This window comes from Brassica napus, chromosome C2 (assembly GCF_020379485.1).
Source record: "Brassica napus cultivar Da-Ae chromosome C2, Da-Ae, whole genome shotgun sequence".
NCBI classification, from domain to species: Eukaryota; Viridiplantae; Streptophyta; class Magnoliopsida; order Brassicales; family Brassicaceae; genus Brassica; species Brassica napus.
This window is the reverse complement of record NC_063445.1, coordinates 22418424-22547184: the sequence shown is the minus strand read 5'-3', so window position 1 is coordinate 22547184 and position 128761 is coordinate 22418424. Positions and strand designations below refer to the sequence as shown.

The window sequence follows — 128761 nt, the reverse complement described above, 5'->3', positions numbered from 1 at the left end:
ATTGTTTGATAGTTTTAATTCTTTTTCTTATAACCATGGTAGGGCCCAAAGACTAATCTCATGACGCATTGCATTCCAATACGTTAAATCTCATTGTTAAGGACGTTGCTAGGTGGCCAATGCTACTCGAATCCATGGCGGAAATTTTAGCTGGAGCCCCTTCAACTAGTCTAATGGTTTTAATTTAGTTAAAACTAGGGGGTTGTCCGCGCTTCGCGCAAAATATTGTATTTTTGTTCTTAAATATGATTTTCTGATGATGTTATTATGTGGACAGTATTTATTTGTGAAGAGAATTATTTGATGTTTTATTATGTTATGTAGTAGTAGGTAATAAGTTAATATATTATGTGTTTATCTTTTTAATAATGTGTTTTTGTATGTATAATACTACTTGTTAGTGGTGAAGTGAGTCTCTGATGTAAAATATATTGAATTTCAATAAGTTTGTCTTTAGGCATTTGTTGATTCTAAGATTAACAGTGTCAAAATTGTATTTTAATTTTTCACACTTTTAAACATTACTTTTTTTAGGTGTTTTTTGTACTTTCCTCCATCTTTTGACCTTGAGCCATTACCATTTATGTATTTTGTTTACCTCTCCGGTATGCAGTGCTTCTCACCATCACTGGAAAAAGACTCATTTTCGTGCTCTTGTTTTTCCTCACCTTCTTTTTCTGTGAGATTATCTGGTATTTGTTATTGATCAGGCATATTAGTTCCATGTTGTGCGGTTGTTTCTTACGGCGTTGTATGTTATTTCAGATAATATTGGTCCTCTTTTTCCTTAGGTTTTGGCTAAGGTTAGAAACTACATCTCGTTGGGTTGGGTCAGAGTTTAGTTGTCATTGATGTTATTTTCTTCGTCGCTGGTTTGCTGTCAATAGTTTCTGCTCGTCTTGGTTTTCAAGATCAGCTTTTTGGTGATCTGACTTCTCTGCTCTTTTTCATAGCTCGAGGATGGCTCCACGGTTTGTTGATTCATTTTGTCTATTTTTATCTCTTTGTTCTCTCATCTCGTTGCACCTTTCATCGCTGATCCATCTCTTGTGGCTCTCCATTTCGCCATATTTGCTACTCTAGGTTTGGATAATGTTTTCTCTGTGTATGCTTTATACGCTTGGAAGGTTGTTTATGGTCTCAAGCTTAAACTTTGGTTTCTCGGTGGTTGGCTTCCATTATCCCCCACTCAGATTGTTTACCTTCTTCTCATGTATCCTTTGGTGTAGGTGTGCGGAGTTAGTCTTTTGGAGCTTTGATTTCTTCTATTCAGAGTTTTGTGGTCTTCACTGGCATGAGCGCCTTGTATGTGGTTGTTTAGTTTGTGAGTTGCTTCTTATTTCTTAGCTGGTGGTTGTGTTTCCGGTGCTTTAGACATGCGTCTTTTTGTTTCGTGGTGACTTTGTTCCTCCGATAATTATTCTTTCTCTGGCCCACTTTTTTGGTTTTTTTTTGCGCTGGTGCTTGATCGCGATCCTTTGTGTTCTGGGTAGGGGTGGGCGTTCGGTTCTTCGGTTCGGTTCGTGTAGTTTGGTAACCATTAGAAAACCGTTAAAAGTTCTGGTCAGATCGGGTCGGTTCTTTCGATTCTCGGTTTTTTCGGTTCTTGAAGTTTGGTAACCATATTAAAACCAGAATAAAACGGTTCCAATTGGGTTCGGTTCTTAATGGTTACTTTACCCGTGAATAGAAGAATTTGCAGGAACTAAGCTAAAACAAGGTAAAGACTAAAGAGACTATGAGACACAATATTTTACCAGAATCTCATCATATTCTCGTTTTCCAGAACTAATTTGATCTCAATTCAAAACTCTACAGATTAAAACAAAGCTAACAACAAAATTTACAACTCTAACTGGTTTGATTCAACAATAGATATTTAGGTTTCAACAACAGAATCTACAATTCTAAACTGCTGATCAATAAAAAAAAGGTAAGTGTATGAAATAAAGTATAAACTATAAAGATATTAACGTATAAGGTAATTATATAAGGGTTTTTTCATCTAGTTCTATATGGGTATTATTCGGTTCTCGGTTCGGTACGGGTTCGGTTCCGGTTCTTTGGGTATAAAATTTTAGTACCCAATTGAATAATTCATAAATTCGGTTCGGTTTTTTTTCGGGTCGATTCGGTTCGGTACTTCGGTTCCGGTTTTTTTCCCTCTGACTGTGGAAGTTTTATGTTTAGATTATGTATTGCACTCTAATTTCTTCTTATTAGTTTGGTCATTTTATATTTTTAATAGTTAAATAAATATATAATTTGAAAATTAAATAATAGAAAATGGTAAAAAATAATAAAATAACAAAAAATTATGTTATGTTTAGTTGTGAATAAATTAAATCTGTAAAATATATTTCTATTATTTTATTTATTTTTTTATTCATCTTGAATTTTAGTAATAGATTATCAAACTTCATACGATAATAGTTAGTGCAAAAAGGATTAGATAGTTCACGATTAGAAAGTATTTGGCCAAATTGCAATAATCGAAAAGAAGAAGTACCTAAAATATATAAAAAAAAATACATGGATGACACATGTCTCAAAAGCCCCATGCCACTTGTCAAAAGAAGAGAAAAAACTAACTTTATATATATATAGATAGATATATTTGATATATCATTAATGTAGCTCTTGCTACGATAAACACGATGAGCCTATTTAGCCTGAGAATACCTAGAATCAAAGTCTTCCTGAATCGTTGAGAATACTAATATTCTAGCTGATTGCAAGGTCAAGAACACAAAGCTCTTTAAATTGATAATCAAAATAATAAACGTACCCTCACAAATCAAGGAATCCTTTCTTTATATAGCTAAACAAAAATTATATCCCTTCTAAGAAAAATAATTATAACTAAATTGCGATAGACATGAAAATGTCATAAAAGTAATGGAAAAGTCTATCTTTATTCATAACATAGAGGTTCCTTATATAGGAGATTACACCGTCATATATAAATGGAAAGATTACAAATCAAAATCTCTTGGTTATGAACCATTGATGTTAGGAGTTTTCAAGGCTTCTAAGACAAATGTTGTAGTATAGTGATTGTCGAACCAGTTCTGAGGGATATCAAAGCACTGAGAATGCAGGTACTCACTTAATCTAAGTGCAACCAATGATTTAGATGGGTTTTAAACTACTACTAATACTAGAAAACAATAACAGAATGATACTTTCTTGACTAAAGGAAAAGAGAACTCATGGGCATAGGGATTAGACCTTGGGTGATCAAGTATCGAACTAAGGATGGCAAATGATCAATCAAACTATCAACCTTAAGCCTAGACACAATTCTAAGCAAGCTCTATGTCTAGATGAATGCTCATTTGCTAACATATCTCAAACATCAAATGTCTTTGGTTGAATAATATGAAAGCAATCATTACTAACAAGTCCATTAGCTATCTTAGCATCTTTAACAACAAATGTATTTGGCAAAGTATACTAAAAGCCTAGGAGAGTTGTCTCAGGCATTTCATCAAACACTTTTTGGGTGGGAAATGTCTATTGATCAACTTTTGAGTGGCCAACTCAGAAGATGCATTATGAATACTCTACTAGCAAGGAACAAGAATGATCTACACTAAAACATCCTAGAACTAACCTAATCACCCTTGATCTCCCTAACCCATGAATTCAAAAGGTGATTACTCATTAATCTCCATGATTCCTCTTAAACCCATATTGGATTTCAGATTAATCATGTAGAGAAATAGATAAGAAATCAACAATAACACAAGAACATAACAATCAAAATCCAAGAGATGAACTTCTCAAGAGAGTTTTTGTGTATATCTCAATAGATCAAAAGATAATCTGTCTGGTGGCTACAAAAGATGTTTAAAACATAGGTTTTTCCAAGTGCAAAACGTCCAAAATAAATTGCAAAAAGGTCCTTGAGAAGTCATGATTTTCGGCAGCAAAATAACGCGGAGCGACTTGCAGGTGTCGCTCCCGAAGGTCGCTCCAGGGCCGATTTTTGGTGTCTCCGGGCGAGAGGTCCCGAGCGACTTTGGTGTGTCGCTCCAACAGGTCGCTCTGGATCGGGAGCGACCTTGGTAGGTCGCTCTGAGAGGTCGCTCCAGGGTCATCTAAGACTGTTCGGAGTAACGAGAACGCGAGCGACTTCATGGCGTCGCTTTAGGAAGGTCGCTCTGAGAAGTGGGACACAGCGACTTCGTGATGTCGCTCCGGGAGGTCGCTCCCATACTTGGTTCGTCCAATGGTCACCTTTTCACCTCTTTTGAGCTCCAAATGCACTCGAATGTCTCCAATAACCTCATGTGGTACTCCAGTACCTAATGGAGACTCATGTATGCAAAATGCAACCTAAGCATGGTTAAATCCTAGTCTATATGATCAAAATGCACATGGACGAATGAATAAGATAATGGAAATATGCAAGATATCAACTCCCCCAAACTTGTTCTTTTACTTGTCCACAAGTGAACTTTCTAGAACTCATAGGGAGAGATGTTTGAAGGTGAGAGCTCATAGCCAAAAGAAACACAACTAGCAAACACAATTAGCACACTCTCTTATTATACTCTAGCTTCTCTAGGGCTGTCTCAACTCCTTTTGCCCCTACACTCATCATCAAGCATCCACACATTCAAATCAACCAACTCTCACATTCATTAAGTACAAAACATCTAGTGAATTCTTGCAAATGGTCAGTCGGTCCAAGTCATTTGGGTAAGGGAAGGCTTTTATTCGAGTGATTCAAGAGGTTCGAAACATAAAATCTTTAAGGTGGTTTACTCTCGAAACAAGTAGCCTTGACATTGCACATAATATATCTAAGAAAGGGACCAACTCATGCATACAATGCTCAATCTCCATTGTTCTACCCTTTTCCCAAACATACAATTACACAATCTTTCCCCAAATGTCAAACTCAACTCACATCTCTCACCAAAAGATCCTAAGAACATTAACTCCTTCTCTTTGAAATCTACAAGGGATTTTTCACAATCTCAAAACATTACTTAGCTCCTAACAACTTTGCTAGCCCCCTTTTTCTTTCTTTTTCTTTTCTTTTCATATAATTTTTTTTTATTTTTTTTTTTAAAATGTGGGCCAAGACTTTTCATAACTTGAGCTAGAGGTTTTTCTACTTATCCCAGTAAGACAATTCACTTAAACACAAAGAGTTATTTCTTTTCCTTTTTCATTGCTCCCAAATCATAATCACAACTCTCACCCCCCACCTATAGCTAGACAATAGAGTGTCCAATCTAGCAAGAATGAAGATCAAGCATTGTCGTTCCCGATACTCTCAACATTATGCACATGTAAGACTTTCCAAAGAAGGCCTCACTCATCAAACAATGAAAGCTTAAAAGGAGGGAAAGGTTTTGACAAACTCTACCACTAGAGTTTGTCAAAATAAGATTGGCATAAAGGATGTGACAACTCAGGTGTGTATAGCCATGACTCAGTACACAAGAGACCATGAGCAAGAAGCATTAAGTTCGTTTAGTTCAAATAAGGTTGTAGTTGGCTTCAAAGACTGAGTTTCAGCAATAACCAAGTTTCAGGAAGAGTTTTCAAGACTCGAAACATACAAGTCTTTTTGAGAGGTGCAAAAGCTACTCAGGTGCAACGTAGCGTTCTTTACAAGGCATTTAAAATCATTGCTTCCAATGCAAGTAAATGCAACCTATATGCTCTAGACTCTCCTAGAAATGCCAATGATGCAAACTAAATGAATTTTTTTTTTTTATGCAAATATATATGTATAATGCAATGCATGAGACTCAAATCATCAAAGCAAACGTGATCAAATACTTGGTACCTCCCCCAAACTTAAATGACACAGTCTCTGTGTTGTCAAGGAGAGAGAGATACCCAAAAAGAGAAAACTAATATGCAAAAACGAAATGGTATATACAAGGAAAAGTAGTGGGTTACCTTCTATGGAGAATGAGTAGAGGGAGATGCTCCCTCCTCGTCGTCCTCAGGTGGTAATTCTTCAAGGTGCTCATCAGCAAGAGTGCCCATCTCTTCAATGAAGAAGGCTTGCCCAAACACAGTTGGTTTCTTCATTTTCTCCTTGATGTCAAAGTGGAGAACATGCCCTTTACCCAAATGGAGATCAATCGTGCCCTCTTTCACCTTAACAATTGCTCCTGCTGTAGCTAAGAATGACCTTCCAAGAATCAATGGTTCTTGAGCCTCCTCACCCATCTCAAGCACCACAAAATCTGTAGGTATCTCATATTTTCCAATCTTCACAGGTAGGTCTTCTAAGATGCCCACAGGGTACTTCACTGAACGATCAGCTAACACCAGAGAGAGTTTACACTTCTTGTACTGAGTGAATCCAAGCTTCTTTGCAACAGACAAAGGCATCACGCTGACACTAGCTCCCAAATCGCAGAGACATTTCTCAAATACCATAGGTCCAAGAGCACAAGGTAGTGTGAAGCATCCTGGATCCTCTAACTTCTCTGGAACATCAAGCCTTTGGATGATGGCACTGCACTCATGGGTAAGAATCATCATGCTTTCCATTTCCTTCTTCTTTGCAGCTACAACATCTTTCAGGAACTTGTTGTATTGAGGAATCAACATGAAAGCATCGATGATGGGCATTGCAACCTGAGCTTCACTCATTTGCTTGTCAAACAAAGCCTTGTACTTCTCTAGCAGCTGCCTCTTGAATCTACCAGGGAATGGTAGTTTGGGTTCATAGGGAGGAGGAACAAAAGAATTTTCACTTGCTGGAGCAAGAACTTCACCATCCTTCACTGTTTTCTTCTCTTCCCCAACCTTTCCTTTACCCATGGCTTCCACAATCTTCCCCAAGATTTCATCATTGATTTTCTCATCAACAATCACCACTTCATCATCTAAGTTGATGGCCACCTCCTCACCTAGTTTCTCAGCATCCCTGGTGAGGGTTGTAGGAGGTAACTGCTTACCACTCCTAAGGGTGATAGCTTTGGCCTCCTTGGGGTTTTGGTCAAATTTTCCAGGTAGAGATCCTTGCTGGCGAGTCTGGTGAGTGATCATGGAAGCAAACTGATTCTCTAAATTCTTGACTGTAGAAGCAAGATGTGAGAACTTGTTGTTGAGCTCATTGTAGCTCCCATCAATCTTGGAATGAAGGTTTTTCAACTCATAACCAACATGCTTCTCACTTCTAGTCTGAGACTCCAAGATTTGTTTCAGCAGGGTGTCAGTGCTGCTCTCTTGAGGAGCAGAGGAACCAGATGAGGGGTTTTGCTGAGGTTGATAGCTGTCTTGCTGGTTGTTTCGAGGCGGATAACCACTCTGTTGGTTGTTGGGATAGGATTTCTGTTGGTAGTTGTTGTACTGAAAGTTGGGCTCTTTTTTGTACCAGCTACCATTGTTGTTGATGAAACACAGCTCTTCCTGACCTTCCAAACCCTCAACCTCATGGACAACAGGTGGTGTATCTTGGCTTGGGTTACCAACAAAGTGCAGCTGCTCTTGTGTGGCTTTATCAGCAAGGAGGATGTCTATCTTATCTTGTAGAGCTTTCAACTCCTTTCTCGTCTGCTTATCATCTGTTCGACTGCTTCTGTCGTGGTCTCCACTGTAGACTGCATCACTCTTTACCATGTTGTCAACCAGCTCCTCTGCATCTTCCTCAGTTCTCCCCAAGAAGAATCCATTGCTAGCTGTATCCAGTCTGGCCCTGTACTTAGGAAGAGCACCACGGTAGAATGTGCTCAGCAAGCTCTCCTTAGAGAAACCATGGTGTGGGCATTGAGCTTGGTAGCCCTTGAATCTCTCCCAGGCTTCACTGAATCCTTCCAAGTTTTTCTGTTGGAAACTGGAGATCTCATTTCTCAGCTTAGCAGTTCTTGAGGATGAGAAGAATTTCTCTAAGAATGCTCTCTTGCAGTCATCCCAAGTGGTGATAGAGTCGCTGGGTAGAGACTTCTCCCACTGACGTGCCTTATCCCCCAAATAGAAAGGGAATAGCTTGAGCTTTAAACCATCTTCGGACACACCATTGGTTTTTGACAACCTACAGTACCTGTCAAACCTGTCCAAGTGATCAAATGGATCCTCTAGAGCCAAGCCATGATACTTGTTGTTCTCAATCACGTTGAGGAGTCCTGATTTGATCTCGAAGTTGTTGGCTGCTACAGCTGGTGCTCGGATTCCCAATCTATGACCATGTATGTTGGGGCGGTCGTAAGTGCCAATGGGTCGAGCTGCTCGCTGTTGGTTTGCTGGAGCATTGTTATTAGCGCCATTGACGCCCGCATCATGCTGATGTACGTCTCCCATATCAGTGTTCAGTCTTTGCAATTGAGCCTGTTGCTCTTCTTCTCTTTTCTTTCTAGCACACTCTCTCTCTAAAGCTCTGATGTCTGCAGCTCGTGAAACTAGGTTTGATGGACCCTTGCTCCGCAAGTTCATACACCTGTAGATTAAAGGGAGGTGAAGAAGAATCAGTAACAAAAGAAAATAAAAATGACTTAGTCTCAAGCAAGTGACTAAATCTCAATGTTTAAATCTACTCAGAATTTGGCAACGGCGCCAATTTGATGTTAGGAGTTTTCAAGGCTCCTAAGACAAATGTTGTAGTATAGTGATTGTCGAACCAGTTCTGAGGGATATCAAAGCACTGAGAATGCAAGTACTCACTTAATCTAAGTGCAACCAATGATTTAGATGGGTTTTAAACTACTAATAATACTAGAAAACAATAACAGAATGATACTTTCTTGACTAAGGGAAAAGAGAACTCATGGGCATAGGGATTAGACCTTGGGTGATCAAGTATCGAACTAAGGATGGCAAATGATCAATCAAATTATCAACCTTAAGCCTAGACACAATTCTAAGCAAGCTCTATGTCTAGATGAATGCTCATTTGCTAACATATCTCAAACATCAAATGTCTTTGGTTGAATAATATGAAAGCAATCATTACTAACAAGTCTATTAGCTATCTTAGCATCTTTAACAACAAATGTCTTTGGCAAAGTATACTAAAAGCCTAGGAGAGTTGTCTCAGGCATTTCATCAAACACCTTTTGGGTGGGAAATGTCTATTGATCAACTTTTGAGTGGCCAACTCAGAAGATGCATTATGAATACTCTACTAGCAAGGAACAAGAATTATCTACACTAAAACATCCTAGAACTAACCTAATCACCCTTGATCTCCCTAACCCATAAATTCAAAAGGTGGTTAATCACTAATCTCCATGATTCCTCTTAAACCCATATTGGATTTCAGATTAATCATGTAGAGAAATAGATAAGAAATCAACAATAACACAAGAACATAACAATCAAAATCCAAGAGATAAACTTCTCAAGAGAGTTTTTGTGTATTTCTCAATAGATCAAAAGATAATCTGCCTGGTGGCTACAAAAGATGTTTAAAACATAGGTTTTTCCAAGTGCAAAAAGTCCAAAATAAATTGCAAAAAGGTCCTTGAGAAGTCATGATATTCGGCAGCAAAATAACGCGGAGCGACTTGCAGGTGTCGCTCCGGAAGGTCGCTCCAGGGCCGATTTTTGGTGTCTCCGGGCGAGAGGTCCCGAGCGACTTTGGTGTGTCGCTCCAACAGGTCGCTCTGGATCGGGAGCGACCTTGGTAGGTCGCTCTGAGAGGTCGCTCCAGGGTCATCCAAGACTGTTCGGAGTAACGAGAATGCGAGCGACTTCATGGCGTCGCTTTAGGAAGGTCGCTCTGAGAAGTGGGACACAGCGACTTCGTGATGTCGCTCCGGGAGGTCGCTCCCATACTCGGTTCGTCCAATGGTCACCTTTTCACCTCTTTTGAGCTCCAAATGCACTCGAATGTCTCCAATAACCTCATGTGGTACTCCAGTACCTAATAGAGACTCATGTATGCAAAATGCAACCTAAACATGGCTAAATCCTAGTCTATATGATCAAAATGCACATGGACGAATGGATAAGATAATGGAAATATGCAAGATATCAATCATCCACAATCTGGTTCATAACACTCCCCCTTGAATGCCATAACCATTTAGAGCTTGTAATGTGCTTTAATGTTGCCTCATTAAAACCTTACCAAGAAAACTCAATTGGGACAAAACCATGGTGAAGGAAAAAGAGTACAACACACATTACTCCCTTTGATTTGGACATTACTGAAGGTCACTTGGACCTCTCCAATTTTCTGCAATCTGTGGGTGATGAAGATCTTGGGCAGAATATGCTTCGTCCTCAAACATGATAGTTGGTTCTTCTTTACCAGCGGCCATGCCACAATCTGATCGAACATATTGAGTCATCGACCTCAAATACACCCACACGAAATCTTGGATGATGTTGTTGTGATATGCGCGTACCACCATGTGTAAAATATAACGTGTCTGAAAACAAATCAACAAAATCAAATAACTCCTCTTTGGGCTGGTTAGTATAAAATATACCAAAATCAAAGGCTTTTTCATCGTCCTTCTTATGGACCAATCAGATCAGTGTCTAAAACAAGACTTCTGCATCGTTCATCTCAGGAATAAATGGATTTCTTTATCGTCCACCTTTGGACTGGATGGATCAGTGTCCAAAACAAGTAATCTCACCCCCATGTACTAGATAATGGGTGAGACTGGTCCATATTAAATCTCTTGAGTACTCTTTTCTGTATATACTATTTGATGCACAAGGATTTCATTGTTAATGTACTCAAGTTGTAATCCCAAACAAAACTTTGTTTTCCAAGATCTTTCATCTCAAACTCTTTCTTGAGATATTCAACTGTTTGGGAAATTATATCCAGAGGTTCATAGGATATTCAGATCATATACTTTGATGATTATCAATATTGTTCTCGAGAACTTGATGTGCTTTCAGCTCAATACCTTCTAGTACTTTCATTATCCAGTGGACCATATAAATATGCAGTCACTACATCAATTTGTTGCAAGTCTAATTTTCTCTCTTATATAGCCAGACTTATGAGAAATCTAAAAGTAGTTGCATCCACCACATGGGAGTATGTCTCCTCATAATCTATTAGTGGTCTTTGTGAGAATCCTTGTGCAACATCAGCTTTATATCTCACGATTTCTATTCCTCACAAGCCCATTTATATCCACTGGTTTTAACATCATATGACGTCTTAATCATATGACCAAATACGCCTTTCTTCTTTAAACTATTTAACCTCACGTTTCCATTCAATCCAATATGTTCTACGAGTGCGCACTCTTATATTGACGTGGGTTCATGATCCTCGCTTATATTCATAAATTCAAGTGCTACCTTGTATGCAAATAAATCATCTTATGTCGACATTCCATATTGGTTTCATTATGTTCCAGACATGATATAATCGATTGAGATTCATTATTATCAGGACCTTTAATACTTTGCAGCTTGGCGTCCCAAGCTACATTGTTTGGTACCTGTACCATAGAGCCGGCCGGCCTTATCTCCATGTCTGGGATGGTTTCCTTAGTAACCTCGGATTTGGATTTTGATTATCATTCTCTGCACCTTTCTTTTGTTTCCGAAGATTCTTATCTTTTGGAACCTATTTGGTCTACCACGTTTCATACATTGTCTAGACTTTGTAGCAACTTGACTGTGTCTCTTTTTGGACATCAAATTCGTTGGTGCTTTACAAGCTGGTTTATATATGACTTAGTCATTCTTTTTCGGGTCAGCAAATGTGTATGGCATTTGATTAGCCAGCTTTGTAAATGTATAATCTTTGGACATCTATTTCACGATCTTTAGTCCGAGGATCTTGTCAAGACATTGATGGTTGATTCCAACGAAAATTTTATGACTCAATTGTGTTACCCTTAAGTGTTGTATTTTGAAAATAATATTGAGGGTTTATTACGTCCAAACTTGTTTTTACACTTATCATATTAGATATTAGCTGGTAATGTTATTGAAACTGTTAACCCCAAAATTGTTATATTTTCACGACCTTAAATTGGCTTTCATTCCCGACGGAAGTCAATTTTTTTTTGTAATTCCTGTCAGAAATCAATTTGTCTTAGTGGGGAATCCATTATGAATTTTGAACGGATTCCCGAGAATTTTTTTTTTGTTTCACCGGGAATCTGTTGAAAATTCCTGACGTATTCCCGAAAAAGTCAATTTTTTTGTTTCCACCAGGACCGTCAGAAATTTCTGACAGATTCCGATGAAAGTAATTTTTTTGTTGTCGTTGGGAATTTGTCAAGAATTCTGGATTCCAAATGGAATTTAATTTTTTTGTTTCCATCGGGAGTACATTCGTCAGGAATTTCCGGCGGAGTCCGGATGAAAGTCAATTTTTTTTTTTTTGTCGAGAATCGAGAATCCGTCATGAATTTCTGATAGATTCCGATGGAAGTCAATTTTTTCCGACGAATTCCTGACTGATTTCTTACAGACGTCAATTTTTTGGTTTCGTGATTTCTTCAGAAATTCCCAAAGGATTTTTTTCGCCGGGAACCACCTTATTTTCTTCTAGTGATAACATATCGATCTAGTATTATTAATGTAAAATTCATTTTAATTATATAAGTTTGGTAAGGGTATCAATGATTTTAAAGGCTCTAACTTTTACGTGAGAGATCAAATGAAAAAATCACTTTGAAAATAATAGCATAGATAAACACATATTTATGTATAATAAATATATATTGTATTTTTTATAATTTAGTAATTTTTTTTTTGTAATAGCCACGTTTTAGCCATGAAAAAAATTATGATTACACATTCATTTATTCTCAAATTTTTTGTGTGTCTATTCGATTCCTTGACTAAATTAGTCACGAATCCCTTAGATTATATTTGCGAAATGATTTTGCCACATGTCCTCTCTACAATCAATTTCACAAAACAAATATGACATGACTACTGAAATTGATGATATGGCTTCCGGAAAAAAATGACATGGATAATTTCATTTAATGTTGATTTATATTTTTGGCAAACTTATTAGAATATGATAATAATTCATATATTACATTTAATATTCATATTTCTTTTTGGTAATTTTTTTTAAAATAAGGTAATAGCTCATACTTCATCTATAAAATAAACTAGGTGTTTTCCTGCACCATGTGCAGTGATAAATTTTTTAAAAGTTAAATTATATTTAAAATAAAATTTATTAATATTATATATTTTATTATTTTTGACTAATATTTAATATAAAGTTGATTATTTAAGCATAAAATTAAGAAAAAAATAATTTTGTTTATTTTAAATATTTAATAATATATATGTAATATATTTAAAATTCGAATCTTTGATAAATTTTTTATCTATTTATTTTGGTTAAATGTATTAAATCAACTTATATAAAATTACTAAAGTCATATAAAAATTGTATAGTTATTAAAAATTATAACTAAACAATATTTATAAAATTTGTAGATATATAAAAGAAACTAATGAAATTACGATTAACAATTTATTATTTTTTAAAAAAAAGATGTAGAAAATTTTGAAAATATTAGTAATAATAATTGTATAATTATAAAAATACAATTAATTAATGTATTTCGAAATTTATAATGCATATTTCAATATATTTATTTTAGTGATGATTTATGAATTATTACCATATTTTAAGAAGTTTAACAAAAATATAAATCAACATTAAATGTAACGTATTAGTTATTGTCATATTCTATAAAGTGTACCAAAAATATATGTCAGTAATAAATGTGATTGTCCATGTCATATTAACTATAAGCCATGTCATCATTTTTGTTTTGTAAAAATGATTGTAGATAGGACATGTGGCAAAATCACTTCGCAAATATAGTCTAGGGGATATTTATTTTATAGATGATGTATGAGCTATTACCATATTTAAAAAAAAAGTTTGCCAAAAATATAAATCAACATTAAATGAAATTATCCATGTCATATTTTTTCGGAATCCATGTCATCAATTTCAGTAGCCATATCATATTTGTTTTGTAAAATTGATTGTAAAGAGGACATGTGGCAAAATCACTTCGCAAATATAGTCTAGGGGATATATTCATATATAACATTTCAAAATTCGAAATATTATTATTTTTTTTATAATTATACAATTTGTATTACCAAAGCTTTCAAAAATTTCTACAATTTTTTAAAAATTTAAATATCTAATCGTAAGATATTAGTTTTTTATGTACCTACAAATTTTATAAATATTGTTTAGACTACAAGTTTTTTGATAATTATACAATGTTATATCATTTTTATTTGTTTTATACAAATTAATTTAATATATATCAAATCTATATTAAATATTAGTAAAAAAATAGTAAAATCTATAATATTTAATAAAATTTATTTTTAAATATAAATTAGATTTAAAAAATTCCTTACAAACACCTGATTATACGTGAGGTGACTAGTTTAGTCACAAAAAGTCACACGGAAAAGTTATCACGAGTGACTTTTCGTGGCTATATCAATATCTACTCACGAAATAATTACTTTAGACGCGAAAATTTATGTAACTATAGCGATTATTTCTACCTGTGTCCGTCTCTAGTATAACATCTGGCAAGAAAGACATCCGATCTGTTACAAAATAGTATTCCTTCCGTTTTAGAATGATACATATTTTAGTTTTTTCACACAGATTAATAAAACATATTAAATTTTAATATTGAATGTATAATTTTCTGTAATTATCTATTCCCTATAATTTTAAACCAATAAAAATTCAGAAAATGCAATTGACTTTTTTAAAGTTTACAATTAGTCATTATTAGTATATAAAAATTACATTGAAAATACAAAAAATGTATCATTTTGAAACATATTTTTTCTCTAGAATATGTATCTTTCTGAAACCGAGTGAGTAGTATATAAACGTGTGTAATATAGTATGTGCGGTAAATACAATTCTTCCTAGCTCTCATCATATTATCAAAATACCTTAAGGACATAAAGCAAAGATATACGAAAATCATCCCCTGTGCGGTGATAGCTTGGCTGGCGGTGGATGATACACTCCTGTCAACCAGTGGAGAATATAGATTGGTTTTGGGTGGGGCAGTTGCCCCCATGATTTTTTAAAAGTTAGTGAAATTGTTCAAAAGAAATTATATTGCCCCTTTTATATATGTTATCAGGACATCTCTATCCCAACTCCATTTCTTCTTCTAAAATGGAGTAAAAGTAGATATGGAGTAAGGAATGCTCCAACCCAACTCCATATCTCACTCCATAATGAAATTTACTCCATAAATGGAGTAGTTTATTTTTTGTTTGTTCATCATTTCATAATGGAGTGGGAAATGGAGTAGGGTTGGAGCAATTTTACTCCATTTTCACTTTTACTCCATTTTGAAGGAAAAAATGGAGTTTTGCATTGGAGATGCTCTCATACACTCTGCTGCCCCCAATGACAATGGACTCTAGATCCGCCACTGCTGTCAAGTCCGGCTAATCTGCTTTTCATGATTTGTTGTAGGTAACATAAACCGTGGAATACTAATTGCTAAACGTGTGAGTTTGAGTTAGTAATTGCTTGAACACATTTATATGAAGGCTTTTTAACAAAGGCTTTGTAGTTGAATACAACTTTATATTCATTACAAAAAGTTATAATTACATATAGGTGTCAATGTCATCTTACATGTTTTATTGTCTTGTCTTTCTAAATCTAATTATACCGTTAATTATCTTTATATATAGAAAACAAGTGTTTATGTTTTCAACCACAAAATTTGTTCGTATGATTGGTATTGGTATTTGTTTAATTGGTACAAAACTCATTTATCACCACGTGATTGTTGGTTTAAAGTTGTTTCCTAAGAACACCTCCGTTAGAGAGTTTTTAACTAAAATATTTCAAAATATTTTGTTATAACAAGATAAGTAGATGAAACGTTGAGATACAAGTTCTGAGTAAGAACCTTTGAGATCAATTCTAGAAACTCACACAAAAAATGTCAGGCTGTAAGTGATTCATTTTTTTAAAAAACTTTAACTTTGTTAGCTAATAAAACCAACATTAAAATAGTAATACGTTATGGTTTAGATACTCAATTGCAGGCTCTGACCATTGAGGTTGTTCTAAGACTTGCCAAAAATACGTTTCTGAATCTCTAATTCATTTTTCTCGGATTTCACACCTATTGGCAATAACCCCTTCCCTACTTTGCTGGTAATTCTACAGTGTCCAGAATCAGACATGTCGCGTCAATTTTATAAATAGTATATAAACCCTACATGCCCGTACCATTGTTTAAAAAGAAAACTACACATATAGTTCGTGAACACACATTTTAAACGTTTTTTGTTAGAATTCCAGTCGTGTTTCTTTAGCAGAAGAAAAGTATCGTGAATTTAATTCCCATCAAGCATCTTTTTTTTTTCCTCTGAAAATATTCATTCATAATAAAATACTAAGAGTTCGATACAACAGCCGGCGAATATCATGAAATTCCAAAAAAATCCCAAGAAACTAAAGCCCAAAGGAAAGGCAACTTGAAAACCAAAACGAAGCAGCTTAAACCCACAACGGAGCAACTTACTACTACAACAACGGCATAGAACCTAAAAACCGAAACTAAAATACATCAAGAGAAGACCATCTACACTAAAACAAAGGACAAATCAAGGCACAAAACCGTCCAAGCAGATGCAGTGATCTGGATATATCGAAGCTGCCCCCGGCCAACCGACGATACCATCCACTTCTAAAACCCAAGACACACAGTCTTTTCCGGATTTATATCTTATTTTTATTTCTTTTTTTAATTGATCGATATCATACTTGGTTGATTGAGAGTTCTTACGGACCCTGGGTCAAGAAAATAGGCTACGTTTGCGAGATAACCGTTCTACAGGTTCTAGTTTTTGGCCTGAAATTATGTATAAAGGTTTTGGTTTGGTAAGAAAATATCTTGAAAATGAAAGAGAAAAGAAAATCAATTCATGATCGTCCTAAAAAAAATAAGCTTGGGATAAATTCATATTCTTTTTACTGCAAAATTCGTTCGTATAAGGGCTTGACTGGTAGAGCTGATGATAAAGCAGTAGCCAATATGCTGTAGTAGAAGTATTCTGCAAAAGTTGTATGCTTTTACTAAAGTTTTTAATAAAGTGATTGGTAAAGCGGTAGCAATATACAATTATCATAAAAGTTTGTATCTAATATATTTATTTAAAAATAATATATATTAATAATATTTTTTAATTAAAATAATGAATGTTATTTAATATATAAATTAAAAAGAATTCTAAATATTAAATATTTTTAAAAAATGTAAAACATTTAAAAATATAAAATTTATTTTTGGATATAAAAATAATTTTTGATATTATTAAATAAAATAAATAAATTGTATATAATTTATATATAAATTATCATTATTTATTTATTTGTAGGGCAGTAAATAACTCGTATATAATATTATCATAAAAAGTAATATATGATATATAATTTATTTATAAATAATATATATATATATATATATATATGTTTATTTTATAATATATCAATATATATTATGTTTTGTTATTAAAAATAATAAATTATATGTGTAATTATATAAATTATATTATATTTTAAATGTGAATTATTGTTCTTTTTAAATAGTTAAAAATATTTAATTGCAACTTATATTTTTAAAAATGTAAATTTGTTTTTTTAATTATAAACATAATTTTTATATTATTATATAAAAATAAATTAATTGTATATAATTATTTTTAAATTTTTATATATTCTAACTGCAAATGCTCTACCAAATGTTTATATATTTAAAGAGCACTAGATTAGTTCCCGCGCTACGCCGTGGATTTTCCGATACACATTATTTTTTTTAAAAATTATTTTATTAAATTATTTTTTATTTATGTACTCTTAAATTTTATAAATAGTATATATTCACTCGTTTGGTTTAGGGGGCTCCCCCTCCAGCGGGATAAAAAAAAAGTTGCGTTAGAAAATTTGTGGTATTTAGATTTTGTAAAAAAAAAAATTTATAAATGATCAGATACAAAATGAATCTTCTATAACAAATATTTCTACATTTTGAAAAGAAACAATCCCAAAAATTATAACTAAAATTACAAATTTATATTGTAAGCAATGAAAAAAATAAAGTATTAGTCAACATATAAGAATAGATGAATATATACTTAGAAACCATGCATATTTAGGAAAATAATGCACCCCTAACTTTGGTTTTACTTATATTGTCTATGTAGTTTTACAAAATTATTATTATTCTTTGCATCTATTAAATGTATAGTGAATAGTTTTCATTATATATATATATGTGTGTGTATATATATATATATATATTATTTTAGCTAAAAGTATGCTGTTAGGAGTAAACATTTGGTTAACTTAATTATTAAGAGACACACAATATCCTAATAAACAACTTTGAGAGCCAATAGAAAAAATGAAATCGGATTTTAATTTCCTAATTTTTCTTGGATTTTTAGATAAAATAGTTTCAAAATTAGATTTATATTTTTGAGATAGAATCATAATGTTAATTTATATAGGCATAATTCGTTTTTGAGATAAAATCATAACATTTATAATATTTATTTATAAATATTAAATTATATACATCTTATTAAAATACTTTTTGTTAGTTTACATAGACAGAATTCGTTTAGCGTATGTCAACAACGATAAAATAATTAAACAACTAAGAAATTTACTTTTTTGGAAATTAAAAATATACTTAGCAATCAAATTTCTCATATACTATATATTTTTGTTTTTCAAAACTTTCTAATCTTGTGAGTAATGTGCTTTGCCGCAACTTTTTATTCTCCTTTATTGTGACATCTATTTTACTCATTTCTACTCAATTTCTAGCACACTTCCATAATAATTTTTTGGCTCGCTTTTACTTGAAACATTTCTTGAGAGATATATAATACAAACATAATCCATGTCCGTAAATACTATATAATGGAATCAAAATTTAGTAGCGAGAGACTGATAAAATCAATATATGATATCTTATAACAAACCAAATTGATTTTGCTACCCTAATATTCTCATTGAATTGGGAATCTCTAATTTCATCTTAAGAAATTACCTTGTATAACATACTACTTGATCTATTCTTGAATATAAACCCTCGAAAACATAAGCACTTTTTTTTTAATTGAGATTAGTTAAAGAAGCTTGAATTCCCAACCCATTGAGACTTGAAAATCACAAAACTTAATACATGAAATTTCTTTGTAAATCCTAGAAGAACATAATTCGTTAGTTAGTATTTGTTTGCAGTTTTCTCTTTTAATATTCTAAAAGCACTTATCCATGGACCACACAACATTACCATCCAATTATATAAACCCAAATGTTTATCCAAGGTAGCAACTCTAATACTCTATGGATCCTTCTGATTCCATGTATCAACCTATACAAAAACTACTGTTGGTGTGATGCTATCATCGTCTCTGACTCTCTGTTTCATCTGTCATATACTTCAGAACAGTTTAAACAAACAAGCCTCATCGACTTCGAATTCCAAATTTTCCGATTCCATCTAGAATTTAATCAAAAAGAAAGATAACCAGATCAGAATTGAACTGATAAAAGGAGAGCTGGCTTGTAAGATTCCGTAGAAAGAGAATTTTATTAAACTCTTGGTTCAGAAATAAAGATGAGAAGCAGAACCATTGACACCACTATCGAGAACAAATTTTTTCTTAACGTAAAACACAACCTGGCTTAGCTTCGAACATGCTTCAGCCCTGGTCCTGCAGAAGCAATTGACTGGATAGAGCCTACTTTTCACCTACTTTCCATTCTATGTACTAATTGTTTGATGGAAAACTTTTCGGTGTTGTTTATTTCTTGTTTTCTTCTTATTTGCAAGACCTAAAACACTGTATTCATTTTCTATTAAAATAGATAACACGACCATAAAAAAATAAAGCAGCAAAAAAAGATTTAGAAAACATGGTTATGAAGAATTTACCTTATCGTATTCACGGCTTCGTTCCAAGTACCTAAAAGCTAAAGTGTTGCCATATAAATCACAAATTAATGTGAAGAAGAGAAGAAGAGTGTCAGTCAATTTCTTGAGATTAACTAACATGAAAAAGATAAGAAGGGTCTCTACGACTTTGAGAATGGAAAGAGATAATTTCTTGAGATCAACTAAGCTGATGTGTGAAATTAAAATGTTTTGATTGGTAGTACAATTTTTTTTCATTTATTGACATGACAACTCTACAATGATTTAATAGTCCGATGTATTATGCTCTGGAGAGAGTTTTGTGTTATTATTGTGTTGATTAGCATGTTGTAAATGTTTTTACAAATAACTATGTGATAAATGTTGATTGGATAATAATAAACATAATAATTATGATAATTCTCCGCCAATCAAGGCTCTAATACTAGAGGTGGTGCCTTTTCCTATTTGTAAAAACTCTTGCATGTTACATCAACCATAGAAAGCACGTCGTAACATTATTATTTATAAGAAAAAATAGTACTACACATAGATACACTGTTCTTGAGCATGCATAGATTAATTATCATTTTGTGGAAGTTTCAGTCGTCCTTTTCTTTGATTTGCGGAAGAAAAATAGTTCGCCAATTTAATTCGGGTCAATTAGATGTTTAGAAAATTTTAAAATAAGTGACTTAAGCCATTCCAACGTAAAACCATGATCTGATATTGCATGATAAGAGAAAATGATATTCTTTGATTTTATTTATTTTTTTTAAATATTCTTTGATTTACGATCATGATTTTTTTTTTGAGCATTGGCTTAATTATCATGATTTTCTTCGACACAAACTATTGATTATTAGACGGAAAATTGAGATCCTACTTTCTATTGCATAATCATATTCATGCCAAATACTATTCCATAATTTTTCGAGACTGTTATTAATGCCTGAAGATTACAATAGAAAATACAGTATAACGACCTATATAAAAAATACTACGTGACATAAATTAATGTAGTGTAAATTTTAAAATAAGTTCTGATCCCAATTATTTTTTCGAGTAATATATCTATATAATTTAATAAAATATCACGATGTCGATATATTATTTAATTATAGAGTCTGTGGTAACAAACGCTTTGTTAGTTGCCATTATTTACAAATTTAATCATACTCCCACAGTCCCACTGCTCTTGTAAAATCAAGATTTGACGGGAACGTCCGTATATAAGTTTTGACAGTTGCACCAAAAAAGTGGTATATGATTTTGTGTTGTTAGTGTAAATACAATTTTTTATAAAATTAAAACAAAATAATGACCAAAATATCGTTTTCTATGAAAACTCATGATGAAAATATTCACAAATGATATACAAAATTTCGAGAGGATTTAAACGTTTTTATAAAGCTTAATATATAATATATATTGATCTTTTCAACGCCTTGAAATATAATAATATTGATAGCTACGTGAGGCTTAATTAGCATGCGTGTATAAATTAACCATGCACTTAGTGGAATTATTCATATTAACAGCCAAAAAAAGAAGATATGTCAATTGAGAAGCAAATGATGGTTGGAGAGGTGCCGGTCAGCCCGTTTTCACGGCTGTTCAGCATGCCAGGCTTCGATTGCTTCAACATAGTCACCATTGGATTCAAAAACGAGGCCAGTCCATCAGCCTTTATAGAAGGCTTGAAGAATACTTTGCTCAACCATCCACGCTTCTCTTGCATACTAGTAATAACTCCATCCGCGACAGATAGATTTATTGATTTATTTTTATTCCACATATATAACACATACGTCCATATGGATTAATATATTTTTTTTGCAACGATATTTGTGCGGAACTTTAACATATTTGTTTATGTAAAACTTTGTAGGAGACAGGTTCTGGTGAACACAAACCAAGATGGATTCCTACAAACGTAAACGTTAAAGATCATGTAGTTGTTCCGAATATAGATCCCACGATTGAAAATCCTGATCAATTTCTAGAGGATTATACATCAAATATGGTTTTTTCACCAATTGATGTGTGTAAACCGTTATGGGAGATACACATACTCAATATTAAAACATCAGATGCAGAATCTCTCCTTGTGGGGAGATTTCATCACTCCTTGGGTGATGGGATGTCACTTATGTCTCTTTTACTCGCTTGTAGTCGAAAAACAAGTGACCCAGGGGCATTACCCACTTTGGTTGCTCCAAAAAAGAGCAAAGTAACCAATGTTTGGTGGTCGTTGGTTTCTCGTTTGTGGTTTATAATAAAACTAATGTTCAACACTGTTGTTGAAGTTTTCAAGTTTCTGCTCATTCTGTGCTCTGTCCGTGACAACGCAACTCCTCTAATGGAGAAACCAATTAGGGCTACACTTACCCCTAACAAGTTCATTCATAGAGTCATTAGTTTGGACGATGTGAAAGTCGTGAAGAACGCAATGAATATGGTATGTTGATTGGTTTTTTTTTTTTTTTTTTATACTTATTAATTGGCTTAAACATGAGCGCAAAAATTTGCTGTCATCACTTAATTAGACTGTGAATGATGTTATTCTTGGAATGGTGCAAGCTGGTCTTTCACGATATCTGAGTCAAAAATACGGTAAACCATTTATTTAATTTATAATTTATAATATTATCGCAAGTTGTATTTATTAACGTTTAATCTTAAATTGCTTGCCATGGTCTTTTTCAAACAGACTCGGAAACAAATCCGAAGTTAAAGAAATCTCTAGAAAATATATGTCTTCGTGGTGTTGTATTCTTTAACCTAAGATCAAATAAGAAAATCGAGGTGCAAATTAAAAACATTTTGAAAACTTTCTTATATATATATATTATCACCTCAACGCCCTAATTAATTTTACCTTGTCATATAAATAGGATCTTGCTAAAATGATGGAGAAAGGTTCGAATTCAAGATGGGGAAACTCAATCGGTTATGTTATGATTCCGCTATGGATGAAATCTGAAAATGATATATTTGAATACATCCGACGATCTAAAACTATTATGGATCGAAAAAAACTCTCTCTCGAACCTCTATTTTCCTATATGTTGTTCAAATTGACTGTGGAAGTTTTTGGATATAAGGTGAGTTTGTATATCATTCTTATATCGATCAGTTTGATATATTATATGTGATGGTAAATTCAAACGGATTCATTTGGACGTGTGGGTGGATAACAGGCACTAAGAACTCTTGCAATGAGAATTTTTGGTCGCTCAACAGTCGTATTGTCAAATGTTGCCGGTCCGACCGAAGAAATAAGCCTTTTCGACCACCAAATATCTTATGTTGCCGCAAGTATATCTGGTTTTCCACAGGTATGACCCAAAAGGCCAATAATATATCCTTGATTTATTTTGCAAGTCTAGTAATTCTAAAATGGTCAAAAAGAAAAAGAACGGATGTTAAACTAAATTTAAATAAAAAACGTTTTAAGAAATGACTGCAACTTGAGCTTAAAAGTTATTATAAAGTGATATTTATTTGGATGTTTAGTTATGTTTTCTTTAAGTTACCACATTAATTGGGTTCGAACGAGAATGAAACCGCACATATAGACAAAACTAACACTGTGTTTTTATTGGACAAGGCGCTCATTGTCCACATAACAAGCTATGTAAACAAAGCTATCATCAATCTTGGAGTTGATCTCGACGTAATTCCAGACCCTCATCACCTTTGTGATCACATAGTCGAAGCTCTTCAGATTATGAAATCAGCTGTCGAAGAAGAAATTTCTGGCGATTTGGGAGTTTGAAACGAAATGTCTGATGATGCTATTTGCGACAGTAAAAGTTCGACGTAGACATCTAAACGAACCTAGTCACGAAAAAGTCGTATCAGTTCTTCATTTCCTATAATACGAGTGTTTTCTATGTATAACTATTTAGTCTATTTTCCATTTATGTGTTATTTATAGCCGAACATTTATCATACCGTGCCATCTTATCTACGAGTGGGTGTAATATCTATTTCTACGGTTTGTATATTGATTATATGAATGAATAACTTACAATTCGTTATACTCGTATTTATAGTTTTAAAATCCAGTATTCTAATTTTCCATTTAGAGTAAATCTTTGAATAATTATTGGGTTCACCACTTAGGGTGAATCTCTAGGTTCACCACTGTCATAATAGTCAATATCATATAGGTTTTTGAAAAAAAAAGTAGTAGTAATTGCTGAAAAATATAAAAAAAATTTAACGTTGTTAACGCCACGAATAAAACCTTAAGCCCTAACTCTAGACACTAAATTCTAAACCCTACACCCTTAAATAAATTCTAAATCCTTGGATAAATCATAAATCTTTGGATAAATCATGAATCTTTGGATAAACTTTAAATCATAGGATAACTTCTACACCTTAGGGTAAATCCTAATAGGTGAATCCTAGGATTTATGATTTACTCTAAGGTTTAGAATTTATCAAAGAGTTTAAAATTTTTCCAAAGGTTTAGAGTTTATTGTTTATTATTTTTCTAAACGTCCAAACGTTCTAGGTTTAATGTTTAGGATTTAAAGAATTTGTAATTACTATTATTTTTTATTTATTTTTATTTTTTTATTTCAAAAACTGACAAATTTTTATTGGCTATTAGTAAATATAGAGATTAACTCAAATGAGCGAATCCAAGAATAACTCAAAATCTATTATCTATTAATGACATTTTTCCTAATCCTCCGGATATCAATCTTGATAACAAAGCAATCCGCCTTGTGTGTTGTGTCTATGATGGTCACTTCGTTCGGCCCAACGAATTTCACACTTTAGTAATGCACTGAGATTTAAGTTAATTTCAGAATCAACTCTTATCATTAAGGAATCGATAGAAAAAAAAAACAGAAAAAGAAAGTCAAGCTGAAACAGATCACAAAAGAAAACATGAATAGAAGCTTTCTTTTTGGTTTGTCAAATTCACAAGGGACAATTTGCTCGATAACTATGTTGAGATATACAATTAAACATATAATAGCCATGCATTGAGTAAGTTCTATGCATTCTTGTTATATATTTTTGCGTTTGAAACAATCTTATTTTGGTCGCCATCTACCAAGAAAAGCTGTACAACCTACACTCCATCCACACGGCGATATATATACGATCTAGAAATGATCAAGAAAGTAAAGAACCCTAAGGCGCTGATAGCGACAAGTAACCAGTAGAAATAATCGAGATGTGCTCTGTTCAGATTAATATTGAACCAGCTGTTTCTACCATCTCCTCCCGTGGCCAAGCCAATCACAGAGATGAGTAAGCTACTCAACAAGCTTCCTACTCCTAATGTACTTAAGTAAAGCGCGAGACCGATACTTCTCAGCTCTGTAGGGACTTGGCTGTAGAAGAACTCTTGCATTCCCACTATTGTGAATACTTCAGCCAATGCCAGTATCAGATACTGAGGGAGTAGCCAACGTATCGACATTGGAACAGTTGTCTCGGGTTGGTCTATAAGCCCGTATGCTTTTGCTGTCTCGAGCCGCTTTGACTCAACCATAGCTGCAACCACCATAGTGAGAGATGACAGTACCATTCCGGTTCCAATTCTTTTGAGCATTGTGATGCCACAAGGATCTTTGGTTATGTACCTGGAGACTGGCACCAAAACACGGTCGTATATGGGTACACAGATTACAATTAAGAAACCCATAAGGACCTGGAGAGAAGCAGGAGGAATCTTAACACCAGGAACTATTGTTCTTTCCATCGTGACGCCTTGCTTTGTGAAGAAAGTCATGTATTGCGCGTAAGGTATAGCGTAGGTGAGAGTTGTAAGCCACACTGGGATAAGCCTAACAAGAGCTGTGGCATCTTCTACATCACTAGCATTGCATGCACTTGGGGCAAGCAAGGCTCTACCTATCCTGGTAAAAGGGTTTGTTACATCTTCTTGTCTTCTTCTAACGTACCTGTACTTCCTTCTCCCAAGCACAAACAGAACAAGAGATACCACCATGAACACGCATGGTATCCCAAACCCGAGTGCCCAGCTGACAGCTTCCTGAATGTAAACAACCACTAAAATCGCTAGGGAGACCCCTGCACACATGCTAAGGTACCACCAGTTGAAGAAAGAGCTTCTCTCTAGTCTCTCTTTCGGGTCTTTCTCATCAAACTGGTCTGCCCCAAACGCTTGAACACAAGGCTTATGCCCACTTTGTCCGATGGCCACCAGGTACAGAGAGAAAAAGAAGAGTAGATTCAGCAATGAAGACGGTGAAGAAGACACCACTCTAGCAATATGTTCACTTGGTGTACTAATAGGAACCAGACACGCAGATAAAGTCAAAAGTGCCAGTCCCTGACATTGAAGTCAACTCAAGTCAGTGTCTACTTCTCAACTTCTGATCACTTAAGCATACCTAAGTTTAGATATGATTTTAAAGTACTATAACAAAACATTAAGCCCCTTTTGATCCCAAAAAAAAACATTAAGCCCTAAAGACAGAACTATAAAAAAAACATTAAGACAATCTAAACTTCTACAACTGAAATGATCACTTGGCATATAGACAAGAATCCGAGACATAATCTAAACTTCGAACTTATCGAGAAGAGACCAACCAGTATGTAGACAAGAGAAGCGATAATGATTGTTCGGTACCGACCAAGAAAAGCGTCAGCGACAAAAGCTCCGAGAACAGGGAGAAGACATGCGATTCCCGACCAAGCGTTGACGTTAGAAGCGGCGACAGCAGTAGATAGACCAAGTGGCCCAGTCAAGTAGCTGATCAGGTTTGATGCGATCCCATAGTAAGCGAACCTCTCCGCTACTTCCACACCTGAAAGCATACTGAGAAATTCATAAACAGGTGGAGAGATATATAAAGGGAACAGAGAACTCTGCGATCTTGTTTTGGTTTCTTTACCGATTATGAACCAGGCGGCACTCCATCTACCGGTACTGGATCTTCCGACGGGAAGTTCGCCGTGGTCAACGGCGTCTATCACGTATTCTTCTAGAAGAGGAGTTTCGGCTGTAGAGGCCATTTCTCGACGAAGCTGGGAAAACAACAAAAGGCAGATGATGCTCTAGAGATAATCATGTAGACTTTTGACGTCATCTGATTATGATTATGTGGGGTGTGCTGGGTTCCTCTTCGGTGTAAAAATCTATTTGTATTAATTTTTAAAAAATTTATTTGGGTTTAATTTATTTGGATTAGTTCAATTAACAATATTTAAGATTTTGATATATTTTACAGTTTTATCTAAAAAGGCTTATTGGATTTGAGAAAATTTAAATCCAATCTATTAATTTATGGTCTTACTTTTTATGTACTTAAAAAGTTATCATTTAAATTTATATGTAAATAGAACATCCTTTATAATTAGGATGAAAATTTCGACAATTCAATATCACTAATCACTTTGAAAACTTGCAGATATCATTATATCACCGCCTCATAGCATATCAGGTTAACGAATCAAAATTTCATATAATTATATAGGTAAACTGATCGTAACCATTGATCCAACAACCCCATACGGGATATTGGAAATGATTAATATGCCAATAACACTAAAATTTTAATCCCACATTCAGTTATATATACTTTAGAAATTTTGTATAGTACGGCTTTCTGTGACTTTTATATTTTCATTTATATATCAGTTATATATTGTATTATATTTATATAAAACAGTTATATGTGAATTTTATTTTCATTTATAGATACACGTGTTTTTATTAAATCACATATGTTCATTGCTGAATTGGTTCATTCTATTTCATATACCAAAGCTGAACTCCACAATTTATAAATTCAATGGTCTATCGTATATATTTATATAAATGTATATATAACCTATTGTTATAAAATTAATGAAAAAATATATTTTTATTCATAACATAGAGGTTCTTTACATAGGAGATTAAACCGTCATAGATAAATTGAAAGATTACAAATCATAATCTCTTGGTTATGAGTAGGCATGGGCATTCGGAGTCCCAATCGGGTTTCGTTTCTGTCCAATCGGATCTCGGTTTTTCGGGTTTATCAAAATCAGCCTCCATTCGGGTTTTATGAAAGTTCGGTTCGGGTTCTCTCGGGTTCGGGTCGGAATTAGTAAATCTTCAAAGAACCGGTACAATCCGATGTACTTTCGGGTTCGGGTCTCAATCAGTTATTTGGTTTAAAAGTATGTAATTTGTATCTACTTTGTAACAAAAACATAAGTAAAATCGGTTCTTCTGTTTAAAAATACATGATTTATATCTATTTTGTAACCAAAACATAAGTAAAATTGATTCATAAATAAGAAATGAACATCAAACGCGACCATTTAAAATCAAACGAAAGGTAAACATAGTTATTGATAGAAAGAAAACCAAATAAAAGAAAACATAAAACGAGAACCAAGTTCTCGTGAAATAAGAAACATTATTCAATGAAAACAAAACCAAAATCTAAAAACTTCAAGCTTCAACCGCCAACTTCAACCACCAACCTTAATGTAATAGATAATTATTTTAGATGTTTAATAATATATTAGTGTATTTTGGATGCATATTAGGAATTAAGATCATGTTTGGTACAAGCTATTTTGAGGGATTTTGAATCTTTCGGATTCTATCGGGTACCCATTTAGGTTCGGGTTCAGTTCGGATAATACCCATAACCCAAAATATCATAAAACAAGATCCAATCGGTATTTACGTCGGGTTTGGATCGGTTCGAATTCCCTTTTATCGGATCGGGTTCGGTTCGGATATTCGGGTTCGGTTTATTTGCCCAGTCCTAGTTATGAGCCATGCACAATCTGGTTCATAACACTCCCCCTTGGATGCCATAACCATTTAGAACTTGTAATGTGCTTTAATGTTGCCTCATTAAAACCTTACCAGGAAAACCCAATTGGGATAAAACCAAGGTGAAGAAAAAGAGTACAACACACATTACTCCCCCTGATTTGGACATTGCTGAACCTCTCCAATTTTCTGCAATCCGTGGGTGATAAAGATCTTGGGCAGAATATGCTTCGTCTTTGAACAAGATAGTTGGTTCTTCTTTACCATCGGCCATGCAACAATCTGATCGAACATATTGAGTCATCGACCTCAAATATACACACACGAAATCTTGGATGATGTTGCTGTGATATGCGTGTACCACCATGTGTAAAACATAACCTGTCTGAAAACAAATCAACAAAACCAAATAACCCCTCTTTGGGCTGGTTAGTATAAAATAAACCAAAATCAAAGGTTTCTTCATCGTCCTTCTTATGTACCAATCAGATCAGTGTCTAAAAAAAGACTTCTGCATCGTCCATCTCAGGACTAAATGGACTTCTTTATCGTCCACCTTTGGACTGAATGGATCAGTGTCCAAAACAAGTGATCTCACGCCCATGTACTAGATAATGGGTTAGACTGGTCCATATTAAATCTCTTGAGTACCATTTTCTATATATACTATTTGATGCACAAGGATTTCATTGTTAATGTACTCAAGATGTAATCCCAAACAAAACTTTGTTTTCCAAGATCTAAACTCTTTCTTGAGATATTCAACTGTTTGAGAAATTGTGTCCAGAGGTTCTTAGGATATTCAGATTATACACTTTGATGATTATCAATATTGTTCTCGAGAACTTGTTGTACTTTCAGCTCAATACCCTCTAGTACTTTCATTATCCAGTGTACCATATAAATAGGCAGTCACTACATCAACTTGCTGCAAGTCTAATTTTCTCTCTTATATAGCCAGACTTATGAGAAATCTAAAAGTAGTTGCATCCACCACATGGGAGTATGTCTCGTCATAATCTATTACTGGTCTTTGTGAGAATCCTTGTGCAACATCAGCTTTATATCTCACGATTTTTATTCCTCACAAGACCCATTTATATCCACTGGTTTTAACGTCATATGGCGTCTTAATCATATGGCCAAATACGTCTTTCTTCCTTAAACTATTCAACCCCACGTTTCCATTCAATCCAATCTGTTCTACAAGTGCGCACTCTTATATTGACGTGGGTTCATGATCCTCGCTGATATTCATAAATTCAAGTGCTACCTTGTATGCAAATAAATCATCTTATGTCGAAATTCCTTATTGGTTCCATTATGTTCTAGACATGATATAATCGATTGAGATTCATTATTATCAGGACCTTTAATACTTTGCAGCTTGGCGTCCCAAGCTACATTGGTTGGTACCTGTACCATAGAGCCGGCTGGCCTTATCTCCATGTCTAGGATGGTTTCCTTAGTAACCTCAGATTTGGATTTTGATTATCATTCTCTGCACCTTTCTTTTGTTTCCGAGGATTCTTATCTTTTGGAACCTATTTGGTCTACCACGTTTCATACGTTGTCTAGACTCTGTAGGAACTTGACTGTGTCTCTTCTTGGACATCAAATTCGTTGGTGCTTTACAAGCTGGTTTATATATGACTTAGTCATTCTTTTTCGGGTCAGCAAATGTGTCTGGCATTTGATTAGCTAGCTTTGTAAATGTATAATCTTTGGACGTCTATTTCACATTCTTTAGTCCGAGGATCTTGCCAAGACATTGATGGTTGATTCCATTCTATTTCTTTTACCATTCTTTTACCAGCTTATTGTTTTTTTTCTCCTTCTGGTCTTAAAATAATCCGTGTACCTGGCTTCAAATATAATCACCCATAGTTGGCTCAAAGTACTTTATTATTGTGGGAGAATCATATCCAACATATATTCTCATCTTCCTTTTGAGGTCCCATCTTAGTTCTCTGTGGTGGAGCAATTAGTACATAGACAACACATCCAAATGTCTTATGCTGGGGTATGTCTGGCTCTTGACCCGTTAATAATTGTGATAGGGGATATCTATGCTCACTAAATGGCCTGATGCGTATGGCCCAAGCTTTAAATGGGAGTTTTGACCTCATAAGTTATGGTCTATCAATCAGCTATTTGCGTTTTAAAAGATTTCGGCCAAACCATTCTTGGTATGGACATGTATCACAGAATTGTCCACATTTACCCCCATGGACATACCATAATCATTTAAACGCTTGGAACTTGTATTCACCAGTATTATCTAGACATATAGTCTTTATTTATGAAAAAGGGCTCGTAACCGTTTTACTGGTAAATGGCCTAATGAGTTTCCCTTGTGTAGTTTCCCTTGTGTACATGCTACACACGTGAGATTCTTTGGGATAACTCTTCTTATCTTTTAATGTGTGCCTTTTGAATATCAATTTTCGCATCATGTTTGGACCAGGATGGCCAATCCGGTCGTGCCATAAAGTGTATATTTTCGCAGGCTTTTAGCCTCTATCATACTGATCTATGCATAGTCTAGGTCAGTAGAGAATGCATGTATAGTCTTTAGGACTTATTATGGCCTTGGGCGATTTTATACATATATCTGAATGAATTCTTTGTTTCCTTCGCCCATTGTTTCAATATGGAAACCTTTCATTCTTATATCTTTAAAACTCAATAGGCTGCTCTTGCTCTTAGAGCTAGGTGAATATAAGTCATCACTGATTTCTAGAAGCATACCCTTAGGCAATACTCCCTCTGTTCCTAAAAGATAGATTTTTTAGTATTTTCACACATATTAAGAAAACACATTAAAATACCATAATAAATGTATCGTTTTCTGTAATTTTCAATAACTTTTAACCAATAGTAATCCAAAAAAGTCAATTAATTTTCTTGAAGTTTACCATTTTTTCATAGAAAACACAAAAATACATCTTTCTGAAACGAACTTTTTTTCTAAAAAGTCTATTATTAAGGAACGGAGGGAGTAATATATTAGCCTAGCCATAGTCTTCTTTCAGACTGGCGATACCTGCTTTAGTAATTATATTGGCATTTTTCAGTCTACTCATATAAAAAAATCATTCATTCATTTAATCTAAGCAGACAATGTAATAGAAATAAATTCAAGGAGATAAAAATCAGAGAAAACATACAAGCAAAGCAATCACCCAAGTTTGATGTCGAAATCAGATTATCAACTTGATTCTTTTAGGCAATCATAAGTCTCATATTCCATAAGATCATCTTGATCATGTTCGAAATTATTTTCACCACCTTTATAGACCAAGTGGGTTTCAGGATTCTTCCCTTTCAGACTCTCTTTGATAGAGGTCACAAAAATGTTTGGGAGTCCTTCATATCTTTAGCCCAATGGTTCCCCATTCCACATCTATGGCACACTGATTTGGTCGAGCTTTGTGGTTTAAAGGATATACCACGGCCACTGCCTTGACCATGGCTCAAATTGGGTTGATACCCACGGCCTCTGCCATAGTGATTCTCACGGCCAAATGTGTTATAGTGGCCATGGCCACGTCCTTTCCACCCTCCACGGCCATGACCATGTGGTCTATCATTCTGGACGTGGTTACCTTTTTTTTTCTTCTGCGGCCTTATTGGTATCAGGTAATGGGGTTAATCCAGGAGGTCTCAATTCACTGTTTCTCATCAGTAATCCATTATTTTGTCCAGCTAGCAATAGACTCATCCACAGACTTATAGTCCTGCATCCTGGGATTCCTCCAATCAAATAGGGTCTTTGGTAATAACACCGTTCTTTGGTGATCATATCTCAATTTTTAACTATGTCCAAAGGTCTAGAGGATTCTCTATAGTCAGATACTAATCTTTGAGACTCTTAATTAATATTGCCATGTATCAATCTTTCTCATTGGCATTATTGCCTTCTATGATACATTCACCAAGTCTTTTTGACTTTAGGATAATCTTTGTATCCAATGCCCACCGTAAATAATTATCTCCAGAGAGATTTAGGGCAGCAAAATCCAGGTTGATTTTCGACATCTCAAATCATATATCACTCAATATTTAGGTATAATTTTCATGCGGCCTTACTCTTAAAAACAATCAATTCGGATTTCAATCTTGTGAGGACAATGAGACTATCAATCTTAAAGACATTTAATCAATCAGTCAATTTCTAGCAAGTCTCAGCAATACTATTTTTATGTGCTCATAATATTATGGTTTATCAAGACTAGCAAAATCGTATTAAATTAATCATGCAATTAGGGTTTAACAATCAATGGATTTTAGCAAGACTAGTAAAAAGATTTATTAATCACTCAATCAGTTTCAATGCTGATTTTAGCGATACTAGAATATAGATTTCAAGCATGAATTTCAATGAATCAGTTTCAAGGTTGATTTTAGCAATACTAGAATATAGATTTCAAGCATGAATTTCAATGAATCAGTTTCAAGGCTTATTGGTATTTAACATAAACCATGTGTAAATAATTTATCTAGTATCCGAATTTATCAAACCTCAAAAACATATAATCAGATCAATCAATTTAATCAAACTTAGCATACAATCTTAAACCTCAAGACATTAGATTTTATCATGAATCTATCAACCTAGCATACGGATTCTCAATTCTCAAAGACATCCAAATCAGATCAATATAACCTATCATACGGATTATTTAGGGTTTCTATTTAAAACAGATCAGATTACAAAACTATCAATCCTAGCAGATGATATTAAACCTCAAGAATCATGCAATCAGATCATTCGGATTTTAAACAAGTAAACCTCAATTAATCTATCAACCTATCGGATTATATAAGCAAAGCAAGCTAGCAACCTATCGGATTCAATCAATGTTTTAACAGGTTGGTCGGTTTAAACAATTTTATATCAAATGAACAATTAACCAAGCAGGATAAGAAAATAAATCTATCAATTTAACGGTCAAACAATTCTAGCAACAAAGCATCAGATTCAATCAGATTTAAAACCTCAATGATCAAAACCGAAAACAGTTTTGGTTTCAAAATATTCGATTAGGGTTTTAATATGTGATTTGATAATTATAGTATAATTAATTCTGATACTTATATTATTTAGGGTTTATAGATATAGAGTTAGAGTTTATGGGATTTTAACTTGTAAAAACCGATTTGGGGTTTTAATCATGTAGGAAAATGATTTAGGGTTTGGGGTATCGAACTTTTAGAGCTTCGATTTACTCAATTAGGATTTTTGATCTATTACCCTATGGTTTTGATTCATAAAGATTACGGTTTTAGGGTTTCTTTCTTTATCAATCAATCCATGTTCGATTATGGGTTCTTAGGTTTTGAATTACCTTTTAACCTTACATGATTGTTGAATCGGACCACCAAAGTAGTTGAGCCGCGAGCTGGACACGAACGGGACGCGAGCTGGAATGGATCGAGTCGCTTCTATCGGGTCGCGGACTTCCTTTGCTGCTTGATCGGGAACGCCTTGATCGTCGGACGCGAGCTGTCTGATGATGTCGCAAACGAGGAAGAGGTCGCATGCTGGAGCTGCTCTCGGATCGCGAACGTCTGAGCTAGGATCAGGAACGCCTTGGGCTGAAGCTGATCGGGGACGCCAGCTGGAACAGATGCGGGAACAAGAGACGCGATCGGGGTTTAGGGTTCGTCGAATCGCCGGCTAGGGTTAGGGTTTTAGGGTTTTTCGATTTGGGTATTAGCTTAGGGATTTAGAGTTTCGTGTTGATAACGCGTTATAAAAGTAACGGAAAAGTGTATATTTATTCATAACATAGAGGTTCCTTATATAGGAGATTACACCGTCATAGATAAATGAAAAGATTACAAATCATAATCTCTTGGTTATGAGACATCCACAATCTGGTTCATAACACCTATACCAATTATATAAAGTAGTTTTTTTTTTACAACAATACATTCACAGACTCAACTTGACTCTGTAAATCAAACCGACAACTCCGCATCCATGTGAACGACGAAAGACGGTTGTTTCCTAGCACTGCGTGCTAAGCTATCCGCCCTTTTATTCTCTGTCCGAGGTACATATGTATAAATATATTTATTAATATAAATATACAAAATATACAAAATTGATGAAATATAAATTATAAACTAAATCATTTCCACAACCATGCATATGTATAAAGTTTATTTTCAGATGACTAAATATTGTTGTATTAAATGAAGATTTTCTCAATATCAAATTTACGAGAATATTCATCCAACACTTTAATTCAAAATCTTCTAAATAAATTTTATTCTACCAAATATATACAAACTAATCTTCAACTACGATATATGCTTTAATTTAAACAAGAAATAATATTCTTATTTTAAGATAATTGACATTTTGAATATGGTATATAATAGTTTTATTTAGGGAAATTGTCACAAATACCACATTCATAGTAATACTTTTCATGTTTACACTAACTCCTCTTACCCTCACTTTTAATGAAGAGTAAAAAAACATTTATATCCAATGGTAGGATTTTTGGAATGTGAAATTCAGGATTCTAATAAATATATAAATAAATACTTAAAATATAAAAAAAATGTTTAAAAATAGTTTCAAACATAATTTTCGATATTCAAATTTTTGTTTTAAAAAAAAATCGAAAAAGAAAAAGAAAAAAATTTATGAAAAGTTCGAATTTGAAAAAGTATAATCCGAAAGCATAAAAACAAATTATTTTTTATTATTTATTATTTTTATTTATTTAAATAATTTATTATATATATAAAGAACAAGAGTATAAAAGTCTTTTGCCAACTAATGAATAATGTATTTTTGAAAATGTCCTTTTAGCGGTGGTAAAGATAAATAATAGTACCGTAAAAGTGGTAAACATGATATTCTTCCTTTTATTTAAGGAAAACCGAGATTTGTATAAATTTTGTTAAATTGTTATTAAAATTTTAAGATTATTTGAAGATATTTCAAGGATTTTGAAAAAAAATATTTTAGTTAAAATAAATGATAAATTTTATTCTTTAATAAATGTATTTAATTATCTACTTTATCAAATATAAAAAATACAAAACTAAATTGGAGAGTTGTCACCAAGAAACACATGCATAAAGCGTTGGTAGTGTTAACACCGGAGAAAGAAGAGGAAGATAAGGAAGAAGAGGAAAAGATATATGATTTATAGAGAAATTAGTGAAGTTGTTACCAAAATTGACCAAAGAGAAAGAGGAGAAAGAAAAACATTTTAATTCTATGTTTTTTAAATAAAATAAAATATAAATAAAATATTTTATTTTAATATAAATTGTTCATCTCTTACAGAGGTCAAAAATAAGAATTACTAAGAAGGAAACGAGATATGATTAGTAGAAAAAAACTGGTGGAATTTGTAAGAACCTTATTTTACTACCATAGGACAACTGATATTTGTAAAGAATAATAGGAACATAAATTAAAATTATAATACCGAAATATAAGAATAAAAAAGAATTGCAGAATCGAGATGGTTAATCTTTTTCCTTAAATCTTTAAACGCTTCGTAGTGTGACGGTTTCATAGCGCTCAGATTCCCAGGATACAACTGCAGCATTGTTTTTGTTTACCATCACCGAAAAACATAATCTATCGAACTTATTTCTGTGATGTACTCCCAGACTCAAAAGAATAAAAAATAAACATAACTATTCAACATGGAAGAATTGTTTTCTTATTTTCATTGTTCATCTGAATGTATGTATATAGAATGAGAAGAGGAATGACTATTATATAGTCACTAACCAAACCTTACGTTTGTCATAGACCAAACCGTAAACGTTGGCACAAAATGGAGATTCTCATCATAATTATATGGATGTGCATTTAGACGTAGGTTACAAAATCATAATCAATTTTGCATTCATACCTCCACTACTTCACATTGACCAATTTAATTAGCAAAGATATTTTTTCTTTATTTTATTCAAACTTTATTTACCACAAAGTTTTAAAAATAAAGACAAATAAATTAAGTAAAGACTAAACTAACAAGTCTAAATTCTTATTAATTTCTTGAATCATTTACCAAATTTCAAAACCTGAAATTTAGGTTTGGTCCAAATATCTTTCTTTCTCAGTATAAACAAAGTTTTAAACTTTGCTTTATTTTCTCCATTTTATATACAAGAGGATTATCACTTCATATTTCTAATATGAATATTTTACAAATACTTTCACATTAGACTTTCATTTTCCATTCAAAATCAACTCCGATTTTGACACACGAGTACATTACTTCTTAGTGTCCACGGTTATTCCGACGAACGTCTTCGCCCGGAAACTTATCGAAAATGGTCTAAAACCATTTTGTCAAAAACGAGTTCCAACAGAATTATTATCAGAACTGATGGAGAGAAAGAGGAGACAACCAACGTTTCTAACAGTGGTGAAAAATAAGAATCATGAAGAGGGAACGAGATATGATTAGTAGAAAAAACTGGTGAGATTGTTACCGGAACTGATGGAAGAGAAGGATGAGACAACCAACGTTTCTATTAAATATTTTCAAATAAAATATATATAACACAACAAAATAGTGCAATTTAATGTAAACTGTTTATCTTCTTCAGAACTAGAGAATAAGAACCAATAGTGGAAGAAAAAATGATTTGCGAAAACGTTGATAGTGTCATCAAAGATGATGGAGGAGGAGAAGAAACCATTACACGAACTAGAAAATAAGAAACAATAAAAAGAGGCAAAGAGAAGATACGGATGGCGCGGTGGTGGAGGAGAAGATAATGGAGTAACCGGAAATAGAGTTATATATCTGTCTCATCACTTGGTTGCTTGAGTCAAAACTTATGTAAAGGTAGTTTGGTCAGAATTTCAACTAATATTTATCATATCCTAGCATCTAATTTGATATGGTCAGTTAGCTTTTTTTTTTTTTTTTTTTTTCGAGGACAAATAAATATATGAGAAATTACCACAAATACCACATGAATAATATCACTTTTTATGTTTACACTAACTATTTTTATCCTCACTTTTAATGAAGAGTAAAATACACTTATACCCCGAGGGTTAACTAATCTAGACTTAGGGTTTAGAGTTGAAGGGTGTGGTAGGATTTTTGGAATGTGAAATTTAGGATTCTAATAAATATATAAATAAATACTAAAATAGTTTCAAATATAATTTTCGATTTTCAAAAGAAATTTGAAAAAAAAAAAACAAAAAAAATTTATAAAAAAGTTCGAATTTGAAAAAGTATAATTTGAAAACATAAACAAAAAATTTATTATTTATTATTTTTTAATTTTTTAATTTTTTAATTTTTTGATTTGATTTTTTTTATTTAAATGTTGATTTATTATATGTATATATAGATAACAAGAGCATAAGAGTCTTTACCACTTAATGAAAAAGATATTTTTGAAAATGTCTCTTTAGTGGTGGTAAAGATGAAAAATAGTACTTTGAAAGTGGTAAACATAAAATTTCCTCATGAAAATATTCACAAATAACATATATTATGTACCAGTTGAAGGTATAAAAACAAGATTGGAAATTTACACTCGCTCTCTCTCAAATATGTTAAGAAAACAAATTGAGAGCCCCAAGTCACAATTTATTTATGAGTTTCAAATTATTTTTAATCAATCCAAAAAAATTAACAAATTTAATTATCCATTAATTTTTTTAATATTAATCAACACTATTATCTTATGTTTTTTTAGTCAGTTAGAGTCAAAATCTTCATAGAAACTAACCAAATAAGTTATATTGTAATAAATCTAACATGATGTGATTTACAAGATTTTTAAAAATTATTGCTCTTAAAATAAATACAATGTATATTATTATAATCATTAGTGTGATTCACCTCAATACTCTCTCTAGAGTATACACATAGGATTTAAACGACTAATCGCATTACGACAAATGGTTATTTTCATATTTTCAAAAATGTCAATTTTTCCAAAAATATTTATTTCTGAATAAAATGGAAATCAATATCAAACTAATTAAGTTAACAAAAGTAGATAATTAAAAATAAGTTAACTTAATATATAAAATATTTTTCGACTTTTAACATAAAAATATAAATACAAATTAATAATTAATTTAAAAATGCAAGACTTTCTAAAAATTATAAGTAAATAAATTTAATTCATGATTTTTAAATTTTAGGCTATATGCTAATGAAAATATTCACAAATAACATATACTATGTACAAGTTGAAGGTATAAAAACAAGATTGGAAATTTACACACTCTCTCTCTCAAATGTGTTAAGTAAGAGAATAAATTGAGATCCCCAATCCACAATTAATTTATGAGTTTCAAATTATTTTCAATCAATCAAAAAATATTAACAAATTTAATTATCCATTTTTTAATATTAATCAACACTATTATCTTATTTTTTTAGTCAGTTAGAGTCAAAATCTTCATAGAAACTAACCAAATAAGTTATACTGAAATAAATCTAACATGATGTGATTTACAAGATTTACAAGATTTTAAAAATTATTGTTCTTAAAATAAATACATGGTAAATTATTATAATCATTAGTGTGATTCACCTCATATAAAATTAGAGAACAATGTTTATAAAATAGATAAAAAATACAGAGCCTAACAAAGCATGTCAAATAAGTTATTTAAGATTTTAAATAAAATTTATAACGAAGACCAACAATAAATTAGCATGAAAGATAACATAAAAATGATAGAATGAACAGTTGATATGAATTTATCAATATAAATATACTATCTAAGTATTATAATCAACAAACTAAAACATACAAATTTTGAATATTTAGAAGAAAAAAAATCTTAAGATTAAAATAAATACGCTATCTAAGACTTTTGCTATCTTATCGTCAGCATTTGACAACTAAAAAACCAATTATCAAAATTATTTGCTATTTTTCAAAAGATCTTAAAAATCTTCACTTAAACTCCAAAACAAACAAATATTATCTATTATAGCAAAAAATAAATTATAAATATTTTAATAAATTATCCGATCATGAAAGCTTAACTATAATACAAATAATTAATTAGATCAAGTAGTAGATAAATCTAATACTTTAGATTCTCAATATTATTAATTCAATAAATAAAATGTGACACAACATTTGCTAAATTCATTATATTTACTTTACTTTTTATATTATCTTACAGAGGCTATTTAATGTTAATTAAATTTTATCAAAATATTTATTGTGATTAAATTTTAATATAATTTTTATACTATCACATATGTATAACAATCACACATTAATTGTAAAGTTTTTTCCAGAATACAAAGAAAAATTACATATTATGCTTATATTTCAATCGTTTATGTTATTCAAATAAAATCTATGTAAAATTTATGATAAATATTATAATATATTAACAATTTACATGCATCAAAAAATTTATATAATATTTTAAATACAAATTAATATTTTTCAAAAATTATGAATATGCTTACATACATAATTATTACATTTATAAATACAAATAACTAAATAGTTAATAAGATGGTATAGTTATAAATACACATAAAAAATAAAATCAACAAATCATATTTCAGATAAGAAAATTATATAAATAAATTAGTTTAAAATTTATTATAAAACTAATCTAAATTATTAATACAGATTCGCGCTACGCGTGAGTATAAAATCTATATATATATATATATAATCTATATATATATATATATTATAATAGTACAAATTTCTCTCCTCCAAGAGTGTACACGTAGGCAGAGTTTTTTGGTGGGTCCCACATGGTCAATAATTACTGTATCTGTGTACTTTTCTTTTGTCTATTTTGTTAAGAGTTATTCTTGGGTTCACCAACCAATATGATTTCATTATTTCAAATTCGATATCTTTTAAAAAGGAAACAAAATATTGACAAGTTATATTATATTTTTAAAATAAAAAATAAAAAAAAAACTAGTTACAGAAAAAAGAATTAAAAAAAATCTTTTTAACGTCGCCAGCAAAACACTAAACCCTAAATCCTAATCCCTAAACCCTAAATCCTAAACCCTAAACCCTTGGGTAAACCCTAATTCCTAATCTCTAAACCCTAAATCCTAAACCCTAAACCCTTGGGTAAACCCTAAACCCTTGGGTAAACTCTAAACCTTTGGGTAAACCCTAAACCCTTGGATAAATCATAAACTCTAAATAAAAACACTAAACCCTAAAACTCTAAACCCTAAACCCTTGAGTGTTTTAGTGTTTAGTGATTTTGATTTAAAGTTTAAGATTTATCCTAAAATTTAGGGTTTACCCAAGGGTTTAGGGTTTAGGATTTAGGGTTTAGGGATTAGGATGTAGGGTTTAATGTTTTGCTAACACCGTTAAATTTTTTTTTTGTAATTATTACTATTTTTATTTATTTCTTTTTACCTATTAGTTTTAAAAAGATAATATAATTTGATAATATTTTGTTTCCTTTTTTAAAAGATATCAAATATGAAATAGCACAGTCCTATTGGTTGGGGTTCACCAACCAATAAGTCTTTTGTTAATGTGTTACGTGTTGCTATGGTTTTCTCATACATACCTTTAGTAACAGAGCCCAAAACAGTCTATATATTGTGAAGCCCAGTGTTAAGCCCTTCTTATTAATAAAGGTTTTGCTTTGTAACCCAATTAGGTCGTTCTTTGATCAAAACAAAAAAAAAACTTCCTCTCAATTTTCTATCTCCCTCGTCTCTAGCTTACCCTCCGTTCAACGCTTCACTCTTAATCTATACAATGAATCTTCTGTGTTCATTAAATCCATTAACTCCTACGAAGAATTCCGCTTCTCTTTCTTTACAATCAACGTGTAGTTCGTATAATAACGGAAAAAGTACCTCAAACCCTATAAATAGCAGAGGTTTGAGAGTGGAATCAAGCTACACCGACACCTCTCTAATTTTATCTTCTCGATATTTCTTATGGGTTTGTTTTTCTTTAATCTTTCAGGAAGGGAGCGCAAAGAGGGACTTTAGCACCGCGATTCTGGAGCGGAAGAAGGCGGTGAATCGTTTGGTTGTGGATGAAGCCATCAACGATGACAACTCCGTCGTGTCTCTACACCCTGACACCATGGAGAAGCTACAGCTCTTTCGTGGAGATACCGTCTTTCTCAAGGTTTGTGCCGTGAATAAAGCATGGAGAAAGAACTCTTTAGAAGGAAAACATGATTTAAAACAAATACCAGTTTTAAAGTTTGTATATTGACTATTGTGAATTAGTAATTTACTTTAAATAGTTTCAAAAATATGATATTCCTTTTTCTTTTTTTTTTGAATGAAAAAAAAATTTGGACCATTTCTCGATTTGTGCGTGTCATCCTTGCGCAGGGGCCATGCTAATCTTCTCTGTATCGTTCCAATTTTATCGGATGTCCCCGAAGGGACGATATTCCTTTTTCGTGCACTGAGAGTTAAGTTAAGTCATTCTAGAATCAACAATTTGATATTTCTTTTTTCTATTGCTTATGTTTTTCTTCTTCTTTTGGTTCCTTTGCTGAATCCAAGGGTCTTGTGAATGTGTCTCTAATTGTGTGTGTATGGACAACTTCCCTATGGATACTGTGGGTATTGCTTTAGCTGATGATACATGTGATGAACCAAAGATTATGGTGAACAAAGTTGTCAGGTCGAACCTGAGGGCTAGGTTCGGAGATGTAATCTCTATCCATCAGTGCCCTGACGTCAAGTATAGCAGGCGTGTTCACATCTTGCCCTTAGATGATACCATTGAAGGAGTTGGTGGAAATATATTTGATGCCTATCTTAAACGTGAGTGTGTTTTAGGTGTTTCTCCTTATATATATCTCTTAGTGAGGTATTTCGCTACCTATTTATATTAATCCTCATCTTCTGTCACGTCTCAGAACCACAAAAACTATGGAACCAGAAACGAGTCTTACAATTTTCTGACCTTCAGCTAAACCACAACGAACTAAATCAATACAACACTCACGAAATAGACAACAAAAACAACAACAACTACATCAATACTGCATCCCCTGTAAAGATTTACAAAGACCAACCATTACGTTTTACCGGAAAAAGAAGAAGCAATAACAACGTTCAGAAAGCCCCTAGTTTTTTATAGGTTACAGAATCAAATTTTCCAAAATAAATTGAAATATTTTTAAAACCGATAGTTTTCAGAAGAGAAAAAAAACAGAGAATCAATACAATGTCAATAAGTCAATAGTTGTGGGCTTGGGCTGATCATTCAGGATCAAGAAGACTTTTCGGCTCTTAACTCAATCAAATTTTCTGGCAAATACCCGTTTTTGAAACATTTACTTTTAGTGGGTTGGAATCTTGGGCCTTTTTAATAATGTAAATTATTATTCCATGTGTTTCAGTTTATTTGATATTTAAAAATTATTTTTGTTACAAAATAAGTTGTTTTCAATATATTAGATAAAATTTAACATAAGTTAATTTTTTTTTTGAGATTTATTCAAATTTTCTTATTAGTTGAGTTAATATGGTTTTATAATATTTTTACATCATCAAGATAAATTATATAAAAATTTGCATATTATTTATTTGTATGTACAAACATCGAATAAATAAAGTAGAGAGAGTATTTTATCCACGCAAAACATTAGATATGGAGGCAAAACGGAACATTTAGTGGGGACAATACATGAATTTAAACCTCTATAAATTAATAATGTTGGTACTTAGAAATTTTATTAATTTATAGAGATATTAATTTACAAAAGTTTTCTTATTTATATTTTTATATTTTAAGATATATATTATAAGATACGAAAATATTTGATTTTAGTGTATAGACATTAATTGTTATTTTTTGAAATTTGACATTTATATTGATTATATTATATTATTTAGAGTATATAATATATATTTCATAGAACTTAAATGTGGTTTTAGGTATAATATTACTAAATCTCATCAAAAATATATTAAGTATTAAGAAAATATAAAGATAATTTCATTGTGATTTGTGAATATAAAACAAATAATATAATAACAGGTTTTTACTTATTTAAAATATGTGTATATATAAATTATTAATTTATAATTTTAGTGAGACCATATATTTATATAGAAGTTTTTAAAAAAATATTATTTTATTATTTTATCAATTTGTGTCAAATTTTAAACCGGTTCAAATTGGAACAGACGAAATTATTAATTTATTGAGATTCTTAATTTATAAAATATTAATTCATAGAGGGTGTACCGTGAAATGTAAGCACACCCGCCCCTTCTCGGAGGCCCGAGGCATTTGCCTCTTTTTTTCCACATGGGCACGGCCCTGGTGTGTCTTGCGGTGATTGCTTGGCTGCTGGGGGATACACATCTGTTCATTTTGATGATAAGACTTTTTAAAGCTTTTTTCTTTAGGTAGATACAATTTTAATTCATTAAAAACAAAAAAAAAATCATAATAATATATATTAAAAGTTGCCATCTTACATGTTTTATTGACTTTTTCTTATAAACCTAATTATATCGTTATTATCTTTCTTTTATATATATATAAGACCAGGGGCGGACCTAGAAATTTAGTTAGACTGTGGCACATATATATTTTAATTTATAATAAATTAAATAATTAATATAATATAAATATTAAAATCAAACTGAAATAATTTATGACAACTAAAACATAAATCTCTAATATAAAAAAGTAATGAAAAAACTTATAAAGTCATTCTTCGATCTTTCATATTTTGGAATCTTTTTATCATCATATCGTTAGTCACTTTGTCAAAGTGCTCTTTTTCAGTATAGCAAACCATGCAATCGTTCAGAAATTCATCACCCATTCGGTTGCGCAAGGTAGTTTTCACAATTTTCATCGCAGAGAAAGATCTCTCGACTGTAGCGGTGGCAACAGGTAGAGTCAAAACTAGCTTCAAAAGTCGATAAACAAGAGGATGTGAAAGATGTTTTTTGGTCTCCACCATCACACGTGCAAGATCTCCAAGACCCTCCAAATTAGCAAACCTTTGATCTTCAGAGATATTGTCGATGTAAATACCAAGTTGATGCCCAAAAGATATTCATTCCATAGAACTAAAATCTTCAGGATAAAACTCTGACAACCGTACAAGTTTTGATTGATCAAACTGGTGGAATGAATCAGTGGGGCTCAAAGATGCAGTACAACCAAGCAATTCAGTGTTTATCTCGTCAAAACGATCATTGAACTCTTGAATCTGCATATCCAATACAGTGTAAAAACATTCAACTTGATAATGATGCAAGTTTGTTATGTTGCTTCTTTGTCTTGGCCTCTTTGGATTAACAAATTCTTCTTCCATAATAAATAACTCTGTGTTATTGTTCTTGCAAAAAGAGTTCACCTTTCCAATGATTGAATCCCATCCATTTTTTCTGAGCTTGCACAATTGTTGCTTGGTAGATTTCACTAGAGACATTGCATTCAAGATGTCCTGATCTTTTCTTTGTAAAGCCTTTGATAGATTATGTGTGAGACCAAGAAGAAGCAACATCAACTGTAAGTAGAACACAAAATCGAACGTGTGAAAGCAGGGGCGGACCTAGAAATTTAGTTAGACTGTGGCACATATATATTTTAATTTATAATAAATAAAATAATTAATATAATATAAATATTAACATCAAACTGAAATAATTTATGACAACTAAAACATAAATCTCTAATATAAAAAAGTAATGAAAAAACTTATAAAGTCATTCTTCGATCTTTCATATTTTGGAATCTTTTTATCACCATATCGTTAGTCACTTCGTCAAAGTGCTCTTTTTCAGTATAGCAAACCATGCAATCGTTCAGAAATTCATCACCCATTCGGTTGCGCAAGGTAGTTTTCACAATTTTCATCGCAGAGAAAGATCTCTCGACTGTAGCGGTGGCAACAGGTAGAGTCAAAACTAGCTTCAAAAGTCGATAAACAAGAGGATGTGAAAGATGTTTTTTGGTCTCCACCATCACACGTGCAAGATCTCCAAGACCCTCCAAATTAGCAAACCTTTGATCTTCAGAGATATTGTCGATGTAAATACCAAGTTGATGCCCAAAAGATATTCGTTCCATAGAACTAAAATCTTCAGGATAAAACTCTGACAACCGTACAAGTTTTGATTGATCAAACTGGTGGAATGAATCAGTGGGGCTCAAAGATGCAGTACAACCAAGCAATTCAGTGTTTATCTCGTCAAAACGATCATTGAACTCTTGAATCTGCATATCCAATACAGTGTAAAAACATTCAACTTGATAATGATGCAAGTTTGTTATGTTGCTTCTTTGTCTTGGCCTCTTTGGATTAACAAATTCTTCTTCCATAATAAATAACTCTGTGTTATTGTTCTTGCAAAAAGAGTTCACCTTTCCAATGATTGAATCCCATCCATTTTCTCTGAGCTTGCACAATTGTTGCTTGGTAGATTTCACTAGAGACATTGCATTCAAGATGTCCTGATCTTTTCTTTGTAAAGCCTTTGATAGATTATGTGTGAGACCAAGAAGAAGCAACATCAACTGTAAGTAGAACACAAAATCGAACGTGTGAAAGTATTTGAGAAGACCATTAGCTTGACATCTTTTGATACCATCTGACCCATCACTTTCGACATACTCAAGCACTTTAATGATGGAAGTGAATAAATCAGCCAATCTCAATAAGGTTTTGTAGTGAGAACCCCAACGAGTATTACCAGGCCTTTGAAGAGAACACTCCTGATTTAGTCCTTTTCCTGTCTTAATTTTACCCTCCCTAACTCCTTCCTCGATTATCTTACGTTGATCTTCTCGAATCTTATCTTTTCTCTTACAAGAAGCTCCAACCACATTTAACAAAACATAAATCTTATCAAAGAAATCACTAACTTCAAAATGTTTTTTAGCAACTCCCACGACAACCAACTGAAGCTGATGAGCAAAGCAGTGAACATAATATGCAGAACTATTTTCTCTTAGAATTAAAGATCTCAACCCATTGAATTCACCTTTCATATTGCTAGCTCCATCATAACCCTGTCCTCTTAGCTTTTTCATACTTAATCCATGTTTTGCAAAAAATGAATCGATAGCACATTTTAGAGATGCAGAAGAAGTTTCTTGAACATGAATAATACCAGTAAATCTTTCTTTGACTATCCCCTTTTTATCAACAAAACGAAAAACCACTGCCACTTGCTCTTTAGTAGAAACATCTGCAGACTCATCCACCAGCAAGCAAAATACACCATGATCAACCTCTTGAATAATAGACTGAGTAACTTCTTCTGCAAAGCAATGATCTAGATCTTTATGGATTTTATGAGACACCATCTGGTTATTTTTTGGAGCATTATCCAATACAACCTTACTAACAATCTCATTTTGATCTGCAGTATACTTCACAAGCTCTACAAAGTTTCCTTTATTAGCTGACTCTGTTGATTCATCATGACCTCGAAAAGGTAATCATTGGCGTAATAAATATCTACAAGCATCAATTGAAACATTCAATCTGATCTTGTATTCATTCTTGGCTTCGTCATTCTGCTTATAAAAAGCCTGAACGATCGATTGATTTGGATTCATTAGATTGTCAGCCATCTTTAGAGCATTGTTGTGAAAACTATTCACCAATCCAACATGCTCTCCTAATCTCTTTGGATTTTTCCAAGTATCAAAGCCTTTTGTCAAAAATTCATCACTTCCACATTTATTTTCAGTATAGTCTCTAAATAAGTAGCAAACCAAACAAAATACCTTGTCTGTTTTTATACTATATTCCAACCAATCACCGTAGAGATCAAACCAAGCAGGATTAAATCTTCTAAGCTTATGTCCTTTCAGTGTTTTAGGAAAATCATGACCGCGAGGTTGACAAGGACCTTTAGTAAGATATTTTCGTCTTACCTCATCTTTTTCGTTTGGATGATATTCCTTTATACTTTTTCTCTCTGCAGGATCTGAAGGCAAATTCTCCAAATTAGTTTTTGATGATGACATTGGCGGAGTAGAAGCCAAATTCTCCGTGTTGGTTTTTGGTAGTGAAGAACTAGAAGGCAAATTCTCTGAATTAACTTTTGATACCTAAAAAAAATATTTTGAAACCCCAAACACTAGTTCCTCAGAATTTCTCTGAATTAACTTTTGATAACTTTTTAAAATATTTTTCCATGGATACCTAAAAAAAATTATGTTAGTAACTTAGTAATTAAGGCTAAATAATAATAAAAACTATTAACAATGATGTATAAACTTACTTAGAAAAGATGTCAAAGAAACAATGAGAAAAGATATTAAAGATGATGAATAAAGTTTCTGCAAATTTTTTTTTTTCAAAAGAGAAGAACGTAAAGTTTATTTAGGAACATTAGGGTTTTTAAATTTTAGACTAATAATTATTTAGGTTGGATAATTAAAATTGTAACAAAAATTGATGGGCTGTCTACATATTTTATTTTCAATTGGGCTAAAGTTAAAAAACAAATTGTAACAAGACCCATCTCTTTTTCTTTGGTTTGAAGTTAAAAAAAAATTGAAAAAAGAGAGCATGTGGCACGTGCCCCACCCTCTCTGGTGGTGGGTCCGCCCCTGTATAAGACAAGCGGTTATGTTTATAACCACAAAATTGTTCACAGGATTGGTACTGTATCCTTTTCCGATTGGTAAAAACTTCATTTTTGACCAAGTGAGTGTTGGTTTCACCTAAGACTCGCCAAAATTGTGTTCTTTAGCATCCTCATCAAGTAGATACTAAAATAGAGGTTCTTACAATATAATAATAATAATTTTGTGACTATTTAGTTATATATTTAATTATTTAAATAAAAGAAAATGTTGTAACTTGTAGGGAAGTAATACACTTACATTTTCATTTTGTTCTACGTATCTTTTCATTATTTTTCCAAAAACTTCTATCGTGTATCTCATAAGAGTATCTAAAGAATAAAATACAAAATTTAAAAAGTAAAAAATGTGGTTTACAGAATCAATATGAATCTGTAAATGTTTCCTGTCAAAAAAAAAAGTAAAAAAAAATGAGAAAAACTCTTGTAAAAATATTTCAAAATAGAACTTTGACGATATTTTCTAGAACCATTTTACTACTGTGTCAGTTTATAATTGGTTTGACGTTCTGACAAAACAACTTTCAGTTTTGTCGACTTTGATTCTTTTTTCTTCAAAAAAATAAAATAATTGGTTTATTTTTTCAATGGAAATTAAAATTTAATTATATATCAAAAATGCATTAATACAACATTATTTAGATACCTATTCTTTCTTAGATACTTACCATTAAAATTGATCTTAGGGCAGCCCAATGAAGGTTATTTATACAGGTTCTAAGTATTAAAATTATGAATTTTTTTATAAAAAGTGAACATAGAGAAACTAATTGTTCTACATTTAGATCCTTAACAAAAAAAAGAAAGATAAGGTACTCTTTACACATATGTTGATTTTTTTATTGGTTTATCTCAATATTATGATTTATGTTGATAGGATTTATCAAAAAAAAAAAAATTTACAAAAAGATATTAATATTAAATTTGTTAGAACTATTTGAGAAAATACTCCCTGTTAATCATGCTCTTAGACCATATTTATTGCAGAGTTCTTAGGATGAAGTTCTAAATGTAATATAAGAACCGTTTCTTAACTTTAACTTTATTTAAGAGTCGGTTCTTAGTTTTTCTTACTTAAAAGTTAAGAGACGGTTCTTATATTACGCTAAGAACCCTACCCTAAGAACTCTCCAATAAACATGTCTAATTAGGATCTTTAATTTGGTTCGTCACTTCTCAGTCAACCAAAATTATACAAAGAAACTTTCTCGGATTGCACACTTATTGGCAATAACATCTTCCCTAATTTGTTGGTAATTCTACAGTTTTGTGGCGTCAATTCTAGAAATTATTATATGTAAACCCTACATTGTACATAAAAACAAAAACAAAACCCTACATATAGATAGTTCGTGAATGAAAACATTTTTATCCTGAAAATTTGAAAGCATACACATGCATTTTAAACGAGTTTGTTAGAGTTCCAATCTTGTCTCTTTCTTTTTTTTTTTTTTTAATTTGTTTCTTTCTTACTTAGGCAGAAGAAAAGTATTGTGAATTTAATTCCCATCAAACATCGATATCATATTTGTTTTTCCTTTTTAATTGATCGATATCATACTTGGATGACTGAGAGGTCCTTTGGACCCGGGACAAGAATTTAGACTATGTTTGAGGGATAGCCATATTACATACAGGTTCTTGTTTTTCGCCTGAAATTATCTACAAGGTTTTTTAGCTCATAACTTCTTAGTAAAATAAACAAAAAAAAATCTTGGAAATGAAAAAAAAAAAGCATCAATTCATGATCTTCCTGAAAAGATTGGGATGAAAACATATAGCTCGAGTATAAAGATAATTTCATTGTGATTTGTGAATATAAAATAAATAATATAATAACAGGTTTTTACTTATTTAAAATATGTGTATATATAAATTATTAATTTATAATTATAGTGAGACTATATATTTATATAGAAGTTTCTAAAAAAATACTATTTTATTATTTTATCAATTTGTGTCAAATTTTAAACCGATTCAAGTTGGAACTGGCGAAATTATTAATTTATTGAGATTGTTAATTTATAGAGTATTAATTGATACAGGGTGTACTGTGAAATGTAAGCACACCCGCCCCTTCTCGGAGGCCTGAGGCATTTGCCTCTTTTTTTCCACATGGGCACGGCCCTGGTGTGTCTTGCGGTGATTGCTAGGCTGCTGGGGGATACACATCTGTTCATTTTGATGATAAGACTTTTTAAAGCTTTTTTCTTTAGGTAGATACAATTTTAATTCATTAAAAACAAAAAAAAAATCATAATAATATATATTAAAAGTTGCCATCTTACATGTTTTATTGACTTTTTCTTATAAACCTAATTATATCGTTATTATCTTTCTTTTATATATATATAAGACAAGCGGTTATGTTTATAACCACAAAATTGTTCACAGGATTGGTACTGTATCCTTTTCTGATTGGTAAAAACTTCATTTTTGACCAAGTGAGTGTTGGTTTCACCCAAGACTCGTCAAAGTTGTGTTCTTTAGCATCCTCATCAAGTAGATACTAAAATAGAGGTTCTCACAATATAATAATAATAATTTTGTGACTATTTAGTTATATATTTAATTATTTAAATAAAAGAAAATGTTGTAACTTGTAGGGAAGTAATACACTTACATTTTCATTTTGTTCTATGTATCTTTTCATTATTTTTCCAAAAACTTCTATCGTGTATCTTATAAGAGTATCTAAAGAATAAAGTACAAAATTTAAAAAGTAAAAAATATGGTTTACAGAGTCAATATGAATCTGTAAATGTTTGCTGTCAGAAAAAAAAAAAAAAGTGAGAAAAACTCTTGTAAAAATATTTCAAAATAGAACTTTGACGATACTTTCTAGAACCATTTTACTACTGTGTCAGTTTATAATTGATTTGACGTTCTGACAAAACAACTTTCAGTTTTGTCTTTGATTCTTTTTTCTTCAAAAAAAATAAAATAATTGGTTTATTTTTTCAATGGAAATTAAAATTGAATTATTTATCAAAAATGCATTAAAACAACATTATTTAGATACTTATTCTTTCTTAGATACTTACCATTAAAATTGATCTTAGGGCAGCCCAATGAAGGTTGTTTATACAGGTTCTAAGTATTAAAATTATGATTTTTTTTTAATAAAAAGTGAACATAGAGAAACTAATTGTTCTACATTTAGATCGTTAACAAAAAAAAGAAAGATAAGGTACTCTTTACACATATGTTGATTTTTTTATTGGTTTATCTCAATATTATGATTTATGTTGATAGGGTTTATCAAAAAAAAAATTTACAAAAAGATATTAATATTAAATTTGTTAGAACTATTTGAGAAAATACTCCCTGTTAATCATGCTCTTAGACCATATTTATTGCAGGGTTCTTAGGATAGAGTTCTAAATGTAATATAAGAACCGTTTCTTAATTTTAACTAAGAAAAACTAAGATCTGTCTCTTAAAACTCTTATTTAAGAGCCGGTTCTTAGTTTTTCTTAGTTAAAAGTTAAGAGACGGTTCTTATATTACGCTAAGAACCCTACCCTAAGAACTCTCCAATAAACATGTCTAATTAGGATCTTTAATTTGGTTCGTCACTTCTCAGTCAACCAAAATTATACAAAGAAACTTTCTCGGATTGCACACTTATTGGCAATAACATCTTCCCTAATTTGTTGGTAATTCTACAGTTTTGTGGCGTCAATTCTAGAAATTATTATATGTAAACCCTACATTGTACATAAAAACAAAAACAAAACCCTACATATAGATAGTTCGTGAATGAAAACATTTTTATCCTGAAAATTTGAAAGCATACACATGCATTTTAAACGAGTTTGTTAGAGTTCCAATCTTGTCTCTTTCTTTTTTTTTTTTTTTTTTTAATTTGTTTCTTTCTTACTTAGGCAGAAGAAAAGTATTGTGAATTTAATTCCCATCAAGCATCGATATCATATTTGTTTTTCCTTTTTAATTGATCGATATCATACTTGGATGACTGAGAGGTCCTTTGGGCCCGGGACAAGAATTTAGACTATGTTTGAGGGATAGCCATATTACATACAGGTTCTTGTTTTTCGCCTGAAATTATCTACAAGGTTTTTTAGCTCATAACTTCTTAGTAAAATAAACAAAAAAAATCTTGAAAATGAAAAAAAAAAGCATCAATTCATGATCTTCCTGAAAAGATTGGGATGAAAACATATAGCTCGAGTCTTTTTACTGCAAAATCCGTTTTGTAGGACTAGTATTTGTGTCCTTATGATTTGTAAAATCCCGTGCTCGGTCTCAGATGGGACATGCATGTTACATCAACCATAGAAAGCACGTAGTAGAATTATTATCATAAGAAAAAATATTATTACACAGATATATAGTTCATGGTACACGTCAATTAGTACACATTTTAATGGTGTCCTATTTTGTTGAAGTTTCAGTCGTCCTTTTATTTAATTTGCTGAAGAAAAGTAGTTCACCAATTTAATTGGGATCGCGATTGTTTGTCTCAAAAAAAGAACAAATACGTGAAACATGCTACTCCAACGTAAAACCATGATCTGCCATAAAATTATGATTTATGTTTGCATAATCTATTCCATGATCAAAAATAAAATAGTATTCTTTGATTTCACGGTAACATCATATCAGGGGCGGATCCACCACTAGAGAGGGTGGGGCACGTGCCACATACTCTTTTTTTTTCAATTTTTTTTTTTAACTTCAAACCAAAAAAAAAGAGATGGGTCTTGTTACAATTTGTTTTTTAACTTCAGCCCAATTTAAAATAAAATATGTAGACAGCCCATCAATTTTTGTTACAATTTTAATTATCCAACCTAAATAATTATTAGTCTAAAATTTAAAAACCCTAATGTTTCTAAATAGACTTTACGTTCTTCTCTTTTGAAAAAAAAAAATTTGTAGAAACTTTATTCATCATCTTTAATACATTTTCTCATTGTTTCTTTGACATCTTTTCTAAGTAAGTTTATACGTCATTGTTAATACTTTTTATTATTATTTAGCCTTAATTACTAAGTTACTAACATAATTTTTTTTAGGTATCCATGGAGAAATATTTTAAAAAACAGTGTTTATCATCATCAAAAGTTAATTCAGAGAATTTGCCTTCTAGTTCTTCACTACCAAAAACCAACACGGAGAATTTGGCTTCTACTCCGCCAATGTCATCATCAAAAACTAATTTGGAGAATTTGCCTTCAGATCCTGCAGAGAGAAAAAGTATAAAGGAATATCATCCAAACGAAAGAGATGAGGTAAGACGAAAATATCTTACTAAAGGTCCTTGTCAACCTCGCGGTCATGATTTTCCTAAAACACTGAAAGGACATAAGCTTAGAAGATTTAATCCTGCTTGGTTTGATCTCTACGGTGGTTGGTTGGAATATAGTATAAAAACAGACAAGGCATTTTGTTTGGTTTGCTACTTATTTAGAGACTATACTGAAAATAAATGTGGAAGTGATGAATTTTTGACAAAAGGCTTTGATACTTGGAAAAATCCAAAGAGATTAGGAGAGCATGTTGGATTGGTGAATAGTTTTCACAACAATGCTCTAAAGATGGCTGACAATCTAATGAATCCAAATCAATCGATCGTTCAGGCTTTTTATAAGCAGAATGACGCAGCCAAGAATGAATACAAGATCAGATTGAATGCTTCAATTGATGCTTGTAGATATTTATTACGGCAAGGATTACCTTTTCGAGGTCATGATGAATTAACAGAGTCAGCTAATAAAGGAAACTTTGTAGAGCTTGTGAAGTATACTGCAGATCAAAATGAGATTGTTAGTAAGGTTGTATTGGATAATGCTCCAAAAAATAACCAGATGGTGTCTCATAAAATCCATAAAGATCTAGCTCATTGCTTTGCAGAAGAAGTTACTCAGTCTATTATTCAAGAGGTTGATCATGGTGTATTTTGCTTGCTGGTGGATGAGTCTGCAGATGTTTCTACTAAAGAGCAAGTGGCAGTGGTTTTTCGTTTTGTTGATAAAAAGGGGATACACTACAAGAAAACAGCGGCATACTGAGGGAAAAAATTGTCGGTATGTCGTCGGAATAGCGTTATTCCGACGACATACCGACGAAAAAAATCCTCGGAAATAACTACTCGGAAATTCATCTTTCCTCGGAAATCCCTCGGAAATTTCCGACGGAATTCCGAGGAAATGAATTTCTTCGGAATATTCCGAGGACTTTTTTCGTCGGAAATTCCTCGGAATATTCCGAGGAATATGTCGTCGGAATATTCCGAGGGATACACTTCCTCGGAATATTTCCAAAATTCAAAAAAAAAATTATAAATTTATTTTTTTAAATTGAAATTCAAAAATATAAAATTAAAATTGAAATAGAAAACATATTTAAAATAAAAAAAATAATAAAATAGTTTTTATAAATAAAAAAATGTTTTATAAATACAAAATTAGTTTTAATAAATATAAATATTTTTATAAATATGAAATCATCTTTTTATAAATACAAAATAGTTTTTATAAATACAAAAAATAATAAAATAGTGTTTATAAATAAAAAAATGTTTTATAAATACAAAATTAGTTTTAATAAATATAAATATTTTTATAGATATGAAATCATCTTTTTATAAATACAAAATAGTATTTATAAATACAAAAAATAATAAAATAGTGTTTATAAATCAAAAAATGTTTTATAAAGACAAAATTAATTTTAAAATATGAAATCATCTTTTATAAATCCAAAAAACGAATTTATATACAAAGAATGTTTTGTATATTTAAAAATAGTTTTTATAAATACAAAAATAAAAAAATAGTGTTTATAAATCAAAAAAATGTTTTATAAATACAAAATTAGTTTTAATAAATATAAATATTTTTATAAATATGAAATCATCTTTTATAAATCCAAAAATCGAATTTATATACAAAAACGTTTTGTAAAATCGAATTTATATAAACGTTTTGTAAATACAAAAATAATAAACAATTTATAAAAAAAATTCTAAATCAATTCAACACAACCAAATCACAATTCTAAACCTATTACACAACAAATCACAATCCTACCCAATCACCCTAACAAAAATCTATCAAAAAACTTCTAAAATCATCAAATCTACTTAAAAACCTAACAAATAGGACCTAAGAGAGTGGGATAAGGTCCTTACATGATTTGTAAAGGAATGGAAAGGATTCGCCGGAGAGATCGTCGCGAGAGAAGGTGGAGAACGCCGGAAGGAGAGAGAGATCGCCGGAGAGGAAGAAGAGAGAAATGGGGAAGAAGAGAGAAATGGGGAAGAAGATGCGGTTCGAGTTTATAAAACCTTGGGTCTGACGGATATTTTCCGTCGGAATTCCCTCAGTATTTTCAATTTCAATTTTCGCGAAATATTTGGCGGCTTGTTTGCCCGGTTAAATGAAAATATTCCGAGGAAATTCCGACGGCCACTTAAATATCCGTCGGAATTTCCTCGGAATATTTTCATTAATTCGAGGAAAAAGAATATCATGTGCATGTATTTCTATTAATTTATATTGTTCCTCGGAATTTCCTCGGAATATTCCGAGGAAATACCGAGGAACTAGTGTTTGGGGTTTCAAAACATCAATTTTTTTTGCCGTATTTCATTTCTTATACAATTGTAATGCATACCATTGAAGATTCTTTGTATAGATGAGCATAAACCATGAAATAACAAATTTCAAAACGAATTGTAAGTATTCCCTTTACCGTTCATTAAAGTGTATAAGTGTTTCTCTTATGTTGTGGGGATTTCGTTCATACAATCGGAAAAGTGTTTATTATAGGGTAATAAACAAATTTTTGACTTCATAATGAACGTAAGACACTTAATAAGGGTTATATAGGTGTTATTCAAACCGCAAAACGTTGTTTTCGGTTTAAAAACCCTATTTCCTCGGAATTTCCTCGGAATATTCCGAGGGAATTCCGAGGAAACCCTTTTATTCCTCAGAATTTCCTCGGAATATTCCGAGGAAATTCTGAGGAACTAGTGTTTGGGGTTTCAAAATCTCGAATGTTTTTTTATAAACGGATCGATCGATGTATTTATGTCCAAAAACGCATCGATCGATCACTAAGATGGACCAAAGCGTAACAATGTGATCGATCGATGAGATTATCCCATCGATCGATCAAGGATATCAAGTGTTCCTCGGAATTTCCTCGGAATATTCCGAGGAAATTCTGAGGAACTAGTGTTTGGGGTTTCAAAATCTCGAATGTTTTTTTATAAACGGATCGATCGATGTATTTATGTCCAAAAACGCATCGATCGATCACTATGATGGACCAAAGCGTAACAATGTGATCGATCGATGAGATTATCCCATCAATCGATCAAGGATATCAAGTGTTCCTCGGAATTTCCTCGGAATATTCCGAGGAAATTCTGAGGAACTAGTGTTTGGGGTTTCAAAATCTCGAATGTTTTTTTATAAACGGATCGATCGATGTATTTATGTCCAAAAACGCATCGATCGATCACTATGATGGACCAAAGCGTAACAATGTGATCGATCGATGGGTATATGTCCAAAAACGCATCGATCGATCACTAGTTCGTCGGAATGTCCTCGGAATATTCCGACGGATTGATGTTTCCTCGGAATTCCGTCGGTATATTCCGAGGAAATTCCGAGGAAACCCAAATTTTGGATTTCCTCGGAATTTCCTCGGAAATTCCTCGGGAAATTCCGAGGATTTCATTTTCCGTCGGAATGTCCGTCAGAATACCGATGTTTTCTTGTAGTGATAGTCAAAGAAAGATTTACTGGTATTATTCATGTTCAAGAAACTTCTTCTGCATCTCTAAAATGTGCTATCGATTCATTTTTTGCAAAACATGGATTAAGTATGAAAAAGCTAAGAGGACAGGGTTATGATGGAGCTAGCAATATGAAAGGTGAATTCAATGGGTTGAGATCTTTAATTCTAAGAGAAAATAGTTATGCATATTATGTTCACTGCTTTGCTCATCAGCTTCAGTTGGTTGTCGTGGGAGTTGCTAAAAAACATTTTGAAGTTAGTGATTTCTTTGATAAGATTTATGTTTTGTTAAATGTGGTTGGAGCTTCTTGTAAGAGAAAAGATAAGATTCGAGAAGATCAACGTAAGATAATCGAGGAAGGAGTTAGGGAGGGTAAAATTAAGACAGGAAAAGGACTAAATCAGGAGTGTTCTCTTCAAAGGCTTGGTAATACTCGTTGGGGTTCTCACTACAAAACCTTATTGAGATTGGCTGATTTATTCACTTCCATCATTAAAGTGCTTGAGTATGTCGAAAGTGATGGGTCAGATGGTATCAAAAGATGTCAAGCTAATGGTCTTCTCAAATACTTTCACACGTTCGATTTTGTGTTCTACTTACAGTTGATGTTGCTTCTTCTTGGTCTCACACATAATCTATCAAAGGCTTTACAAAGAAAAGATCAAGACATCTTGAATGCAATGTCTCTAGTGAAATCTACCAAGCAACAATTGTGCAAGCTCAGAGAAAATGGATGGGATTCAATCATTGGAAAGGTGAACTCTTTTTGCAAGAACAATAACACAGAGTTATTTATTATGGAAGAAGAATTTGTTAATCCAAAGAGGCCAAGACAAAGAAGCAACATAACAAACTTGCATCATTATCAAGTTGAATGTTTTTACACTGTATTGGATATGCAGATTCAAGAGTTCAATGATCGTTTTGACGAGATAAACACTGAATTGCTTGGTTGTACTGCATCTTTGAGCCCCACTGATTCATTCCACCAGTTTGATCAATCAAAACTTGTACGGTTGTCAGAGTTTTATCCTGAAGATTTTAGTTCTATGGAACGAATATCTTTTGGGCATCAACTTGGTATTTACATCGACAATATCTCTGAAGATCAAAGGTTTGCTAATTTGGAGGGTCTTGGAGATCTTGCACGTGTGATGGTGGAGACCAAAAAACATCTTTCACATCCTCTCGTTTATCGACTTTTGAAGCTAGTTTTGACTCTACCTGTTGCCACCGCTACAGTCGAGAGATCTTTCTCTGCGATGAAAATTGTGAAAACTACCTTGCGCAACCGAATGGGTGATGAATTTCTGAACGATTGCATGGTTTGCTATACTGAAAAAGAGCACTTTGACGAAGTGACTAACGATATGGTGATAAAAAGATTCCAAAATATGAAAGATCGAAGAATGACTTTATAAGTTTTTTCATTACTTTTTTATATTAGAGATTTATGTTTTAGTTGTCATAAATTATTTGTTTGATTTTAATATTTATATTATATTAATTATTTTATTTATTATAAATTAAAATATATATGTGCCACAGTCTAACTAAATTTCTAGGTCCGCCCCTGCTTTCACACGTTCGATTTTGTGTTCTACTTACAGTTGATGTTGCTTCTTCTTGGTCTCACACATAATCTATCAAAGGCTTTACAAAGAAAAGATCAGGACATCTTGAATGCAATGTCTCTAGTGAAATCTACCAAGCAACAATTGTGCAAGCTCAGAGAAAATGGATGGGATTCAATCATTGGAAAGGTGAACTCTTTTTGCAAGAACAATAACACAGAGTTATTTATTATGGAAGAAGAATTTGTTAATCCAAAGAGGCCAAGACAAAGAAGCAACATAACAAACTTGCATCATTATCAAGTTGAATGTTTTTACACTGTATTGGATATGCAGATTCAAGAGTTCAATGATCGTTTTGACGAGATAAACACTGAATTGCTTGGTTGTACTGCATCTTTGAGCCCCACTGATTCATTCCACCAGTTTGATCAATCAAAACTTGTACGGTTGTCAGAGTTTTATCCTGAAGATTTTAGTTCTATGGAACGAATATCTTTTGGGCATCAACTTGGTATTTACATCGACAATATCTCTGAAGATCAAAGGTTTGCTAATTTGGAGGGTCTTGGAGATCTTGCACGTGTGATGGTGGAGAACAAAAAACATCTTTCACATCCTCTTGTTTATCGACTTTTGAAGCTAGTTTTGACTCTACCTGTTGCCACCGCTACAGTCGAGAGATCTTTCTCTGCGATGAAAATTGTGAAAACTACCTTGCGCAACCGAATGGGTGATGAATTTCTGAACGATTGCATGGTTTGCTATACTGAAAAAGAGCACTTTGACGAAGTGACTAACGATATGGTGATAAAAAGATTCCAAAATATGAAAGATCGAAGAATGACTTTATAAGTTTTTTCATTACTTTTTTATATTAGAGATTTATGTTTTAGTTGTCATAAATTATTTCAGTTTGATTTTAATATTTATATTATATTAATTATTTTATTTATTATAAATTAAAATATATATGTGCCACGGTCTAACTAAATTTCTAGGTCCACCCGTGATCATGATTTTCTTCGTTATAAACTATTTGATTATTCAACGGAAAATTGACATTCTACTTTCTATAGCATAATTATGGCTACGCTAGTCTGATGCAGAATTATGATTATTGCCAAATAATGTTCCATAATTTTGCGATTACAGTTTCTAATGCAAAATTGTGATTTGTGATTACAATACAAAATACAGTTACAAAATGGAAGGTGAGGCGTGAAGCTCTTCCAACCCCATATGCAGTCTTGGCTTCCCTACGAGTAATCATTCACACTAACTCTAGCATTATAGACTCAACCTTATTTTTATTCTTTTTGCCAAGGTTAACTCTGTGTAGTTCAAAATATTGTATCAAACAGAAAGTATTTCAACAAAGATTATAACTCAAACTCAAACTTTTTATTGATTTAGAAAACTATCTCAAAAACTAAAGCTCTCAACTTTTACAAGTTATGCAACACACTTGCATATCTTTATATAACACTTTAATTATCCTAACCTCATTAAGATTAACACAACTCTATATTTCCTAATCTCTTTAGATAACCACAACCTATTTGGATTAGATAGCTTACAACCCAAACTACTTCAAGCTTATCCCAACATTCTCCCTTCTAAACTTGAAATCTCTTTTCTCCAAATCTTGTACTCCAATGAAATCTCTCATTTCTCTGAATTTGATTCTTCCTAAAGCTTTAGTCAAGATATCACCCTTTTGCTTGTCTCCAGGAACATGTTCTACTTCAATCTGCTCATTCTCCACACATTCTCTTATAAAGTGATATCGAGAATGTATATGATTACTTCGGCCATGAAAAACCGGGTTCTTAGTAAGAGCACTAGCCGACCTATTATCAATGCATATCACGGCCTTCTCACATGGATGACCCGTGATCTCACTTAACAGCTCTTGAAGCCAAAGTGCTTGTCTTGCTGTTTCCGTTCCAGCCATGAACTCAGCCTCGCATGATGACAGTGCTACAGTGTCCTGGTTCTGCGAGCACCAGGTAATTGGGCTCTCTCCAAGATATAAGATATGACCTGTTGTACTCTTGCCGTCGTCTTGATCAGTGTTGTAACTACTATCATTGAATCCCATTAGCTTTGGCACAACTGATGGCATATGCTGGAACGTCAGGTAGACATGTCGTTCCCCGTAAGTACCTCAAGCATTGTTTGATTGCGACACCATGTGACTCTGTTGGGCAATGCATGAACCGGCTTAGTACACCAACGCAGTAAGACATGTTTGGTCTGGTGTGAAGTAGATATCGTATACAGCCTATCTTTCTTCTGTAATCTGAGGTGTCAACCTCTCTTTCTCCATCTGCCTTAGAGAGTTTTAAGCATGCTTCTATCGGTGTCTGAACCATGTTACACTTATCCATGCCCGCATCTTCCAATATCTTCAGAGCGTAACGTCTTTGATTCAGTACTATGCCTCCAATGTGTTGACAAACTTCTATCCCTAGATAGTAAGTCAATAAGCCAAGATCTCTCATGTCGAACTTCGACGCCATTCTCTGCTTAAACTCCATTATAACTTCTTTGTTGCTTCCAGTAACAAATAGATCATCTACATAGACCGCGACGACGACGAGATGCTCGTTTACCATCTTTCTGTACACGGAGGGCTCCTTCGTACACTTTGTGAATTTAAGTTCCATAAGAATTTGGTTTAACTTAGTATTCCAAGCCCTCGGTGCTTGTCTTAACCCATATATTGCTTTATGAAGCTTGTAAACCTTTCCTTCTTCACCCTATTTCAAAAATCCTTCAGGCTGTGAAACGTAGACGACTTCCTTTAATTCTCCATGCAGAAAGGCTGTTTTCACATCGAGATGATGAACTTCCCATCCTCGAGCTGCTGCAAGGTTTATAAGTAGTCTAATTGTCTCAAGACGTGCTACCGGCGTGAATACTTCATCAAAGTCTTTCTATTGCATAATCATGGTTATGCTATTCTGATGCAGAATTATGATTATTGCCGAATAATTGTGGGTGATTGGCTGGGCTGTAACTATAAAAATTTAGCTTTAAAATTAGGGTTGTATGTGTTTTGACTGTAGCTGTAAATTTGCTGCTACAGATTTTTTGCAGAGATTTTTTTCTGTAGTTATGGTGACTGTAGCTGTAAGTTACTGGCTGTAATTTTATCAAAATAAAACACGATTGGCAATATATTAGATAAGCGGTAGCTGTAAATTTCTGGCTATAGTATTTTAATGTAATATATAAAGAACTTTTATGTTATTAAAAACCCCAAAAACTTAATGATTAATAATTAAAAACCATTTAATGATAATTAATAATAAAATTATTATCTAATAATAAATTTTACTTATGAAAATTCCAGTTATAATAATTTAAATATGAAGAACGGTATATGTTAAGGTTATTTTAAGAAGTACTAGTTATTTGTTTTCCTTTAAAATATTTAAAGCCTAAATAATAGGGATGTAGCATTTTAGACTAAAACAAATATAAAAAGGAAGTTTTCATTTTTTTTTGCTTTAGCTTTGAAAAAGAAAGTTACATTCCGATTGGTAAAATTTTGCTGTAACTTTAAATTTTAAAAATAAAGCTACATTTGGTTAGGATTAGTGTTTTAAAAATAAATAAAGCTAAAGTTCTAAGTTAAAACCCAACCAATCACCCACAATTCCAACCCATATGCAGTCTTGGCTTCCCTATGAGTAATCATCATTCCCATATGCAGTCTTGTTTTTATTCTTTTTGCCATCTTTTTGCCAAGGTTTACCCTGTGTAGTTCAAAAATGTTGTAATTTTTTACAAATAATTCTCGTATTTATATGATATTAACAAATATGGTAAAAAAAAATACAAAATCCAGTATAATATTTATGCAGTAAACGTTAATAACTTGATATATCAATATAATTGTTTGTTTAAAATCAAATTCCCACTATTTTTTATACCTTTTTATAAATGTGATGGTAAAGTGTAAAATTTATGAGTCCAAATTTTATAGTTTCTAGTCATGTAGATAATTTACAAATGTGAATTAAGATATTAATCCATGCTAGAAATTAAAATAATAATCACATCATCATGTAATCGTTTTACCATTGAGCTGTTAAGTTGTTGTCACAGTACAATTCTTTTAAAAAAATTGTTGTCACACTACAATGAAGATTAACCATAATCGTAAGCAGTGAGATATGAAGTGTTTTGTAAAAAGTATTAGCTAAAAACTTTTGCGAAAATATCGTATTTGTTTATGTAAAGAAATAAAAATAAGAAAATTATAAAAGTAAAAGAAAACAATGATCGTATAAGATCTTTAGAAAAACGAGTATAAGATAAGGAAAAAATATCGTTTTGTACGAAAACTCATGATCAAAGGAATAGACAAATGAAATACGATATTTTGAGACAAAAAAGAAAGAAATATTTTAATAACGCTTGATATATAATATCCATCTTTACAACATCTTGAAATACAATAATATTGATAGTTACGTGAAGCTTAGCATGTGTATATAACTCAACCATGCACTTTGTGGATTATTCATATAAACAGCCAAAAAGAAGAATATATGGCAATGGAGAAGCAAATGATTTCTGGAGAGGTGCCGGTCAGCCCGTTTTCACGGCTGTTCAGCATGCCAGGACTCGATTGCTTCAACATCGTAACCATCGGACTCAAACACGAAGCCAATCCATCAGCCTTTGTTGAAGGCTTGAAAAACACTTTGGTCAACCATCCACGCTTCTCTAGCATACTAGTAATTATAACACACATGTTCATATATGAATTTACATATATATATATATATATATACTCTTGCAACGATATTGGTGCGCGACTTTGAAGTTTGAACATATTTGTTTTTGTAAAACTTTGTAGGAGACAGGAATTGGTGGAAAAAAAGCGAAATGGATTCCCACAAAAGTAAAAGTTGAAGATCATGTAGTTGTTCCGGATATAGATCCCACTATTGAAAATCCTGATCAGTTTCTAGAGGATTATACATCAAATATGGTTTTTTCACCAATTGATATGTCGAAACCGTTGTGGGAGATGCATATACTCAATATGAAAACATCAGATGCAGAATCTTTCCTTGTGGCGAGATTTCATCACTCCTTGGGTGATGGGATGTCACTTATGTCTCTTTTAGTCGCTTGTAGTCGAAAAACAAGTGACCCAGAGTCATTGCCTACTTTGGTTGCTCCAAAGAAAAGCAAAGTAACCAATGTTTTGTGGTCGTTGGTTGCTCGTGTGTGGTTCATAATTAGACTAATGTGCAACACTTTTGTTGAAGTTTTCAATTTTCTGCTCATTTTATGTTCCGTCCGCGACGCTGCAACTCCACTTATGGAGAAACCAATTTCTACACTTAGCCTTAACAAATTTATTCATAGAGTAATTAGTTTGGACGATGTGAAAATCGTGAAGAACGCAATGAATATGGTATGTTGATTCTTTTTTCTGGTATTGCTTATTACTTAACAGTTGACCAAACGTGAACTTCAATAATTCCTTGTCCTCTCTTAATCAGACTGTGAATGATGTTATTGTTGGAATGGTGCAAGCCGGTCTTTCACGATATTTGAGTCAAAAATATGGTACATCTTTCTATACATTTATATTAAGTACTATTGTCAAATGGGGGAATTTTAATGAATTGCATTTATTCACGTTTCTTACAATTCTTGTCTTGATCTTTTGCAAACAGATTCTGAAACAAATTCGAAGCTAAAGAGATCTCTTGAAAATGTTTCTCTTCGAGCTGTTGTATTCTTTAACCTAAGATCAAATAAGAAAATCGAGGTGCAAATTAACAAACATGCCAAAACGGTCTCAAATATTTTCTATATTTATATTATATATTATAACCTCAACGCTCTAATTAATTTTTTTTCTTTTTCAAAAAAAAAAAAATAAAATATAGGATCTTGCTGAAATGATGGCGAAACGTTCAACGTCAAGATGGGGAAACTCAATTGGTTATGTTATGATTCCGCTATGGATGAGATCTGAGAACGATATATTTGAATACATCCGACGAGCCAAAACAATAATGGATCGGAAAAAAATCTCACTCGAGCCTTTATTTTCCTATGTGTTGCTCAAATTGACTGTCGAAATTTTCGGATCCAAGGTGAGTTAGTATATATTTCGTACTTCGATCATTTCAGATATATTATTTATGTGAATGATGAATCCTAATGGATTCATTTGGTTGTGTGAGGGTGGGAAACAGGCACTAAGAAATCTTGCAATGAGAATTTTCGGACGATCAACAATCATATTGTCAAATGTTGCCGGTCCATCCGAAGAAATAAGCCTTTTCGAACACCAAATATCTTACTTTGCTGCAAGTATATCCGGTTTTCCACAGGTATGACCCTATGTCTTCCTTGATATCTTTTGCAAGTCTAGAGTATCAGCGTTGTTGTAGATACTCATTGAGTTTATTAATAGTAATTTTGAATAAGGAAACAATATTAACCGCAATGAATTACTCATTATGTTTCATAATAAGTGACCTTTAATGTTTTTCAAGCTAATGAAAAAAATGTTAAATTGTCTGTTTTACCACTATTTAATATTTTTTTGTTTAATTTTATTAATAAATTAGAAATAAGAGCAAAATTTGGCAATTTTTTTTTTAAATGTGCATGAAAATGTAAAACGACACTTATAATGAAACAAAAAATTTAAAAGCTAAAATAACACTTAATATGAAATGGAGAAAGTAAAAAAAATTCTCGAAAATTGTATAAAATGTCCCAAATAAAAGATTTTCATCTTCTCTCTTCTTTTTCTATTTTTTTATTTATAGGTGACTTAGTAAAAAAAAAATCATCAATGATGGGGTTTTTTACTTCTAAAATGGTATCTTTTTTCCTTTATAACACAAAAATGAAGAGAAAAACTAATATATGATAAATTGATAATTATTAGGAGTTTAGTTTAGTTTTCTTCCAAGTTATCATTGCGTTTGAACGAATGAAACAGTATATATATGTAGACGAGACTAACAACCTGTTGTTTGTTGGATAAGGCACTCATTGTCCACATAACAAGCTATGTGAACAAAGTTATCATCAATCTTGGAGTTGATCTCGACGTAATTCCAGACCCTCATCACCTATGTGATCACATGGTCGAAGCTCTCCAGATGATGAAATCAGCTGCAGAAGAAAAATGTTCTGCCGATTTAAACGTTTAAAACGAAATGTTTGACGTAGAGATCAAAACGTACTCATCGAAATGTTATCGATGTATTACTGTTTTCAATAAATGTTTTTTTTTTTTGCTCGACTACAACTTTCATTAACCAAGTGAGAATTACATGATTTTTACCTCTACAGATATTAAACCACACATATAATGGAATCAACTAGTATCACATATGAACACATAGATGGATCCTACGCTACCCGAACGATACTCCATTGTAATTAACTACTTCTACAGAGATTAAATGTTGTTTTCAATATCCAAAACTATGACGTAGATATGTGCGTACTGTCAGTTAATTCATTTCCTAAGATATGTGTTATCTATGTATATATATATATCCATAAATATTATTATGTTATTTATTATACAAGAACGTTATGCTATTTATTGCCACAAGAACATAAATGTTACGTCAATTTCGAAACAGTTTGATAATTTCTGATAGGCATGATCATTCGATTTTTGGTTTGGTTAACTTGGGTTTTGAGTTTTGGGTTCTCGGTTTTCAATTTTAGGTAACAAAATAGGAACCGCCCTAAAATCGGTTCAGATCGGATCGGTTATCATTTAGTTCGGTTTGGTAGGAGTAATTATGTCAGGAACTGGTAAAGTTCTAAAAATTTATCGGGTATAATTCGGTTATGGTACTTTTGTACCTAAGAGCTCTTTATCGCAGTACATTAGCTGCGGTTCTTAATATAATTAGGATTAAAAAAATGAAAATTAGCTATTTACTGAAGAAACGTTTCTTAATTAAGCTTCAGAAGAGACGTCTCTTATCCTTCAATCTCTTCTCCTCTCTCTCCAATAATTTGATCTCTCGGCAGTGGATTCTCTGAGTGTTGTCGTAATCGGATATCAGATCGATTTCCTGGTTGAACTTCGGCTCTCCGGGATCAATGGCAGCGAACTCGAGCAGCATCTCAGTGATCAACCACATGCCTCACTCATCGCTCCGATCCGTTTCCGTTCCCCTTTCACATAGAAAGTTACCGACTTTTCGAGCTTTCTCCAGTACAACAATGGCAGATGCTAAAGATGCTGGAATGGATGATGTTCAGAGACGCCTCATGTTTGAGGATGAATAAGACCATCTCCAACCCATCTCTATAATAGATCTCTAAAATAGAGACAAAAAATAGAGATAGTGTTTTTGCTCCAATGTGTTCCTCTATAATAGAGGAATGCTATATTTACCTCTATAAATAGAGAAATGCTATTTTTTTCCCTAAATATAGAGAAAAAAATAGCATTCCTCTATTTATAGAGGCAAATATAGCATTTCTTTGTTATAGAGGAACACATTGGAACAAAAACATCATCTCTATTTTTGCTTCTATTTTAGATGGGCTGGAGATGCTCAAAGTCTTCGACTCTCTCTTCTTCTATTTCAATTCGTGGGTTTTGCCAAAAATTGTACCTCTTTGTTTTCAAATCGGTTGGTCTCCATTGTTAGGTTGCTGAGAATAAAGTGACGAACTTTGGTTCTGGGAATTGGAGTTTTTAGATTTGCTATGATTCAGGAATATTGGTCTACTGATTTGTTAGCTTCTATGTAATAATAACATTAATGCTCTTGGTATTTCGTTTTGGCCCTTGCCAAAGAGGAGTTTGTGCGTTTGGGGATTTCTTGCTTCTTGAGATTGTGTTCTCTTTGGATCATACAGCTTAGGCGTAATATGATATTTCAAAGGATTGTTGTGTGGTTGAGTTAGATTTTGTTGGTCTATGCAGTTATTTGGTGGGTAACTTAGTTTCTCTCGCAACGGTAGTTTATTGCCTTGTCCTGTACACCGGCTTTAGTTTCTTTGGTGCCCGTCATCAATGTGCAGGCCCTGTTGATGGTAATTGGTTTCAGATTCTTTTTTTTAAGTTTGGTATCGATCTTTTGAATTCACTAGTGGCAAACTTGACAGAGTTATGATGCCTACTGGTGTCCCATAGTCTCACGACTATCTTTGAATTTCTCCCATAGTCTCACGACTATCTTTGAATTTCTTTGAATTCACATTCCCACAGTTGTATGGGATTTACTTATGATTCCCACTGGTGTCTTTCTTTTTTACAATTTTATTACTAGCAAGTTTGGCTAAATGTTGTAAGAACCTCTCTCTCTGAACAAGCAAAGTACTCAAAGAAAGTGTATGCTTGATTTTAATTCGTGTGTCCACTTATGCGAGGTAGCTACTGTATCTACCTTTTTCCTTTGTTTATATCATATGGTTATAAACTAGATGAGCTGTCTTTGTGATGTTAGTAACGTTGTTAGGAAGTCTTATTATTATGAATGTTTGTATTAGCATTAAGCTTTGGCCATAATGAATCCATTTCACATGATCGGTGAATATATTTAGTTATATTTGTATGAGTAAAGCAAGGTTTTGTGATTGTTTAGAAAGATGGCTTATTACTGTTTTTTATTGGACTGTATATCATCAGCTATCTAGTTGCAGCCACTGGCCTGCAGAGCTTGTGGAGTCTTGCACTAGCCACAGTTGATGTCTATGCCATTTTGGTCAAACGTTCCCTACAGAACCGTCGACTCGTTAGCTTGTTTGCAATTGGTGATGGGGTGAGACCAACCTCTTATGAATCAGTTAGCCTCTCATTTTTATCAAAAAACTTGTATGAATGGATAGATAAATAAGCAAATCTCCTTTTTTGGCAGGTGACATCGACGATGACTTTTGCAGCGGCGTTTGCAACGGCAGGGATAACGGTTCTGATAGACAACGATCTGAACAGCTGCTCGGCAAACCATTGTGTTCAGTTTGAAACATCAACAGCATTAGCCTTGATTAGCTGGTTTGCTGCTCTCCCTTCTTTTCTCTTCAACTTTTGGTCTCTCGCTTCATCATCCCGTTGAAAATAAAAGAAAAGACAAAGACTGAACACGAGATCCGTTTCCACCCGTGTACATATAGTGACCGTTTTTTTCTTCTTTCTTATTTGGGTTTGTATTTAACTTTCCTCAAAACTCAGTACCTGGAAACTCTTGTTCTTTTTGTTGTTGTAACACTGACAAAGAAACTTACTACGCAAATGGTTGCAGTCTTGAACAACCTTGTCATAGTTGTGAACTTGATGCATCTTATTTTTTTTTTTATGAACCTCTAAATAAGAGACTCTCATTGGAACACAAAAATGTTGATGTCTCGTAACTGGGTCTCTTAAGGAATATTTAATATTTAAAAATTATTAAGAGACCCAAAGTAGAGTTTTGGGTTAATGATGCTCTAAACTACTTAGAATAGTTAAAATAACCAAATTGCCAAAACTACAGGAGTAAAAAATATTCGAATTATCTAAAAAAATATCCAAAAGATTCAAAAATCTGAAACACCCAAAATAAATAAAAACAATAAATTTTACAAAATATTTTTAATTTTAAAATAGTAACTGATATGATTTGAATGTTTTAGTATTTAGTTAAATGTTACTAATTTTTGGATTTATAATAATATTTAAATATTTTAGTTGTTTAAATCTTAAAATAAATAATATTTTAAAATATTGATTATATTTCGGGTACTTAAAATACATTAGTAACATTATGTTATCTTTTCGGTTTTGGTTTGGTTTAGATATTCTTAATATTTTAAGATAAGAACCATTCGGATTATTGTGTTTTCTATTTCGGTTTCAGATTGGAAACTTTTAATTTGGTACGGTTTTAGTTTTTCGGTTCCTGTTAATTACCAAGACCTTGTTTCTAAAAACACGTTTCAATAATGTCTTACTAGGTGATAATCCGCGCCCTGCGCGGAATGAGTGATTAAAAGAGATTATTACTTTTAATCTATAGATATTATAAAGTAAAAATATATAGTCACAAATATTAGATATAATAAAAAAATTGAACGAAATTATGCGGATTTATATACTGTAATTGATTAGGTGTAATTGAAGTATATTATATGAAAATAAATCTTTAAGCGTAAGCAAATATTTAAATAAATTTATTATAAATTTAAGATAAAACAACACATAGGAATATAATTATTACTTTCATAATAAAAATTATGATAATACGAAACGAAACATAGGTAATAGAATAATAAAATACAAAAGCAACAAATTATAAAGAAACAAATAAAAAAACTGATAAAACCACAACTAATGTGAAAAATGTCTTTAGAACTCTAGGTTTGCAATCCTAGAAAGAGAAATAACAAAGAACTCAAGGGTGCGTATTTATATACGTTAAATTAATCTTCTGAAATCAATCTCACCCTAATTATATAAAATATTCACTAATTATTATCACAAAACTTGCGCTTTAATCCCATTTAAAAGCTTGCCTTAATACACGATAATAATAAATCAAAGACGATCAAATTAGGTAAATACTATCATACACAAATGATGTAATCAATTCACTTTATTTTTAAACACTTGTAACGATATCACCTTTGATTTCGGGATGATATTTAAACAACAAAATCATGTGATATAATTTTTAAAATCTGAATACATAATCTAGCTTTCTTTATATACAACTGTAATTGCAGATGAATGCTTAATGATTATAAAAAATCAATCAATTAAAATTAAGAATTGATATGTAATTTAATTTGTCCAAACAGAATAATCTAACTTTCTTTATATACAACCGTAATTACCGGTAAATATTTAATGACTTTAAAAAGACAATCAATGAAATTTTTTAATTGATATCTAATTTAATTTGTCCAAGCGGGCTAATGAATTTTTCAAATTCAACATAATAACATACGTAGCTAACCGGTCAAGGTTATAGCTTAATACATCTTTTGATATATTCAATATAACTATACCTATAATGAGTTTATATATGTGAGGTTGATATAAAAAAATTAACATATGACCATTGGACAATAAGGACTTCTGAAATAAAAAATATTAATACAAACAGTATAGAGCAAGCAGTCATATAGCTCATTCTACATTTTGAAAATATTGAAATTGCCTTATAGTTGATATCATTTAAGTGAGACGAACATTCTTACTTATACAAAAACAAATTTATACTTGAGATTTCTATATTCTCAAAGATGATAGGCACTTCGAGCTATATTCGATTTTTATTTGTACTTATATATCATAAAGATGATAGGCGTCTCGAGATAGATGAGAAATATTTTTTGAACTAAAACCTGTGTTATACTATTTTTACTAAAATATATTTGTATCTACTTGATGAATATAGAAACCTAAGGAGACTACAAAAATTAATAATAAAAGAGACATTCTATCAATACGAAGGAGGCCGCGTGAGAAATGGGTTATCGGTTATATAGATAGGAATCATATAATATATTATGTTAAACTATATTGTAATGAATAATGGCAATATATGTAATTAGTCTAATGAGGAGAGGGCTTTTAATTAAAAGGTGTGAGAGTGATTCTAGTGTTGACACCTAAGAAATGACAATTTGGTTAATAACACATGAGGTCAAGGTTAGTTTAAAATAATGCTCCTCAAATAATAAAAAAGGGACGTGAGGTTAAGGGTCTGTATATTACTCTCGAAGATAGAAAGTCTGACAACTATCTATCGAAGAGCAAATGACGGAAGGAGGCGCACCAAATAAATATTTGTTGTGTTTTTGATTATTGAACTCGGACCAGTGAAATATATAGACCTTGGTATCCAAAAAATTATATTCATAAAAGTAGGTTTCTAAATTTTGAAAAGAAGTTTTTTTTTGAAAAAGAAAAGAAGTCTTTTTTTTTGTTAAAGTTTTACTAAATGTTTATGACTACCAAAGTTTCAGATCCGGATTGAATCACATCTTTTTAGCTCATTTTAATTTATAATATGCATTTAAACATCACTAGAAGTTTGTATATACATATATATTTATCCATATCATGTTTTAAAATGGTTTATAAAGAATTAAAGATTTAATTGGTGACCACTAAAAAAGCAAGAATAAAAAGGAAAAAAAATGAAAGAGAACGAAAAATAAAATAAAAATATTTATTATTTATTGTTTATTCTCGAATTTAATAATGAAAATTCTTCTATAATCTTTTAAAATTAGAGAAATAAGAAGGGATAATATGTGAAAATTATTTTCTATAAATGGTGTAAAATTTTAAAAATGAAAAAATTTCATTATTTCCATTCAATCCTTTTGATTACTATTTAGAACCTAAGAGTATTTGAATCGGGTTGCCCAAAAAAGAGTATTTGAATCGGTTTTAAATCTATAAGCATGAAACTACATCAAAAGATCTGAACCAAAGGGGAAGGACGACAAAGCTGGCATCGGCTTGGGGGCACGTCCAAAGCTCAGCGGGTCCGCTACACCATTAAAAAGGAAAAAAAATGGAAGATAGTTGATTTAGCATTGGTCTTTCCGAAGGCGGAGAGTAACTGTTATATATTCTAGTTTGCGTAAAACATAGAAAACATTATGATATAAAAAGACATATTTTATTTCTTGATAAATCATAGAACAAAAGTTGTAATGCATATTCCGAACTACTTAAATGATATAAGAAAACTTAATATGTATTCTAAACATTGGTCAAAAGTAAAATAACCTAAACTCTAAATTTTAGCTGATGGAAAACAATAAATCAATACAAATTAATATCAAATTTATTTTTAAAAACACTTGTATAAAAATATATATTCTGTAATTATTTACTCTTTATTCAATTTAAATAAAATAATTTAATTAAGTATTGATAATTATTTTCAAAAGTCAATTTGGGAGGTTGGTTATTACTTATGATAGACATATGTTTTTGAACTGTCAAGTCTCATTCATGTTTTTGAACTGTCAACTCTCTGTCTATTCCTTCATTGGTTGCTGATGAGTCTAGTGCAACAATTAGTTTCTCAATCTTATTTGCACAATTCTCTCTTTATTTATAAATGTTTGTAAACTGTGTTGTATTTCCTCAAAGTTTCAAACATTGATGTGAGAACTTGAAATTAAGGGCCCTACTTTATAATTTCTGCAAGTGTATCCGGTCGATTTAAATTGGCTTTGCAAATTCACAATTACTACATAGCTAGGATAAGACATGCGCCTTGTGTACGATGAATTTATATGAAAATTATTTAAGAAATATTGTATAGAAAAATAAAAATTTTATTCTTGATCGAATTAACATTTTTGGCACTTAAACAATTTTCTGAAAACTTTTTTGTTAATTACATAATTTGTGTACTGATGAACTAATCTCATTTTTAAAAAACATTTATGTAAAAAAACCAATTATCGCATAAGAACCTAACATTTAGACTGAAGAATATCATGCCTACTAATTGGTTACAATGAAACTATGTCAACTCGATTTTATATCATGATTTATCAATTCAAAAGTTAATTATGGTTATGAGAAGTTTACGTTCACGTGTCAATCCTATCTATCTTCAATATTTTTTTTCATTTTTGTGTCGTTTTTTTTCATTTTGGTATTGCTCGACATAAATATTGATTTTTGAGATTATTCTCATTTCATTATTTTATTTTGGCCTGAAATTTAGAAAATGTTTAAGATTTAAAATTATTAAAGAGATACATACTTAGGTTAAGATCTGCGCCTTGCGTAAAATAAATATTTTATATTTATTACATATTTTATGTTTTCTACATATTATAAAATAATAAAATAATAATTATATATTAAATAACTAAGAAATCAATTACTATTATGTAATAAATTCGTGTGTGCATATAAATCAAACGACCGCTCCTGTTTATTCGCAATCATTTTAGGGTAAACAAATCAAAACAATCAATCTTATTTATTGTATATGATATATAATTAAATTTAAGTGATATTAACGTAGACATATAAAATACTTTTAATATAGATATTTATTAAGAGGTTTCTACTCATATGATTTTATGATTATTTTTATATTTGTGTAACAAAATTTTACACCAACGATTTTTTTTATAATGTGAAAAGTTTAGTGGTTTCAATAATTTATAATCATTTAAAAAAACAATAAAGATTTCAAAATTAAAATATTAACTTTTCAATATATGTTCAACGCATATATCAAAATATAAGTATGTATTTTCATATGACGTATAGTTTAATTTAAACGATATGAAATGTATATATATATATATATATATATTAATATAAACACCGATTAAATTATTTATTCATAAGATTTTATAATCATTGTATCTTATTATAGAAAAAAATTTAAACCTTAGTCACAAAAATTTATGTGAGACTATTAACAGTTTTAGTAATGTATACTCGTTTTCAAAAACTCAAAATACAACATATACAAAAAATTCAAAATTTTATTATATGATTAATGTAATTGTGTAATTTATTTTAATAATAAATAATTAAAAAATGATAGAAAGTATAAAGATTGTTAGTCAATCTTTATTATTTAAAATCATTAATTGTCATATAAATCTTAATCACATTAGGTAATTCCGTAGGTTTTATTTAAAGAAAAAATATATAATAATTTTAATTTGATAAATTAATGATCCATAATGGATATACTATATAATATAAAATTAGGATAAGACCTTCGCCTTGCGCAGAGCGAATTTATATGAAAAGTATTTAAGAAATATTGTATGGAAAAATAAATTTTATATTCTTGATCGAATAAATATTTTTGGCCATTAAATAATTTTTTTTAATTTTTATTGTTAATTTAATTTGTTTACTGATGAGCTGATTGCATTTTAAAAATATTTAGGTCAAGAAATCATTTATCGCATCAGAACCTAACGTTTAGGCCGAAGAATCTCAGGCCTACTATTTGATTACAATGAAAATACGAGAGCTCGGTTTTATATCATGATTTAGCAATTTAAAAGTTAATTATGGTTATGAGAAGTTTACGTTCACGTGCCAATCCTAAATATCTTCAATATTTTTCTCGTTTTTGTGAAGTTTTTTTTTTCATTTTGGTTATTGCTCGATATAACTATTGATTTTTGAGTTTATTCTCATTTTGTTATTTTGTTTTGACTTGAGATTTAGAAAATGTTTAAGATTTAAAATTATTAAAGAGATACATACTTAGGTTTAGATCCGCGCCTTGAGCGGAATATTTTATATTTATTACTTATTTTATGTTTTTTTGCATATTATGAAATAATAAAATAACAATTATTTATTAAATAACTAAGAAATCAGTTACTATTATTTAATAAATTTGTGTGCGCATATAAATCAAACTATCTCTCTTGTTTATTCGTAATCATTTTAGGGTATATAAATCAAAACAATTAATCTTATCTATCAAATGTGATATATAATTAAATTTAAATGATATTAACATAGATATATAGTATACTTTTAATATGAATGTTTATTAAATGAGGTTTCTACTTATATGATCTTATGATTATTCGAATATTTGTGTAACAAAATTTTACACCAACTATTTTTTTTTATAATGTGGAATGTTTAGTGCTTTCAATAATTTATAATCATTTAAAAAAACAATGAAGATTTCAAAATTAAAATATTAATTTTTCAATATATGTTAACGAATATATCAAAATATAAGTATGTATTTTCATAAGATGTATAACTTAATTTAAACGATATGAAATGTACATATATATATTAACATAAACGGCTATTAAAATAAAATTATTTATTCATAAGATTTTATAACCATTGTATCTTATTATAGAAAAAAAATTTAAACCTTAATCACAAAACTTTATGTGAGACTTTTAACAGTTTTAGTAATTTATACAAAAAATTCAAAATACAACATATACAAAAAATTCAAAATACAACATATACAAAAAAATCCAAATTTTATTATATGATTAATGTAATTGTGTAATTTATTTTAATAATAAATAATTAAACAAAAATGATAGAAAGTATACAGATTGTTAGCAAATATTTATTATTTAAAATCATTAATTGTCATATACTCCCTCTGTTCCCAAAAGAAGGATTTTCTAAAGTATTTACGCATATTAAGAAAACAATCAATTTTTTACAATTGAATTAATTATTTATTTTACTATACATTTTCCAATAAATATCAACCAATAGTATTCAATCAATTCAAATATTTTCAATTAATGTTTCTTAAAAGTATAAAACTTTTCAACATTAACTACTAAAAGTACCTTAAAATTTTAGAAAATCTATCATTTTGGAACTAAAAATAAATCTAGAAAATCCTACTTTCAGGAACAGATGGAGTATATCATAATCACATTAGGTAATTCCGTAGGTTTTATTTAAGGAAAAAATATATAATAATTTTAATTTGATAATTTAATGGTCCATAATGGACATACTATATAATATAAAACTAGGATAAGACATGCGCCTTGCGCAAGACGAATTTATATGAAAATTATTTAAGAAATATCGTATGGAAAAATAAATTTTATATTCTTGATCGAATAAATATTTTTGGCCCTTAAATACTTCTTTAAATTTTTTTTTGTTAATTTAATTTGTTTACTGATGAGCTGATTCCATTTTAAAAATATTTAGGTCAAAAAATATTTATCGCATAAGAACCTAACATTTAGGCCGAAGAATCTCAGGTCTACTATTTGGTTACAATGAAAATATGAGAGCTCGGTTTTATATCATGATTTAGCAATTTAAAAGTTAATTATGGTTATGAGAAGTTTACGTTCACGTGCCAATCCTAAATATCTTCAATATTTTTCTCGTTTTTGTGAAGTTTTTTTTTTCATTTTGGTTATTGCTCGATATAACTATTGATTTTTGAGTTTATTCTCATTTTGTTATTTTGTTTTGGCTTGAGATTTAGAAAATGTTTAAGATTTAAAATTATTAAAGAGATACATACTTAGGTTTAGATCCGCGCATTGAACATAATAAATATTTTATATTTATTACTTATTTTATGTTTTTCTGCATATAATGAAATAATAAAATAACTATTATATATTAAATAACTAAGAAATCAGTTACTATTATGTAATAAATTGATGTGCGCATATAAATCAAATGGCCGCTCTTGTTTATTCGCAATCATTTTAGGGTATATAAATCAAAACAATCAATCTTATCTATCGTATATGATATATAATTAAATTTAAATGATATTAACATAGATATATAGTATACTTTTAATATGAATGTTAATTAAATGAGGTTTCTGCTCATATAATCTTATGATTATTTGCATATTTGTGTAACAAAATTTTACACCAACTACTTTTTTTATAATGTGGAATGTTTATTGGTTTCAATAATTTATAATCATTTAAAAAAATAATAAATATTTCCAAATTAAAGTATTAACTTTTCAATATATGTTCACCGTAGATATCAGAATATAAGTATGTATTTTCATATGATGTATCTAGTTTAATTTAAACGATATGATATATTATATATATATATATATATATATATATTAACATAAACACCTATTAAAATAAAATTATTTATTCATATGATTTTATAATCATTGTATCCTATTATAGAAAAAAAATTTAAACCTTGATCACAAAAGTTTATGTGAGACTTTTAACAGTTTTACTAATTTCTCGTTTTGAAAAATTTAAATACAACATATACAAAAAAATCTAAATTTTTATTATATGATTAATGTAATTATGTAATTTATTTTAATAATAAATAATTAAACAAAAATGATAGAAAGTATACATATTGTTAGCAAATCTTTATTATTTAAAATCATTAATTGTCATATATATCTTAATCACATTAGGTAATTTTGTATGCTTTATTTAAGGAAATAATTCAATTTGATAAATGAATGGTCCATAATGGACATACTATATAATATAAAATTCCCTACCAATTTAATTTTGGACTTACAAAATTCTCAATTGATTCTCAAGCCGCCATGTAAGCAAAATTAGTATTCTAATTACGTGACAACTCAGCAGGGTACTTTTTGATTAATACAAACTACAAGTTATAACTTTTTAAATGTTTCTCTATTAATATATAGGGAATTTCATAACAATTTAGTTTTAGACTAACAAAATTCTCAACTGATTCTCAGGCCGTCTTGTAAGTAAAATTAGCATTCTAATTACGTGACAACTCAGCAGTGCAACATTTTAATTACGTGACAACTCAGCATGACATTTTTTCAATTAGTACTAACTACATGTTATAATTTTTTAAATGTTTCTCTATTAATATAGATGGGATATGAGTACTTCATACATAATATTTTTTCAAAAAATGATTTTGCTTTTTTCTTGAAAGAATGTTTTGATAGAAAATTGCATGAAGCAATACAGGTTATGAGTGAAGTGTAGAGTAGATGTTAAGACATGAGCCTACATGAGAATTAGGTTAGCTGAAACTTATCAAGTTCAAAAGAACTAGAAAATAGGGAACGACGAAGATATGGCTAAGAATACTATTAAACCTTTGGAGTTTCATCTTCCATATAAACAGGAGTAGTTATTCTTCGATGATTGATATACCGATTTCATTTTTGCAGCCCACGGATACTCCTGAGATGCTTTGGTGATTTGGGGTGGAACTCCATCAGTGGCGCACAGGTGCATACCGATTTTGTTTTTCTTTGTCTTTTAGTTAAAAGGATCTACTTTCAATAATGAGCTACCGATTTGTATTTTTCTTATTTTAGTATGTATTCTTCTGTTTAGTTTTAGCCTACGTTACCATTCAAATTTGTATATATACAGGCGAAAAAAACAACCGTCTAACTCAAAAGTCAAGGCATGACCTAATAACAAGACATATCTACATATGACATTAAACAACACAACATAAAACTATGACACCGTAAGAAGTACGTCAGAAAACAACAACCACAACGACAAAAGTTAGGTGTAGGACCAGGAGATACACACACTTGAGACAAATTAACAAAGCCATATGCATCAACAAGCAGCGCCTAGTCTCTGGCCGAGATAAACAAAGTGCCAGGTTAGAGACATGAGCATCATTATGTTTAACCAAGAGGAGTATGTGTTGAGCTTGCTCAGCCTCTCGCTTAGCCTCTCCAGTTTCCTCCTTACTTCTTGCTCACTCGTTCTCTCTCCTCCTCCTCTTCCTTCTTCTTTTTCCGCCTTCATCCTCTCAAACATCGCCTATCCACAACAAAATATATATATAACCCAAAACAACATAATGATCACTAGACTAACATCACTTTACTATATTACTAAGACAAACTGGCTAGGTAAGTGTAGATATACCTTGGTGGCACGTGGCTCGACAAATGACTTATTAGCCTCAATCATAAAGAAAGCGGACAAAAGGTTCACGCCTTGCCACATCTCCGTAGCGTCAGTGAGCAGCTTCCTCCGCCGGCTAAGCACGTGACCAAGCAAACCCACCAAGATTCCAACAGAGGTTGCCTTGAAGTAGACAGGATACAGCTTGCTCTGAACAACCCCGAACTGCTGCCTCCCCAACACTGAGGCCAACACGTAGCTCGACACAAACGTCACCCACACGCTAGTCCCAAACGCAGCCGCAATTGCAGTCAGCCCCACCACGCTTGCTACCTTAGTAGGACTCAGCGCCTTCGCAGTCGCTGACCCCAATCCACGCGCCGCAAACTTAACTCTCTCCCACGCGTTGTGGGACTTGTGAGCCGCCTTCTCCTTGAGTTCGTGAGCCTTCTCTCTCACTTCATCTTTCACCCTCTCCTTCGACTCATGGGGTTTATGGGCCATGGTCTCCTTCACGTTATTGGCTTTTCTGGTTACTTTATCTTTAACATCTTGAGCTTTATGGGCCATACCCTCCTTCGCATCATGTGCCGTCTCTCCTACCTTCTCCTTAGCATAGCCGGCTTTATCAGCAACCGTTTCCTCTAAGTCACGTGCCACACGTGTAACCGTCTCCTTCACGTCGTAAGCTTTACCCGCCGCAGCATCTCCGGTATCAGAGATCTTCTCTCCGACATCATCTACCGTATCAGATGCTCGGTCTTTAGCCCGGCCAACAACACTCGAGATCTTCTGCCTGCACTTACCGAACGCGTCGCATATGACTTCCCCAGCCGTCGCGTGGTGATCACGCGCCTCCTCCGTCACAACCGGCTGCGAGATGCCTTGACCAACGTTTGGAAAATACGACGCCGTTTCTTTCGCTTTCTCTTTAGCGTGTCTAAACAACGTAGTTTCCTTCTCTACTTCTTGTTTTTGTTCTCCCTCATCTGCCGACGGCGGCGAGATCGAAACTCTGGTATTGGTTTTCCCGTCGCGGTCGTATTCAACCACCACAACGCGATGGCCATCTTTGACGATGACGTCTTCCTCCGACACCACGGTCTGTTGAGTGGTCACGGATGGGCTCGGAGACCATACTTCCGCCGCAAATAAAGTGCTGAAGACAAGACACAAAGCCAACAGATTCGTCATTGTACTTGCAAGTTGCTTACTACATCATCAAATCTGAACTGCCACTACGGGTACTAAACTTATAAACACTTTGGGAGGATGTGAAACCGCAACAAACATTTTATTTTTCTTTTAACTTCTGAATGACACGTATCGCCACGTCTTTGCACGTGTCGCTTCTTCATGAAAGTAAACTTCTCGACCGCTCGACGAGGAGCATTTTGTCTTGCGGCATCGCCCGAAACAATCGTATTAGTTAGAAGGAACCACGTAATGGGACTTGTTTGGGTACATTTAGTACTCGTAATGGAAGCCCACAGATCTATAGCAACCCCACTTAGTATTCGTAGTGGGCTAAGCACGCCTATTGATTCACCTAAATTTTCTTATCTCAGTATTAATATCTCACAGGAAGTAGTAGACTTCTTTCTGTCATAAACTAAAATTTATTTTGAATTTAATAGCGAAAACCATTAATAGAATTGGAGAAACAGCATTTAAAACCATAAAAGTGTGAAAATAGCACTTTAATTTTCGGTGTTTAAAACACTAATACTTGAAATCACGAAATTAATTTTATTGTATTAAACCTTAAAATTAAATTACTTATTTTGAAGTAAAAAGTTATCATAATTAAAAATTAAATAAAATAATAGTAGCAAAATAAAATAGTAAAAATGAATAAAAATGAATAAAAATAATTAAAATAAGGGTGAATTTGTCAAATGAACCTAGGGATAGAAAAACAAACAAAATTTTATTAACGTTTTAAACATTAAACCTATATTATTTATTTTCTAATAAAATTATCAATAATAAATTTAATTAAATAAAAATAATGAGAATAAAATAAAAATATTTAAAATAAGAGTGAATTTTTCAAATATACATAAGGATAAGAAAATTAACAAATTAACCATATATGTAGTTTTTTAAAAAAGTGATGTGATAATATTTCACTCCTTTCGAGTTTCGACAACACTGTCCCTCTTATAACGAGAGAGTAAATTACATTTATATTCTACATAATTAAATAGAATAGAGCATTAGAGTCTATTATATTTATGCTAAATGCAATAGAACACAACATCGTAAAAACATAACATATTAATTTTTATAAATGTATATTTGTTTTAAAATTTTCAAAATATGGCATTAGAAAGAAAAAATCTATGTTTTCATAAATTACTAAAAATTTGAATAATTATTTTTTAGACTGTTAAAAGTAAATTAAAATAAGAGGAAATAGTGTTCATTCAAAAAAAAAAAGAAGGAAATAGTGATGAAAGGTAAAATGACAAATATCGTATAAATATACAACCATTATTTTGTTATGGTCATTTTCTTAATTTATGGCTTTGATTTCGTTATTGGTCCTAATTTCTCTTAAATAAATTAACTTAATAAATAAATACAAATTTTAAAGTATTAAAAAAAGTAAAAAACCATTACTACTGTGGTTCTAGTTGCTGCAGGAGCTGCTGACTTTTTTATCTTACCATTAGCATAACGAGGGTTTCGTTTTTATAATCACAAAGTTGGGACCTGGTCACAACGTAGAGCTCCTTTAAGGTTTTTAAAATACTCAATAAAACAGCCAAACTTACAGTAGATACTCACTCACAAGCTCTTTATATATCCATTACATGTAAGTGTTTGATGTTAAAGTTTGAGAAAGAAGCAAGAAGAAGAAAAAGGAGATTACAGAACAGATGAAATAGAACACACTTGTTTCTAAAATCATTTGGTACAATGGATAGAAGTAGAACCAGAGAGATGGAGAGTACAGTTTTTGGGAGCAAGACAACAGTTGCATCTCGGAGGCAGCTTCTCGTCCCCAGAGGAAGGACATGTCATGTACTCTACTTCCAAGCAATAGAGAGGACAAGCGATCGCTGTCTTTGTTATAGTAACTCCAGGGATTACATCTGCTAGAATCGCTCCTAAATGGAATTTTTGAAACAAGAAGTAATATCAAATTCTGATTGTTATATACTTTTTTTTTTTTGATCAATGTTATATACTTATATGTATGTAGTTAACAAGAACTATACCTGTGATCATGAGAGACATCAGCCAAATCTTGTATGTAGCCATGCTTTCCAATGTGATTCTAATTATATTCTCATAGCTTATATATAGAAGCTTAGAAAAAAATGAATTATTTAGCTCCACCATTGACTTTTGCATGGTTGATTAGTCAAGTTTAGTTTACTTTGACCGAATACTTGAGATTCTTTGGACTGAAATGAATATGTGGACGAAAAAGAGTTGAGAGATTTGACTTAAAATGTCGATCTTTATCCTATAACCTTATCTTTTACACTTACTATTACTACTACTGGGATTCAGACCCCACGAATTCACAGAAAAGCTATATATTAAATTTTACATATTTTTTTTAATAAACTATAATTGATACTAAAATTAGATAGATAACAAAATAAAACACAAGTTTTTCAAAAAATATAAATTTTATATAATACAATCCTTCAAAATCTAGTTTAATGCTATAAAGAGTATATAAATATTCTTAAAAATCAAATATCCCGTCATTATTTTATATTGCACTATTTATCAACAATTCATTCGAATCTTAAGATTACAGAAGGAAAAATTGCAAAATAAAATATAGTAGAAATACATGAAAAATAATATATATATGATCATAAAACTATTAAAAGTGAAAATGTGTATAACCATAAAATGGTGAAACAATAAAATTTATATGAAAAGAGACAAGTGTTAAAAGATGTTACCCCAATAGACTAATTTGTTATGATGAAAATATTCATACGAAGAACTATAATGAATAAACATAATTGTATGATGTGTTGTTGGCTTTTGTTTCATACATGTTTGGTTGAGAAGATATGTAAGATTTTGGACTACTTGATATTTTCACTGATTTATAATATCTTTATAACATATGTTTCACGAGACTTTATATCAGCGTATGAATTAAGTTTTATATCAGTAACTCTAAACTGTTATGTAGTTTACACTATTTTGAAATTTTTAGAAATGTAAAATTGTTTTTCAAAACTATAATGTGAAAGGACTATAAAATTGAAACCTACAATTTAGAATATATTGTATAAAATGAAATCAATAAATTAAAAAAGACATTAGTGTTTAAATGTTAACTTTTCATAAAATAATTGGTTATAATCACACAAAACTATACGTTGATTATAAGAAATTTCTTTCTTTTCAGTTTCAAGATTCAAACCCATGAATCGTTTTATAAAATTGTTGATTGTAATTTTTGTTTTTTTTGTCAAACAACTACTTGCATTTATGAACTAGAATCCAGACTACAATAGCAAACGAGCAAGGCCTGATCGAGCCAGCGAATCAGCCTGAGAGTTTTCTAAACGAGGGATAAAGCTAAAAGATACTGGACAGAAGAGAGTTGCAAGGTTCCTAACATCAGTGAGGATACCCGCGATCTCGTTCACGTCCCGCCCTTCACACAGGGCCGAGATAAGGACTTGAGAGTCCGAGAAAACATGGAGGCTAGTGAGCTTTAACTCTTTTGCATTCATGAGCGCTTCTCGCAGAGCCAAGGCCTCCGCCAAAAGAGCTGATCTCACGTGCGTCCTGTTCGAAGAGCCTCGCAGAAGCACGTTTCCTTCTTCATTCTTGATAATCGATCCCATTCCTCCCAGCCTAGAGTTCTCCTGCCATGCTCCATCAATCCAACAAGAAGGAGAGTTTAGAGCTCGATTGCTTACTGTTGTGATTTTCCCTTTCTGTTTACTCTTCTTTGCATTTGCCTCTTCCCATTCTCTAGCGTCCACTATAGCTTTAGTGATGATGTATTCAATCTTATAGGACTTTCCTTCAAAGACCAACTTGTCTCTAGCAGTTCAAAGGTTCCAAATGAGCCAAGGAACCAGCGGGGTGGAGGCAATGCCCAAAGGAGGTAGCGATGCTTTCTTTACATGATCTGTCACCCAAGCTCTAAAATCCATAAGCGCGGAGGGAGCTATGACCGGGGAGTTAAGAGGGGCCTTTGTCCAGAACTCTACTGCAAAAGGACATGAGATGAACAGGTGGGAGATGGATTATGGAGCTCCACATCTTTTGCAGCTTAGTTCTGAATGGATTCCGCGTGTTGCAAGTAAAGTGCCCACCGGTATAGCATTATTTAGCGCTCTCCATAAAAAGTGTTGAATCTTTGGTTGCACCTGTAGGTTCCACACTAGCTTCATCCAGTCAAAGGAGCAGATCCATGCTTCTCCTCAAAGATCCTTATGTACCCTGATTTAACAGAGTATGATCCAGCGGGTTCATGGAGCCAGACTTGTCGATCAGGAGGTCTTGTCGAGCTCGGGATAATGAGCCTAATTTTTTCCTCATACTGAGGTAAGTGCAGTCAAACTTTTTCCAGGTCCCACTCATTGGTAAGATGATCCATCAGGTCTACTACCCTTAAGTTTTGGTTTTCAAAGGTAGGGGGTCCTATTGGTGCCTCAGAGCCAAAGGGGGAGAGCCAATGATCAGACCAGACACTAATGCTTTCACCGTTTCCAACCAAGAACCCAATTCCTTTGTTTAGTACAGCCCTACCAGCCAATATACTTGACCAGCCGTGAGAGGAACCTGCTTTTTTACTACTCTCCATAAAGGAGCAATCATTGAAATATTTGCCTTTCAGCACTTGTGCTAACAGAGAGTCCGGGTTGTTTAGGATTCTCCAGCTGAGCTTTGCCAACAGAGAGTCATTGTAGTCTTCCAAGTTTTTAAAACAAGACCTCCCAAAACTTTGGGTTGTGCCATTACGCCTCAAGCTACCCAAGCAATCTTCTTCTTATCTGGCGCCTTGTCCCACCAGAATCGAGTTAGGATAGATTGAATGCGATTGCATAGGGAGATCGGAATCTTGAAAGTCGACATGGAGTAAGTGGGGAGATATGTCAACACCGACTGTAGCATAACATGCTTTCCTGCCCTTTAGAGGAACTTTGTGGTCCAAGACTGCGCCTTCTGTCGAATTTTATCCACCATCCCTGTAAAGACATCCTTCTTGCTTCTCCCAAAAGTCTCTGGGAGACCTAGGTACTTTCCCATGCCCCCTTGTTGATTGATTCCCAGCGAGGCCTTGACTCTATCTTTGATGTTTTCCGGGGTTTTCGCAGAGAAAGTAATTGTAGATTTACTCTGATTAATGCACTGCCCGAGCTTAGTTCATACCTTCGCAGAATGTCGCTTAGCTCTCTGCAGTTTCTCTCATTTGTTTTGCAGAAAATCATCGTATCGTCGGCGAAGAGGAGATGATTAACATACAGACTCCGCTGAGCGACTTGCAAACCCCTCAGTCTACCATTCTGTTGCGCATTCAAACAGAGTCCGGAGAGAACCTCCGTGCACAGAATGAAAAGGTATGGAGAGAGCGGATCCCCTTGGCGAAGTCCTCTCGAAGGTGTGACTTTTCCTTGCGGTGCTCCATTGATGAGGAACGAGTACGTTACCGTAGTGACACATTCCATAACCCAAATTATCCAAACTTCACGAAAGCCTAGGCGCCTGAGAACTTCTTCCAAGAATCTCCACTCGATGCGATCATACGCCTTGCTCATATCGGTCTTGATGACCATAGAACATCTCTTCTTTGCTCCAGACGTCTTCAGGTAATGGAGGGTTTCGTGAGTGATTAAGATATTATCTTAAATGGCCCTTCCTGGCACAAAGGCTGTCTGGTGCTTTGATATCAACTGTGAGAGTAGCTGTTGGAGACGATGTGTGAGAATTTTGGCAATAATCTTGTACCTCACATTGCACAATGCAATCGGTCGATACTCCACTGCTGTCTTTGGGGCCTCAGTCTTCGGAATCAAGCAGACGTGGGTCTCATTTAGATGTGGATTCAACGAGCCTGTGGTGAAGAAGCTCCGAATTTTTCGGTAAATATCTGGTCCTAGACAGCTCCAGAAGAATTGGTAAAAGCTTGCTGAGAATCCATCGGCCCGGAGCTTTATCAGAATGAATGGAAAAGATTGCTTCCTTTATTTCTTTGAACTCTGGGATTCTGCATAGCTGATCATTCATCTCTTCTGAAATGCGTCCTGTGATTGTTTCTGCCACTGTGCTGAAGTCTGAGAGCCCGTTTGAAGAGAAAAGTTGATGATAGAAGTCCGCAAATACTTTTCCCACCTCTTCCTCTTCATACACTGGAACTCCTTCAACATTTTCAATCGTAGTGATGCAGTTCCTTGCCTTTCTGACTTTTGTAACAGCATGGAAGAAAGCATTGTTGCTATCACCTCCTTGAAGCCACAAAATTATGCTCCTTTGTCTCCAAAAGAGCTCCTCTGCTTTGTAGACTTTGCTGAGTGCTTCCAGTAGCAACTGTATTTTGGTCGGGTCTGGGACTAAAGCCGAAAGCTCCAGGTCCAGTGCTTGCTGGTTATGTAGCAGCTCCCTTGTGTTTGCTTCCTTCTTCTTTTTTCACCATTCTATAATCTCCCTTCGGCATCTAGAGATCTTGGCTTCGACGCTTTCTTCCTCTCCCCTTTTCCAAGCTGCTTCTACGATTTTCCTGGCTTCTTCATCTTCCTTGAGTCTTCTGTCGTACCTAAACGGTCTTCTCTTTTTCACTTTTTGCACATCCAGATACGTCATTAAAGGGCGATGATCTGACCCCTCAAACCAGAGGTAATTACAGCAGCTTGCAGGGAACATCTCGGCCCAGGCCAGGTTGGCAAGGGTCCTGTCAAGTCTTGATTTGATGTCGTGAGTATGTCGCTTTCCCCTCCAGGAGAGTTGGTTGCATGTGTGCTTCACATCCCACAGCCCATTTAGTGAAACAAAGCTTCTAAATGGTACGAAAGAGCCTTCATATCTCGGAGGGCCGCCGGACTTTTCTGAATTATCCAAAATATCATTGAAGTCCCCGCTGAGGGCCCAAGCCGAGTCTTTTCCTTGACCTAAAAGCGAGATCTCCTCCCAGAAGGCAGCTCTATTCTCTTGTTGGGGGATACCGTAGATGAAGGTTAGGAAGAAGGTGTTGGCTTTGTAGACCACCTCTGTATCTATGAAGTTTGCGGAGGAGCTTAAGACCGTTAGATTAATTTCATTTCTCCATAACAGAGCAAGGCCTCCACTGAGCCCACTTGGTGGGATTAGGAAGTGATGATTATAGTCAGGAGTTTGAAGAATTGAAAGAACAAAAGCTTCCTGATTTTTAGTCTCCATAAAATACATAATATCCGGAGCTTGAACACTTCTCAGCTCTCGGATTCTAGGAACTGTCAGGTCACCTCCTAAACTTTGACAGTTCCAGCTCATTACAGCTAAGGAATTTGGTTTGGGGGTTCTTGAAAATCCCCCTTACCCCTACTTGTTCCTGCTCCATTCCCATTCGAAGGGTCAGCTCCATCATTATTACAAGGTAAATCTTTGCTTTGGGCGTTCCTCTCAACGCAGAGGCGCTTACGGGTCGGGGGTCTGCCCCTTGCTCTTAGCTGCTTGGTGGTACGGGTTCTCTTCAGGGGCCTGCTATTTCCTTTGGTTTTGATTGCTCCCGTTACTTTCCCAGATGGGGCCTTTTTTTCTCCTAGCCTTGCGTTCGTTGCCTTCTGAGTTGCTGCTCCTGGTAGGTTTCGCTTCTTTGTAGCTGGGGGGGGGGGGGGGGGGGGGGCTCCTAGGCGTTGGATCATTAGGGCTCTCTGCGATTCCACTTGCTGAGTCGGGCTTATTATATGTTGGATTCTCCTAGAAGATCCTTCTCCAAAAGCTGGACTGTTATTTTCCATCTCCATATATTGTACCTCAACATCCTAGAGCCTTGCGAGAAGCGAGGTAGAAAGACCTGTAGTCCGGGGAGGTTCAACAGGTAGGGGTTCAATTCTCTCCAGTGCTGAAACTCTGTCAGCTGACAAGTTGTTTACCACTTCAATTCTCTCTAGTGCTGAAACTCTTTCAGCCGACAAGTTGTTTTCCACTTCAATTCTCTCTAGTGCATAAGGCCTGGGTGCAGACTGAGAAATTGGCTCGATTCTTTCTAGGGCAGATACTCTTTCTTTAGATCGACTGTTTACTTCTCCTATTTCCGGAGCCGCCGGTAACGTCATTCTCTCTCGAGGAGGTCGAGGGGGAGGTGTTCTTGAGTAATGAGACTTCTGACTCCCTGAGAGGGGCCTTGTTTCCTCCATAATTCTTTGATGTGGAGAGCGGTCTCTAGGTACTCTCTTGTCTGGTGAACGCTTTCGGTAAGTAGGATATTTGAGATGAGATGAGTGATCCTTTTCTCTTTCTCTTTCCCTCTCCCTTCTCGTAGCATTGTAGCCTCTCCTCTCCTCCTCTCTGGAAAAGCTCGATCGTGAGCTTTCCTTAGAGGGTAGTCTACCTCTTTCAGGCTCTTGCAGGCAGAGTGAATTGATATTTGGCTGGATGTCTGATGCTCTCTGTATTCCAGTCCTCTATCTCTTGAGCTCAGAGAGATGGATATTATGTCATGTCTCCGTCGATGGTCTTCAAGCTTTCTAAGAGTGTTTTGCTGGCTTATACCTTGTGAGACATCCAACTTGGTAGTTTTATCCCTCTTAAGAGGGCAAGATTCCTTCTCATGACAGAGAGAGAGTAGCAGATGAAGCAATGTTTCTCTAGTTTTTCATATTCTAGAGTAACATAAATCTCATCTCCTGATGGAAGTTCAAGGGGAAGGCGCATTTCCAGCTTCTTTAGTCCATCAATGAGGACTTTAATTCTCGCGTGGTCCACGTCTTTGTCTAGGATCGGTCCTAGTTCCTCTCCTATAGTTGTTAGAGCTTCAAGTGTTCAGAAGTGAAGCGGCAGGTCGTGGATTCTTATCCAGAAGGCAATCATTCTGGGGAAGGAGTATGAAACCACCGGTTCCCACCGTTGTAGGAGGATCATCCATCTTTTGCAGTGGTAAGGTCCCTTCCTAAGTACTATTTGGAGAGCTTCCTCGGAGGTGAAGCGGATTTGGAAGAGTTCTGGACCTAATTCTCTTCCAGTAAGCTCCCCTTCAACCTTCCAGTACTGTAGGAGCCAGTCTACAATCCATTGAGTCTTCTGGATGGCCGGGTTTGTCACTTGCCCTATGAGTGTGAGTTTATTTTCTTCAATGAGCGCTGAGTTATCGTTGTGCGGGATGCGTATCGGCCGGCGGCGGTCAGCTCTGGATGAATCTGCCGTCCATTTTCCTTTCTCAGATCTTGAGTATCTATGAGCCATACTCTTAGAGACAGGTAAGGTATGAGCTTACGATGTTGGGGGTACGCTCTGGCTGAGCTGTAAGTAGTTTAGCAAAACGAAGCGAAGATATCTTCAAAAGGAGGTAAGAATGTAGCGACTGAAAACCTCAGTAAGCGGTAACCACCCAAGCTTTGATGCTCTTCAGAAACTTCAACCTCAAAGAAAAATTGCCTCTCAATCCTGTGTAGCTTGAAATGGAGGGGCTGCCTCGGAAGAGTAAACACAGGAGCGTGGTACCCATGCCTGGATCTATCGAATGACTGGAGGAAATTTGAAATCTTCAACTTTAGGTCATCGGAGAGAGGGATTACGGTGGGGCTCTTCTTTTCTTGCGGAGGTTGAGCGTTAGGAGCAGTGGAGAATTAATGCTTTGGGGGTTGTTTGCCGGTCATTGGGAAACGCACCTGAGAGAATTCCGCATTTTTGCATATAATGAGGGTGATTGTTACTGTTGATTGTAATTAAAAAGCTTATTTTCCTAGAACTCTATGTATTTTGTAAAATCCAATATGATCATTAATCACCATACTTTCTATGAAATTGTAACTTTATAGTGAACTAATTTGAAAAATAAAATAAGCAATTGATCTGGTGTATCCAAAGTGATGGTACTTTCATGGCATTTTTCCACTCTTCATCTCTTTCACATATATACAATTTATAACACATGCATCTGTATATAGACTATGTCTTTTATTGTTAACTGCAAGATTGTATATCCTTATAGAAGTTAGGGTCATTTACATAAATGATTAACATTTGAAGATTATAGAACTGAACAGTAGAAGGTTTAACATGTTGGATGACATTGTTATGAACTATGAAATAGATAATGGTTAGTGTGCATGACATCACCCTTCTAGTATGTCGATCATTATCAAACAGTGCATAACACGTAATTCATTTGTAAGATAATACAATACAAGTTTCCTTCTTTTCAAAGTTAAGGAACAAAGGATATAAATTGATATTTTTATGTTTATGTATTTTTCCAAAGGTTTTTTATCATCTCGAGTAGTGGTAGTGAATCTATCTGTCTTTAAACTTCCAAACCTTACAAATGTTAGCATTGTAACATTACAAACCTTACAACTTCCAAATCTTCCAAACCTTAAAACTTAATCTTTGACATTGCCCTGTCTTGTAATAATGTGAACACAACAAACTAATGCACATTAGGTATAATCCATTGCAACCTTTCACCAACCTCATTGTTTCAAGAAACCTTCAATGTCAACTACGTGTGTTAAAAGGGAGACACTGGTGCATCAGTAAAGGAAAACCTTATATTTACTCTTTACCAGAACAAGCTGCCCCGGGACCGGGACCGGGACCGAAAACTTAAAATTCATAGATACGGATACGGCATAGAGACGGCAATATATATATATATATATATATATATATATATATATATATATAATGTAAAAATACCTAAAACTCAAATTTTTAAGACCTCTCACATAAGAATTAACAGTTTTAAAAACAGCTAGAAAACAACAGAATAAACTAATAACCTAGTAGTTATACGACCAATAAGAAAATAAAAAATCAAACAATCGATTATATTAACACCAGTACACATACATCTAAGTAAAATGCAAAGGGAAACAACAAAACAAAACTTCACTGAAGAAAACAGAGAAGAGGCATATGTGTTGTTTATGGTCTGGACAAAAAAAAACAGGAAGATGACACAAAGTCTCAATATGTTATTTCCCCTTAAGTAACTTAGCATAGAGAAAATAATGAATATAAAGGCGAAGAGGCAAAAAATATTAAAAGGTAATTAATTAAAACCATAAATTTTATTTTCCTTACTAATATTCCTAGCCGGCTAAGCAGCACCGAAACGTGGAATACGATATATTCATTCTCGAAACGTCTCTGTTCTCACCCCGATCCGTCCCCGTCAAGTGTTGCCTTCCCTGCCTTACATGAGACGCGCCGGGGACGTTTCCCAGCCGTACCCGTGCCGTACCCGTCCCCTGCCGAACCCGGTATGCGAGACGGCACCAAGTTGGCGTACCCGTGACGTTTATCGTCCTTCTCTCTACTTCTCTGTGAAAGCTTTTCTTTCACATGTTACAAGAATTTGATGAAACTAAAAATATGATCACAACTTTTGATGAACTCATTGTTGATTTCTTACTTCATCTGTTTTTACGGTCTTTCTTTTTGAGGGACAAAGAACAACACAACTATATAAATTCTTTAAATCACTCAAAACTCAAAAGCATATAATTTACATTAATATGTAGCTTCTATTACGAAGAGATTATACTTGTATTTATAAATTAATGATTTGTAATATCATAAAGATCGGGTTCCCATAGAGACGTAACGTTGGAGTCCCTCTACTTCTTTTCCAACTCCAAACTTTCCCACTTCAAGGCACACGCGTGAGTGATGCACTTATGGATGTTATTAAGGCTGTGCTGGACCATACTCGTTAATAATTGTTTCTTTTCCTCTTCAAACTCCTTTAATCATAACTCAACAATCTGGATCATTTTTTTTGAAAAAACTTAAAAATGATACATAAGCGACTCTCAGATCAATTCTGCTGGAAAACATCAAACGGTAATCAACAGAAATACAGAAACGCTCAACGAAAATTGAGTAAAAATACATTTCAATTAACTGCAGTAAAAACACTTGGGAACATAGATTGTTCTTTGGCCAAAAAGAGTACGTGATTCACTCCATCTCCTCCCACGCAGTACCAAAGAATTAATTTCTTTTCAAAAGTCTGTCCCTTTAAATAAAACAACAAACTATGGATTAATTTATTTCCATATAATAAACGAAGTACAAAATCCCAAAGACAGATACACACATGTACGACGATGGTGATGAACTGTCTGAGAGGAATTCTTACATCTAAAACTGGACGAGGATGATGGAAAATATAAAGAGATAGATTGATGATGGAATATGTAAAGGGATAAGAAATCTGAAAGTTCAATGTATAGACGGATTTTAGAGACGCGTTGAATCCGAAAGGAGGCAAATGAGGTGTCCTTTGAGAAGAGGCGGATGTATAAGGTGTGCATTGTTCAGAGAGCAGTTGACTGAAACGCCTTTTGGTGAACGAGATCGATGAAGTCGGATCTTATAAATGAGAGATGATCATGTCCGTTAGATTACAAAGTATTGATAAACTTAACCGTTAGATTTAAATTTTATTTTCCTATAAAAAAATGATTACATCGTCTAGCTTCAAAATTGGATTTGCTATTATATATAGATTGCTCTATATGTTCTCCTACAGAGTACAGACAAATAAAACACAAACTTTACACAGAGTTAAAACCATATCTGCCTAAACTAGCAAGTCTCGTGTTCTTGTGAATCAAACTGAGGAGGCATGACCCTCTTCCTTATCAGCACTTCAGCTGTAACATGCTTTCTCTTGACTCCACCTCTTGGTCTTGATGTGAAATCTTCATCAGCTTCAACAAAATCACCCTGAAACCATCAATCAACTTCCATGTGAGATTCTAGTCTCTTTCGAGTTTGTAAAGAAAACAAGTTGGGGACTGAACTTACGCAGGTGTATATGTGGCTCCCGGATTTCTCGTGGTTGTTTCTGACATGTTTGTAAGCAAATCTCTTGGCACAGCCTGAAAAGCCACATACAAAGGGTCTGATATCCTCGTGCACTGCTTTCAAGTGCTTCTGAAGATTAGAAGCCTTTAAAATAACGAGGATGGTTAATAATCTAGGACTTGAAAACAGTACTTGATTTGAGTTAAGTTAGTGTTTCTTTACCTTTGAGAATGTTGAAGAGCACCCCTCAACTTCACACTTGAACTCTCCTGGTGATGATGAGTCTTCTTCATGGGTCCGTAGGTGTCTCTTGATGTTCTTTTTCAAATGCTTAGAGCCGCATATCTCGCAGTTGATGTGCTGATGGGAGGATCGTATGTGTGCCTTGAGACATTCCTCGTTTGTGAAGTACTTCATACACCCGGGCTCTGAACAAAAAGCCTCAACCGAGTCCAATTTCACTGCAAATGTAAAATCCAAAAGCAACATTTAGAGACTTGAAAACTGGCAATAGCAGAAGTAGTGCCTCCATGAGAGTAGAATGGGGCACTTACCATGAGAATCCTGATGCTTCTGTAACTGTGACGGATACTTAAAGGCCTTTCCACACCCTTTCTCTTTGCAGACAAGCTTCTTTTGGCCAGTTGAACATTCCGAGGGATGAGGATCTCCATTACCAGTAATTTCCTTGTTACTATCACCATTAGCAGTATCGTCCTTCCTATGAAACTTCTTAACATGCCTCCCGATGTTGCCATGTACTGAGAACTCACTCTTGCAATTCCCCACTGGGCACTTGAATAGCTTCCCTTTATGGGTAAGAAGATGCCTATTGAGATGATCCTTCCTCCTATAACTAGAAGTACAATCATTCACATAGCACGCAAAAGGTCTCTGCACAGCAAGAACACAAAAACAATCAGAAACAAAAGACAACAAACTCCAGAAGCATTGAGAAGTAAGAAACAAGCTGCTGAACATCAAATTTCAAACCTTTAGCGTGACGGAGGCAAACTAGCAGGAGCTTCTCAGGAGGTCTCCCAGCCTGATACTAGTCCATAACATGTAGCCTCGCATTTTGGAGTTCGCTCTTTTGGGATCCAATGCCTCACGCAATATAACATAAGTAAGACCTTTTGTTATCAAACAAAAAAAGGACATTCATTTCCTGCAAAGGTGTAAACTTTTAGCGCACAATAAGATCAAGTTTCAGAACTAAGGAAGCCCACGAGCTTCTCTGTCTCCACGAGGATTCAATTATATAAAGAAGCTACCACGAGGATGCATACCTCAAGCGAGTGGCTCTGCATATGCTGCTTCAAGTGAGCAGGTTTCTTGAACTCAGCACCACACGCCTGGCAAGTGTGTTTACCAGAGACATCTTCTTCATCAGCCTCCCAAGCTTCTTCATCTCTTTCCATTTCAACTTCCACCTAAAATAAACACGGAGAAGTGCCCAAAACGCGTCAACTCATGAATTCTACACACTAAAGTCTTAGAGAGAGAGAGAGAGAGAGGGAGGAGGGAGATGGAAACCTTATGATGAGAATTGATGTGTGAAGTGATGAGATACTTCTTCGATCTGCTGATTCCGCAATATTGGCAGAGGTAGTGACGTATGTCCTTGGGTTTCGATGGCTTGGCGTCGACGTTAGCTGCTTCTTCCGGCATCTCGCTTTGATTTTCTACGCGAGAATCAGGGTTCGTCTGCATCACACGCCGCAAACTTTAGAAGATGAAGTAGCGAGGCCTATGAGCAAAAAATGTATATTTATAGCGCAACTTAATTAAACCGAAGCGAACCCAAACAGAGCCGAATCACTCCGGTTAACTCAGTTAACTCTTTGAAAAACCGAATTAACTCCGGTTGAATTCAGTTAAAATTTTATTAAACCGAATTTACTCCGGTCCGGTAGAATTATTAAAACAGAATTAACCAAACTTAACCGAACCCTAAACGATTCTATCTCTCCCTTCTTCCTGCTTCCTGTCCTCTGTCAAAACCCACACGAAAGCTCTCTCTCTCTCTCTCTCTCTTTTCTCTGAAACTAGGGTTTCTCGATTCACCCTATCCGCTTTCTTTCGTTACCATAGTTTCAACTACAAGTGAAAGCAGCTACGGGTGTGAAATGCTCGGGTAACGAAACGATGCAGAAGATTCTGTACAAGACTACAACCTGCTCAACCCCTGTTCTCTCTGCTCCGGTTACCTCCTTCGCCGGCAGTCTTATCTCTACAAAACCCATCGCCATACCTAGTCTCCTCTCTCGAAGGTTTAAGACCTCCTTCAAAAACCCTCCTCTCTGTTCCACCCTCATCCCTTTCTCTACCTCCACTATGCCGACAACGACATGCTCTGTTTCTACAAACGGTGCCGTTTTCTCCGGGATTTTGCAGAAAGCCCGTGTCCGCAGAGCGGCAAAGGCGTCGTCTTTACGGTTCTCAACCTCTTACCGGTGCTCAATCGACGGTAGGATCAGTAGTAGGAGTCGAGCTTGGGCTGGTCAAAGTCGGTTGTTCCACTCCGATTCTAACGGCGGTTTGAGCTCTGTTAATGCTTCCGCTGCGGTGGTTGAGAGTGCTGGAGACGACTCTGACGAAGAAGAAGATGAAAAGCCAGTAAGGATGAGCCGTCGAAATAGACGGAGCTCTAACGGAAGCTGTGACGGCAATCCAGATTTACTCAAGATTCCTGGCGTGGGTCTGAGAAACCAGAGGAAGCTTGTTGATAACGGTATCGGAGATGTCGCAGAGCTCAAGAAGCTCTACAAAGATAAGGTCTTTGGAAACTTCTACTTCATTATAATTAAAAAGTTGCTGACTTTAGTTTTTAATTTCAGTTCTGGAAGGCAAGCGACAAGATGGTTGACTACCTTCGTAGCTCTGTTGGGATTATTCACAGGAACCACGCCGAGAGCATCACAACGTTCATCAAAGAAAGCGTAGACTCAGAGCTCAAGGACCCTAATACGAACCCCAAGAAGCGTTTGACGTTCTGTGTTGAAGGGAACATTAGCGTAGGCAAATCAACTTTCCTCCAGAGGATAGCGAACGAGACCATCGAGCTGCGTGACCTTGTTGAGATAGTTCCCGAGCCGGTTGATAAGTGGCAAGACGTTGGACCTGACCACTTCAATATACTAGACGCTTTCTACTCAGAGCCGCAGAGGTACGCTTACACTTTCCAGAACTACGTGTTCGTCACGCGCCTGATGCAGGAGAAAGAGTCTGCTTCTGGGGTTAAGCCTCTTAGGCTGATGGAGAGGAGCGTCTTCAGTGACAGAATGGTGTTTGTGCGAGCTGTTCATGAGGCGAAGTGGATGAACGAGATGGAGATAAGCATCTACGACTCTTGGTTTGATCCTGTGGTCTCTGCTTTGCCTGGGCTTGTTCCTGATGGGTTTATATACTTGAGGGCGAGTCCAGACACTTGCCACAAGCGGATGATGCTGAGGAAACGAGCGGAAGAAGGTGGAGTCTCGCTGAAGTACCTCCAGGATCTGCACGAGAAGCATGAGAGCTGGCTCTTACCGTTTGAGAGTGGGAACCATGGGGTACTCTCTGTTAGTAAACCGTCTTTACAGATGGATAACAACTCTCTGCATCCGGATATAAAAGACCGTGTGTTTTACTTGGAAGGAAACCATATGCATTCTAGCATCCAGAGGGTAACGTTATTGCATTCTTTTGTGCTAAACGTGTGAAGATAGATTTTGATTAAGACTGGTTCCTTTGGTTTTTAACAGGTCCCTGCTTTGGTTTTGGACTGTGAACCAAATATTGACTTCAGCAGAGATATTGAAGCAAAGAGACAGTAAGTTCTCACTACTATTAATGTCACCATAATAGATTCCTTAATCTTACTGATGGATTCTTGATTGGTATTGGTGAAGGTATGCACGCCAGGTTGCTGAGTTCTTTGAGTTTGTGAAGAAGAAGCAAGAGACATCACAAGAGAAGGGCAACAGTCAGTCGCCGTTGCTGATGCCTCCACAAAAAGGAGGTCTCTGGATGGGACCAGAAGGGAAGCATGTCCCGGGATTAGAACTCGAGTCTCTTGATTTCAGAAAGGCCATGTCGCTCTTAACCAGACCGTCTGCATAGATAGACTGTCCACAGACGCTGTTTTTTTCTTTGCTCTTAAGGAGAATCGTCCGAATGTCAATAGGTATGTATGGTCGGGTTTTGTTTCCCTCTTAGATGTAGAAACAATGGTTGGTTTGTTTGGTTAGTTATAACCCTTTTGTGTAGAGAAGCTTGATGTCTGGATACTTATATTAGATGTTGTTTCTTGAAATTTTTGATGGTCTGAAACTTCAGTTTTCAGTTACGGTCTCTGACACTATTGATCGGTGCAAGTTATGTATTATCCTTATCATGGCTAAACAAATATACATCAAGAACTACAATAACCTAAAACGCCTAAGGAATGCGATTGTGACGTTTTCTTCCTATCCTAGTAGAGGTCCAGGGTGGATCAGACTCAGTCACGATGTAACCAGCGTTTGAGTAAAAGCTTTCTAGCAGCTGCGTCGGTCTTCGTAAGCTCTTAGAATCCACAAGTAACATATAAACATCACATGCCTTTAACAATGTATTTGCCACCTCTTGATGTAAGAAAACACATTAGTGAGATTAGTTACTAGTTTTGTAATAAAGAAGAAGAGAGAGATATGTACCGTTGAGCTAAGCCTGAGACGTCGTAAAATTCTTCAACGCCGGGAAAATGGCGGAGAACTGAGTTTTCAGTCTGAGCGGTGATGTCAACCACTCCGACGACACTAGAGCTTGCAGCTTCGTTTGTTTGCTCTGCCACTAGGCATGCACATCTGTAAGACTAGTCAAGAAAGGCGTTGTGAGAATAAATGGGCCGGGCCCAAAATAAAATGTCGTTCGCACGTGTGACGACGCTCTATTCCAGTCTCAGCATTGAAAAAATCACTCCAACAAGTTCGCCGTCGTTAAGCTTTTATCTGCTTCTCCATCAACTCTGATCATGGCGTTGAACACCGGCATCAGATCTGTCTCAAGGCTCATAGCTTCATCCGAATCTTCAGTCTCCAGATCTGGTTAGTATCCCATCTCCTTGGATTGGTTCTTTTTCCCTTTTTTCTAGTAGCCTAGGGTTTCGTTTTGTTCGCCCAGAAATCGAATACGTTGTTGGGAAATTGGTGTTTCTGATTAGCCTCTGAGTGCTTCAGGGCGATTCATTTTCGATTGCTTTGATGTTTTACCTTATCAAACGTCGAATTTTGGAAAATTGAATTTCGCTTGCTCTGGCTGCTTCCTTTGTTTAAGATGATTTAATCAGGTCTCGAGCTACTTGATCTATTCGCATTGCTTTTACGTGTTTTGGGCCTGACTTGTCGTTTTTTTAAACTTGCTGGGACTTTCTTTCTTCAACAGTGAGCAGAAGCTTCCACTCAACTGGAGCTAAGAAGATGAGCGGAGGACATGGCCATGACGAGCCTTACTACCTCCACGCCAAGCACATGTACAATTTAGACCGCATGAAGTTCCAAGGTCTCAAGATGTCTCTCGCTGTCTTCACCGCTTTCAGCATCGGTGTTGGTGTTCCCATCTTTGCTGTTGTCTTCCAGCAGAGGAAGACCGCTTCTGGTTGAATTGACTCTCTCTCTCTCTCTCTTCTTCAATAAATTTGTATAAGTTCTTAATCTTTTGCTTCTGCAAGAGAGAATGTTTCTTGCTTCTTATGGATCTTAGCTACAAGTATTTGTCATTTCTTTTCTGTTTCTTCATCCTTTGCTGGCTGTTTGACGCTGGAATAATGATAATCCGACAATTATGTATTTTTAATTTGGATTCGGGAGCTTCTGTCTGAATGTTGTTCAGTTCGAGCTACCCTTGTGTGATCTGTGTATGAACCATAGAAAGATCACCCAAAAACCAAAAAAAGATCCAACATATTCACATATCTATCAATCAAAAGCACAATCACAAGAAGAAGAAAAAACTAAAACCAAGAAAGCACACAAAAAAAAACCCACAAATGATGTGACAAATCTGTTCAAGAGCTTAAACCCACATATGTTTCACCATATTCGTCATTCAAATCTCTCATGCATGGCAGCATTAAACTGCCAAAACATGTTTTACAATTGGAATCATTGATCGCCAGCAGCATCCTCCTAACCGCCAGTGTGGTCACTAAAATGTTTAAGAGGTGCGTTTGGTCACTTCTTGTCATCACCACTAGCTTGACTTTGATTTGGCTCTTGATGCTGCTGGTGATGCTGATGCTGGTGTTGGTCTAGCGTCATGGCCAAACCGTCGCCGCCACCGCCTCTACTTCCACGCATTGCGGCCGCCATGTTTCCCTCAGCCACTCCTAATCCTAGCTGCTGACCTCCCAACATCATTGACCCCATCGGTGCAGTCACAACCCGACCAGTCCCAACCGGATAACTCCCCTGGTTGAATGCCCACATCTGATGACCCGGCTGCTGCTGCATCTGTTCCCGCCCACCCGAGCCACTCATAGGAAGCATCCAGAACGCGCTTCCTCCATTCGTGGTCCCAGGAGCCACCGCCCACATAGGTTGAGGCACCACATTCGCCGTCCCACGACCCATACCAGGACCCGGACCCATCTCTTGCTCCTGAAACTGACCCGGTTTCTGCGAACTTCCACTAGGTTCCGACTCCTTGAAGTAATCCTCTCTATAAGGCTTTCCCAACGTCGGCTGATTCCTCTCCGCCGACATTATCGGCGGGTAACCCTGATGGTGAAACCCGAAAACGGCGGCGTTCTGAGCGGCTGTTGCTGCGCTTAACAACTTCGAGGCGGAGGACGATGATCCGTTAGTACCGTTACTATCTTCATACAGAGACATCCCGGTGCTGTGAAAAGGAGAAGACTTCGACGACTGAGCGAAGATGGTCGAACCGCCGCCGCCGCGTAAAGTAGCGTTTAAAGTCGAGAAATTCGCCGGAATCGTTCCCGTTCCCGTGGACGCGATGATAGCAGGCTCGGCTTGCTGGAGCAGCCACTCGATCGTCTCTCCGTCTGACTTATGTCCCAACTCCCTCGTCAACTGGAAAACTCTAGCGGCGCACAACGCCGGCATGCGGATTCTCCGGCCGCGGCCGTCGACTTTCGTGTGGCGATCTTTAGACGGCTTCTTCGCGGCGGGTTTAACCACGGCGAGAGCAGTGCCCGAGCTAGTGCTCGTGGAGCTAGAGGTTGCACCTCCGGCGAAAGGAACCGATCTTCCCGGTGATGGGTTTTCCGTAGAATTGAGTTGCAGCCCTGCCTCCGCCGTCGGACGGTCGTGAGAGTTCTGATCCATGTCGTGCTCTTCAATTACCTAAAAAGATTGGATTTTTAAGCGGAACCCATGTGAATTACGATAAGGGCAATTCGAATTCTCCACGAATCTGGGGGAAATTTGAAGCGGAGAGTTCGAGTGAGAGGAGATCTAAAGGTTGGAGCTTTACGAGTATAATGGCCTTTGGGAGTAAAGAGAGAATGATTGAAGGGATAAAAACAAGTGGATATGCATCAATCTATTAATCTCTCAGTCAAGCTTTATTGACTTATACTTGTTTCTTAACACTGTTTTCTTGTTTCCCCTCTTCTTCCTCTTGATTCCCTTTTTTGATATGTCACTACTCTCAATTGAAAAAAAAATTCATTTTAGATTTGGTTGATTATGGTAAATATTTTTCTTAGATTTTAATCTACACTGCTAAAACTAAAGTATCTTTCAAAATCATTTTATTTCATTTTAATAATTACAACTTGGGCTATTGAATTAAATAATTATTAATTGATTAACCATAAATAATTTATTTTGTTTGATTATTCTCTGCCCAAATTTAAAATTTATTAAACATACTAAACTTACGATTATTATTTAATCGGAATATTCTTTAACCAAATTTTTTTTATTCATTGAGAACATATGTAAGGAAAAATAGCATAAGAACCAAGAAAATGGTACTTACTGACACTTTAACTTTTGAAGTTTTTAGATTAGCATTTTTATTTGTATCAGAAAAAAACCTCTAATCTAACTTATTTTTTCAGCAAGTAAAAAATTACTAATTGTACAGGTAAAAATGATGATGTATCTATCTTTATTAAAAAAAAGATATTTAATTAATAAAATAAATAAAAATTAAATAAGATTTTGAAAAATTAAATAAAAAATCATAAAATTAAAAAAAAACCAGAAAATTAAAATACAGAAATTAAATAAAATAAGAAAATTAAATCATTTAAATAAAATTCAGAAAATCCACAAAAGAAGAAATTCAAATATTCCAAATATTTTTTTAATATTTTTAAAAAATTACAATATTTTTTAAAAAATTAACATATCGTCGTTAACAAAAATATTTTCAAATATATCAATGCTAACGATGATAGTTTCTCACATCTATACTGTTAGAATTTAAGTACCTTTTAGAAATGACATTTCTATCATCCCAATAATTACAATTTGTACCACTGAATTAGTAACGATTAATTAATAACAATTAATTAATTAACGACAAATTATTTATTTCGTTAGATTCTTCTCTATCCAAACTTAGTTAATTAACCACAAATAATTTCTTTTGTTAGATTCTTTTCTAACCAAACATACATAACTTACGATTATTATGTAATCAAATTTTACAATAAAACTAAACAAGTTTATTTGAATGTTATATATTCATGTATGTTATTATTTCATTTCACATACAAAATATCAACTATAGATGTTTTTATTAAAAGGTGAACAAAAAAAGAAAGATGTTTTTATTAAAACATATAAAGTTATTTTTAATATATATTAAATAATGTGATGATTAATAATTCACATATATTTAAATTATAAGATATGACAAATAAATTTCAATTTAATATTCTCTCAAAAATAAACATGGAAGTGGAATTTATTTTGCATACAAAAAACTTAGACACATTTCTATCTATCTTATTAAAACAAAAATACATGTAATTTGAAAATATAGATTTATTCATATGCATAAACATAATAATTGGTATTTTAGTTTATAACTAAATATATCAAAAATGCTTACTATAGTTTAAAAAAATATATTAATTGACAAATATGCTATATATTATTTTATTTTAATTGGTTTTGTATCCATCTATGAGAAATCAACAAATTACACACAATTAAAAATCTTCCATCTATAGCAAATATTATATATTACAAATCGAACAAACAATCATATGAATGCATGTTTGTGAAACCTTTATATTTTTGTGTTGCGAAAAATTTAGATATCTATTTTATTAAAATAAACATTCGTGCTAGTGCATAGATATATCAAGCTCTAATTTATTTTATTAAAGAATGTTTAAAGAAATTACTAGATTTTAATATAAATAGTTGAATTTTTTTTGTCCTACTCTATTTAAACTTGTCTTTTTTGCCAATTTAGTTATATTTAAAATATTATAGATGAAATCTATAGCATAAGATCTGAATGCACTCCAAACGACTAATATTATCGGTTGTGATTTGAATACAGATGAATTATGATTTAGGCCCATAACTTCTTGGTAATTCAAAAAAAATTGCATTCAAACAACGATTTATCTTGATGATAAAATAGTGTCAATAATCATAACTTCATTAGTAACTTTTCGGACATTGTACAATGATGTACAATGTATCTCCCTTGTGTACCATTTCGGGGAGACAGTGATGAGAAGGAGGAATATAGCCGTAATAGTAATACTACTATCATTCTCGCCATTTCTTTCTAACTAAAATTCCAATATTTATTAACTCTTTAATTTTCGGTGTTTGATTAAGGGTCTAACTGGTTCAAACACAGCGACTGCGGTTGCGGTTGCAGGAGTTTACGGATGCAGTTGCGGTTGCAGGAGTTTACGGATGCGGGTGGTTGCGGTTTCTAGCGGTTTTAAAAGATTTGTACGACTGGTTTTGCGGTTAGAAATTTGTGCATTTGCGGGATACTTATGACTGGTTAATTACCAAATGTAGCAGCAGTTAAATAATAAATTAACAATATTTACATTTTATATAATTATAAAAATATCAAAAATCAGAATATTATAATAAATATAAAAATTATATTTAGAAAATTATAGTTTAAAATTTTTAAAAATTATAGAAAACATTTTTATTTTAAAATTTTATAATATTAACTAAAATATAATAGATATATTTTAGTATTTTTATAATTCCAATTTAAATTTTTTATTGAATATTTTTATTTTCTTATTTATATTATTTTTTTAAAAAAATTAACCTCCTGCAACCGTCCGCAACCGCAAATGCTAGCTGAAATCATCTTTTGAATTTATGAGATTTAGAGCGGTTTGAAACAGTTTAAAGCAGTTTGAAGCGGTTTAGAGCGATTTGATTGATTGTTGCAAAACGTAAATAACCGCTACCAAACGCAAAAGCTGCGTTTGCGGGTGGTAAGGGAAAACCAGTCATACCAAAAGACTACGTCCCGTGATGTAAACGCTGAGGGTGGTGCATACACACTTGTAAACTACAATCATAATCAAAACTATACTAAAAGCAACTAATGAAGACCTCTTACTGTATCCACCTCAGACAGGAAATTCGACCAATAGAGATGAAGCATTCTTCCACGTCATTTAGTAATGGCTTTGGGTTGGGCTTTTGTTTAGACAGGCTTGCTTTCCGTTGTGCTTAGTTTGTTTAGAAGCCATCGTCATCTTCGCTACCACTTCGTCTTCTTCCCTCCGATCCCGTAGAAACCGATCCCCCTCTACACAATCAATCCCATCCTTTACTTTGATCAATCAATTTCGTCTTGATGATTTTGTTTCAGCTCCCTCTGTTCCTCCTTCTTTATATACTGATCCTCTTTTCTTTGTACAAACCCAAACCCTGTTTATATGATCATTTTTCACTGATTTAAATCTCAGCTTTTTGCCGGCAAATGTTCTGTCGCCTTCCATTTCAACGACGTCTCACCAGGACCTGCCGAGTCAGAGCTTCGATTTTGGCTAATCCAGTTGTGGGATGGATCCTTAGAACCAGGGGAGGGGGGGGTCTAGGTTCCTGCTTTGAAAGAATCGGTATCTCTTTTGATATATTTTTTGTTTTTTCATTTACGATTCTTAGGGCTTCTGTGACGGCCAGCGATGGGAAAACAGAGAAAGATGTTTCTGTAAAATGTTTTAATATAAAATATTATATTATTAATTTTAAATTACACTTCCGTTCTCAGGGAAGAGGTTTATTCCAGGTTTCACGTATTCTAGATTGTTAAGAGTTCTGGTGTTTTCTTCAAATATGCTGCATCCGGTTAAGCTCATGATCTGAATGATACCCAGTTTACTAAACTGGATGAGCTCTTCACTCAGACCCAACTCTACTCTGAATTTCTTCTTGAGAAAATGGAGGATATCACAAAAGTAATCTCTTTTTTGCTATTTATATTTGGTTGTTTAAAGAACGTGAATTTTCTTAATGGAGTTAGTGTGCTTTGATAGAATGGGACAGAAGGTGAGACCCAAAAAGCTGAGCCCGAGAAGAAAGGAGGTCGTGGACGCAAAAGAAAGGCTGCTACTCAGATAAGCCAGTGTAAGTACAATATATAAACTTCATCTACTCATGGTTGATATATTTTGTTGTTCAACTTGCTTGGATGTTGGATGCTTTATTCTTCATTCAGAGGAAGGCTAAGAAAGTTGTTGCTGCTATGCTTTATAGCATCGACTGTAGAATGAAGATCTAGATAGTAGATACCTAGATGAAATGATTTAACATAGAACAATTTTTTTGAATCTGTTACTCTTTGATTTAAGCTTGCTTTGGCTGCCAGGTGCTGTAGAGATGAGATGGGTTGATACATATTTTCCATTTACTGAGCTTTCGAGCTTGAGATATATTTTTAAGGTAGTCTTTCCCCATCTTGCATATTTCGCAAAGCATACTTGCTCTGCGTTATCAAGACTTACTTTTGTTTTTGTGCGGTCTCATACATATACTGGAGTTGTGTGTTTGACTACCAATCTTAGCAAGCTAACAAGCTTTATCTGGTTACTGATTCAGGAAGACTGGTGAGAAGTTTCGGGCTGTGGGGTGACAGAACAAAGAATTTTGAAGCAGAGTGGATTAGAAAATAATGTTGCTTGGGACTTTGGACTTGGACTTAATAGAAAGACTCGAAAAAGACCTGCAATTACATACCTTTGAACCCTCGCCGTTGCTACAAGTATACTAAGGTAAAGTCAATGAAGAAAATGTAATTTTAGTTTCTCTCAGTGTTTGGTTGTGTGTTTTGTCTGATTGATAGATAAGAATTTGTATCTATTTCAGAATTAGAGAGATCTTACACGACATACATTCCTCCTTGAAGTTTCTTTTTTTTTGCTTCTAATATTTTACACTTTTGATTAGTGTAGAATTTGTAACTGAATGATTTTGTAAATTAATTCACTTCCAGAGGAGGCGTTGCATGGCTTGAATTTGACAACCAGGTTACCTCTCATTTTCTCAATCAAATACTTTTCGTTTTGTGTCAAGTCCTTGCATTCTTTGTTACATCATTGATTTTCTTTGTTACCATTTTTAAGGTAAATGTATTTGTTTCCAGGGAGTATTCTATCTGTCACATGATCAGGATGCTTGACCGTTCATGACTTTGACACTCAATATTACCGCAGTAAGCTTGACGAAATACCTTGAAGCACTTTGTGTTTCTATTTGTCACTTGAGTCCATAATAAATTCATTTTTGTTTTTGTTTTTCATAGGAAGATAATGCCAAGGCAGTTGGAATACCTGTTAAGGAGTTGAAAGTGTTCTCCAAGATCTTTTAAAGGAGATCACCATGCTTTTAACCTTTAACAAACTTTAGGTATTGTGTTTGTGTGAAAAAGAAGATTTCAATGAAAATCTGTTTCCTGCTATCTTATTGTTGAGTTGATAATTGGCTTCATTGACCTGGATTGTTTATAATTCGTTTGCTTTGTAACTTTTCAAGTGAAAATTAGCAGCTTTACAAGTGTGGGGATACAAAGTCTGCAAGAGGTATTATGCCCTGCGAGAACTTAAGAAACTGATTGAGGTGGCAGAGAAGCTCCGTGAGAAGAGGTGGCCTTGAAAATTCGGTTTAGATTAGTTTCTGGTTTAGATTGAGTTAGATTTCTTTTTTTTAATTTGGTTTAGTGTAAACATATTATTTTGGTTTAGTTTGATATTTGTAAACTGATTTTTATTAATAAAATTTTTTATTTATATTTGTATTTTGTAGTTTTTTTTATTTATAGATTTTTTTTATAATCCCATATAGCTAAATAACACTATTATAATATTTACTCTATAATAACATATTATACAGTTTGACACAATTCTTCCGGTGAAGTCTCCGTCCCCGTTGAAGCTCCTTACCCTTAGTTGATCCATCGGTGACTTCTCCGCCGTTGGTTTGCTTAGGCGGAAGCCGCATCTGATGTTTCCCGGTGAAAAGGACGATTTCAATCTCTGTAGTTATGCTTGAAGACAGTGTGAACAAACTCAAAAGCCTCAACACTTGGTAGACGCAGAAATAAACCTAAGGCCCAGATGATATTGGCGTTTGATTCTCCATCCGATTGGGTATTCAAATCTTACGGCTATATTTTATATCGGGGTCTCGCGCATAATCGCAGGAGAGAAGCACAAGTCTGAGTGAGTTCTTCGTTGCTAACACTTTCTCTTTGTTGTTGGGTTTAGGTGTACCTTTTGTTGATTGTAATTTGTTTCACTGTCATGTTTTAGAGGATGAACAAGCATTAGACTATTTTTCACCTCAGATTGATTAACCAAAGGCTAAGGGCGACTCTGTATGTGGTGGAGGTTCTTTAAATTTCTATGGCAAGTGTGATTACACATGAGATGGAGACGGTGTTACAATATTTTGGTTTGTACAGTGCATCAATCCGCTTAACGTTACAAAAAAGAACCGATATGCATTTTGGAAAGAAAAAACGTCAGTTTTAGTGTTTATATATATGTTGTGTTACCAAAAATCGAAAATCAATGAATCTAATCATTATGTTAATTGCTTTGCCATGCTGTTAAAGCTTCAGAAAGTGAGGGATGCGAAAAAGAATAGTCCAGTACGGCAGTACCACCCCAATGTGGAATAAAGGCTTCGGAGACATAGGCTAAACATTTCTATAATATCTATAATAATTATGAGCTTCCTTGCTATTTTAATTTGCCAACGTATTTGGGTTTTCTCAATATTTAATTTAACAAATCTTTATAAACATGAAGAAACTTTAAAAGGGTCTAGACAAAGGTTTCATGCATGTTGTTTAGCAGATAGTGGCAAGAAGCCAAGAACAACAACATTATGTAATTTCTTACCATCTTATGTATCAATTCTCTTGACAATTTGTAATTATTTTCTATTTATCAACTGTATATCTGAATTTATTTTCTGAAGACTGATTTTACAATATTGAAAAGTTATTGGTGCTTACCTTTCAAACAAAACTGATAAAATTCCTCGGGGAACTTTCTTCATGGCTATAATAATTAATATATATTTTGGCAACATAATTAATTTTACCTATCGAGCAGATTATCTACTTAACACATGTTGCAATATATTTTTTTATGCATTTCAATTGTCTATTTCATATTTTTTATATTTCTTAACATTTAAACTATTCAATTTAGAATTAACAAATGTACAGTTATACAGAATATACAAATTTCATCTATACTTTATTTTAAATTCTAATTTTGTATAAATAATCGGTTATTGTTCTACTACAAGTTTCACAATTTTGAACTTAGCCGATTGTTTATTTAAATTTTGAAAACTCAAAATATTTTTTAAAAGATATTGTTTGTTATATTATAATAATAAGCAAGCAACTCTTTTAAAAGTTTTCAATACCCAATCCATAATATTACGTTTCAATACCCAACAAACTTTTACTTTTAGTTTATTTAAATTCAAATATATTCTTATTCTTATTACAGATTCATATATTATACAATCCTATTTATTGAAAAATTATTTACTGTTAAATTATCTAATTCGTGATTGTAGTTAATCCAAAATATACTTATATTTGAAAAATATAAATTGAAAAAATATGTTAAGAAATAATAACTCTAGAGAGGAAAAGAAAAACTTCAACTCTTCCTATTCCTTTTATTCATATCCCACCGAATAATGTATTACGCTTTCTGCTAAACTAAGGGCACCCAACTCTATTTTTATCTATTATTTTTTTTAAACTAATATATTCTCATCTATTTTTCACAAATTTAATCTTTCCCACTATGAAAAACTTTCACATTGCACAATATCAACATCGAAACAAAAATTAATTAAACATATCAACTAAATTCTTAATATTATTTAAAATTTTCAATCCTAAACATAATATATTTAAACCCATTTTCCGTCCGTAGGGCGGACAAAGACTCTAATTACGATAAGTTCGATAGATACAAAGCCCTGGTGAGATTAATAATTACTATATACACGGGATAAGATAAATTATCCTAGTGAGAAAGTTTAGGTTATAAGTTTATAACAAATTCAATTCGGTGGTTGTTAATACTAATCCACTCGCCATATTAAATTGTTTTTTTTGTTTGTTGATAAAGACGTCACTGGTGAGCGGTGATTCATGGTAATCAGTCTCCTCACCAACCTATTCGCCTTCTTTTTCAAAAAATTATTATTATTATTTTTTTTGAAAAAAGGCTTAAAAAATTATTCACACATGAAAAAAAAAGATTTTCGTTTTTTTGGGGTGGCGGTAAGCTTAATTATCACTGAACACCTTTTTCATACAAGCTAAAATCACGCAAGATACAAAAAAGGGTTTCAGCTACCAAGTCCATCATCAATGTATTTTTATCATTAATATTTGGTGTTTCGTATCTTATGCTATTACTTAGGATTCTTATATATCATAGGATTCATTTCTCCAGTTTTTTCTGACTTATCAAATATATTACGATCACTCTATAACATTAGGATATATAACGGGCCAGATTGGTAAAAAAAAGTAACGGGACAGCTTGTATCTAGTTTATCTAAGAGGTTACTATTTCTTACTAATAAAGTATTAAGATAATTGCTTTGTATATAGACTATATGGTATCACGGTATTTCCTCCTAAACGCACTTTAACCCAATGAACTTCATTCAAATTTGTCATTTACTAATAAAGTAATTGATTTATCATAATATTATTTTTTCCTCAACCAATTATATTTTCCAATATCTGAAGTTTTTATTAACGAATAAAATTTTCAATATTACATTCGATATTATTGCGTTTAACTTGATAAAACAGTAAAATACCAAAAAAAAATTACTGGAAGTGTGGGGTTATAATAGTACATGATATTTAATAGATATGTCGTATACTCTGTTATTTCTTCTTGTGATCTGTCGGATTGTGACTTGTAATGAAAGACTTAGATTAATGCATCAATGGCTCCTTCTACCCTTTTTGGCCTGTTTCCTGGTGGCAGGGCGCCCATGATTTAATAAAAATAATAGTAGTTTGGAGATTTGAATTTTTTTACAAATTTGAAGTTATATATATATATATATTTTTTTTTCTTTAAAAAAAATTAAAATTTTAAAACGAATGTTTCATTTGACTTGGTTCCGGACCAGCCATACCTAGTGGTTCGTAGTAGACTACTTAGTTGTAACTATGTAGCGATCCCGAGACAACCATTCTTCAGATTTTTCAAATATTAACAATTGGGCAGTTAAGAATAATTTTTTTTTTTTGTTATTAGTACTGATTAAAGGTACACGCAGAAACTAAAATCATATAATCCAAGTCCAAGAAAAAATCTATTAAAAAAATCTATTAAAACACATGTTTTTTTTTTTGGCGAAAACTTTTATTAAACCTCAAGGTGTTCAAACAGGCAAGCTTCATAAGCTAGCCATGGTGGTATCTTGTTATCCACGAAACAAAAGCCTGATACTCGTGATCGACCTGCCTTTGAAAGACAGTCTGCACGGACATTATCATTACGGCGAATAAAGCGAATAGAAAAGGAAGAGAATTCAGAACTGATAAAGTCGATCTCGTCGAGTTCCGAGCCAAGGGCCGGCCATTCCTGCGGGTTTGAATGAGACGGACCAGATGTTGGCAGTCCGACTCAAAGCAGACTTCCGTAGCTCCTAGTCGTCGTGTCTCTTTCATCGCCCAACACAGAGCCTCTGCTTCAGCGTGCATTGGCGACGGCACACACCCACCCTTTCTCACTCCTATCAGTTTTGCTTGATTTTCTTCAAAAAGAACGAATCCCATACCGGCTCCTTCCTCCTTATCCTTCCAAGATGCATCAACTTGGCATCTCCATTTAAAGTTCATTGCTCGCCCCTCATTCAGTGTTGGTACAGCCCCTTCCTCTGGTACCGCGTCTGCTACTTCCTCCACTATCTGCGCGATCAGCCATGTTTCAGCTTCGCTGCTTGCGAGCTGGAGTGTATCCAGAGGTGTGACGTCCTTTCCGTTGAAGCACTTCTCATTACGAGCCTTCCATATATACCATATCAGCCAAGGGAACATCTCAACATTTCCAGATAGAATAGGCATCTTTAGATACTCGAGTAGGGTATCAACATTTCTGTATATTGATGTACACGGGAACTCTCCCGGAGTCGAAGGTATTGATGATAGTGCTCAACATTGCACTGCTGGGGGGCATTCAACAATGATATGGTTAATAATTTCTTGCTCCGCCCCGCAGCGCTGACACACCACATCGTTCCCACAATGTCTCTCCTTCAGCTTGCTTGCCGATGCCACAAAACCCGACACCACATTCCATACAAAATGTTTAATCTTCCGTGGGCATTGTAACTTCCAAATTGCCTTCTTTATAGCTGTCGTACTTGGTTCCATCATCCCTCCTACTTCTTGTTGTTTTCTTTGTCCCCTGGCCACCGCATAACCAGATTTAACGGTATAATTCCCCGAGTTTGTAAATCTCCAAGAGTAGCTATCTCTTCTTCCCGTGCGACTCACTTTAAGTGATAAGACTCGAGGGACATCTTGTGCAGCTATGAACTCCCTAACCAAATCTTCGTTCCACTCCTTACTCTCAAAGTCTATCAAATGATGGACTTTCAAGCCCGGATCAATGTTGTGTAAGCGTGGAACTGCTGGTCGCGCAGGTGTAGTTGGGATCCACAGATCGTCCCAGACCTTTGTTTCTGCGCCCGTTCCTATAGTCCTCTGCAGTCCATCTTGCAGTACGTGTTTAGCCGCCATTAAGCTCGTCCACCCGGGAGATGGATTGTTTGCTTTACTCGTTAGTATAGGGTTTGTATGTCGATAATACCTACCCTTTAGGACACGGGCTAGTAAGGAGTTCGGCTTTGTGAGGAGATGCCAGACCTGCTTAGCCAAAAGTGCTAAGTTGAAGTCTCGGAAAGCTTCAAAATCCCAGTCCTCCTTCCTCCATAGGCACACAAATTTTATCCCAAGCTACCCAGTGTAGACCTCGGTTATTATTTCGTGCGCCCCACCAGAAACGCGCCACTGCGGCGGAAAGTTTATTACATGTATCAATGGGAAGTAGGTAGCAGGACATAACAAATGTCGGTACCACCTGTGTAACAGATTTGATCTGAACCTCCTTGCCCCCTCTAGATAAGAGTTTACCTGACCATGAATTTATTTTCCCGTTTAGACGATCTTGAACAAATGCGAAAACTTGTTTTTTTGAGCCACAAATTGTCTCTGGCATTCCCAAGTACATCCCCATCCCACCTTCTTTGGTGATACCAAGAGACCTTTTCAGGTTGGTTTTTTTGGACGCTATGACCTTAGAACCGAACAAAACTGAAGTTTTCTCTTTATTCAGTTGTTGTCCTGAGGTTGTACCATAGACGTCAATGATTCGAACTAACTCTTCGCATTGGGATTGCTCTGCTTTGCAAAAGAATAAGCTGTCATCAGCGAACAAAAGGTGGAATATCGATGGGCTCTCTCATGCAATCTTTATCCCGGTCAACTTCTTTTATTTCCTCTGCCTGCTTAATGTGAGAGATCAGAACTTCAGTGCACAGGATGAAAAGGAATGGTGAAAGAGGATCTCCTTTGCGAAGCCCTCAAGACGGCTTAATATGTCCCTTTGCTTCTCCATTAATCAAGACCTGGTATGAGACCGAAGAGACACATTTCATGACCAAATGTACCCACTGTGCGTCAAAGCCGAACTTTAGTAAGAGTGCTTCCATAAAGCTCCATTCCACTCGATCATATGCTATGCTCATATCAGTTTTAATCGCCACGAATTTATCCTTACAGCTTTGATTTGTCCTGAGAGCGTGGAACATATCCTGATCCATGAAGATGTTATCTGTGATCAGTCTGCCCGCCACAAAGGCGGATTGAGTCTCTGAAATGATCTTCGGCAGTAAGCATTTCAGTCTAGAGGAGAGAATCTTCAAGATGATCTTGTAGCCAACATTGCAAAGACTAATAGGACGAAATTCAGTCATCGAGGTCGGTCTCTCCGTTTTTGGAATCAAGCATATGTTGGTCTGATTAAGTCTTTCATCAAACTCGCCAGTTGAGAAAAATTCTCGAACCATTGCACAAACATCTTTGCCGATCGTAGGCCAGAAGCGTTGGTAGAAGAGGCTAGTCATACCATCAGGTCCGGGCGCTTTCTCTGGGCTTATCGCAAACGTCGCTTCTCGTATCTCCTCATCAAGAGGTATTCTTAGCAATCGATGATTCATCTCATAATTAACCTTCACGGCAATGTGCCGGATTGTGTCGTCAATGGAGGTCGGGTTTGATGAAGTAAAGAGCTGCTGGAAGTAAGTCGTAGCCACCTCCTCTATGCCCTCCTCCGTCCCCACCCATTGATTCATCGAGTTTTTTAATCTGGTGATGCGATTTTTCGCTCTCCGCTGTTTGGTCTTGGCATGGAAGTATCTTTTATTTCTATCTCCTTCCCTCAGCCAGAGCATACGACTTTTTTGTCTCCAGTATATATCCTCTTCTCTATACGCGGCACAGAGCTTCCATTTTAGTTCCAGCTCTTCCTCACTCGATATTAGATCATCCGCTTGTGCTTTATCAAGTTTTTCCTTCGATCAGTACCTCGTTGTTTGAAGGGTTCCGCCGTTTCCATTTCGAGATAGCCTTCCTCGTCCTACTGATTTTCTCGTACAGATTTGCATGTCTATCTGTCTCTGTTGACTCCCAATCAGCCATTAGCACTTCTCTGAAGCCTTCTTTACTCATCCATCGTTTATCAAATTGAAGCTTCTTCTATTTTATTTTTCCTTAGAAAGGAAACGCAGCAGTATGGGTCTGTGATCAGAACCCCACCGAAGTAAGTACTCCACATAAGTGTGGGAAAAGATATGATGCCAGTCCTCATTCCCGACTGCTCTATCTATGCGGCATTGAACCCTTCCCGCTCTTGTTCTTCCAGCCCAGGATAGAGGGTTTCCTAAAAAGGGGAAATCAATCATTCCGCAGCTTGCAAGCATATTCCTGAATGGTAAGAATGATGCATCAGTCCGTCGTCTTCCACCTTTCTTCTCTTCGTTGCTTGTTATCTCATTAAAATTGCCCAAGAGAAGCCATGGTCCATTTCTATTTGCATTCATTCACAGTAATCGCTCCCATACATTTTCGCGGTATTCAACTACCGGATCTCCATATACGAAGGTGATAAACACCTTGTGCCCCTCCACCTGAGCCTCAATATCAATCATGCGGCTATTAGAAAATTTAATATCCACATTATCAGCATCCATATAAAACAAAGCCAGCCCACCACTACGACCAACCGGGTCGATGGTGAACAAATGATCATAACCAAACTCAACTTGAAAGTCTTGCAACAAAGTAAATTTTTTTTTTGTTTCTGAAAGAAAAAGAAAACTAGGATGAAAGCAACGATACAACTCCCTAAGGTCAAGTAGGCTCCCGCCCCTTGACAGTTCCAGGCGATTGCACTCATATCTGAGTACTGGGTGTTTTCTGGGACCCCACCGAACCTGTTGCAGTAAAAAGTTTCCGGCCATTTAAGGCGGATGGATACACCTCATTACGAGTGACTTCAGTCGAACCAGACCCTCTCGCAGGCTGTGTCCGACCATGCTTCACTAGCTTGCCCTTTGGGGAGGCTCTGCCTCTTACTGCTAGCTTTTTGGATGCAGCTGCACCCTTTGTGTCTAGGCTTCGCGTTCCCCGTCTCCTTCCGTGAGGTATCAGTGATCTTCCTCTCTTCGCTGGTTCATCTCGTTTCGTGGCTTGCTTCTCTTGTTCCACACATGCGCCAGACTGTAGTTGTGTCGATGCTCTTTTTATTTTTATCTCTTTTATTTTCCTGGACTCTGCAGTCTGTTTTTTTAGGTCCTGGGGCTTCATGATCTCCCGTGTCTCTGGCACCACAACCTCATTGTCCTCCATGTCAACTAAGAGGTCATCCTCATCGAGCAAATCTTCCTCCATATCGAAGTCAACACTAGCATATCGCTCTGCAATTTTGTTCATCTCTTCTTCATCCATGAGCTCGTCATCCTGTTGAGGGATTTCTTTATTTAAACCTTGAGTATCCTTCTGTCCCTGTCTACCCGTATCCTTTCCTATATCATGAGTCTCATTCGCCTTTGAAACTTCATCAATAAAGTTTTGCGCTATTTCTCTTCCCGGAGTGTGTTTAAGTAGGTTCTTATGAGGTTCCAAGTACACCTGTTGACCAGGGAGATTCGTATCTAGAGGTTCTCTTATTGTGAGGGTTCCTTTTGCTCCAGAACCGGGCCCCATGTAGGCATCTCCATCGACTTCATCTGTTACTATAGATTTTCTTTTAAGACGCCTAACTCGTTCCTCCTCTGATTCGCTTTTCTCATTTGTGGTTTCAGCTCCTTTCCATGTTCTTTCGTCAGAGTGTACTGGTTGCCACACTAGTTTAGTCCCATGTCGCCCATGATAGTCTTGTCGTCTTGCTGGGACCTCACCTCTTCGATGTCGGAAAGATTCAGAGACAGTTCGTTTTGAGTCTGGTGATGTGCGATGTGATCGCGGGGAGGTCTCGTTTCTTCTTGTTTCCTTTGATCGTTCTCGAGTATCCCTTGGTTGATAACGCACTTGGCGAGACTGATCTCTGCTTTTGTCACTCGTATCCTTTACTCTCCAACTGGAGGACGAGACAGAGTCTCCATGTCTACCTCTGTTATTAAAGCTTTCCGATCCTCCCCTATTCTCTCTCAGATTCTCTCTAGGGTATTGTCGATAGGGGTGGTATCTCTCCCGATCTCGGGGATTGTTTCCTTCCTCATATCTTTGGTCCAGTCGATTCCAAACATTTTTTGCCAGTGTGTCCCTCCTGTTAGATATTTTGTTGCGTAGGTCGCCATCATCTTTCCTCTGAGACCACTCTGCTCTGTCTCTATCGTTCCTTTTTACGTTCATGTCCCTTGGGGTTCTGTCCAATATTGAATCCTGATGGTTCCTTCCGTATGTCTCCAATCTTGCTGGAGCTTCCATGCCTCTTGTAGGATAGGAAAATGCTTCCTTGGCCGCCAAGTCTTCCATCTCTTTATGTTTAAGCCTGTTAATCATGTTTTCTTCTCTCTGAGTAGGAGTAAGATTTGGGCAGGTACCCTCTTCGTGGGAGATTCTCTTACAGGTATAGCAATGTCTGTGGAGCTCCTCATATTGGAGCTTAACCTTTATTACGTCTCCGTTAGCATAACCTGCACGCCTCTCAAATTGAAGTGGCTCATCCATATTTATTTTGACTCGGACACGACCATTGTCCACATCCACCTTGTCTACTTCTCCGAGTGCTTCTCCAATACTCCTGAATGACTCATCTTTCTTATAGTGCGAGGGAATTACAATTACGGTAACCCACAGAAGCATCGAGTTTGGGTAATCTTCTTGAATCGTTGGTGTCCATCTCTCCAGTGAGAAACTCCATTTATTGAAGTGGCATGGCCGACGCATAAGCACCTTGTATAAGTCTTCCTCCTTATCAAAGTCAAACTGGAACTTGTTATTCCCTAGGTTCGTTCCTCGAACTCTTCCTTCAACATCCCAAATTCCTCGCTTTGGCATATGTTTAAGGAGAGCCTCAACGCTTCTTCCATCTTGATGGAACATTCTTCCAACTAGTGACAGTTTATGCTTCTCGATGAGATCTGTATAGTCAAATTCCGGGACTTTGATGATGTCTTCATCATCCTTTTGAGAGCGTCTCTGGATCTGTCGAGAATTTCCTGCCTTGGAATGGTCGTTCCTTTCTCGAAACATCCTTGCTAATATTGCTTTGACAATTTTAGCACGCCCTAGAACAGGGAAAAATTGTTTTAAACCGAAGTCGTAGTACCTTGACAATCACGGTAATCTGATTAGGGTTTGCGATGGTAAAAGAGCAAAAAAACACTGCAAGGGGCAGGAACCTAGGCCGAGAGGATTGTAGGTTAGTCTCCCTCTCACCTAGGAGCGCCGGGGCCTCCTAGATCTGACGCCGGAGACAAGGGAGGCTGAGATCTCGAAATCACCTTAGAGTCGCCAAAACCCTTGCGTTAATAAAAAGCGAAATTATTAAAACACATGTTTCATGTGTTCTTTTCTACCATATTTTGATTAAACGCACAAACTGAAAAGCATATTGTTTTTCTTCTTCCATATTTTGATTAAAACGTAACTGAAAATATATTTTGATTGGCTAAACAACTTATTTTAAAAATCTTCTAAGAAGATAAATGTAGACCAATATATATGTTTTAGATTGGTTTCAGCTTGAACATGTTTGGACCAGTTTCAATTCGAATTTATGGATCCGGATAAAGTACACTAGACCAATAATATTCTATTTAAGAGTGAAAAAGAGAGTGATGAACAAAAAAAATCATTCTATTTATATTGTAAACCCATTTTTCATTTTTTATAGAGTTAAAATATAGTATGGCTAAAACGTTTTTACTACAAACTCTATTTTATAGTGAAAATAGAGTGAAAATGAAGACGCTCCAAATACCGAATTTGTATATTGCAAAAGAAATAGAATCTCTGGATCTAACCAAATGATTGTTCATCAACGAAAAGACAATAAAGCATTAGTACACACACATGTATGTCTCGTAGTAGAACACAAATGCAATAGAGAAAAATCTCATGTATCTCGAAGTTGAACCATACCGGTTAGTTCAGTAGACGTTTCAGTATACTGGACTTCGTTTTTAGCTGGGCCTTTACTTAGCATCGGCCTTAAGTAAGCCTAAGAACTACTTCTAAGATTATTTTCGTTGCATGACGTATAAAGCTTAAAGCATGTATAAACCTCATGGGCCGGCCATTAACAAACAAACAAAACAATCTCACTTTTTTCTTAATTGACCGTTGATTTCGAGTGTAAAATTAACTGGAAGTTCCCCGCTTAATTATGAACAGAAGAGATTATCTTACTTGCTAGAATCCTATAGAGGTAACCTACTGGTTCTTCCCGCGGATTTGGTTAAATTTTGGTTTCTCTTTTGTTCCACGAGTGTTACAATGAGTCTGTGTACGTAGTTTCTTATATATTGGCGAGATGAGATGTAATCAGTTGCATTAACTTGTTGTGAAATTGTGTCAGATGGCTCAGGTATAGTGGTGTTCTTATGCTCATGTTCTTCACTACTTATTGTGTCTGCTCGTGTGTCTATGATAGCTCCAATTGTAATTAGAACATAACTTCCTAAAATGACTTCTAGTTGTTTAGGTTCAGTTTTTAAATCGTGCCCCTGACAGTAATACTTACGGGGATCAGAACCCTTTCCTTCAATGTTTACTGAAACATTTAAAAGTATTCACACAAGTCGATCACTAATTACAGATTTTCTCGAGTCTTTTTGTGATTTATGATCTGTATAAATCTCTAGACAATGGTTTTTGGTATATGTATATGTGTGACATCCCTTATATCCCTTATATATTAAAAGAGAAACATTACAACATATTTTTTGTAGCCACGTGTCATCACCACAATCATTTTTAGGATCCTTAGAAAAATATGTTGGTCCATATAAATATATAATAAGTTTTTTATTAAACTAACCATAAATTAATTATGAATGTTCTTCATTGTTTCCTTAAATAAAAATCACAGAATTACCTAATGTGGCTAAAGTATATATGACAATTAATGATTTTGAATAATAAAGATTTGATAAAAATTAGTCTATTCTCTATCATTTTTTAAAAATTTCAACTTATTAAAATAAATTAAACAACCACATTAACTATATAATAAACTTTAGATTTTTTCGTATATGTTATATTTTGAATTTTTAAAAACGACGATAAATGACTAAAGTTGTTAAAAATCTTACATTGAATTTTTTTTGTGATTCATGGTTTAAAATTTCTGCTATAACAAGATACTAGGATGAGACATGCGTTTTGCGCATGATGAGTTTATATAAACAATATTTAAAATACATTGTATTGAAAAGTGAACTTTATATATGTTTGAAATAAATATTGGCCTCTATCAAATTGGTTTAGTTTTTGATTTTTGATGATTACATAATTTGTTTAGCAGGATGGTGATCTCAAACTTGTATTTTAAAAATCTTCATGATGAGTTCCTTTCTTATATGGCAAGAAATGTTTAGATTCCATGACGGACTTGTTGGGTATGAATGGTGACTAGGGAACGGCGAGGAATAATGTATTCCGTAACGTTCCTAAAAAAAATTACCATTCACAAGGAATAATAATTCCCTCTTATTCCCTTTTATTCCTTTTTTTGTAGAGAATTAAAGAACAAAATTATTTCTTATTAAATTTGATAAGGAACAACCATTCCTTTTCATTCCTGCTATTTTATTCTTGTACATTTTTTTTATTCGTTTTTCTTGTTTCCTGGATGGTCACCAGTCAGACTATGTATCGTGCCTAACTGAATATACGGTTGATGTTTCATAACTGAATATGGTTATCGAGGTTACAATACAATCGTAAAGGATCCTTTCGTTGCAAACAATAAATGAAAAGGGGTAATCAATACAATACTAAAAGGGGAATAAGCTGATCAGAGAGGCCCTCCACGTCGACAGATAAAATCAGCCAATAGGGTGCTTTCTTTTGTCCACGTCACACAGACTTGGCCTGATCTTGGGCTTCTAAATCCGTGCAAAAGAAAAGTCCAGCATCGTACGTAACCAAACCCAGAATATGTGTGGCCCTAGCTCTATCTCATCTCATCTTTTCGGTTCCACGGAGATCTCTTCCACGACTCATCTCTTGCCTTTTCCCCTTCTCGAACGGATCGATCAATAAGACGTGGTATCCTCCTCCGAGCCGGTCAAACTGGAGTCTCTCTCGATACAGCTGCCTACGGCGATTCGAAGTATAAGAAGCAAGACGACAAAGTTATGTTTGATATGTTTAATTTCTTTTGCACCTTTTTTTAGTATCTTTTTGGTTTTTTTCCCTCAGTTATGTTTGATATGTTTACTGATTCGGAATTTGTTCTGATTCTACGCTTCTGGTTTGATAGATGAGCAAATAAATGAATCAGAACCATTGATTCGATCGAGTGGAGGCAGAGCGTCTGAAGCTTTGATGTCATCGAGAAAAATCTTTTGTCTTAGAGAGTTTAAGAGTTCCAGGGGAACAGGTTTAAGATGATAAAGGCAAGGATGATGATGAAGAATCAAGGCAAGCCAAATTGTACCATGATATTTCTTCGTTTCTTTTAAATTTTAGTTTCTTAGACGGACTACTGTGACCTATTCTCAACTTAAGCAACAAACTTTCAGGTATGTTTTTTGAGATTCCAGCCCACAAATCACCTTGGTTTCTTGATCCATACTCTAATCTTATATTTGACAATCTTTCAGTCAATCGTCTGATATTCTATGGATTGTTAGAGCCTATGATTTTGATTTTTTCATAGTATTGTGTTGTCTACAGCTTTGTGCAAATTATCTATATATATGATTTATTGGAGATTGATATTTTTGGCCCAGAGTCATCGAGTCAGTCATGGAATCTGCTGCCAAGAAAAAGCAAAGAAATACCTTTTTGTACTGAGGCTTGCTCATATAAGACAACAGTATGTCTAAATGTTCGTCGAACTTGAGGGGTGGATGGATATAAGGTTTTTAATCCTTAATAGCTGTGGGATGCTGTACCGTTACTGAAAATCTATGGGAGAAGGGCTCCATCAGGAGGACAGCGTGTTGAGGAATGCGGTAGGGAAAACGAAAAAAAGGGTGGTGAAGTAACAGAGAATCTCCTGGACATTGACCCGCTAGGAAACATGGTTAGAAATGATATTCAAGTGTAGAATAATAAAGAAAGAAAAACTTCAAAGGATAAGGTAAAACCCCATCTTTACATTTTTCCATCTAATTTCGTTTGATGAAAATTTGATCCATAGGTTTCTTTGTTTGAATATATTTGAATTAATGGCAGGAAGAGTAGAAGACCATGCCAAGTGGACCACCAATATTGTTGATGAGAAGGTCGATATGTTTGCCTTTGGTGTATTGGTTCTAGAAGTCATAACCAGTCGTAGAGCTGTTTGATACAACATAAGCCATGTCGGCGGTGGTTGTGAATGCGTGCTATTTCAGGATCACACAGCCCCCTCATACCTAAACGAACTCATATGCCACGGGCAATTCCTAATGGAGTGAGTAGAATCAATCAAATAAAAATTGATGTCTGGTAACTAATGTGCTTATGTCTTGCCTTAGTCACCCTTGACTGAGTTTTGTTTCTTAATATTCTTTATTGGTTGCTTCTTTTATTTCGTCAACCAAACGGTGAATATCACCTAGATGTGTCTCTATGTTGTTTTACTGATCTTTGTTTAGGCTCAAACCCCGAAGGAGTTGTCAATATTCTACAGAGTTCATTATAGTTTTAACCTAAGCATAAAACCCCAGTGGACAAAGAAACTCCCAGATTAAAAAGTGTTAAATATATGGACCTTATTAGCAACAAGCTCTGCTTCCTTATGTCCTCTACAATCTTTTTTTTTATGTTCGTTCATCTTAGGAAAAATATAAATTTATTTTTGCTTTGTACATGGTAAATTATGAATTCTCGAGATATTATCATTAATGAAACTTTGGGGCTGATAGTGTGTTTAAATACCAGATGCACATCGATAACTTTTTACAATTTTTTTAAAAATTCTACTTTGTTTCTCAGTTAAAATTCTACTTTGTTTCTCAGTTTCCTGAATTCATTTTTAAAATTGTTTCCAAAACAACTGAGATTTGTTTCTATTCTCACGTTTGTTATATTATCTTCTACACAATCAATACCCATGACTAATACATCTACACGTGTGTGATGCATTAATTACATTTGCATGAATTTTCATCAGCATGCCTTTGTAACTCCTTTCCCTGAGGTTCCACATGGGGCAGAAACTAAAGACCAATCCCAAGTTCACACAGAAGAAACTGAAGCTCAATCTGATGTTCCAGAGGAAGTTCTTTTTCCTTAGTTATTTTTCCTTCTCCAGACGAAGGTTGTGCTGAGGAGGAACGGGTGGGTAAAGAGACTGATGGAAATTCTGAGGATGACTGTAGGGAAGTTTGATGCATAGAAACAGAGATGATGTCAGATGTCACTAGACATCCAGAGGAAAATATTCCGCAGAGCAGTTCATATAGATTTGGCGTTGTTAATGCAGAAGAAGAACCAGTATCTTTGACAGAGCCAAAGAACCTACAACTATCCATTGAAGAAGAACCAGTATGTGTGACAGAGCCAAAGAACATACAACCACCAACTGAAGCTGAAAAGAAAGAGAAGGAAGAGGAGGAAGAAGAAGAAAGAGTAAAGGAAGTGAGTGGTGCCTCTACTGAACCAAAACAAGAAAGCAAACTCATCAAAACCCCTCCACCATGCTGATTTCAAATCATCTATTGATGAGTTTGGTACAAGCCGCCTTAGTAGTAGTATTTATCACTCCCTCTCCTGAAAAGCCATTCTCTTGGCTTACGGAGAGAGAATCACAACCGGTCAGAGGCATGAAACTGACTAGAAGCCGGAGCTGCAGAGCAAGCGTGTTATTGAGTTCTTCCCCATCTTGGTTTCAGAAAGATGCTGCTGACACACCGCCAAGTTGGTACGACAAAGGATTCTTCGTCAAAGCAGCTGAAATGCGCGACATCAAGAATGAGAGGTTGCTGCAGGATGAGTTTAGCGGGAGGAGCATGCCAACAACATGGATCGAGAGAAGCTTGAGCGACACCCAAACTGCGTATGCTACTGCTTCTTCACATAACGAAATGTCGTCATCACCAAATGAATCGCTCTCCCGCCCTCTGATGTTTCTGTGTTTGAGCTTCAGAGCCCTTCTACAAGCCAGGAGAAAACTGAGGAAACTGCTGCTCAGAAAGACAAGCGAATCATTCATCGCTCGGTTAGTTTTTTTGGTTCAAGTTTACCTTTTTTTTTTTTAACTTTATCATAAAACATTTTATAATTTCTCACATTAATTATATAGTTACATTTGATTTATGATAAATTAACAACTATGCTATTGTTTATATGGGATAAACAAGCAGTTTCTTTCAAACAAATATATTGAACAACAAAGGAACAATCCTTAAATATATAAATGTCAGACAAATATTTTCAATTAATTATGTACGATTTTGTTTTTTTTGATAAATGACGTAAATAACATATGAAAATTTATACTCAGTTCAGCATTATTAAAAAATTCATTTTCAAGAACTTCATAAACATTATTCAAAACTCTAATTGGGTATTTTAACAAATAATTATTCACAAAATAATAAATACCAAAAAGTTTAATATTGAAAATAAATTATGGCTTCAAAACTTAAAAAATTGCTGAATCATTTTATTGGTTATCAAAATTTACAGAAGTATTCAAAATTATTACACATTTATAAAATTATATATTTATATGAAATAAAGATTATTTACCTATACTTCAAAAATCAGACGATATATAAGAAAATATATAATATATATAAGATGATAGATTTTTTTTATCTTATTAAATGTAGAATATTTTAAATTTTAAGAAAGATTTAAACATGGTTACGAAAAGATTAATAGAGACATTTAATATGTTAACACAAATTAATGATATTTTAAACAAATAAATATATCGAAACAAATAAATGATATAATATTAAAAAACAAACAAACTTAATTTTTTTTTAAAATCTAAAGTTTAATGTTTATAGACAAACAAACCGCGCATAGCGCGGTAAAATCTCTAGTTCTTATAATGATCGTAAGAGAGAGTCAAAGTTCGAAAATATTTGTTGTGTTAACCTCTTCTATAGCTTTGTATATATAGTAGAGATAATTAAGGTATTGGTACATAAGGAACATTAATATTCATATCTTATAAAATTATTAAATATCACTGCCATCATTAATATAGTTTCAGAGAGGATGATAATTTGTTTAGCAGGATGATGATTTTGAACATTAATATTCATATCTTATAAAATTATTAAATATCACTTACATAAAGTTATATGGTAATTAGTAGTTATGACTCATATAACATTAAACACGATTTATATATTTCAAAAATATAGTTTCTTAATGCACTAAAATTTGTGAACTATATACTTACATAATTTATGATGTGATTATGACTCAATATCTTTGAAACTATATATAAATAATTCAAAAATGTAAGGTTGACAAATCTTACATAATATTTATATATTTCGACAATTAGTATTGTATGGTTAAGGCATATAATTGTTCCACTAATAACTCTATTTTCGATATAAACTTGAGTACATATAAGGTTGAGCAGCAGAATATTCAAATACGCAAGATGAATAGAATAAGGATAGTAATATTGGTGCTATATTTTATTTATTACACTTTCTAAATTCAGATTATATTTATTTGGTAGTTGATTGTGCTTAATAGTTTTTAGGAGGTAATAATTAATGTCATATTATTTGTTAACATAATACTCTCTCTGTTTCATAATAATTGTCATTTTAACATTTTTTTTCTTGTTACAAAAAAAGTGTCACTTTAAAATTTCAATGCAAATTATATTTATTTTCAGCTGAAAATTAATTGAAAATTGCATTGATTTTATAAATAATCTTATTTATCTCAAATACTATTGGTTAGAGAACTATAATTAACAATAACTTACATATATTTCGGATACTTTCTTAATCTGTATGTAATATAATGAGAAACAGATGGAGTACAGCTTAACTAAAGAAAATAACAGTATGTAATATATATGATACTTCACCTTCTCTCTTCAACCAAACACAAACATTACACAAGCTAAAAGTTAAGAAAACTCTGAAACAGATTCTAAAAGAACGCATTATAATTTCTGAAGCAACAAATATCTACCAAACATCAACTATGATTCCATCACTTAATTAGCCTTGTTTATACACCACCACATAAATACAACAAAGATCAGTTAAAGTTCGCACACCTCTCAGACAAAACTTTCTAAAATCTGACAGAGAAGAGATTATGTTTCCTTCATAATTATACTTGTCAAGTCATAGTTCTGAACACGTGACTTTTTCCTATATACTTGGTACCATCACAGATTAACTTCAATAAAAACCAAGTTAAATAATACCTCAGCCAAATATCCATCACTATCTGAATAATGAATGATGGAAAGGGATTAGGATTCAACGCAACTCATGAAATCGGGAGAGCAAACTCGCTTTCAAGGAATCTGAAATTCAACCAATATTTTGCATCAGCGAAGATAGCTAACAAATAAATAACGATGTGAGAAATGATTACCAGAGAGGGAACACGCGACGAATGATATAAGATGCGATTATCATGACAATTACACCTACTTGTAAGAACAAAGAAACAATCAGATCCGACTAAGAACAAAGAAAACCCCCCTTAGCAAAAAAAAAAAAAACAAAGAAGACTCTAAGGGGAGCCATTTCGTTTTCGAGAAAGAGAAGAGAGGGTTTGAAGAAAGAGACAACTAAAAATTGTGTATAAGTGCAACGATGATGTTTATCAATGATGTCGAGATATCCCTATTAACTTAGCTAATACATTTTTCTGTGTCTATGACTATGTACATGTTTTTTTTAATAATGATCGGTGGGCCTGGGACGGATCAGGTATCCAGGCAATTTTAAGGTATCCGGATCCGGATCCTTATCCGGCGGACCCATAATTTTACTATTCTTATCCGGATCCGGGGTTCTCGGATATCCAGGTGTCGGATATCCTTCTAAAAATTGTAATATCCGGCGGATATCCGGATCCGGATTTGGATCCTTAAAATAAATAAAAAATATTAATATATAAAAAAACATTAACAATAATTTAAAAATAAAAATATATATTTAATGTTTTTAATTATTTCTATGTATAATATTACAAAATTTACATGAAATATATATATACTATTATAAAAATGAAAATATATGAAATAAAATTAATTTTTATATATAGATATTACTATTTTTGAAATAGATATTTATAAAACTTACGGATCCGGATATCCGGACTAAAAAAATCAAGATATCTGGATCCGGATTCGGCCCCTCTGGATATCCGGATTTTTGGATCGGATCCGGATCGAATCTCGGATCGAATCCGGATCTCGGATAAAAGTCTCGGACCTAATGATAAATGTAAAAATTAAAACGTTTCTAATATTAAAAAATTCTTGCTAACTCTGTGGTTAGTGATATAACGTTAAGGGACTTATTTTGTACGTGGGTAATATAAATTTCCTAGTGAAATTAAGTTGGACTAACATATACTCAAATCAATTCTAATACTGTCACGTAAGCAAAATTGAGACGTAAGAAATCTACATATCAGCAAGCTTATATTGTAAATATTACAAAATAGAAAGTTACAATTTTTTTAAATGATCTTCAAATAATATATATGATATAAATGATTACGAAATTATGGAAGTTCCCTTGGTCCAGTGGTTTGATCAAGGGTTCATTAATGCTTCTACACCAGGAGATCTGGGTGTCAATTATCGGAGAAGGTGGAATTATGCGAATTAAAGGAGAAAATGCTTACAAAAGATCTACAACATGGCGCAAGGAATACCGTCAAGCGTGGATCCGATAGGGCGACTCAGGTGATGCAGTCAGGCGTGAATCATCATACGGCAGGTAGAATTGTCGGCTGTAGAATCGTCTGTAATATTTCTCATAGTTGTAATAGCATAATTATCCAGCGTTAAAAAAAATGATTACGAAATTACATAAGTAGAAAGTCTCATTTAATAAATATTATATATATGTATATTAATATATTTTTTAAATAAATTATATATCATATAAAATACATAAGTATTTTAATTTCGAAATTTGCTTTGAATTTTTTTGATGAACATTTTGAACAAAAATATTGACAACTTAATATTTAGATTTTGAACTTTGCATTGAATGTTTTTAAAATTATAAATTACTACAACTATTAAACATCCCACAAATTTTTATTGTTATCAGTGATTTAAATTTTTTGTTATAAAAAAATATAAATGATCAAAAATAATATGAGTATAAAATATTTTTTAACAGATGTAATATTAAAAATGTATTATATATCTATGTTAATATCATTTAAACTTAAGTTTATACCATATAAAATAGAAAAAGGGTTTGTCTGGATTAATAAAATTTATTTATGTATTTACATCAATTTAATTATATACGTAATAGTTACTAAATTTGTAATTATTTAATATATATTTATTATTTCATAATATGTAAAAACATATAATACATAAAAGTAATTTATATATAATATGCATCCTGCGCAAGGCGCATATCTTAACCTAGTATTAATTAAAAAAGATTACAACATTCTTTTGTAGCCACATGTCATTAATATGATGATTATTAGAATCTTTAGATAAATTAGTTGGTTCATCTAAACATATATTATACTTTTTATTAAACTAAATATAAATTGATTAGTAGTGTACAAAACAATATTTTCATTTTTTTCTTTAAATAAAATCTACGTAATTACTTAATATGATTAACATATATATGACAATTAATGATTTTGAATATAAAGATCTGATAACAATTGTTTTTATCCTTCGTCATTTTTTTTATTTTATATTCTTAAACAAACTAAACAATTCCATTAATCATATAATAAAAAATTTAGATTTTTTTCTATATGTTATACTCCCTCCGTGTATGAATGTAACATGTTTAAGGATTTTTTCATGTATACAAATGTAAGATGTTTTGAGTTTAGTTAATGCATTTTGATTTTGTAAATATGAAACTTTCAGGAATATATGTTTATATGTGCAAGAGTAATAAATTGTATGGGTAAAATAAATTTAAAAGTCAAAGTATTAATTACTATTGGGTGACGAAAAGAAAAGTGAAATATATATGAGTAAACAAACACATCTCGTTATAGTAAATAATTATCTTCTCGGTTACATGCAAGTTATCTTTACTAGTACATTTATTTTTCGTAGGTTACATGCATTAAAACTCAATTGTACTGAAAAAATTAATAGCAAATAATTATTGTCTTAATATGTGTGAGATACTTAAGACATCTTATATTTGTATTCAGACGGAATATTTTAAAATTTTCAAAACGACTATAAATTACTAATATTGTCAAGAGTTTTACATTAAAAACTTTATGATCAATAGTTTAATTTTTTTACCACATACCATATAAAATACTTAATATGTTAATTTCAAATTTTTCATTGCAAAACTATTAAGACCTTAATATTTTAATTTTTGAAATTTTCATTGAGTTTAAAAAAATGATTATAAATTACTAAAATTATTAAAAATCTCACACTGAAAATTTTGTGATTAATGGTTGATTCTTTTTGGTACATAACCCATACAATTGTTAATAAATTATATGAGTATAAAGCCTCAACTAATAAATATCCATTTTAAATATATTATATATCTATGTCAATATCATTTAAATTAAATTATGTAAAATATAAAACAAATAAAATGATTATTCTTATTTATTTACCAATAAAAATTATTGTAAATAGAGTGATTATTTTTATTATGTGATTACTCTAATTTAACTATACACATAATAGTTATTCGCTTCTCAATTATTTAATATATTTATATTATTTCACAATATGTAATGCACACAAAATAAATAATAATATGTAAAATCATGTGTATATATAATATTCATTTCGTGTCTTCGTTCCGCGCAAGCATCATCACCTAGTGTGTTACCCCCTTTATATTAATCTTGGAGCGTTACAACATATTTTCGTAGCCACGTGTCATCACGAGAATGATTTTTAAAATTGTTAGAAAAATAAGTTGGTCCATATAAACATATACTATGCTTTTTATTAAACTAACTATCAAATTAATTAGCAGTGTACAAAAGAATATTTTTTTTTTCTTAAATAAAAGTTACGGAATTACCTAATATGGTTAACATATATATGATAATTAATGATTATGAATAATACAAATTTGTTAACAATTTTTCTAACATCTCTCTTTTTTATTTAATTTTATACTATTAAAAAATTAAACAATCACATTAATCATATAATAAGAAAATTTAGATTTTTTCTTATATGTTATATTTAAAATTTTTTAAAACGACTATAAATTAATAAAAATGGTAAAAGTTCCACATTGAAAATTTTGTGATCAATAGTTTAATTTTTTTTGTTCAAGAAAAATACAAATGATCATATATCGTAGGGATAGGCGTTCGGATATACGTTCGGGTTCGTATCCGATATTTCAGTATAAAGTTATAGAACCCATTCGGGTATTTTTATATTTCGAGTCGGGTTCGGGTATTTTATGTTCGGATTCGGATATTTTGGGTTGGGTTCATATATTTAAATGTTGAAAAAATTA

General features: G+C 33.6%; 11 protein-coding genes, 3 long non-coding RNA genes, 2 other non-coding genes and 2 pseudogenes across 20 annotated transcripts; 8 read left to right on the top strand and 10 right to left on the bottom strand.

Annotated features, from left to right (window-relative positions):
* Positions 1-7732: 7732 nt before the first annotated feature.
* On the top strand, positions 7733-7839 carry LOC125582629. The gene has a single exon (XR_007320086.1). It is a non-coding gene; the product is annotated as a small nucleolar RNA R71 (small nucleolar RNA).
* Positions 7840-21406: 13567 nt separating this feature from the next.
* LOC106433460 (wax ester synthase/diacylglycerol acyltransferase 2-like) lies at positions 21407-23937 on the top strand. The gene is made up of 7 exons (XM_013874286.3): positions 21407-21628; positions 21775-22344; positions 22433-22499; positions 22597-22691; positions 22781-22990; positions 23087-23224; positions 23497-23937. The coding sequence occupies exons 1-7, from the start codon at positions 21440-21442 to the stop codon at positions 23662-23664; spliced, it is 1437 nt and encodes a 478-aa protein (XP_013729740.1). The 5' UTR covers positions 21407-21439; the 3' UTR covers positions 23665-23937.
* A 933-nt stretch (positions 23938-24870) lies between these two features.
* On the bottom strand, positions 24871-27008 carry LOC106433458 (protein NRT1/ PTR FAMILY 5.13). Of its 2 annotated transcripts, none has more exons than XM_013874283.3 (3): positions 26780-27008; positions 26475-26692; positions 24871-26211 (listed from the first exon to the last, which is right to left on the bottom strand). In XM_013874283.3, exons 1-3 carry the CDS (start codon positions 26898-26900, stop codon positions 24982-24984), a joined length of 1569 nt encoding a protein of 522 aa, XP_013729737.1. In that variant the 5' UTR covers positions 26901-27008; the 3' UTR covers positions 24871-24981. The 2 variants fall into 2 exon arrangements, with proteins under 2 accessions (XP_013729737.1, XP_013729738.1); XM_013874284.3 differs by having other exon boundaries at positions 26475-26703; positions 26780-27002.
* Positions 27009-41294: 14286 nt separating this feature from the next.
* LOC111202590 lies at positions 41295-42527 on the top strand. Its single transcript, XR_002655479.2, has 2 exons — positions 41295-41530; positions 41620-42527. It is a non-coding gene; the product is annotated as an uncharacterized LOC111202590 (long non-coding RNA).
* Positions 41954-42056, bottom strand: LOC125582858. Its single transcript, XR_007320301.1, has one exon. It is a non-coding gene; the product is annotated as a U6 spliceosomal RNA (small nuclear RNA).
* Positions 42528-44335: 1808 nt separating the features above from the next.
* On the bottom strand, positions 44336-45151 carry LOC106422001 (annotated as a pseudogene).
* Positions 45152-45345: 194 nt separating this feature from the next.
* On the bottom strand, positions 45346-50107 carry LOC106433472 (annotated as a pseudogene).
* A 12939-nt stretch (positions 50108-63046) lies between these two features.
* Positions 63047-65939, top strand: LOC106433476 (wax ester synthase/diacylglycerol acyltransferase 2). Of its 2 annotated transcripts, none has more exons than XM_013874300.3 (7): positions 63047-63358; positions 63481-64047; positions 64136-64202; positions 64313-64407; positions 64529-64738; positions 64829-64978; positions 65645-65939. In XM_013874300.3, exons 1-7 carry the CDS (start codon positions 63170-63172, stop codon positions 65810-65812), a joined length of 1446 nt encoding a protein of 481 aa, XP_013729754.2. In that variant the 5' UTR covers positions 63047-63169; the 3' UTR covers positions 65813-65939. The 2 variants fall into 2 exon arrangements, with proteins under 2 accessions (XP_013729754.2, XP_013729755.2); XM_013874301.3 differs by having other exon boundaries at positions 63084-63358; positions 64841-64978.
* Positions 65940-66725: 786 nt separating this feature from the next.
* Positions 66726-68898, top strand: LOC106433463 (CASP-like protein 5A2). The gene is made up of 4 exons (XM_022696508.1): positions 66726-66898; positions 67561-67594; positions 68222-68398; positions 68495-68898. The coding sequence occupies exons 1-4, from the start codon at positions 66726-66728 to the stop codon at positions 68690-68692; spliced, it is 582 nt and encodes a 193-aa protein (XP_022552229.1). The 3' UTR covers positions 68693-68898.
* Positions 68899-78499: 9601 nt separating this feature from the next.
* On the bottom strand, positions 78500-80201 carry LOC106433462. The gene is made up of 2 exons (XM_013874287.3): positions 78978-80201; positions 78500-78869 (listed from the first exon to the last, which is right to left on the bottom strand). The coding sequence occupies exons 1-2, from the start codon at positions 80148-80150 to the stop codon at positions 78660-78662; spliced, it is 1383 nt and encodes a 460-aa protein (XP_013729741.1). The 5' UTR covers positions 80151-80201; the 3' UTR covers positions 78500-78659.
* A 1494-nt stretch (positions 80202-81695) lies between these two features.
* LOC106433480 (proteinase inhibitor PSI-1.2-like) lies at positions 81696-82272 on the bottom strand. The gene is made up of 2 exons (XM_013874303.3): positions 82184-82272; positions 81696-82072 (listed from the first exon to the last, which is right to left on the bottom strand). The coding sequence occupies exons 1-2, from the start codon at positions 82224-82226 to the stop codon at positions 81870-81872; spliced, it is 246 nt and encodes an 81-aa protein (XP_013729757.1). The 5' UTR covers positions 82227-82272; the 3' UTR covers positions 81696-81869.
* Positions 82273-92526: 10254 nt separating this feature from the next.
* On the bottom strand, positions 92527-94663 carry LOC106395385 (transcription factor IIIA). 2 transcript variants are annotated; one of them, XM_013835860.3, is made up of 6 exons: positions 94443-94663; positions 94196-94339; positions 93461-93800; positions 93129-93367; positions 92907-93050; positions 92527-92825 (listed from the first exon to the last, which is right to left on the bottom strand). In XM_013835860.3, the coding sequence occupies exons 1-6, from the start codon at positions 94617-94619 to the stop codon at positions 92685-92687; spliced, it is 1185 nt and encodes a 394-aa protein (XP_013691314.1). In that variant the 5' UTR covers positions 94620-94663; the 3' UTR covers positions 92527-92684. The 2 variants fall into 2 exon arrangements, with proteins under 2 accessions (XP_013691314.1, XP_013691318.1); XM_013835864.3 differs by having other exon boundaries at positions 92907-92980.
* A 213-nt stretch (positions 94664-94876) lies between these two features.
* Positions 94877-97232, top strand: LOC106395404. The gene is made up of 4 exons (XM_013835873.3): positions 94877-95684; positions 95747-96574; positions 96653-96720; positions 96800-97232. Exons 1-4 carry the CDS (start codon positions 95055-95057, stop codon positions 97008-97010), a joined length of 1737 nt encoding a protein of 578 aa, XP_013691327.2. The 5' UTR covers positions 94877-95054; the 3' UTR covers positions 97011-97232.
* Positions 97233-97778: 546 nt separating this feature from the next.
* Positions 97779-98779, top strand: LOC106395426. Its single transcript, XM_013835889.3, has 2 exons — positions 97779-97975; positions 98313-98779. Exons 1-2 carry the CDS (start codon positions 97903-97905, stop codon positions 98528-98530), a joined length of 291 nt encoding a protein of 96 aa, XP_013691343.1. The 5' UTR covers positions 97779-97902; the 3' UTR covers positions 98531-98779.
* A 32-nt stretch (positions 98780-98811) lies between these two features.
* LOC106395414 (transcription factor TCP22-like) lies at positions 98812-100495 on the bottom strand. The gene has a single exon (XM_013835882.3). The coding sequence runs from the start codon at positions 100214-100216 to the stop codon at positions 99101-99103; it is 1116 nt and encodes a 371-aa protein (XP_013691336.1). The 5' UTR covers positions 100217-100495; the 3' UTR covers positions 98812-99100.
* Positions 100496-103362: 2867 nt separating this feature from the next.
* On the top strand, positions 103363-105062 carry LOC125582044. Of its 2 annotated transcripts, XR_007319877.1 has the most exons (4): positions 103365-103968; positions 104139-104307; positions 104386-104791; positions 104948-105062. It is a non-coding gene; the product is annotated as an uncharacterized LOC125582044 (long non-coding RNA). The 2 variants fall into 2 exon arrangements; XR_007319876.1 differs by having other exon boundaries at positions 103363-104307.
* A 4752-nt stretch (positions 105063-109814) lies between these two features.
* Positions 109815-110477, bottom strand: LOC106410918. The gene has a single exon (XM_013851558.1). The coding sequence runs from the start codon at positions 110475-110477 to the stop codon at positions 109815-109817; it is 663 nt and encodes a 220-aa protein (XP_013707012.1).
* Positions 110478-121555: 11078 nt separating this feature from the next.
* LOC111210347 lies at positions 121556-125010 on the bottom strand. The gene is made up of 2 exons (XR_007319875.1): positions 124668-125010; positions 121556-124596 (listed from the first exon to the last, which is right to left on the bottom strand). It is a non-coding gene; the product is annotated as an uncharacterized LOC111210347 (long non-coding RNA).
* Positions 125011-128761: the final 3751 nt, after the last annotated feature.

Bases quoted from the DNA above. Each gene is read 5' to 3' on its own strand.
- LOC106395414 (XM_013835882.3), bottom strand. From the start codon at position 100,216: ATGGATCAGAACTCTCACGACCGTCCGACGGCGGAGGCAGGGCTGCAA.
- LOC106433480 (XM_013874303.3), bottom strand. From the start codon at position 82,226: ATGGCTACATACAAGATTTGGCTGATGTCTCTCATGATCACAG. The intron at 82,073-82,183 runs GTATAGTTCTTG...AATTCCATTTAG, and splicing joins GATGTCTCTCATGATCACAG to GAGCGATTCTAGCAGATGTA.
- LOC106433460 (XM_013874286.3), top strand. From the start codon at position 21,440: ATGTCAATTGAGAAGCAAATGATGGTTGGAGAGGTGCCGGTCAGCCCG. The intron at 22,500-22,596 runs GTAAACCATTTA...TTTTTCAAACAG, and splicing joins ATATCTGAGTCAAAAATACG to ACTCGGAAACAAATCCGAAG. The intron at 22,991-23,086 runs GTGAGTTTGTAT...GGTGGATAACAG, and splicing joins TGGAAGTTTTTGGATATAAG to GCACTAAGAACTCTTGCAAT.
- LOC106433462 (XM_013874287.3), bottom strand. From the start codon at position 80,150: ATGACGAATCTGTTGGCTTTGTGTCTTGTCTTCAGCACTTTATTTGCG. The intron at 78,870-78,977 runs GTATATCTACAC...TGTTGTGGATAG, and splicing joins TCGAGCCACGTGCCACCAAG to GCGATGTTTGAGAGGATGAA.
- LOC106433463 (XM_022696508.1), top strand. From the start codon at position 66,726: ATGGCAGCGAACTCGAGCAGCATCTCAGTGATCAACCACATGCCTCAC. The intron at 66,899-67,560 runs GTTTGAGGATGA...TGGTCTATGCAG, and splicing joins GATGTTCAGAGACGCCTCAT to TTATTTGGTGGGTAACTTAG. The intron at 68,399-68,494 runs GTGAGACCAACC...CTTTTTTGGCAG, and splicing joins TGTTTGCAATTGGTGATGGG to GTGACATCGACGATGACTTT.
- LOC106395404 (XM_013835873.3), top strand. From the start codon at position 95,055: ATGCAGAAGATTCTGTACAAGACTACAACCTGCTCAACCCCTGTTCTC. The intron at 95,685-95,746 runs GTCTTTGGAAAC...TTTTAATTTCAG, and splicing joins AGAAGCTCTACAAAGATAAG to TTCTGGAAGGCAAGCGACAA. The intron at 96,575-96,652 runs GTAACGTTATTG...GGTTTTTAACAG, and splicing joins TGCATTCTAGCATCCAGAGG to GTCCCTGCTTTGGTTTTGGA.
- LOC106395385 (XM_013835860.3), bottom strand. From the start codon at position 94,619: ATGCAGACGAACCCTGATTCTCGCGTAGAAAATCAAAGCGAGATGCCG. The intron at 93,801-94,195 runs GTATGCATCCTC...CTTGCTGTGCAG, and splicing joins TGCAGAGCCACTCGCTTGAG to AGACCTTTTGCGTGCTATGT. The intron at 93,368-93,460 runs GTAAGTGCCCCA...TTACATTTGCAG, and splicing joins GAAGCATCAGGATTCTCATG to TGAAATTGGACTCGGTTGAG.
- LOC106433458 (XM_013874283.3), bottom strand. From the start codon at position 26,900: ATGGCCTCTACAGCCGAAACTCCTCTTCTAGAAGAATACGTGATAGAC. The intron at 26,693-26,779 runs GTAAAGAAACCA...GTATGCTTTCAG, and splicing joins TGCCGCCTGGTTCATAATCG to GTGTGGAAGTAGCGGAGAGG. The intron at 26,212-26,474 runs GTTGGTCTCTTC...CTTCAATGTCAG, and splicing joins CTTCTCTTGTCTACATACTG to GGACTGGCACTTTTGACTTT.
- LOC106395426 (XM_013835889.3), top strand. From the start codon at position 97,903: ATGGCGTTGAACACCGGCATCAGATCTGTCTCAAGGCTCATAGCTTCA. The intron at 97,976-98,312 runs GTTAGTATCCCA...TTTCTTCAACAG, and splicing joins ATCTTCAGTCTCCAGATCTG to TGAGCAGAAGCTTCCACTCA.
- LOC106433476 (XM_013874300.3), top strand. From the start codon at position 63,170: ATGGCAATGGAGAAGCAAATGATTTCTGGAGAGGTGCCGGTCAGCCCG. The intron at 63,359-63,480 runs GTAATTATAACA...AAAACTTTGTAG, and splicing joins CACGCTTCTCTAGCATACTA to GAGACAGGAATTGGTGGAAA. The intron at 64,048-64,135 runs GTATGTTGATTC...TCTCTTAATCAG, and splicing joins TGAAGAACGCAATGAATATG to ACTGTGAATGATGTTATTGT.
- LOC106410918 (XM_013851558.1), bottom strand. From the start codon at position 110,477: ATGCCTATTCTATCTGGAAATGTTGAGATGTTCCCTTGGCTGATATGG.